Source organism: Mya arenaria, chromosome 6 (genome assembly GCF_026914265.1).
Source record: "Mya arenaria isolate MELC-2E11 chromosome 6, ASM2691426v1".
Lineage (NCBI taxonomy): Eukaryota > Metazoa > Mollusca > Bivalvia > Myida > Myidae > Mya > Mya arenaria.
The window spans coordinates 10,110,880-10,225,303 of NC_069127.1; the positions used below are offsets into that span (position 1 = coordinate 10,110,880).

The 114,424-nt window shown below is 35.8% G+C and overlaps 5 protein-coding genes across 12 annotated transcripts; 1 reads left to right on the plus strand and 4 right to left on the minus strand.

Annotated features, from left to right (window-relative positions):
- Positions 1-6,182: 6,182 nt before the first annotated feature.
- On the minus strand, positions 6,183-56,746 carry LOC128238368 (intersectin-1-like). Of its 6 annotated transcripts, none has more exons than XM_052954222.1 (41): positions 56,635-56,746; positions 53,655-53,708; positions 50,927-51,019; positions 50,537-50,600; positions 49,452-49,654; positions 48,597-48,707; positions 48,124-48,172; positions 47,358-47,449; positions 46,071-46,134; positions 44,835-45,019; positions 43,232-43,348; positions 42,640-42,790; positions 42,061-42,172; positions 41,426-41,575; positions 40,921-41,061; positions 40,251-40,338; positions 39,555-39,694; positions 39,128-39,285; positions 38,517-38,749; positions 37,971-38,080; positions 37,328-37,606; positions 36,763-36,909; positions 36,204-36,345; positions 35,801-35,970; positions 33,978-35,564; positions 33,280-33,391; positions 31,318-31,439; positions 30,643-30,771; positions 29,881-29,977; positions 29,377-29,559; positions 22,938-23,059; positions 22,406-22,512; positions 21,375-21,450; positions 18,807-18,914; positions 18,359-18,457; positions 17,129-17,296; positions 15,883-16,092; positions 14,834-15,032; positions 12,329-12,406; positions 11,698-11,871; positions 6,183-11,382 (listed from the first exon to the last, which is right to left on the minus strand). In XM_052954222.1, exons 2-41 carry the CDS (start codon positions 53,665-53,667, stop codon positions 11,228-11,230), a joined length of 6,738 nt encoding a protein of 2,245 aa, XP_052810182.1. In that variant the 5' UTR covers positions 53,668-53,708; positions 56,635-56,746; the 3' UTR covers positions 6,183-11,227. The 6 variants fall into 6 exon arrangements, with proteins under 6 accessions (XP_052810182.1, XP_052810180.1, XP_052810181.1 ...); XM_052954220.1 differs by having other exon boundaries at positions 29,377-29,562; XM_052954221.1 differs by lacking the exon at positions 12,329-12,406 and adding an exon at positions 13,266-13,343 and having other exon boundaries at positions 29,377-29,562.
- LOC128238369 (quinone oxidoreductase-like protein 1) lies at positions 56,734-70,556 on the plus strand. Of its 3 annotated transcripts, none has more exons than XM_052954227.1 (11): positions 56,734-56,812; positions 59,214-59,342; positions 59,629-59,706; positions 60,282-60,405; positions 60,838-60,906; positions 61,143-61,324; positions 62,031-62,094; positions 65,429-65,527; positions 65,839-65,972; positions 66,744-66,895; positions 69,665-70,556. In XM_052954227.1, exons 2-11 carry the CDS (start codon positions 59,256-59,258, stop codon positions 69,765-69,767), a joined length of 1,092 nt encoding a protein of 363 aa, XP_052810187.1. In that variant the 5' UTR covers positions 56,734-56,812; positions 59,214-59,255; the 3' UTR covers positions 69,768-70,556. The 3 variants fall into 3 exon arrangements, with proteins under 3 accessions (XP_052810187.1, XP_052810186.1, XP_052810189.1); XM_052954226.1 differs by having other exon boundaries at positions 56,748-56,812; positions 59,183-59,342; XM_052954229.1 differs by lacking the exon at positions 56,734-56,812 and adding an exon at positions 57,186-57,357.
- Positions 70,557-71,146: 590 nt separating this feature from the next.
- Positions 71,147-72,646, minus strand: LOC128238370 (integumentary mucin C.1-like). The gene is made up of 2 exons (XM_052954230.1): positions 72,318-72,646; positions 71,147-72,017 (listed from the first exon to the last, which is right to left on the minus strand). Exons 1-2 carry the CDS (start codon positions 72,366-72,368, stop codon positions 71,451-71,453), a joined length of 618 nt encoding a protein of 205 aa, XP_052810190.1. The 5' UTR covers positions 72,369-72,646; the 3' UTR covers positions 71,147-71,450.
- A 4,079-nt stretch (positions 72,647-76,725) lies between these two features.
- On the minus strand, positions 76,726-81,048 carry LOC128236394 (uncharacterized). The gene is made up of 3 exons (XM_052951244.1): positions 80,842-81,048; positions 78,608-78,726; positions 76,726-78,321 (listed from the first exon to the last, which is right to left on the minus strand). The coding sequence occupies exons 1-3, from the start codon at positions 80,988-80,990 to the stop codon at positions 77,831-77,833; spliced, it is 759 nt and encodes a 252-aa protein (XP_052807204.1). The 5' UTR covers positions 80,991-81,048; the 3' UTR covers positions 76,726-77,830.
- An 11,065-nt stretch (positions 81,049-92,113) lies between these two features.
- Positions 92,114-93,707, minus strand: LOC128239406 (uncharacterized). Its single transcript, XM_052956033.1, has 2 exons — positions 93,651-93,707; positions 92,114-92,860 (listed from the first exon to the last, which is right to left on the minus strand). Exons 1-2 carry the CDS (start codon positions 93,705-93,707, stop codon positions 92,519-92,521), a joined length of 399 nt encoding a protein of 132 aa, XP_052811993.1. The 3' UTR covers positions 92,114-92,518.
- Positions 93,708-114,424: the final 20,717 nt, after the last annotated feature.

The following is a 114,424-nucleotide window of genomic DNA, read 5'->3' on the forward strand; positions in this document are numbered from 1 at the left end:
GCTCACCCAAGAAAACTTTAACAATTTCTAGTCCGAAATAGTGGATTTTGGCATTATTTTAGTGTTATTTTCTCCTATATTGAAATAAAAAGTATACTCGGACGAATTAAGCAAGTGATTTATTAATAATATACAGTATATGATAAGCGAGCTAAGCGAATGAGAAGCTTGGTAATGCGGAAAGGTTTTTGCACACCAAACAAAAAGTGCTTTGCATTTTGACGTTGTTTGAATTTCGGGCTCAGCCTAGATTCACAGAAATTCGCCGATCTCCATACCCAACTGGGCGGCAGTCGTGAATTAGAAATGTAGAATCAATATACGTTATAGGCCGCGTTTTATTCTTGCGTATTGTTTAGAAGTGTCAACGCATACATTGTTCAAAATGACATATTACTTTGAGTTAAATTCGCGTTTCCAATTGTTGCAGAATTCACATCAAGGAAAATGCTTCTCCATTGAGCCGAACGGGTCTTCCAGGGCTCTGTCACATGAAAAAGTGCGTAATCCTTTGAGCACGTTGCGGTATTGACGATTTGTTTGTTAACGGTAAATTATGATCGCTTGTTAGGGAATCCGAATCCAATTTGCTCTAATTGTGGAGTCCGACGTACCAAACTCGGGGTCTGGAATACCGCCAAAAATGAGGTGTGGGGGTGGGGTGTGTGTGCAGACTGCCACATGGTGTTAGGATTGCACATCGCAATGGAGATCCACAATTCGCCACTATACTTCAAGGTAGGTAAGAGATATGGAAGTAACATATAATACAATGCTCCACCCTTTAACATGGTTTTGTGACGTTGACGTTGATTTGGCGACGTGGCTTGCCGAGTTACCGGCCACGCAACGTGCCCTAGGGTCGGATGTTTCGTTCCGGACCGGAAAACATGTTTGATATTCTTTCTTGCAGATCTAAAATTATCAATTTGTGGAAAAATTGACTTAGAAAACGCACTGTTGTACATTTCACCAAAAAGCTCGTGCGACGTTGTTTACTGACGTCATAATTTGTTTATTTAAATTAAAAGCAGTAGTAGTAGTTTAATTCGTGCATTATGTCAATAACAGTACATTTTACATCAATATAAGATATATCACATATTGTATTTGCATGATATTTAGAGTCCTAATAAGTTATATCACAGAAAGTTTTACATGAAATACATAATACTAGATCTACTAAAACAAGTATTACTTCTGGTGTTAATGATAAAGCTATCTAATTTATTACCAAATAAAGTTTTACCAAATAAAGTTAAACATAATAAATGGCATTGCACAGGATGACCCGTAAAGATTTGCACAAGTACAAAAGCTTATTTCCAACGGGGTCCATGTCTAAGGTATTAAAGTTGGCATTTAATGATTTAGTGAACAGTATTATATAATATTATATCATATACTCAGATGAATTAAATTAAAATATGACATTCATCACAAATAAACTACTATCAGTATCACATAAGTATATAATATACCACACAATTATACAAATAGTTAAGGAATATTTAAAAATTACCAAAGCAACTATATAAATATTGTGCGTATTCTAAGAATGCGCACTTATATTAATCTAATATAAAAATAAAAAGAAGCTGCTGTAAAACCACCATTATGTGGGACATTTTAAGTTGGATCTACTGCCATATGAGTGAACTTCGTTACATTTGGCAAAATTATCCTTCATATAACTTGAACACTTGTCATAAATTATTTTGAGTACATGATTCAGCCTAAGTTGTCTACATCTTTGTTCGACATTTAAAAATCCAAGATCAGCAAAACTTGCCACTGAAAGCGAGGTTCTACAATGAAAAATATTAATAAAACGAACAATTTTATTTTGTGCCACCTGGAGTCTATTTTTAGACTTCATGGTAAGGCCACAGTACCAAGACGATGAAGCATAGTTAAGATGACATTGAACTAATGCATTACAAAGAGTTTTCCTAAGAGATTTGTTTAAAAATTCACGTTGTCTATATAAAAATTTGATTCTAGAGTTAACCTTCTTAACAATATTGTTCACAGTAGATGTACCTGACAAATCAGAGTCCAAAATTGACTCAAGATATTTGACTGAATCTTGAGACTTGATTTCATGGCCATTACATTGAATGCTGAAATCCCCTATTTTGCCAAGCTTACGTTTGGAGCCAAAAAGAATGCATTCGGTCTTTCCTAAATGAAGGGATAATTTGTTATCAGTTAACCACATGCTGCAGTTTTGCAATTCTTGACCAAGAACTTATCTAATAATATCAGGGTCTTTATGAGAAAATAAGATAGCGCTGTCATCAGCATAAAGTATAAGTTTGCATTTTGAACTGATGCTTGTATTCATGTCATTAATGTAGCATAAAAACAGCAGAGGACCTAATATACTTCCTTGAGGTACACCACACACAACTTGATCAAAATCTGATTTGGTATTGTAAACATGAACATACTGTTTTCTGTCGGTTAGGTATGAGCGAAACCACTCCACCGACTCCACACCCAAGACTTGTAGCTTTCGGCATAAAATATCATGATCTACTGTGTCGAAAGCTTTTTGCAGATCCAACAATATCATGCCAGTAAATAAATCTTTAGAAGATTGTCTACGTATATAATCTGTAAGGTGTATTAGGCAGGAGTCGGTAGAGTAGATACCACGGAACCCACTTTGATATTCATACAACAAACCATTTTTTACTAAGAAGGATTCCAGCTGAGTGTAGACAGCTCGCTCAAAAAATTTGGACACAATTGATAAAATGCTAACTGGCCTATAATTTGAAACTTCTGACCTACTATTTTTCTTAAAAAGCAGTTTGACCTTGGCACTCTTTAAGTCATTTGGCACGCTTTCATTAACAATAGAATTATTTATTAAAAATGTGATATGTATCTTAATAAAAGGAGCTGCATCCTTTAGAAATCTAGCAGGAATATCATCAAGCCCAGTGCTTTTTGAACAATTTAGTTTGGATAATTCATTCAGGACAAATTGCTCTGAAACAGTATGTAGTTTCAAGAATTTTGACTCAGGGTTTCTCTGCTTGTAGGATTTTTGAAAAACACTAGATGAAACACTGAACAAATTTGACGCAACAGGCAGTTTCTCTACTAGAACTGATGCGACCGTAGTAAAAAAATGATTAAAATGATTTGCTATTGTTTGAGCATCAAAACACAGTTTGTCGCCTATGTTAAGAACTACATTAGGTGACGATTTACTACTATTACTGTATCCTAGATCCTTTAACTGAGACCACAGACTTTTTGGATTGTGTTTATTTTCTTCTAGTTTGTTGAATATATACTCAGATTTGGCTTTCTTAACAGCCTTTTGAACTTGATTTCTAAATGAGCAAAACAGCTTGTAAAAATCTGTATTGCCTGTTTTCCTAAACTTATACTTATAAAAATCCCTATTCTTTATAAGGTCCAATATATCAGAATCAATCCAAGGCTCACTTCTTTGTTTTAAACGTACTTCTTTAATAGGAGCACTGTTATTTAAAACTGATAAAAATGTATCTTTAAATAAAATCCAAGACGATTGTACAGATTCCATCTTAAACATTTCAGACCAATCACAAAGTTTTAATTTACTAATGAAATCATCAACATTGTAGTTTTTGGTACACCTTACATTAATAGTATTGTGTTTGTTAGGCTTAACCATGGTAGTTTTTCTTGTGCAAAAAATTGGTAAATGATCACTTAAGTTTATTGGTAATGTACCAGACTGAGAGATCTTGTCACTGTGACTACATAAAATATGATCAATCAAAGTTGAGGATAAACCAGTGACTCAGTAGGAACTGTTATTAACTGTTTGAAATTAAACATATTTAATAATTGTTCATATTTCCTGTAGAGAGCAGATTTTTTATCTTTCATACATATATTAAAATAACCTAAAATATACCATTCGCTATCAGCACGTATACATGATAAAATATTTTCAAAATGTTCAGTAAAATCTAACTGGTTTGGAGGTCTATAACAAGATGATACTAGAATAGGTTTAGTTTTATATAAAAACAGTTCAGCCCATACAGCTTCTACATTATCAACTTGTAAGTCAGTTCTCAATGTGAAAGCAACATCTTCCCTAATATATAATCACACTCCTCCCCCATTCCTGTTACGGTCCTTGCGTAAAATGTTGTATCCCTGAATGGCTACCTCGTTGTCTGTAACGGATTCATCAAGCCATGTTTCTGTGATTGCAATAACACCCACTCTGCATGTAGTGGCGAAATGTCTCAGTTCTGATAATTTTGGTAGTAAAGACCTTGTATTAAAATGTACAAAATGTAGACCTTTCTGTTTAAAAGCATCAAATTTGGAATAATCAATAAAATCTTCAGATGAAGTACGACATGTTGTTCATTATTATTGTAGTCTGGTTGATTAGAAGTAACACTATCATGGTCACTGGAGGTAATATCATCAAAGAATGAATCATTAAATTTATATGGATTAGAACACTCGTGACATGTCCAAGGATCTTCACTGGTGGATAGTTCAACAAACTCGGAAGGTGAGACTCTGTGACACTTTATGTGCCACCGCTGATAGCAAGCAACACATTTTACAGCACGATGGTTGCAGGCAATTGGACGATAACATTCTGTGCAGAGGTTACGGACCGGACCTGGGTTGGCATGTATATCTCCTGCTAATAGTAGTAGCAAACGGAGGATGATCCGGGGTTTGAGTACCTTTTCACGGGTAGTATATTGCAGGTGATACTGGACTTGGTATTTAAGTTCAGTGAAACTGTCCGAGGATATCTCGACGTTGTAGTAGTTTGATGGGCTTTCTCTGTATTCATTAGAGACGCTGGAAAAATTTCTAGCATCAAAGATGTGGTTAAAATGGAACTCATTCAATTTTATATCTCTAAATTGAATCAATAGTGTTAAAATTGTCCAAAGGACCACTGACATCTTCATTCCGGATAGTTGACAGATCACACTGGATCCAAGGTTTTGCAGGATATCTTTTAATCTGGTCAGGAGGCTCTTGGCTTCTACAGGCGCAACAAGTTGTTTTTGGGACGTTTACTATTCACAGAAATAGGTGATTTATGAGGCGACGTTGATTTTTATGATTGTTTATCTTCTTACATGTCTTTCTTTTTCCAGCCATTTTCCATATCTATGATTTGGGTTTAAAATGCTTTAAAATGGATAAAATAAAGTTGTTTACCTTACAAAGTCTTCAAAAAGAAACTTCAGATCAGCATCCACCTTGTTTCAAACCTATGTGTCGACTTAACTTTGTTGACATATCGCCGGATGTTCAAATCAGCTGATTCAGTCCACACGAAAACTTTAAAACAGGTTTATTTCACTTTTATTCCGTTGATTTTCACACAAATTTTACAAAAATACTCGTTTTCTTTATTCTGATGTTTTCAAATTCAACTTTTTTGTTTACCGGTCACAAAATATTTTTATTTCTTGTTTTTTGTATTATTTTCAAAAAGTAAACAACTTTCCGTTAAGTGACGTATTGCATACTTATAAAAGTACAATAAAAGAAATAAGAAGTGGCGCGTTGTGTTGCGTGTGACTCATCTTACATGGGGGTGAGTGGGTGTAAAACGGGTTTTTCCAGCACTGGCCATATGACCGGAAACACACGTCCGGTGTGCAAGAATGGTTTCTCCCTTATGGGGTAGAATACAAGCGTCATTGCAACTAGGCGTAGGAGGTATTCATGAAGCAAACACAAAATGCACGCTCAACTCTTGGACCAGCAATAGTTACAATGACTTACTGATTCAAATAAGTAATAGTTAGATGACGTAAAGAGAATTCTTAATGACATAAAGAGAATTCTTAATGATTAAGAATGGGCGGAGTGAGCGTAGCGAACGAGTCCTTCTTGATAATTAAGAACTCACTTCATGTTATCTAACTGATTTAGAATACAACCTCATTGACTGACACATTATCAACGCTAACTCTGACACGGAGAGTGTGTATAGGATGAGTGGCGGTAGGCGGATCTTTAAACACCCGCGAACGATGAAATTCTTAATGGTTAAGTCTACTACTTAATGGTTGCCTATCTGCAATACTATTGGCGGAAAATGTAGGTTGTATTCTAACGTTTTATAGAATTAGTTTTCTTTTCTAGGTGGGTTGGAATTATCAGAAGACATTTCATTTCTATTTAGGCATTTAATATCATTACGGATAGTAATCGGATTAATAACAACATAAAATGTACAATTAACAAGCATGGTCAACTTCACGTTAAAATTTTAATCTAAAACAAAACTCTTGCAATATTAGTTTCTGAATCAACAGATATAATGTACATGACTGTATACATGGCTATAGTTTTAATTGCATGTTCGTGTATACAACATAAAATGACTTATGACACAGCGTCTATCTGTAGAAAAAGTCAGTGTAGTCCAGTTTTAACTAAGATACGGAGACATATCTTCACATCATGAGACATATCTTAAGATTTTATTTTCATATGTTTGTGACAACTTAATAGAAAGGGTAGACCAGCAATAAATTAAGCACCAAAATGTGTCATATAAAAACAAAATAATAGAGAAATTAAAAGAATGTACTTTTAAAACAGAAAATAAAAGAAATCAGCTGACTACAAGATGTCAGCTGAAAACCAGATATCAGCTGAATACAAGATACCAGCTGACCACAAGATATCAGCTGACTACAAGATATCAGCTGACTAAAATATATCAGTTGAATAGAAGATATTAGCAAAATACAAGATATCAGCTGAATACTAGATATCACCTGAATACAAGATATCAGCTGAATACTAGATATCACCTGAATACAAGATATCAGCTGAATACAAGATATCAGCTAATACAAGATATCAGCTGAATACAATACATCAGCTGACTATGTAAAAATAATTTTGTTATTTTGATGTCCTACATGGTATTTTGAAACCAGTTAAATATATGAATATACACTAGTATACAGTGAAAACACTTCTAGGATCAATGAAAATAAAATAAAAAGAAAGATATTCAAAATAATTTCATCAAATTTTGTGCATCAGTAACATATTTGCAATTGAAATGCAGTTTAAATAAAAACTAGAACAGTCATGGAATGCATGTAAATCGCAGTCTAACAACATGGACTAGAACATGCCACAGGCAAGACTTAATAATGTGGACAGTGATGCTGACAGAAAGAAGGAATGAACATATGTATACAAGGATAGAGTGATGGGATGGGAAAAGACTTATGACTTGTATGTGTATGTTGTACATATAGGAATGGGTGAAAATAATTATAAGTATGATTTTTATGTGGGGAAAGGTAAAATAAATTATATGTGTATTTTGAATATACAAGGGGATATGAGGGAATGGGTGAACAATAATTATATGAGTATGATGTATATGTGCAGATATGTGAAAAATAATTATATGAGTATGATGCATATGTGGGGATAGGTGAAATCTATTATATGAGTATGATGCATATGTGGGGATAGGTGAAAAATGATAATAAGAATATGATGTATATGTGGGGATAGGTGAAAAATAATTACATGAGAATGATGTATATGTGGGATGGGTGAAATATAATTATATGAGTATGATGCATATGTGGGGATAGGTGAAATATATTAAATGAGTATGATGCATATGTGGGGATAGGTGAAATCTATTATATGAGTATGATGCATATGTGGGGATAGGTGAAATATATTAAATGAGTATGATGCATATGTGGGGATAGGTGAAATCTATTATATGAGTATGATGCATATGTGGGGATAGGTGAAAAATAATTACATGAGAATGATGTATATGTGGGATGGGTGAAATATAATTATATGAGTATGATGCATATGTGGGGATAGGTGAAATATATTATATGAGTATGATGCATATATGGGGATAGGTGAAATATAATTATATGAGTATGATGTTTATGTGGGGATGGGTGAAATGTAATTATATGAGAATGATGTATATGTGGGGATGGGTGAAATATAATTATATGAGTATGATGTTTATGTGGGGATAGGTGAAATATAATTATATGAGTATGATGTTTATGTGGGGATAGGTGAAATATAATTATATGAGAATGATACATATGTGGGGATGGGTGAAATATAATTATATGAGAATGATACATATGTGGGGATGGGTGAAATATAATTATATGAGTATGATGTTTATGTGGGGATGGGTGAAATATAATTATATGAGTATGATGTTTATGTGGGGATAGGTGAAATATAATTATATGAGTATGATGTTTATGTGGGGATAGGTGAAATATAATTATATAAGAATGATACATATGTGGGGATGGATTTAAATATTTTTTTCTGTATGATGTATATGTGGGATTGGATAAATCTATTCCTTTGTGTATGTATATAAGATGTATGTGATTATTGGTTTAAATTCATATATGTGTACAATGTATGTGTACAATATATGTGCATGTGATATGGGTAGTAAGGGTGTAAATAATTATATGAGTTTGTTTTATAGGTGGGCCTCGGTGAAAATGAGTAAACAATATATGAACATATGAATGAAAATATTTGTATTTGTTTGCCTAGGGTGTAATTTAGGGTGAGTAAAAATACTTATTACATATGTAAAATAACTTGTATGTTGAGACGTATGGAAATACTTGTACAACGTAAAGTATGTGTAACTGTCTGATATATTGCTCCTGTGGATGTAACAATGAGGCACAATGTCCTGACATACATTAAGCACTATTTTACAAAATTCCAAAAGGAATTCATGCACAGAGATGTTTTCATAAGAAAGTACCGGGTACTTAATGTGGTACCACATACACGCATTCTTTTAAGTGAAATGTCAAGGTTTGAAGGTAGTGACTGTCTGACTTAATCTGCGTATAAAGGAAGTCATAAAGTGAGATATATTGGTGTAAGTACATAATATATATTCTATATATAGACCTACATAATATTATAACTAAAGATTGTATTATGTTCTATATATAGATTGAGATAATGTTCTATATATAGATCAACATAATTTTGCACAAGACCTGTTTTAATTGATATCCATAAAAAGCTAGCCCGTAACATTTACAGTGAAATGTCCATTTGTGTATAACACCGTCAAAATTTGGTGATAAAAGGTAGTCTGCACGAAAAACTCATCGCCGGACATACATGACTGATCCATTCCATTACACTTCATTTGTGACCAATGGAGAGTTATGGGTCAGTCGTGGGTATCTGACCATGGAAAAACTTATACAAGAGTGACATCAAACGTTAAGACATTTGTACAAAATAATTTCAATAGTGTATTTTAAATTATCTAACAATTGTTAACGTTATCACATAGTTATTGTTTTAAATACCAACAATACAAAGTACACTGAACATGTAGATCTGTAATAGTTATATGATATATCAATACAACATTGAAATCATTCACATGTATTAACTAATAAACAGTACTGTGCAACCAATACCAACAGTCTACCACATTGCATCTTGATAACATTAAAACAGTCAATAATTTGTGATCAAATACTTAAAATGTTAGTTGTAATACTTACAGTAATAATGCAATACTAGTATATGATTTTGTGAGACATATAAAGACAAACTGGTGGCCAGGTCAACAAGAGGTCAACAGCAGACTCAGCAAAAACTCCCAACCTCCATTTACAGAAATACAGTATACAAAAAAATGGCTTAGCTTTATTGGCAAGATCATGAAAGAAACCCATTTCCTAATGCCTAGATCATTAATTAATGCCTAGAGTATCATATATTATGCCTAGATCATGAATTAATGCCTAGAGTATCAAATATTATGCCAAACGCTTAAATGCCTTTAGTTTCTATTAAATGCTCTGTAATGAATAATTATCTTAAACTCATGAGACCTATTATACTGCTATTATCTAATGAAATCAGAGACAAAGATTTACATGGAACTAAAGTGTCTGAGATTCTGAATACACTGTGATAAATGTTTTAGACTTTTCAACCCACAAAGGGTCACATCAAGTTAAAACTGGCTGCAACAAGGAATATGTTTTGTTTTGCTGTAATAACATTGAGGATTTTTGTTTCATTTATATGTAAGATTAAAACTATTTCACTATTTCACAGAGTGATCACATCAAGATATATTTTTTGTGACTATGACTGCAATAAAGTTCTATCACACACTGAAAGTTAACAATGTTCTGTCCTCTATGCCAAAATATTAGAAATTATTAATGAAAAGAATATTAAATGCCTATCTAAATGATGTTCATTGGAAGATTGCATCTAAAATATAACATTGCATCATTTCAAACAGTGAAAGCTACACTACTTTTTTAAGCAACATCAGACCCAAAATCAATTAGAGCAGTGAAAATATAAAAAGTAAAAATAACATTAATGATTAATCTTTATATTTGCTGCAAAAAAAACAACAACCTGGCAGCCCCGTGGTAATACATCCATAATTAAAAGAACAGATTGCACAGTATCCCAAGCAGCAACGTATGAATATCCCTAAGGACTAGGTGTCTGGGGCCATATTCAATAAGCATCTTAGTGAGAAATTAGTAATTTTTGACATCGATGATTATAAATACCCGCTACTTTTTTCAGATTTATTCATATATATTTAGGCATAAATTGTTTAGACCATTTTCTTGCTTATTTTCATATATTTGGTGTACAAACATTATTCCTTCTCTTAAAATTCAAATTAGAAAAATGGCAATTTTTCTACTAAGAAGCTTATTGAATATGGCCCCAGATCATCCAAAAGGAGTTTGATGGCTATCCCAATAGGAGAATACAGTCATAAAAATAGGAAGAAGTTCCATCTCCTGTATGTGATGTCAATTAAAACCATTTTGCTTTCTTGCTTTGATATATTCCCTCCTATGGCTGGTCAAACATAGTCCACTGAGAAAACTTGTATGTGTATATTGCCTTATGGCTGGTCAAACATAGTCCACTGAGAAAACTTGTATGTGTATATTGCCTTATGGCTGGTTATACAAAGCCCTCTGAGGAAAGTTATATTTGTATATTGCCTTATGGCTGGTCAAACATAGTCCACTGAGAAAACTTGTATGTGTATATATTGCCTTATGGCTGGTTATACAAAGCCCTCTGAGGAAAGTTGTATTTGTATATTGCCTTATGGCTGGTCAAACATAGCCCTCTGACAAAGTTGTATGTGTATATTCCCTTAAAGCTGGTCATACAAGTGGAGGTCAAGCTTGACAACCACCTCGCCTGTTGGCACCTCATGTAGGATGAGCCTCTTCACGATAGGTCGCCTTCCATCCTTCCCAGCCTCCCGCAGAATGTCCTTCACACGTATCTCCGTACGACCCAGGAAGTCTGGAATATACAGTGTATGGTATTATAGTCCTAGATGATATGAGAACAAAACAGATAGGCACATTATACAAAAACACAAAAGCAGGTAGTCTTTTTCATATACAAGAATAGCAGAGCTTCAGCTCTTCATGATCAGAAATATCAAGCACCTGATACATAAACATGAAGCTAAATAATGCCTACAGTTTTAAAATGGAAGTCATCTTCATCAAAACTAGATAAGTGTTAATTAAATACAAAGTTGTTGCAGGTTTAATGGCAAACCATTTTTTTAAGGATAATATGAACTCTAAAACCACCATTAAATATACAAACCGTTGGGTGAAAAGAGATCCCTGTCGAAGACTGTGATACAGAGAGCGTCCATGTCAATATCACGGATGATGAACTGCATGGATGCATTCCAGCAAGGGTTCAGGGTCTGACTGATCACCTTTGTCTTGTGCTCCTGGGACCCCATACTCACCTCACAGTACGGGTCACTCTTACCTGGGAGTGGGGGAAACATACATGTCAACAAATACTAATTAACATAATTAACACAAATTTTGTACGGTGGTTTTGTTTTACAGTCTTTCAAAAGTTGTTAAATACATGATGTAATGAATTGATTTCTAAAAGAATAATCATTTTTCAAGGCTTCTATATTTATTATCAGTCACTTACATGTTATTTTAATTAAGCACCGTGAATTTTATTGACTTATGCGATATATGCAGCAGAAATGCAATCAAAATCTAAAATGGACCTTTCTTATGTTCATCTCAGCTAGCAGAATAAACTAAATAATCAAACATTTTTTTTCTCTTTTTCCATTGAATGTATTGAATATCTTAAAATAGTCAACTAAAAAAAACAATACTGTTGAATAATGCACACAACTAACATCAAAAGCTTACAGAAATATCTTAAATTCATCTTGTTAAATTTGGGTTACATTCCATACCATGTGCATCTTTTGCTTGGAGATCAATGCCCTCTAAAATTACAACAAGTAGTCGTCCCATGCCAGGAGTATGTCGCACTAGAAATAAACACATGCATGCGTTACTACATGCAGTCTGCCGTGAAAGTGACAGCCCCTCATAACGCATGTTGTGAAGGTGGGAGGGGTTACACAAAATAGGCCGACCCTGAAGGTGCCAGCCTCTCACAAGGCGTGTTGTGAAGGTGGGAGGGGCTACACGCAATAGGCCGACCCTGCAGGTGACAGCCCCTCACACAGCATGTTGTGAAACTGGGAGGGGTTACACACAATAGGCCGACCCTGCAGGTGACAGCCCCTCACAGGGACTGACATGAAGCAGGGAAGGGTTATGCGTCGAGGGTCGACCCTGGATGTAACAAGCTGTGGTGTGGGTTACATGTATATGGCAACTGAGTGAAGTAAATGCGAGCTAGTTGGAATACATACAGGTACATACATGCAGCATAACAGTGACAGAGCACACGCTGGAGAGAGAAATAGATACAGGGACAAACAAAGCTGAAGGCTTCTTTCTGTAGTTAAAACAACTCTTCACTTGATAAACTAACACTCATTTATTGCACATGTACGTGTCATAGTGAATAAATCAGTACCATGATGTGTCAATGTTTTAAACAACAGCTCAGCTTTGTTTGACAAGACAACCTGTATTCAGTTCTAGGCATGCAAACACAGCTGTCTCAAGTGAAGTTGCTAGCTACAAGACCCTCCTCTCCTGACCATCGACATGGTGAAATTGAATCCTCTATATACAACTCTTGCAACAACACAGAAATACAATGAATCATCTAGGTAACTGGGCAGCTTCCATGATTTACTGCATAAAAAAATGATCATCTACAACACAGGGGCAGGGGTTGCTATGACAACAGAAGGTAACTATAGTGACCCTTACCATCTTTGCTACCAGCAAGGTTTGTTCCCTCAAGGATTATAACAAGTAAGCGCCCGACTCCCCGGGAATGTTTGGGAGCTAATGTTGACAGTAATAAAGAAATATGGTTTAGTATCAACAGCCTTACAAGGAAAAAGCAGACAGAAAGTAAGGAATATGCCTAGCATAATATAGTTATAATAATGAATAATAGTTACTCTGAAACATAAGAACATATAATGTATATCATTGTGAGACAATTACTTCAAAATGCAAAACTTACTGGATGCTGGCAATTCATCCACCACCTTAATTGGATTTAATTATATCATGAAAATGTCAAAAGGCCATCGTGAGATGCTTAAATGGACAACAAAATATACAATTCTATATGTAACAAGAGCAGCATGGAGCGAACACCTATGATTATCAGTTGCTGCTTTTTTTGTCAAAAAGGGATATAACTCAACAATTATAAAAGCAAGAGTTATGTGCCTTGCCATATAGGAATTTCTGAAATGTTTTTGTTGTTATGGCCAAGGTCAGAGTGTTTGGACGCTGCTCACGCCGACCCAGACACAAAGACTGACAATTACTTGACTTTTGTTTTAAACACATAAATACAAGAAAACAATATTAATATTATATTTAATAACAATACATTAATGCTATTAAGTAACCTGTATACTGACAAATGTACTTAACCTCAATAACCTGTTATAATATTCTTTTGAACAGTAAGGCAATCCAAACAAGAGAACCGCGAAACGGAGCATTATACGCCCGAAGAAGATTCGGCTTGAGGTCTTTAATAAACATTCAGGTTATGCTAGTATACTGCTTACTAGGTGTGAAGTGTTTACAACAAAGGCTTAAACTTCCAATATAACGGAATTGCTAACGCCCCCCAGTGAAATTAGCCTTTGAGGTACGGACCTGGAAAGCATGCTTGACAAATCCTTTTAATGTAGAGATGATTTGTATAAAGTTATTTGAAAATTGCTTTAGTAGAAACCCAGTTATGGCTTGGACATGGAATTGCTAACGTCCCCCCCCAAATGGTGATTCTAGTGTTTGAGGTATGGACCTGGAAATTGCGTGCGACACATCCTTTTAATGTAACGATGCTTTGTATAAAGTTATTTGAAAATTGCTTTAGTAGTAACCAAGTTGTTGCCCGGATACGGATTTGCTAACGCACCCCCATGGTGATTCTAGTCTTTGAGGTATGGACCTGGAAATTGCGCGCGACACATCCTTTTAATGTAATGATGCTTTGTATAAAGTTATTTGAAAATGACTTTATTAGTGACCAAGTTGTGGCCCGGACACGGATTTGCTAACGCACCCCCATTGTGATTCTAGTCTTTGAGGTATGGACCTGGAAAATGCGCGCGACACATCCTTTTAATGTAGTGATGATTTGTATAAAGTTATTTGAAAATCGCTTTATTAGTTACCAAGTTATGGCCCGGACACGGAATTGCTAACGGACGGACAGACAGACGGACAGACGATGGAGGCCATAACATAATACGACCCTTCAGGCGTATAAAAATGGTTTTCTAAGGGAAGATGTATGTACATACAGCTGATAGCTTTCTCTCGTTTTTTCCTCTCCGTGTCTAGGTAATGTCGGGATGCGGTTCGGAGGTGTTTCACCCAGTTGTCTCGGTCCGTGTGGCTGTGACAGCGCAGGTTATACACACGATCTACATGTGAGATGGTGAATGCGTCTGGGTCATCTGGGTTCGGGTCTTTGATCATCACTTCATTGAGAAATATGGGCTGTAAAGTAGGGTGGCATAGCTTCAGTAGAAATTAAAGATTTTATAGTCATCATTACCGTATAATACTATGTATAGGATGCTAGCATAGATAGGACGCAGGCAAAAAATTTGGTGAAAAAACAAAAAAAAACAAAAAACGGGTAAAAACCCTTAATATATAAGATAGGACGCAGCAGAAAAATGTCAAAATTGTAGCCGAAAAATTGAGGTTGGTAAAGTATTGATAACATATATTAAAGTAAAAAAAAAAAAAAAAAATTGTATATACGGCATATTTCGATAACTGTCTTGTGTATTTCAGTAATTATTGTCGTAATTCGGTAATTTAGCGTATTTCGGTAAGTCCAGTATCAACCATATTTGTTTTGACGATTTATTTTTTGGGATCGTGAAAATGGCATAGTCATCATGACAATAAGAAAAGCCAACCAGAAGTCTTTTAAAGCTTAAAATTTAAACACTAGAAGTCACTTTCTTATAAAAAGAGCTTTTGAAACGAACTGACAACAAACTGCAGCCACCCATGAGGACTCTTACAAATACTGATGGATCATTTAACCTTTAAACCTTCTGTTGAAAAAGGTTACTAACATTATTCAAAATAACAAAAGACTATTATTCAAAGACAATATTTGAGCTTTTAACAACATTTGTTGAAGGGTTCCAGTTGTCAGTATCTTAGTTTTAACAATCCTTATGATTTGAAACATTTACTTTCGTCATAAAAAAATAATACAAAACATGAGCAAGTCCCTTAGAAAACCCAAATTATGAGCGTTAATGATTTCATTAGTTCATTTTCATAAAAGATACATCACATTCATGTTTTCTCTATTACAAATACATACCGTCTTGTACATCTTGTATTGCACATGTCCGGTGAGGTCAAACAGGCTGTGAGTGGCGCTGTTCAGGGGTCGGTTGGAGGTGGTCAGCAACAGGAAGTCATTAAATAGGAAGGCAGCCAGCTCCTTTCCGCTCTTAGTCTTACAAACCACACCCGTGTGTAGCAGCTTACGTGGGCCAAGGCAGTTGGTCACCGAGTTGAAAGTAATTTTCTGGGGGGGTGATAATTTTATTTTTACAAATGTTAACATAAGTTAGAATATTAATGGAAACATCAGTTCATTTAACTGATTAATAGATACAGTAGAAACTTGTTATGTCGACTTTGTCAGGACATAGGGAAAAAAGTCGAGATAACGAACATTTGACACATCAGAATTACAAAAATGTATCACCAATCCAAAAACACGAGTTTGATATATGTCCGACATCCGACTTGAATTGAACGGTCTTGTTACGGTCGTTGAAACAGCAAATGTATTATTTAAGAATAAAGTGATTCAAAAATAAATTTTTTTGTGTGAAATTTATTTTATTCACGTTTATGGATAACACATATCAAATATTAAACCACAATTACATACACTTGTATATTTAAGAAAACGGTAAAGCACATATGTTACGCCCGTTTGTTTTCTGCATGCAGTATAGAGAAATTACTTTGTCACGTATGTCCAATTTTACGAAGATGTCGTTGATTTAAATTGTAGGTTTCAATGTATAGCTTGATCAATAAATGTCTCTTTAATCAAACACATAAACAGACAAATTTAATTATTCACACTAACCAATTAACCTCCAATTATGAAAGTTTGTTACATTGACACGCACGGTATTTTAGTGACATGCAGCAAACCTTAATGACAATTTTCGCACCTACAACTCGATCTACAGTTCGACATAAGGGACAAGTAAAACGTGTGAAATTCAATTAATGGGACTGAAATAGGAGGTCGACATAGCGAAAAAATCGAGATAGAAAAATCAACACAAGCAGATTTATTTTATATAGAATAAGAAGGAATTAATTCGGGACCGGAGAAAAAAGTCAACATAACCGGAAAGTCGGGATATCCGACGTCGACATAGCGAGTTTTGATTGTACTTAAAACCTTTCCTTAAGTTTAACATAACAAAATAGTATAAGTTAAAAAAATTATGATAAAAAAACCTAAACTGTTTCTAATAATATTTACAAGTGAACATCGTTGAACATCTTATGGTAAAGGTTCCTACAAGACAACTCACCTCCGGCAGTCCATCACAGTGTACACGCTGCTGTATCCACTCAAGGCGGTCCGAGTTCTCCTTCTCTCTCACACCCTCGTTCACCTGGCTACACAGCTCCTGGCATTTCTCTAGAGCCTCCAACAGGTGGGAGTGGTCTGGATGTCCCACAGGCGTATGCTGCATTATCTGTAACAGATAGACACTCATGACACTGACATTTGGCAACAAAGCTACAGGCATCCCTCCAGGGCCTCCAACAGGTGGGAGTGGTCTGGATGTCCCACAGGTGTGTGCTGCATTATCTGTAACAGATAGATACTCATGACACTGGCATTTGGCAACAAAGCTAAAGGCATCCCTCCAGGGCCTCCAACAGGTGGGAGTGGTCTGGATGTCCCACAGGTGTGTGCTGCATTATCTGTAACAGATAGACACTCATGACACTGGCATTTGGCAACAAAGCTACAGGCATCCCTCCAGGGCCTCCAACAGGTTGGAGTGGTCTGGATGTTCCACAGGTGTGTGCTGCATTATCTGTAACAGATGGACACTCATGACACTGGCATCCCTCAAGGGCCTCTATCAGTAGGAAGTGATCCTGGGTGACCCGTGGGCATGTCCTATATTATCTGTAACAGATAGACACCATATTGGTAATACCATGACTATGGGATTTGGCTACAAAGCCCCTGGCATCCCTCCAGGGTCTCTATCAGGTGGGAGTGATCTGGATGTCCCATAGGCGTACATCTCTCTTTAAGAGGGATAAGCATAGACATACATCCATCGCCTGCCATATCATACCAGGGTCTCCAGCAGGTGCGAGTGGTCAAGGTGACCCTCAGGCATGTGCTGCATTATCGATAATAATAAATAAACATTCACCATAATAAATATTTTGTATCAGCAAATGGCCTTCGGCAAAAATATTGTTGCCATCGACAAATAGATTATCATTTATGATGGACTTGAATTGCAATACATCATTTACAGATTACTAAAGTGACCTTCTTGGGATTTCTGTAGAAGGAACTGGTCTGTGGGTGTGTGGTGCATCATTTTGCTTAACAAAATTATTTATTAACTATAAGTGTTAAGTTGTATCACTTCATATTGTTTGTTTGAAGTCTATTATGCATTTCAAATACGATATCTTGATGCGAGCAACTAGAAGTAATATAGGTAAAAAAAGAACTACCAACTAATGTACTAGCATACAGTATAACACTTATTTCACTGTTTTCCTACCTTTTCTACTAGGAGTGGATACTTGGTAATTCTCTGCATAGGTTTTAGCAGGAAACTGCTCAGAGGCATTCCCTTGGTTTTTGGATTTTGAACACATTTCTGAAAAGAACAATTTACTAAGGATTTCAACATTTTGTTTGATTAAATCTACAATTGATAAAGATATTAAAAAAGTGGTTTATACTACAAGAGCCCTGGAAGGCAAAGTGAATCTCGTCTATTTTTATCATTTAGGGAAGGAACATAACTTAGCAATATTTCTATACCTTGACAATACTACTAGAGGTTGACAATATTTTAAGCTACAGTCAAGATCTTTACCAAACCTCAATTAACTTAATGTAAACACCAGCACTTTTAACATCTCTGTTTTTTACCACAAAAATGGTCATGCTTATTTCTCTCAGGTAGATAAATGTAACTAACAGTGTAGGAAGATGCTACCAACCTTATGGATTTCATTGAACTTGGGGTTTGTTTCTGTGAGTTTCTGGAGAAGGGCCGCAGCGTTCAGTTGACAGCTGCAGAAGCGGATGTAGGCCGTCAGATGTGGGATCTGGTGGGAATACATGTACATGAGCTACTTGCACTCCAACTGGTAAACATGTACATGAGCTATTGGCACTTCAGCTGGTATACATAACCTTGAGCTTTTGGCACTCCAGCTGGTATATATATATATATATATATATATATATATATATATATATATATATATATATATATATATATATATGTATATGAGCTATTGGTGCTCCAGCTGGTAAACAGGTACATGAGTTAATGGCGCTCCAGCTGGTATACATGTACATGAGCTATTGGCACTCCAGCTGGTATACATGTGCATGAGCTATTGGCACTCCAGCTGGTATACATGTGCATGAGCTATTGGCACTACAGCTGGTATACATGTACATGTGCTATTGGCACTCTGGCTGGTAAACAGGTGCATGAGCTCCAGCTGGTTCATATGTACTTGAGCTATTTGCACACAGGTGGACTTACATGTACACAAACCATTGGCAGCCAGCTGGTTTATATGTACATGAGCTTTTGGCAGTCCAGCTGGTATACATGAAAATGAAATATTTGCACACAAGCTGGTATACATGAGCATGAACTATTGGCACTCTGGCCTGTAAACAAGTACATGAATTATTGGTATTCTGGCGATTAAACATGTACATGAACTAGGGATGCAAATGAATGGCAAAACTGATATTCGAATATTCGGTAATTCTTTCGATTGAATATTCGAATATTCGATTACCATAGTACAAATTTTAGAAGATGTAGTAAACTGCTATAATTATTCGGGTAATAGCCAAGGCATTTTATCCTACTTTGTCGTAGCCAGTACGCGCCGCGGATTCCGATTTACCCCAAATGAGCCTTTTTTTTCTCATTATCAGGAAGATAAAAAGCAATTCATTATAAACAAACAAACAACAAATACGGAATAATTTCAATTCCGTAGCCTGTATATTTCTAAACAATGTGAAATTAGATGTATTTCTAGTCAAATAGCCTTTTGCACCAAAGAAGGGCCTTTCCATAGGATGAGCAGCCTCGTTCTGAGATTGACCTCTTGATTAACTAAATATAACTATGGAAAACCCAAATCAACTTGGGAACTAGTAAAATAATAAAACGAAAACAAATCTAAATTTGACTCATCTATTGTACAAGGATATAGGAAATGTATCCTAAAACGCTTTATTATACATTTATATTTCAATGCTCGAACATTGTAACGAAACATGGAAAACCATTTAAAGCACATGCATGTCACAACATTAATGTAGCACATGGCATTCATATCATCACTGCGATTTAGGCTATGTTGCACAACTTAATTTGCAGCCAAGACAACACATTGGTGTTAAAGCCGATTCCTAGCCAGTCATTGTAACATTAGGGGAACTCTTTATAGTACCCGACGATATGTCCCTAAATGACATATGGCCCGTGTCGAGTGTATTGTCATCACATTTACATCTCTGACATTAGGGGTCTTTCGTTGTAAAAACAAGACAAGTGAACTTTATAAACAAAAAAAGCGTTGTAGGTTGTTTCTTATTCTCTTTTTTGCACTATTTTTTCGAATATTCCAATACTGATTTTGACATTCGAATACCAAACGTTTGATCGAATATTCGAATATTCGTTTGCATCCCTAACATGAACTATTGGTACTCAAGAGTGAACATGTACAAGAACTATTGGTACTCAAGAGTGAACATGTACAAGAACTATTGGTACTCAAGAGTGAACATGTACAAGAACTATTGGTACTCAAGAGTGAACATGTACAAGAACTATTGGTACTCAAGAGTGAACATGTACAAGAACTATTGGTACACAAGAGTGAACATGTACAAGAACTATTGGTACACAAGAGTGAACATGTCCAAGAACTATTGGTACACAAGAGTGAACATGTCCAAGAACTATTGGTACACAAGAGTGAACATGTACAAGAACTATTGGTACACAAGAGTGAACATGTACAAGAACTATTGGTACACAAGAGTGAACATGTACAAGAACTATTGGTACTCAAGAGTGAACATGTACAAGAACTATTGGTACACAAGAGTAAACATGTACAAGAACTATTGGTACTCAAGAGTAAACATGTACAAGAACTATTGGTACTCAAGAGTAAACATGTACATAATCGATTGGCACTCTGGCCGGTAAACAAGTTCATGAACTATTGGTATTCTGGCATGTAAACATGTACATGAACTATTGGCACTCTAGCGAGTAAACATGTACATGAACTATTGGAACTCAAGCAGTATACATGTAATGTGACTGTACAAACAGGTAAATGGTTTTGTTTAATGGTAATAAGAAATAATTCAAAGTACACCACTAGAAGTCTGAAGCTTACATTTGGATGTTGATGTTTTTAAAAAGAATGTAACCTCAGAGTTTTCTTTCTATACTGTAGATATGTTTCAAAACTCAATTTTGGGACACATAAACATAAAACAGATGGTTCACTTACATTTTCACAGAGGATGTCGCCAATACTGTTGATAACCTGACCCACACCACACATCTTCTTTCTAACACGTAAAGCCCTGCAATTATATTAAGGGGTTATCTTCATTTTCAAATGTTTGACACTCAACTAAGTCCTTGTGTCCTTGTTTCATATAAAGCAGCTTTGGAAGCATAAAGTGGACTTTCGTGGAGAAAATTTGCCTGGAAAACATTACTTGGAGTATGCAGTTTAAATACATGTATATAATGAGTTCAAATAAAAATATTGAAGGACATTTATTGCATACCGTAGATTCCACCCGTACCTTAACGGATGTACCTGTGCACTCTTAAGGTTATATATAAATATATATAAGCATTCTAACGAACAATGAATTACATATTGAGATTAAATGTACTGTCATAATTATATGTGTACTTTCTGTTTATTTTCTCTCTCTTTTTTACTTTTTTCACAAAGTGAGTGCTGAAAATGATGCTTTAACTGTGTGTTTTATATTGTCAGTGTCACGTTCCAAATTGCCAGTGTTGTTGGCCATGCCCTGATTCTTCTCAAACTGCCACTTGTTTATTTGCTAATGCCATAGTCAAATCATGGTGTGTTATAAACCTTTAAGTATCTTTCAATATTTCCTGTATACAGAGGCCCGTTTCTATAATCTTAAATTTGTTGAAACGTAACAAATAGCATAATAACTTTTGTGTTCATTTTTAATACTAGCAAAAGTTCAATTCACTAAAACATGTAGCAAAACAAATAGCATGTAGATCGTAAGGCTTAAGATGTAAATTTCCAGTTGTAACCTCTTTTTTGGCATATACCGAGTTCCAATAAAAATATTGATGGACATTTATTGCATAGATTCTGCCCGTACCTTAACCGATGTACCTGTGCACTCTTAAGGTTAACAACTAAGATGTCTAATGGAAATGGGACCTTGGAGTATAGTGGACATCAACCCTAACATTTGAACTTAACCATAACAATTAACAAATTGACAGTCATAAAAATCCAACATGAATGTGTCTTACTTTTGTAGTTTAGTATTGCACACAATGAGGTCCTTCCAGTTGACAAAGATGGCCTGGAGGTTGTCCTCTGTCAGAGCCCCACTTTCAGCCAAGGGCCGGTAAAAGGCCTGTAATACAGGAGATACACATGGGAGTCGAACACTAGGATTGTCTTCACAACCTCTATATATCAAAGTCTTACTTATAGCTATTGTTATATTTACAAAGCATTGCAGTTTGTTTTAAACATTCTTTGTATATTTCCTTGCTATCAATGGCTTGCTTAACAAGATTTCTTCCTCATACAGCTACATAAACACTCGCTATGAAGAACCATTTTAATATATCCATCTTCTTTGCTGTATATTGATCAGCTCATGCACCACAATTATAGAATCTCCCCATATACCATTAACAGTTTGTGGATGCAATGCCCAAACTCTACCTTCAATTCACCATACCCAACTTTAAATAACAACCCATTCACCCATATAAATAGCTAACCCAACCCACATAACACCCCACCCAAACCCCTGCCTAATGCATCCCCTACCTCGAGGACGATGGACATGTCCTGCATGTACGTCTCCTCTGTGTTGATCAGCTCATGGATGCGGCTCTGTCGTTTGCGCTCCTCTGATGAAGTCACTTCAATCACTGACGCATCCGAGGACCCTGGGAATGAGAGAGATCATAAAATACCACAGAAAACCGCACGTCAATACAGGCATTTTAACCAGATGAGTGTAGAAGACTGAACTTCAGTTAATTTTGTAAACAAAGGCAAATATCCATTCACATTGCTAATACTAAAGATGACAGCTGGTTACTTTTGTCCTTTAGGATATATGTTTTATATATGTTGTTGGCGGAGTATCTTACAGCTTACATTTTTTAAACTGGCCCCTGATGCCAAATTTTCACTTAAACATGGCTATGGAAATTCTAACAACAAACAATACATCTAGCAGCACTATTGGACAAGTCAACAATGCATGGCAGCAATTCATGCATTTTTTTGGTTACTGTGAGACATCATTTCCTACACTGTCGGATTTAAATAGCTAAATTCTCGCAAAAGAACGTTAGAATGGAAATGGACCCTATGCCTATATGCTATACTGGTTAATAGAGTGAGGTTTGTTGTTCAGTTCCTCAGGATTTTTTTCTTTTATGATTCTTACTGCGCATCTAAAATCCAAACCATGCTCTATTACCAGCATAGCACTCACAAGTTAATTCTTTTTACATTATTCAAATATTCATATTTGTAAGACTTGAAAATGTATGGTCAAAACAAATGTATGAACGTATTCTTTGCCATTTTAGTATGGCCTGAACTATTGAACTGGAGACCTTTTGCTCTGTATACCTCAAACAAAGCTAAAAATGTTTAGTATAGACAAATACTTTGACCTTTAAGTGTGACCTTGGTCATTGAGCTGAAGGCCTCGGTGTGTAACATGCTGTCTCAATGCAGTTTACATTACAGCCAGGTTACAATCTGGACATAAAATTAGTAAATAAATCAAGGGCAGTAATGTCAGGTGCACTCTGGTTTCCTGGTTCATTGTTTTTGATGAAAATCGTCCTAAATTCTGTGAGTAAAAACATCGTTTTTGATATGTTTCAACAATATTTTTTAGAAACGACATTGTGCACCGAATGAAGAGCAATTTCTTGTTTAGGATGTTGCTTGTTTTATATGAAAATCATGTCTTTATTCAAATATCTTGTGATAACAATACACATTCTTTAAACTTACTAGGCTTACGGTCTCACTCAATGCACTTTATGCTTCAAAACTATGATTTTATACCATTCTCTTTCATGCTTTTTTGAGTGCAGACCGCCAGATATGGAGATAAATCGGCACATTTAAGAAAATGCTTACAGGTTCATTCAGTACACTTGTAGAACCCAGGCTCATTCCTGTTGTTTCTAAAAGATATCGAAAACAATGTTCATACTCATCTAATTGAGGACGTCTTTCATCACAAACAATGAACCAAGAAACCTGGATGCACCTGACATTACTTCCCTTGTAAATGCTATGACCAGATAGTGTGAACTTGACCTTTAAGATAGACCTTGTCCTAATGCGGTTTCCATAGTTCTTAGCGAATGAAGGTTAAGCCTGGGTCAATAAATATGATGGTGATGGCGACAACACCAGACAATTTTTTCTCCCACCTCAGATAAGTAGATCCATTAATTTAACCATGCTAGAAATTCTTATCTTGCCCACGGGCGAAGACAAAATGCCCGTATGGAACTTCTTTTAATGGTCACCACATTGTAATTACCTCCCTTGTTGAAGACTGTCGTCTGTAGCGCATCATGGAAACCTTGTCTTGTGGCAATATTTAGAACGCGAGTTAATTATTTCCGGCTTCAAATGTCACCAGAAAAACAGTTTTCATGCACCTTTCAAGAAATAATGCTTCACTCTTCTTAGAACTATTTAAAGACCGATCAGACCATTTACATACTCTGAATCACTGCGCGAATATCCATGACAACCACAAATTATTGCATATCCGTACGCAATTATTTTCATTAAGTACAAAAGAGTTCCGGCAAAAAAATACATTTTTACTTAATTTTGTTTAACTGAGGTGGGAGAAAAAGCATCCACCATAGCCGCTCGTGTAAAGTAGGTTCATCCCGACCCTCGCACAGGGTGTTTTGCGGAAACTCGGTATACCTCGTTTCCGCAAAACACCCTACGCTCGTGTCGGAATGAACCTATCTTACACTCTCAGCTATGGAAGATACTTATAATCTTCCATGTCATGCTTGCTATGTTGCATGCAGACGACATGAAATCACTACCTCATCTGTTGAAACACATCACACAATGTGAATTCTTTAAGTCTTATTAAATATTTTAGCATTGTCTGCCTATTTCTTCTATCAAAGAAAACAGAAACATGTATTTGATTTTTTATTATTTTGACATCATATAACATAACACACAACACATTAACATACAATAACATACACTTTAACTCCTATAATTTTGCAATTATTAACAAAAAAATAAAATTTACTAATTAACATAATAATTAAAATGAGGAAGGTAATGATTTCAAATGAGAAATCGGCTATAACTGATGACAACTGGCATAAAAACAATATGTAGATAGATGAAAACCATTGTTCTGAGCTGAAGTGTTTAAGCCTTTAAAAACAAACAATTCTCAGGCCAGCTGTTCTTCTCCTCAACACTTTATTTATTCATAGCAAAAATAAGAATTGCTGGGAATGTACATTGTAATGGACTTGGTAAGCTATGTCATTCTATCCAACAATATGTCCTAAGGCTTGGCGAACTATGTTGTTATTCCAAACAAATGTCCTAGGACTTGGCAAACTATATCATTCTATCCAACAATATATCCCAAGACTTGGAAAACTATGTTGTTATGTCCAACAAATTGTCCTAGGAGTCGACGAACAACATTCTTATGTCCAACAATATGTCCTTGGCAAACTATGCTGTTATGCATAACAAATGTCCTAGGACTTGGTAAACTATGTTGTTATGTCTAACAATATGTCCTAGGACTTGGCAAACTATGTTGTTATGTCTAACAATATGTCCGAGGACTTGGCAAACTATGTTGTTATGTCTAACAGTATGTCCTAGGACTTGACAAACTATGTTTTTACATCTAACAATATGTCCTAGGACTTGACAAACTATGTTTTTACATCTCTACATATACCCCTAGACAAGACACTCTATAACAATCTATGAAATTATAAAAGGCAACAAGTGCATATCTTGTGTATAAACACACAACTATGGGTAAGCCTTTGTGTACAGAATAACTTATTTTATTAGGTATCTTGTTTATTAATCTTCATTATATGCTTTTGGCTGTTTATAGAGATTTATTTATGTCATAAAATAAAATCTCACTGTTAATGTCAATTTCATATTTTCAATGTTTTGAAAATAAAGCCCACTTTCCTATCTTAATCAACATCAGCGCTCACAGGGCCTGGACAAAATATCAGTGACGTAATGATGTTATGTGCGCATACAGTGTGGTGAAATATTTTACGACCTTACACTAAAAGAAGCAATGGCTTAATTATGTTACTATACCTTGTAGTATTACATAAGACTAACATGGCTCAATTCTGTTACTATACCTTGTAGTATTACATAAGACTAACATGGCTCAATTCTGTTACTATACCTTGTAGTATTACATAAGACTAACATGGCTCAATTCTGTTACTATACCTTGTAGTATTACATAAGACTAACATGGCTCAATTCTGTTACTATACCTTGTAGTATTACATAAGACTAACATGGCTCAATTCTGTTACTATACCTTGTAGTATTACATAAGACTAACATGGCTCAATTCTGTTACTATACCTTGTAGTATTACATAAGACTAACATGGCTCAATTCTGTTACTATACCTTGTAGTATTACATAAGACTAACATGACTCAATTCTGTTACTATACCTTGTAGTATTACATAAGACTAACATGGCTCAATTCTGTTACTATACCTTGTAGTATTACATAAGACTAACATGGCTCAATTCTGTTACTATACCTTGTAGTATTACATAAGACTAACATGGCTCAATCACGTAACCTAATAAAAACTTACATTAAATTTTTGGATTTGTCAACTGAATTGATAATAATTAATGTATATAAATACATGCATTATATATATTGAAAAGCAGTCCATTTCAAGAGTATAACTGTTTGCTTAAGATACAGATACAATATAATATTGAAGAAGATATATCATACTAAATATTTGGCAATATATTGCACTGACAACAAATCTTTGCATAGTACAGCAGTAAATGCAACCTTAGCTTCTGTCGGATCTCTCAAACATCTGAAGATCTACCAGATATTACAGCTACCTAACAAAATTAACCTTGTGTAACACATTCATAATATCAGTTAACATTCCATACTGTTGTCATATACTAGTACATGTGTATATACAGTAATATCAAATGTGAGCAGTGAAATTAAGAACTTAATTTGAGTAAAACTAAAACAAGACAATTTTGCAAATACGGTTGAACAGTAGCAGCAATAATATACTGTGAAATCATATATGTATACATAGGTATGTAATTTTGTTGTTTTCCCTTAAATAGACATTTTCGTGGGTACTTAAATTCATTGATTTGCTATTTGCTTTTTTAAAATAAGAAAATTCACTTTGAAAAAAATAATCAATATTCAGTATTGCAGCCAAATATTGTTTGTACTACCCACAAAAAATTGCATCCCACGAGTAACAAGAGTGCCCCAGAGAGGATACCAACACCCCTTGTTCTTTTTAAGTCAAACAAGGGTAATAACTCAATAGTTGTTAAAGCCAGAGTTATAGGTGTTTCTGTACCTGTGTCAACTGTCCCTGGCAACATGTGTACAAAGTTTCATGTGAATATTTGGAATCATTTTTAAGAAAAGGTTAAGGTGAAAGTTTTTACACACTGAGGCAAAATCTATGACAATACCTAGGCTTGTTTTCTTTGAAAAGCAGACGACTTTCACAGTGATTTCACAGTACATGAGAGAGGCAAAGTGCTATCTAGGAATATAAGTACATGTAGCTAATAATGTGGATACACTTTCTGATGGATACAATTTGGAAGACAAATGGTACAATTTAGCCTACAACTTTATAGAAATTGATAAATTGATCAAGGAAATGTAATTTAGCTGCTAGTCATCTTCAAGTCATCCTTTACCAATGCTACTGAATATGCCTTGACCGCAGTAAACGGTTCATAATACTTCCAAGTTCAAGGTAATCTACCCCTCCACCATTCAAAATAATTTCCAGTCAAGCAAGATAATTCAGAGATTTTTAACATGAATTACAGGATGGAAATATAAATACAATTAGATAAGTGTGAGAAGGTCAAGGTCAGTCTTACCTCTGACCCATTACTGGAAGGTCAAAGTGCAATAGGGTATCTACAGGAAAGTGTAGGGTTTGACAGAACTGTTAAAGGGTATGGTGTAAGTCTAAGTCCTAGCTCTGAAGGAATAGATGATCTTAAATCCATAAAACTGTGGCCATATTTAATAGAAACCTCAGACTGTTCTTGAATCAGGTTTTTCAGTGAACTGTAAAATTATCCCATTGGCCTGCCCTAGGATGTGAATTATATTCAAGCTGCATTTGACTAAAGAATGACTTGCATCATGATGATGAAAATATGAGGCAATTTACAGCAAGGCGCTTTATAGTTTAGATGTAAAATAAGACTAAAGCTAAGGGTGGGAAATTGCACCAAAAACATAGTCTGCCAATGTAGCACAGTGTGTGTGAGCAAAATTTAAATAATGGCCTATAACAACAAACACCTACACTTGTATACATTAAATGATACATGTTTTCTGTACATGCCTCCTTTACAGACGTAAATGTGCATAAAAAATGATGCTAAATCCAGTTATGATATTTGAGTATTGCACTTCAACAAGGGATACAAGCCATTTCACTTGTGAATTGTTTTTTTAACACTGGGAACAGAGATAACAGAGCAAGTGAGAGATGGTCGGTGTAATGGGTCAGAGCTGTCCGTGACCTTGACCTTGGCAGCTGGCTGCAATCACCTCGTCCTGAAAGTACAGGTTGTCTCATAAACCATCACATGTACTCCCGTAATCAACCTTTTACTGACCACACTAGGATCTAATGTCTAAAAAAGCATTGCACCAGTTTTGTTTTTCATTCAAAATTGACCCCCAGATATTTGCTTTTCTGTCTGCAGGATCCACTACCAGCAACATAGACATATATTTTGAAAAAGAAATGATGTATAAGAACAGTTAATAAAGTAAACCAATATACATGCACTTAATTGTTTCACTAAGTACTGCATTAATTCCCCTTGCCATCATTGTACCATCTGATAACATTACTAGGATAAGGCTTACATGTACATCTAGTCAGCTAAATATCATCACTCTACTTACATGAGGTTGCCTCTGGGGTTATGTTCTGTACATAGTTTGATGGGAAAACACCAGTGGCTCCGTTATACTCTCCGCTCCACCAGTCCGGGTCGTCTTTTTTCACCACATTTATCACAGCGTCCTTCGGGAATGTGAGCTCATCTTCATGTAGGGCCGTGTACGGGTACAGCGCTATCACATGGTCTGCTGAAAGTGAGATCAAACAGTGTAAGTAGCACTATCACATGGACTGCTTTAAGTGAGAGCAAACAGCTTGAATTGCGATCACATGGTCCACTGGAATGTGAGCAAACAGTGTGAGAAGTGCTATGGTTCATTATCCATAACAAGATATCAATGTGTATATAGTGAATGTATTTTTGCAGTAAACATTAGGACAATATTACTCCATATTTAATTTGGAGACAAATTGCAAGGTCCTAAAGACTAGATTAACTTTGCAACTTACAATGGCAAGATGTTTTCAAGCTACCAAATCTATAGTATAGAGTGCCTAGAACTTACTGAATGTGTGTGCCACTGGCTGCGGTGTGGTGGACTGGGGAGCAGGCGATGGGGCAGCACTGGATGGGGCAGCACTGTGACTGCTAGCCTTACCCAACTGTAACATACACACAAGACTTCCATCAATTATGGGTACAACTGCAGGTGACCAACTTTGATATAAGCTAATAATGATAGAGGAACGATTATTTTACATTCCACTGGTAAAGATGTCTTTAAGACTTTAAACTAAAGCCAGCCCCACAGAAATGGCCAAAGTGGCCAAAATTGAATTAGTTATCCCATATAAAATGCGAACGGTCGGGGATCAGTTTGTGAGCAACAAACTGTTATATTTATAATTACAGGCCCATATGTATTTCATGTTTGTTGCTTTTTTCTGCATGCTAGTTTATTTAAATCATAGTTAAAAACAAGTTCTGCTCAGGAAGAAAACCATCACATTTATTTATCTATTGATTTTTTTTTTCTCTGTTTAGTAAACCAAAACCTTAGTCAAACAGCATGATCGTAATTATCAGAGGGCGACACATAAATATGTGCGTGGGGCATTTCAGGGATTGGCCATGAGTATACATACTCACAGATATATATGTATAATTAAAACAGTAAACATTGAGAATAATTCAAGTTACATGTACAATATATATATATATTGTTTTTACTTCAAGCCACTATTGTTGTGTTTTTTCCTGTTGCCCACTCGAACATATATAACACAACAATATATAAAACATTTCCCAAATCAAGCCCCAGACTTACCATAGTAGTAGCTGGTGAGGTATCCCCACTTCCTGCCAGTGTGTTGTCCGGTGTGGAGCGGGCACTGCCACCCAGGAGCTTCACGTAGTTAGCTGGGAACCAACCAATCTTCCGCTTCTGACCTCGCGCCTACAGGAGAGATACATATGGAGTTTGAATTAAATGAATGATAAAGAACAAAGTCACAAATGTATCAATATTCTTTTATCAATTAAGTGCAATCAATAATTGTCTTTCTTATTTTCTTATTGTGTTATTGCAGGTGAAACGCTTCTAAATAATTCATTAATAGAAATTTAGTTGTATGAATCTGTTGTGCAGTGGTTAAAACAAAAATGTTATGTCCAAATTTACTGTGCAGCAAAAAACTTTTTAAATTAAACACAAATGGTACATTTGTCATGACTTATGACTTGCAAAATAATGATTGCAAAATAATTTCAGAAAGTAAGAGAGTTATCGAGATAGCTGCGGAGATCCCTGGTTTAATCCCGGACCTGCCTCAGTTTGTTTAAAAGTGATTGTCACATATACAGTTTCCCTTTCATTATAACCAAACAGTTTCTACTCAAAGTATCAAAATTTCAGTTTTGGTTTTTGATTGAGAATGTTGCATTGGTAAATGTAACACTGCCAATGCCTTGAAGGATCCATTGTGTCCACCCCTATATGTACCTGTAGTTCTCCCTCCCACCAGCCTGATGGGGACTTCTTGCGGACCTGGATCAGCTGGCCCGGGCTCAGGGAGAGTTGCTCCTGCCCAGTCGCTGAGTATGCTGCTATCACAGTGGCAATCTCTGTAATTACAAGTATAATGAGTGTCATTACTGGTAAGTAAGACAAGGACCACCTGACCAGACTCAGGGAGAGTTGCTCCTGCCATGTATGCCACTACCACAGTGGCAATCTCAGTAACAACAGGAAAACAGGAGTGATTTACTTCAAGCCATACGGAAAATATGAAGTTTTCCCTCTGGCAAATTAAAATGCATACAATGTAAATATTGGAATAATTTTGTTCATAAATACAACCATTTTAAATTTGTTTGAGTGCTTTAAGGCAGAAATATGCAATTCTTATCTATATTTAGCACAACTTCTGTATCAGTAAGTATAGAAACAACAGACTTTTTTTAGGGGCATTTACATGACAGATCTTATGTATTTTTTCATTTTCATTTATGCTATTATTTTGCATGTTTTTCAACAAAATTGAACAACAGAAAGTTATTGAAATAATTAAAGAAAGTCAACACCTATTGAACAAGAGATGTTTGTCAAACATAATGCCCCCCCCCCCCCCCCCCTGAGCGCCATGTTGTCAGGATTATATGGACAATTGAATGAAATATGCATGGACTGAAATGACAGCTGATTTGTCACTGACATTGCTGTTGAGGCAGTTTTAAGATTATGCCCATTCAAAGTGTGAGGGTAGAGTGTGTTATGACCACGACCTTTGACTCTATGACCTCCAAATCTATAGGAATCATCAGCTGGTCACCAAAACTCTAAATGTCAAGTTTGAGGGCCATGGGTGCAGGCATTGACAAGTTATCACACAGACAAGCTTTTTTCGTTCAAGGTCACTGTGACCTTGACCTTTGATCCAATGACCCCTAAAATCATAAGGGGTCATTTACAGGTCAGACGCAACTCCAAGTCAAGTTTGAGGGGCATGGGTGCAGGCATTGTTGAGATATCACTGGGAGAAGATTTGTTTGATGACCATAGGTCCAGGAATTGTCGAGTTTGCTTTCAAGGTCACTGTGACCTTGACCATTGACCCCTAAAATCAATAGGGTCATCTACTGGTCAGGCCAAACATCCTAGTCAAGTTTCAGGGCCATGGGTGTAGGCATTGTCAAGTAATCACTTGGACAACCTATTACCATTCAAGGTCACTGTGACCTTGACCTTTGGCCTGATGACCCCCTAAAATAATAGGGGTCATCTACTGGTCAGGTCCAATCTCCAAGTCAAGTTTGAGGGCCATGGGTGCAGGCATTGTCAAGTTATCACACAGACAACTTTTTACCATTTTAGGTCACTGTGACCTTGACCTTTGGCCCGATGACCCCCAAAAACTATAGGGATCATATACTGGTCAGGCCCAACCTCCAAGTCAAGTATGAGGGCTATTGGTGCAGGCATTGTCGAGTTATCACTCGGACAACCTTTTACCATTCAAGGTCACTGTGACCTTGACCTTTGGCCTGATGACCCCCAAAAACAATAGGGGTCATCTACTGGTCAGGCCCAACTTCCATATCAAGTGTGATGACCATGGGTCTAGGCATTGTTGAGTTATCACTCGGACAAGCTTTAAAATTCTTTTACCATTAAAGGTCACTGAGACCTTGACCTTTGACCCAATGAGCCCTTAAATCAATAGGGGTCATCTACTGGTCAGGCCCAACCTTCATGTCAAGTTTGATGACTATACATCCAGGAATTGTTGAGTTATTACTCGGACAAGCTTTGGTCTACCGATGGACCAATCGACCTACCGACCGGCCGGCCGACTGACTGACCGACATGTGCAAAGCAATATATCCCTCTTCTTTGTAGGGGGGCATAAAAAATTGGTATAATTTCAATAGGCCGATCAGCTGAGCTGCGGTTACAGTAGTGTACCTGGCTTTTTTAGGGTCCCTGTCTTTGATGCTCCGGCCAAGGCTGTTGAAGCAGCTGACAAGGGAGCCACAGGAGCCGCAGCTGATGAGGGAGCCGCGGGGGCGGGATTTGCCTGGGGATAAAACATAGAAGTGAATGTCATCATATTAACGAAGGGGTGATTTCTTTATAAATCTGGGGTAAAATTTTTACTAAGAGAGCAGAGTAATCCATGATTTACTGGCACTTATTGCTCATAGTTTCTATGTAAACATAGTAGAGGGTGATAATAAGAATCATGTTTCCATAACATTAACCATAATTGCTTCACAGAGTTAACACTTAACATGTGCATATACCAGTATGTATACATGGGAGTAAATGTTGTATTGTGCAACTATATATAGGTCTTGATGTTGCTACTTTTGCTGTTGATATATTTTTGGGATAGTAGATATTCACACTGGGATTGGGTGCACTAAAGAGTAACAGAATCATTGGAGGAAGATTTTAATTGGCTTTACACTTATGTAACTCTACGGGCAATTTAAACTGCAAAGTCTTTATAATGATCAGATGCAGTGTGCAAATAAATTGGCATAGAGCTGCCTGTCACTAAAAAATCTGAAATGTTAAGGGCTTATAAAATGTAACTGCTGCAGGGCAAGATGTTGTGCAGGAATGGGGACCAGAACTGCTGGTCAGTAAATAAGCCTTACACCAGGAACTGCATCGCCTCCTACATCTCTGTTTGAGTCTAGCCCAGATTGTTTCAGGGAGCTTTTGCTGCGAGTTTTCTCAGGCAGGGCCGGGGGTCTAGGGGGAGGTTGTTTGGATGCTTTAGAGGGAAGTCTAGGGGTCTTATCCAATGCTTCTTTGACCTCAGCCTCAGGGCCACCGCTGACAGTGTCAAATGACCTTAGAGAGGTCAAGTTCATGATGGACCCCTCAGTCTGGCTGGAGCTGTCCAGCCCCTGACTGTGGGAGAGAGGGTCGGAGACCTTGGTCAGGGAGGCTATATCCTGGGTGAGAGAGGAGGAGGCATCACGCTCCAGAGAATCTAGGGAGAAGTCAGGGGCATTGTCTGAAAACGCTGCAGCCCAGGAAGTGTCAGAACTGGACTGAGTGTCGCCAAAGGCAGCAAAAGGGTCAATGGAGGCAGCATCAGTGACAGTTGCTTCCTCTGATGTTCCTGTATTAAAGCTAGCAAATGGGTCTTCTGGAAATGTTGAACCTGAACTGGCGAAAGGATCACCAGCATTTGTATTTGGCGGAGATGTGAAGTCTTTGAAAGGGTCATCATTTTTTTTAAATGGGTCGTCAGATGCAGTTTCTGAAGACAAGGCTTTAAAAGGATCATCATTTGCAAACGGATCATCTGTACTTGTGTTGGACTGTGCTCCAAAGGAGGACTGTGAAAATGGATCAGCACCTTGGAATGGATCATTAGCCTGGGTGTTCGACTCCTGGTTAGAGGATAATGATTGTAATGGGTCACTGCTTGTAATGGTATCAATCATAGAGCCACTTAAGTCAAAAGTCATATTTTTCTCAGAGGAACTTAGCTGTGAATTGCTTCCAAACAAATTATCATCCTCTGATTTGTTCATGGAAGATTTTGGCGCAGGCTCCGCTGTTATTACATTTGAAGGACTACTCATGTCAGTCATATCAATATTGGGTTTGGTATCTGGCGATGCCTTGCTAAAAGGGTCATCATTTGACATTTCAGCGAATGCCTTATAAGGGTCATCAGGAACAGCAGCATTGGAGTCTTTTAAGTCTACAGCCTTAAAAGAGTCTTGTTTAACTGGAGTTGATTCAAAGGCTTTTAAGGATTCTTCATTTTCGGAAGAGGTTTTAAATAGATCTTCAGTGTTTGAATTGGATTTAGAAATTGCCCAGTCTTTTGAGCCAGAGTCATCGGATTGTTGAAAAGGATCATCAGGAAATGAACTAGAATCAGAACCCTTAAATGGGTCATCAGAGCTTTTAAATAGATCATCAGAGCTTTTAAATTGGTCGTCTGAGTTTTTAAATGGGTCATCAGAGCTTTGAAATAGGTCATCAGAGCTTTTAAATGGGTCATCAGAGCCTATAAATGGGTCATCTGAGTTTTTAAATGGGTCATCAGAGAATGCCCCATCTCCAGATGGACCATTGGAACCCAGCATTGTCAGTGGGTCATGTGGGGTAAAGTCAACTCCTACATTAAGCTGGGGGTCAGATGAGCTAAAAGGGTCTTCTGGAAAGGGACTGTTTTCTATGACAGCAATCCCATCGTAGTTTGACCCAGCAGCTGATGTCTAGAAAACAGATTTAAGGCAATTTTAGGAGTTTTAGCAGATACTGAAACGATATAGCAATCATTTAAGTGTATTCATACTACCTTGTCCAATGGATACAGAGACCGACTATTATTTTAGTCTCATCTATCATTTTAAGGATCTTTTACTGTTGTTTCATCGTATTAAATCATTTGATTCAAGCATCGAACTTACAAGCTCTGACACCTTATATGTCAGAACATAATGTCATTTACCGGTTGTTCATATGCTTTCACGTAGTTAGCTGGGAAGATGCCCGAGCGGTCTCCTATATGACCTGTCCACCAGTCCCCGTCCTTCTTGGTGACAGTGATCACCTCCCCCTGGCCAAACACCAGGTCCTCTGGCTCACCAGACTGGTAGGCGAACAGGCCCTCATATAGCTCTGGGGAGAAAAGGAACACATTCACATGTATGGAATTTAGAAAAAGTATCTATAGTAATATGCACATTTTGTGGTTTGTTTAGATGTTTTAATATGGTGTATCTTTTACTTAACAAGTTATCAATAAGTTTAGAACTTATTATCTTATAAAAGTAATGATTAGAGTTTATACACATGAGTTGGCTTAAGAGCTTAACACTGTCACTAATACATTCAAGTAATCTTGCTCATACCTCCAGCTGGCTGGGTTGGTGCAGGCGACTCGTGTTTTGCTGGTGATTCCACTGTGACCATGCTAGGGATTGGGGAGTCTGTCTTCATAGTGGGAGTGCCAGAACTGATCAGCTTCACATACGACTTTGGGAACCAACCATTCTGAGTAGGAACAATATGGGTCAGGTACTGGTTTCAAGCAATTATTTGAAATTGCTAAAAGTTAATCAGCATCAGCATTTTTATAGTCAACTGTTAAGTATTACTTATAAGCGGACAGTGATTTATTGAACTGTACATCCACATCAAAGAAGTTTTATACTTGTTGTTTTTCCTGTGGACACATTATTCTTAAATATGAGCATCAGTGGGCTCGGAACTCACATATTGCTGAAGGATCAATGACTCTGAAATATGCTGTTTATAGCAATGCAATCAAGCAGATTCTAAAATAAATAAATGAGCAGCTTAAGAAAAGATTCAAACAAGAAAATCTTCTCTTTGTCTTCATGCTATAATCAGAAATATGAACTTCAGCCAACATTAATACGACTCTGCAGATTGTGCGAGAATCTGTACCTTGCCGTGGACCTCCCCGGACCACCACATGTCCTGCTGTTCGCGTACATGGATCACATCACCCTTGTTGAAGGACAGGTGGTTGTCTTTCTTTGCCTTCCAGGGGTACAAGGCCTGGGCCTGCAGACCAGCCGGGGCAGCCTCACCCTGGAATACACATACAGGAGGGTAATATAGCAAAAAGACAAACTGTAATGATTAATACTGCAATCTCTGCGAAATGCTATATTAAGCACAGGCCATTTGCCCATACAGTTCTGCAATGTAAAATTTTAGAAAAAACAAAAAGATATTCCGCCTTGGCATTGGAATTTCTATAGGCCAAGAAGAGATTTTGCTAGCCTTCAGGTTTTGCATATCATGTAGACTGCAACAGTTAAAAATCCCGTGAAGGATAAGACTATAAATCATTACTTGATAAAAGTCAATATCAGTTATCAGTCTACAAACTTAAAATCTGAGACAGTTTTCCTGACTACCCTAATTATTTGCTGTTTAACTTCAGAAGAGCAACATGTAGATTAAACAAGACTATAATACATATACAATGTATGTTCAGTCTTACCTGTCCTGGGATAGGTGATGGAGTCACAGAGGGGAGTTTGCCTTGGACAGCGATGAAGGAGGAGGCCTCGGAGGTGACAATGGCGAGGGGGGCTCCCTCCCCCATGTTCACCCCAGCTGACGCTCCCCAGTCTATTGCCCCCGTGGTTGCCATGGTTCCGGTTCCCCGCCCATCATCCTCCGGCAATGCCTCCACATACGCCTCTGGGAACCAGCCCTTTCTCCCTTCCATCTCCCCACCCCGCCAGCCAGGCTCCGCGCCCGTCTGGTCATTAAACACCTACAGGAAATGCAATGAGCACATGAAATACCTCTGATGTGAAAAACATCTTTTAAAAGTTCTACTGTGTACATTTTACTGTAACATGTTTATTCTATCCACTATTATACATGTGCAGCTAGTCCGGGGTCAAACCCGGGACCCAGGTGCTCTATCAACTGAGTTAACCAACACCAATACTCTCTGACTTGTGCAAGTCAGTACTGTGACAATTTGTTGTGTCCATTTTTATCTAAAACAGTAAAAGCTGTAATGATAGTAACACTTATATTTTACTTAGATATTTTACTTAGATATCATTACACAGTTGACAACAGCTCTGTTATATGTATACTATGGACAAGGATAGAGAGTAGAATCTTACATTGACTATATCTCCTGGCTTAAGGGTGAGCTCATCGGAATTTCTGGATTCAAACTCAAACATGGCCTTGAACCTCTTCGTAGCTCCTGACAACTTAAAGTTACTGGTATCTGCAAAAGGCAACAGGAACATAAAATAGCATTTAATGCTGTAATTTATGAATCTACTCAAAATTATTCACAAATCATAAACTAAGTGTGTTTATAAATACATTTATATGTGGTGTTACTGGATTCAGTTCAATTTCACACGCACGTACACAAATACAAACCCTGCAAAACTGACATCCTAAGAACATGTTCAATATTTCAAATGATAATATTTCACTGTGCCTGCAATTCAATGGGTGCTAATAGCTTGCCCTTTTTTCAGTTACCCAAAGGAAATAACTCCCTAGTCCTTCAATGAAAACATATGTCTTTTGCCTAATGTGAATATGTTCAACTGTTTTTAAGCTATTGTACAAGGTTCAAGTGTTTGCAAAACTTACCCTCCACCAACAATTTGCTACTGACTACTGCTATGACTATACTTTGACTAAATTACCTTGACTGACAGTGGTGGTAGTGGTGGTTGATGTGGTTTGACTAGAGAATGCAGCACTCCAGTTGTTGCTGCTACTGGCAACCTCAGGCTGGGAGTCGAAAACGCTTGCCCAGTTGTCACTGGTAGCTGTAGTGCCTGACTGGCCGCCAACATCGTTACCGAACGCGAACCAGTTACCACCAGAATCTGCCGCCTTTGGTGGTTCTGGGGCCTTTGACTTACTGGTCTCTGCTCTGTGAACATTAACCAGGAAACTGACATATATGTTATGACAGAATGAAAATTTAGAGCATTGTAGAACAAAATTAACATGAAGATGTCTTAAATGTGTCCAAAAATACTTTTTAAGATTATGATATTTTACATCCACATACATATCATCAACAGAAAAATGATATGTGTCTCAACCCTCAGGTCTAGTGAACTCATGAATTTAAAGTATTCAAACACTTTAAAATTTGTAGCAAGGTGTCAGAATAAAACTGTATTAAATAAACAAAACAATAATTCAACTCTTTGTTTTCATCATTTGAGATTCATTTCAGTTATGAAGCTAACAGTTGAGAGAAAGCCTTAATATAAACTCGATGTATGAGGCAGTGTGGTCTTACTTCCTCTGTTGTTCGAGCTGTTTACGGAGGTTCTCATGCTTGTCCCGTTCCCGCTGTACCCGATTATTCTCTGCCATCTCCGCGGCCCGGCTCATCTGCCCAGCCTTCTCAACCTTCCCAATCTCCGTCTGCAGCTGGCTTATTGTAACATTCATCTCCTGTGTGGGACAAGAAAGGGGTCATGTAGCATAACTTAATTCAATTATACATCAAATGACATAACAAGGACAAACCCAGGTCCAAAAACTACAAGGTAAAGTTTTCATTACAGTTCTTAACTCCTGCTTTTCATGTCTAAATTCTAAAGTTAAATAAAAGGTTTCAAATTGATTCAAGTTTTTAATACATGTGGGAAGGGTAAGTCATCCTCTTAAAAGCAGTTGTTTATCTACAATCTCATATCCAATCTTCATTTTTCGTTAATCACCTTATGTTTGACATTTTGTGTGTCTATATCAGCAAGCCTGGCCTCAGTGTCTTTCTCTATCTGCTCCAGATCCTTTTTCAGTTTCTGTACGGACATCTTCTTCAACTCCACACTGTGCATCATTGTTCTGTGAGTCTCAGCTGTCAATACAACATCTCATTGCTTCAGTCAGGTAAAACATGCAATCATACAGCATCACAAGTCAATGCCTCATCCATTATTCTCACTTGAACAAGCTGATTAACTTGATAATTACTTAAGCCAGAGTTATGGGCCAGAGGTCTATCGTACAATAAACTTTGAACATTGAACTTGGATCTTGCTTCGCATTTGAAGATTGGTATTGGTAACATGCGTACTACACCTCATGTAAAGTATAAGTTTTTGCAAGACTCCATCCATTATAACATACCAAGGCTAAGACAATGCCTTCTTCAAAATCACAACTGGGATGGCTTCTGCCTGCAGAGGTTGCAACTTGAAATTATTTCTTTTTCAGTGTTCATGTTTACCCTAAATCCTGAAGACCCAGTGAAGGCTGAATATGTCTCATTAAATACACAGTAAAGCCTTCTCACAGATCTTGTTCAATCATCCCTCATATTTACTACAGTAACTGTTTAATGTTTGATTTTTTTTTCACAATTGCTAAGTGACTACATGTAGACTACATCCCACCATACAGGTTACACTCACACATGGGGTTTGCCTGGATAGTGGTCTGCACTTTCAGGTCCAGTGACTCTCTCTCTGCCTGTAAACTCGCCAGTCGGCCATTCACCTCCTGAATTATGGAACAAACTTTGTCAACTTTAACAATAGGAAGATATAATCTAGAGGTAAAGAAAGTCCAGTGTCCATCCCCACTGTATTGGTAGTTCAACCCCAGTACAGGGTCATGACAACAAACAGTCTCAAGTTTGATACTAGACTCATACAAAAAAAACATCTCTACTCCATTTCTTATACAAAATATTATAAATTACTGGTATGTAATCTGTTCAAAATCAATGGTCTGCTAGAAAGAGAGTTACAATGAAATAAAGATTTGTAGTTTTGTGTCATGATTCTGAAGCCAGACTTGAGATTGTTGTGGAACTCAAGCTATCATTTGAGACCTCTGTGGCAGGTTAGGGTGGACTCCATTTATATGGACACTGGCTTCTACCTGAGAAATGAACTGGAATATAACAACCGGTATATCATGTTTCATTACAATCCAGCTGCAATATTTATCTTTATATATATTTAGTTGCTATGAATGCTTAAACCAATCTCCATTACTTCACAGCAATATTATTCTTTACTTTAATTATATAAATAATAACATTCAAGCAATGATCTCCATTTCATAAGTGTAGTGTACCTGTATTTCCTTGTGTAACCTCTCTATATCTTTGTTCTTCAGGTCCCGTGTGCTCCTCATAGCCTCAATGTGGGCCGTGAAGTCGGTGACTCCATTCTTCACCTGGGATATCTTCGTGCTGAACTCAGCCTTCTTCCCTTGCTACAATCACAGGATAAACTACATGTAAATGTTAACATTCACATAAAATGACGATAAAAAAACAAGGTTAGTTTTTGCTAATCAAGCAATGTTTTGTAAAATGAAATATACATTGTACAAAGAGCATTCATATTCAATCAAAGATTGTACAAAAATTGTATTTCTAGAAAAAAAGAAACTTCAGAGGCACACAATACATGAACATTCAAAGTATGAAAATGGCACATTCAGTTTGATAGTGGCTGTGGTTGGGGTAAAACTGTCATGCCAATTCTTATTCTGGATATCCATTCAATTGTGTAGGATTGTCAATTTTGCAGACATCTTTTCCAAACTTTTAAGTATTCATCCCAATGGAACTCACCAATGACTCGAGTTCACACTTGAAATTTGAGGAGCGTGACTTAAGAGCCGTCAGTTGTTCGTACTCGCGGAGCTTCTCAGCCATCAACTGTTCCTTGCGCTGACGTTCCCACTCCATCTGTCGCTGACGCTCCAACTCACGACGAGCTGACTGCAAGTATGAAGAAAAACTTTATTATCTTGACAGGAAATATGGCCATCTTTTATATTTAAACACAAAGCATTTTCAAAGAGAACACAAGTTTATTCTCTGACTTTGGATTGTACCTATGCCCTCTTGTTTAACCAGCAGACACACAAATCCCCTGACTACAGAGTTACCCCAACAGTAATGATGTTTCAAATGCCTTACAGATAACTCTAAAATGTCTATCAATTTTAAAGATATTGTAAAGTATATTGGCCCATCTTATCAACATGAGTACTACAAAATATCACAAGATGAAGCATTTCAGTTTGATGCAATATTCATGCTTTAATATGTCTTGAACTGTTTTTTGGTTATAACAATGTCTCAACTTTTCTTTTTGAATTATGAAAAAGCTTTCTTCATATAAATTCAAAAATAAATATTAATGTAAATTGATTTTAACAATTGCCCAACTGGCATACTTTTCACGGAAGGGGATAACATACCTCCCTCTGTTCCATGATTTTCTGCCTCTGTTCCTCCCGTTGTCTCTCAATCTCCCGCTGTTTCTCCAGCTGTCGCTCCAGTTCCTGTTGCTTCTTGCGCTCAATCTCCTGCCTGCAAACAAACAAAATCTTCACTCAGTCCATTGTAAGGTCACAAAACAAACAGCTTTATCATAACCTGATTACCCAATTTTCCTGCCCCTGTCATTCCAAAATCCTATGTATCAAATCCTCTCCAAGTAACCCCTACTACCATGCCTCCTTTTCTCAACTGTAATCGACCAATCTCAAACAAATACCAATGTTTACCATCAAACTCCCATTCCTGTCTTTGCCATTTTTTCTGCAATTTTGCCTCCACCTCTCTTACTCATGAATTAACCCCATTCCCTCCTGTTCAACTGTTCCTGTCCTCATCCCACTTCTGTCACTCCATCTGCAGCCTTGCCTCCTTCTCTCCCTCACCCCTGTGTACAACCCTCCGCTCCTTTGTTTCTCCTGTTTCTGTCGCTCCTTCTACATCTTAGCCTCCTTCTCCCCCTCACCCCTATGTACACTCGTCCCCTTCCGTTCACGTACCTTTGTTTTTCCCGTTTTTCTTGTTCCTGTCGCTCCTTCTGCATCCTTGCCTCCTCCTCCTTTCTCAACTGTTCTTGTAGCTGTTGTCGCCGTCGCTCTAACTCTGCCTGGCCCTTGTCAAAGTTCAGCTTTCGACGGTCCTCAAACGTCACTATGGGAAATAACAGGAGTTTGTGGCATTTACAATGTACAAATTGTCACCTTATTGAAAGAACTATATATCTGCTTTCTATATACAATTATTGAGTTATTGCACTAGGGCAATGAAAAAGCTTTAGCTGTTCCAGTATTATTGAATGGACACTGTAAATCATAGGAATTATTGCTTTGGTCGAGGAAGTTAGATGTGTAGATTTATAAAAGAAATTGTATTCAATTAACCATACTAACAAGTAATTCACAATACTAAGAAATCAATCTAAAATGCAGTATACTTCAACACTGAAACAATCACAAATGTCAACGGATCATTCAATGCAAAGCAAAGAGAACGAAAGTCTAGTACATAAGCATCACAGTTATAATTCTCATAAATATGCCATCAACAAAAGCTACGATCCCAGAACCCTGTTGTGCCTGACTTGCTGTATACCTGGAGAGTTGTCTACTTCCTCTTGCTTGCTATCACCATTGGCAACAGGAGCTGGCTGGACAGGGGCAGGCATCCCAAGACTGCCGACCAGGTCACCAAAAGAGTCCTTCTGGGTAGCTACAATCAAACACATGCAAGCGTATAGGCACATGTCACAACAGTCAGACAGCATGGCATTACAGAATAAATGTATGGCAGAAATCAGATGACGATATATTGCAATTATAAATCAGCAGCCAGACAGCCTTTTTTTTTAAATTGTAAACATTTTCCAGATATTATAAATTTTATTCGAATTCAAATCCTTTACACTTAATCAAATTCTTAACATATTTGTGGAACATTCAAATCCTCAAAACAAAATAAATTAACAAAAGCAACAATCAATAACTATTGTAAAATTACGCATCATCCAGCAATACTCTGAAATTCAAAATGTGTTAATGCTGATAGCATGAAAATTAAAGTTAGCCATCTGCATTTATTGTAAACATCACAGCTATAGTTTTCTTGGGTGAGAATCAGCCTCCCAGTTCTAGCCATAGTGGGTTAGAGCTCACATACAAGTAGCACTTTCCCCCAGTTTTTTTTACCGTCTTGAAGAAAAGCTTTAAGTCTTCACAGATAATTACCCACTGTTCTGTCAAGGCCACCCCTTGCAACATCGGTGTGGTTAAAACCTTAATGGCACAAGAAAATTCATAAAGATGGGCTGACTAGCCCACCAGTTTTCACGCAGCCGTTTTGACTAAATGCTTTGTAAGTGCCCATCTTATAACATCAAATTCAATTTGTGATGATTTTAACACCCGGATATTACAGTCATTCTCATTGGTTAGCACATCATTAGTAGGCTATATGCAGCCAATTGTGATGTCGGTGATTTCTTTTAGTCTTTTAATAAATCATCACAATGGCTGACTGAACAAAAAATCCATCCAATCCTAAGTTTTATTCTTGTCCACAGGTGCAAAAACAAAGGCTTATTGACACTGATGGCAACAAAAACTTCCCTATACATTGTACACACCCATCTACTTCAACAACTCGCGATGTTTATTTTCCTACACCATGCAATTTAGTTGAAATGTCGGAGAATAAGGACTCAGATTCATCACCTAAAACTTATTTTTAAAATATGTCCCCGTACATGAAATGCAATCTCAGACCTCGGACAGGATAAAGAGTGAGACCAGATCATTTCAAAAACAGCGGATGATTGACTTTTCTTGGGTGAGCCATTAACTGTGCATTATGATATTTGCTGATAAGTTAATTGTTGTAGTTGTGTATTCAACAGTTCTAACCTGGCAGATTTCAATGGATGATTTTGACAGGTAAATAGATAACTTTCATTTACAATTGTGACACTTTATTTATGAGCTATGCTCTTGGCCCATCATTTTTTTAAATGGCCCCTACTTTATAAGATTGAGGGGCCATTGGACCCCATGTTTTTAAATTATTGGCATAACAATCATTTGCAAACATTTTTCAAAATTCAAAGCAAGTGCAAATTGCATGTTCCTTTAAGCATCATCTTTTTCATCAAACACACACTCACTCAGTAGTTCATAATGAGGTTGAGGGGAGACAGCCTTACCTGCATGTACAGGATGTGCTTGCTGGGGTGGCCCAAAGCTGCCGGAGCGTGCCTTGGCAGGTAGGAGCTCCTGTGGCAGTTTAGGGGGCAGGGCGATGCCCATCCGTACACAGTCACATAGGTGCAGGGCGATACAGAACTCATCACAGTTCAGCTGTCCATCCTTGTCCACGTCTGACAGATTCCTAAACAAAAGGAACACACATAACTTAAAGTTGATGACATCAAGATCACCCATGTTCCTATATCACTATTTTATAACTGGTACAGGTCTCCTGTGTAAAATGCTCAACAACTTTTTAACAGTGACTAGAAATGAATTTGACAGATTTCCCATCTTGGGGAATTCCTTATTCTGACACAAAGTTACTTATGACCAGGGCTTCTAAAAACCGGCAATTTGCCGGTCTGGACCGATTTTGACCAAGCCAGACTGATTTCATTTTCAAAAAGTGTAAAACAAATCGGTCCGAAATTTTCACATTTTTTTTTTATAATTTCGGTCCAAAACGACTAAGTCAGTAAAAGTTGTAGAAATTGTAATACACATAATACATAGTCTGAAAGCTGAGTGCGCTGCTTGTGTCATTTTGAATTCGCAGTAATAAAAAAAATTGTTATCGATATCACACTAATAGCTTGAAGCCCCGATTATAAATCTAGATATATTTTATTATTCAAGGTTATCAGTTGAATGTTGACCCACTGTAGAAGCATTAAGCAAATAAATCATAATACTGTTTCACTTTTTGTCGTCTGACCGCTTCCGGACGGTTACAGTTAATTACGATTGCAGTCGTTCTTGTTAGAAACACCGCAGAACTCGATGAGAATCTCATTTGAATTAAGCTGGTATCAGTGACGATCTGAATCGACTAAACTGGCTCTAGAGCCCTCTTACGAATTGCCACATCGCGAAAAAATATTGACAGAAAAGACATCGCGAAAATGTGTGACATTTCTATATAATCGGACTTTTGAACAGGTCTTTCTTTTTCAAGGGGGGGGGGGGATTTTTTTGGGGGGAGGGATGGGGGGGGGGGTTGTCGCCGGGTCCAGACCGATTGAGCTTCCAAAATTTTAGAAGCCCTGCTTATGACTTAAAGTTCATCCTTTGATAAATGTAATGCCTATACACAGACATACAAATGAGGGTAAAAACATTCAATTTTAACTTCAATCAGAGACTTTGTACCAATGTAAAATACCCATTCAATTCCTAAAAGGCATAGTTACCATATCTGTGCCAGCATCTGTTGTGGGACCCCAGTCTGAACAAGGATTGCCCGTGCCTCCACACCTGTTGTACACACAAGCAAATACACATATGTATACCGTGTCATGACACTCTCAGATGGTCATAAAATTTGGTAAATATATATAAATTGTAAGCAGAACTGATGTGGCTACTGTGCTACAATTGACAAACATAGTGTCAAATCTGACATAACATTAACAATGAAATAACAAGTCAGTCCTCAATTTTCACTTAACAAGTGATAAATCATAATAATAAATACAAGAGCACGGCCTGCGAGTGCTGAACACTCCTATGATTTTATCCTTTTACGGTTTATATATTTCATGTAAAAAAAAATTCAAATTCTGAGTGAAATTAATACAATGTTTGAAAGTGATAGCTTTGATAGTTTGCCTGTAAGTGACCCAAGCACAAAACTTAAAAAAATCAGACTAGCTAAAAATACTAAAATATCCTATGCGTGACTCACAAACCTGTTTGATATATTAAAGTGCATTATCCGTTTATTGTCTGTGAAAATTTTTGAAATCAATGCAACAAAAATTCAAGAAGCTATGTCCAATACTCAAAATCAACCAAAATCCATCAAAGTTTATGTTTTTTTACCAAAACAAACAAACAAGTGAGACTCAGCATCTTTAGAGTACAATGTGAAAAAGGGTTATTAGATGAACAAGTTCCCTTAAGTTTCAAAGTGATTGCTTTGATAGTTTCCATGTAAGTGACCTAAACGCAAAACTTAACCAACGCCTCCCACAACAACGACAACAATCAAGTGACGACAATGGCTCATCATTTTTTTCAAAAATCAGAGGAGCTAAAATTAGAAGAACTTCACAGTGTGAATGCCAAAACTCATCTGTCCTCACCTTTTATTAGTCAAACAAGGGGCATAACTATACAATTATTAAAGCCAGAAATATGGGCCTTGCATTATATGTGTCATTAGAAAATCTTGTACCTTTTTTTGAGTTATGGCAAATGTTAGAGTGCTTACACATGCTGACAATGACGCCAAGGTTATCACATACAATAAGCCAGGGTTATGGACATGTTCATAATGTCTCTGGAGAAATGTGTACTAAGTTTCATTAAAATATTTTAAATGTGTTTTTTAATTATGGATTACTTAATTTCTACTTGCTGATCCCAAGCTGTCACTATATACCTCAGCATTTTGTCAATGAAGCTTAAAATGGGCACATTTTAATGTGTTTACAAACCTTTTGAGACAAAGAAGTTTATATAAATTCATCAACTACCTGTCAGAGCTCCCCTCTTGTTTCTATCATGTGTGTTAAACATCTGGGTGAACTTTAACTTCGAGTTGTGTGGCATCGCCAGGGACCCACCACTGTAATAGATATCAACACAAACATGTATAGGAGAAACTCACTTGGGCATGATGTAAGAACTAAAGACTCTGGTAAATATGAACATACATAATGATGATACAAGATCACTGGAGAAGATGACTGGGTTTTAGCAAGGCCTTTATAAAGGGCAGGGTGCTGCAGATAAGGGACAAGGTGCTAAGAGAGAAAAGGATATAGTGAATTAGTCTGTGAAGAACTTGACTAATTTTATAGAAAATTTCATGAATTTCATTTAATTGCATTTTCAACAGCCGAATATGTTAAGTCTTTTTGTACCCATATTTTTTAAATCAAAACAAAAATCATCTTTGAATATGTTCAGAATTTAAATCTACTCAAAGACGCACATGCTGGTCGCAAAAGGCAAAGGTACCAAAACAGAACAGACTGCAACACCTATCCATAACTCTAAAGCTAAGCCCTAAGTTGACCATCATTAAGAGCACTATAAGCAGACAAATATTCTTGTCTGACAAATTCAAAAGTATTAAGTAAATATCTTCATCAAACAGATTCCTACAGTTGTTTCTGTTACAAAAAATGAATGCAACCCTTTGGTTTCCAACCCTGCCTGGTAACATCACGCCACAAAATCAATATGAAATCAGTTACTTTAATAAATTAACAACCAGGAGTAGAACAAGCTACTAACCTAGCAGGTGCGGCCGGTCTGGGACCCATGGATGACACTGGAACACCACCTACAACAAGGGCAAGTGTCACATACATACAGACATACACACAGTTGGAAAACAATTGCACTGTACCAGTATGAAATACTTGAAGATGTTATGATTCATTCAATGGTTAGTAATGAATGTATATAGTTTAAACTCATTTATTTTAACTCTTTTGTGAAGAAATGAAACACCCAATTTGATATCAAAGATCAATTAAGTTCCTTTTTCTTTTGGGGGAATTTTAAAGTAAACATCATTAATCCTGACTGCTAACAATTTCTTTCAGGAAAACGAATGAAATTTACAAATTCTTTGAAATCAGTGTGTTTTATTCCAAAGCAATGCTGAATATGTCCAATATATGCTTTATTGTAAATAAAAAATATGAAAGCTAAATGCCTGATTATTAGTGCAATGTCATGCATTAGCTTCTTTACATACATACCCATAAACCCAGTTGATGCACCCATTTGTGGCATTCCATTGGCCATCATTGGCATTCTCTGTCCCATTGTCATGGTAACGGGTGCTACCATTCCAACTTGGGGGATGACACCTAGTGATGTGCAGTGAGAGTGCAAGTGAATGGTGCATATACATGTTTTATGTTGACAGTGTTATTCAAATGGCTACGGAAGTGATGGGAGCAGGAACTTGAAAATTGAATGGACAAAAACACACATTGTGCAAACACACTTTGGCATATATAGAGAATTCGATCAAATTCAGCATAATTGAGAATTCTAGTAATTTGGTAATGCCTTGCTAGACAGGAAAACATCTCTTTCATAACTGAAGCCTGTTCATTTAGCATTATGGGGATATAATGGATACATCAATAAGATTTGCAAGCCAATCCTGCAGCCTTAATGATTTTCTCACAATACAGTATTCCTACATAACAGCCTCACGCTCTACAAATTTTATTTATAATTGATTCATATCTTATGTTTCATTAGACATAACATATAAAGAATTCAATAAAATAGTGTTATGTCTTCTGAATTATTGTTCATTGTTTTGGAAGTGATATCAATCATGAAATTTAGCAAGTATAGAGCTTATGAGGAGGCTTTAATTACTGTGTCTGATAGGAAAGCATTTTAAATTCCCTTTAATTAATCACTTATTCATGAATGTGAATTTGAATCTGCTATCTAATTTTTTTTTTGAATGTACATGAAACAAGGCCCTACAAAACTTAAACCAAAACTATTAATCCTTGGGTGTAAAACCTTTCCTCATATGCCCTGTGGGGGTTTGGGGGACACTCCAGGGATGGACCAGTCTATGGACCTACCCATGGTTCCGGGCATACCCATCATGCCTTGCTGGGAGGGTGCGGCCCCGAATGAGCCGACGACGGGGGAGGGGTCAGCCTTCAGGGTGGCAGGTAGAGACCGCGGTAGCTCGTAACCCTGCAGCTTCTTCTTGATCAGGTGCATGGCGATGGAAAACTCCTTCCTGTCCATCTTCCCGTCATTGTTCATATCGGCCAGGCCCCTGAAGGAATGTATACATGCTTTTACTTTAATTTGAGGTTACCTGTACATAAAGAAATATGTTTTGCATGAAGGAAAATGGACAAAAAAATGATAAAATTCAAGTTATTTTTTTCACTCACGATATGAAATGAATGCAACTTTCTGGCTCATACAATATTCCATATTTAGAAATATGAAGAAATTGTTATTTTGCCATATCATGTATGTTTGAAATACATTTACTCAGAAAGTGAGAATGAAAACAATATGAAACTTTGTTCATTCTTCAGATTTTAAGCCTGAGAGCAACAAAGCAGTCAGACATTTTGAGAAGATTGATCTGAAAAAGTTCAGTCTTAAATACTCCCTGGTTCCAATACATAAAAGCGCATATTTTTCTCCTACAAATTTGAAATAACCAGCAGTCAATTGTATAAAACTGGACAGGTTATCTACAAATTATCTATTGGCTAGTTTGCACATACGAGTAATATGCTTGGCCAATAGAAATTATGGGATAAATATTGACCAATCAATAATGTTTTTGGCTAACTTTAACCACACCAAAGACATATCCAGTTTTATAAAAGCTGCAGATGTTATATAAAACATCCACCAGAGCTGTACTTTTAATTCCCAAACGAAATCATTACGTGAAACAACTGTTATAAACTGATCATGTCAAAGAGCATTGCCATGTCAAAGATACCTGTATATTATGTTTTTATTTCATCATCAAATTTTACAGTGTATTCTGTGAATGCTTGGTACACAACTTACAGGTGTAACATTATCACATATGATACAAATGCTATCATATGGAAGTTAACTAGAATGGTTGTATTTTTCAATAATGGAAACAGGACAGCTTGTCTATGTTTGGAAAGGGTTTACAACTCACCATATCTGTCCCAGTATCGGTGTAGGAATGCCAGACTGCATAAAGAAGTTGCGAGCCTGCTCACCTGTGAAACAACCAATACAGATGATTTACTGAAGGACAGGTAACAACTGTAATAATACTATCATTTTTTAGGTTGGAAATTCAATGGTTTATCTTCTAGTTTTATTAATATACAGCACCACCATTATGAAACAAAATTCTGATAAAAATTCCATTAAATCCAACATTTTAAATTAACAAAGCAAGTTGAGGGAGAAGTTTTTTAATAACTTCACTGACTTACAGATTCTACCCACTCCTAAAAAACAACACCATGACCAAAAGATTAAAAGCCACTGTGGTATATAACATCAACAGTAAACTTGCATAAAAAAATGCATTGAATACCAGTGACAAATCCATTGACAGGTTTGAGCGCGAAGAACTGTCCGTCATGTTTTGCCCGGTCCTCCCCTGTTATCCTCCATGCCTCTCCTCCTCCTGACATACAAACAACACACAAAAACTCTTACTTAACTTAATGTAAAAAAATATATATGTGATAGAACTTTTGTTATGACTTACAACCAAAAAACAATTTTTGGACTGATCCCTCTTTTTCTTTCATGCATTTATAAATACTGAATGAACATGTGAGGGATAAATTGCAAATCCATTAAGCATGCTGCATCGCTAGAAACAAACTAGAAGCGCTGCAATGCGACGAAACCAGGTTTTTGTTATGGGCAATCAGAAATTATAGCCAATTAATTTGTTGTATGAGCAAGTTCAATCTGCATCTTCATATAAGCTATATTAACACTAAGATTCATCACTATCCATCAATTCTAACTAAGTTGTTGGGAAAAACATTTTTCTATTTTTAGGAACAGTGACCTTGACCCCACCTCCCAAGCTAGCTCTTCACATAAACTACCTTCGCTCTAAGTTTCATCAATATCTGTCAATGCTAACTAAAGTTATTGGGCAGAAACCATTTTTTTATTTTAAGTAACAGTGACCTTGACCATTTTTCTATTTTAAGTAATAGTGACCTTGACCTTAGCCCCTCCCCACTCAAAAGCAATCCCAAGCTAACTCTTCACATAAGCAACTTACACACCAAGTTTCATCAATATCGGTCAATGCTAACTAAAGTTATTGGGCAGAAACCATTTTTCTATTTTAAGTAACAGTGACCTTGACCTTAGCCCCTCCCTCCTCAATAGCAATCCAAAGCTAGCTCTTCACATTAGCTACCTACACAACAACTTTCGTCATAATCTATCAATCCTAACTAAAGATATTGGGCAGAAACCATTTTTCTATTTTTAGTAACAGGCGACCTTGACCTTAGCCCCACCCCCCTCAAAAGCAATCCCAAGCTAGCTCTTCACATAAGCTACCTACACACCAAGTTTCATCAATATCTGTCAATGCTAACTAAAGTTATTGGGCAGAAACCATTTTTCTATTATAAGTAACAGTGACCTTGACCATTTTTCTATTTTAAGTAATAGTGACCTTGACCTTAGCCCCTCCCCACTCAAAAGCAATCCCAAGCTAGCTCTTCACATCAGCAACTTACACACCAAGTTTCATCTATCTATCAATGCTAACTAAAGTTATTGGGCAGAAACCATTTTTCTATTTTTAGTAACAGTGACCTTGACCTTGGCCCCACCTTCCTCAAAAGCAATCCCAAGCTAGCTCTTCCCATAAGCTATCTACACACCAAGTTTCATAAATATCTAACAATGCTAACTAAAGTTATTGAACAGAAACCAATGTTTGACGCCCGCCCGCCTGTCCGCCTGCCCGCCCAACGACAACCTCATTCTAATAACCCGGTTTTCGTTGAAAACCTGGTTAAAAAATGCCAACTTGCTCTCCTTAAACCACACAGCATTGCATAAACACATGAAACTACGATCAATCCTTATATTTCCAAATTATAATCATTTCTCATGATCTTAAGTTTAATAAGATTGTCAACAGGATTTTTTAAGCTGTCACATCATTTACTGTTGGTTGAATGGTAGTTGCTTGCATTAATCAGAGTTCTTAATAAAATTGTGTTGCTGGCCAAAATGGATGGTTTAAATGGCAATAGGCCTCGTTCAAATTAGGAAAAATAATTGAATTACAAAATTGAATAAGTAGTAGCTGGTTATAGTGTTGTGCCGATGATCGATTATAATCGACAATTGATCAGAAAGGCTTATGTCGGCGACAATCGACGATAGTGAAATTTGAACGATCAATAATATAATAGAAACAAAGGACTTAACTGCTACCGACTAATTTACTTATTTCTGGTTAATGCTAGTTTATGTTGAAATGTTAAGGTGTTACTATGTTACGTTATGTACGCATTTTCTTATCTGGTCAATAAGTCACTACAATACCTTATTACAAATTTTCTTTGTAGTTTAACTGCTAAAAGATTGGTTCTCAACTTCTCATGTTTGTGTTTTAAAAGTGATTTTTAAAACATGTCACCGTTAACTTCTAACCATGTAAGAATTAAGTTTTCTCAATTTTCTGAAAAAAAACTGTTCTTGTTAAACAGAAATGTTCTTGTAAAACATATAGAATATTCAACATGCTTGTTGTACTTGTTACTGACTGATTATTAAAAAGAAATTGATATCTTTCTTTGTGTTTATTTTACACATGTATACAATGCTAAATTAATGAAAGACAAAATTAGAGCCTGTGGTCTCATTTTCTGTAATAGTTACTTGTAAACACTAAACGATAGTCGCTTTCTGAATAGATCATGTAATTTATATAAAGAAATCTACAAACAATATTGTAAGGGAACATTGGTGCTTAAAACTGGTGCATGCACTGTAACTGTACAGTATGCCTTAAATATGATGACCAAAGATAATTAAATAATAATTAAAATGATTAATAATCGATCATTGATTGAGACGGTTCAAGTAAAACTTATTGAGAACCCTGATTAATCCAATTATAATGAATTTCATTTATAAATTATGGTAGCCACAAGGAAAAAATGACATTATTTTTTTCGTTGTGGCCTTACTTTAAAATGAACAAAATATTTCTTTAAAATGAACAAAATATTTATAAGAGGAATGTTAATTGAATGTTAGTAGATCATTACCTGCTGCAGCCATTGCCCAATGTTCATAAATCACTTCTGGTCATCTGCTGGACCCTAAAAATCATAAAAAAATCAAGTTATTGAAATAGCCAAATATTGTAAAAACTATCAAAAAGGACATAAAAGAGGTTGTCCATCGGATAATGCACCCATGACAGCAGATGCTCATATTTATCTAATTATTTTCTTAATATGATTTTTTTATTGGTCAAATGACTGATTCAGTTTTTTTTGAGGAAAGTGGTGTCTGGTCTGATTTTTCATTTCATTTGTGCAATATTTACCAGGTATGCCATCTACAAGTTAATATTATAAGAGAGTAATAAAAACAATAGTACATCTATAAAATGTTAAGTTATTTATTTTAAAATTGATTGAATTAATATATCTCAAAAAAAAGGAGGATATCATCACAGAATTATGATTTACGGTTAAAATGGAACAAACATTAAGATTAAAACATATATATTTTCACAGTATATCCCATAAACTTATTTCCGATGGGGTCAATTGCTATAAACAGCATATTTACACGATATAGTTGATCTTAACTCTACTTTTATTACTTTCCTTCATTCACTGTATGGGAACGGACACCGGATATATAGCTCAAAAAGTGATCACTCGATAAGCGTTTGGTTTTGACACATGGACAGTTTTCTATCATTTTTTTGTATTTTATGGTGATATATTTAACAAAATCGAAGAGTTTTGAATTACTTGATACTGTGCAATATACGACTATGATGGAAATGTGTCTCCTCTTTTGTATAATAGCCCAATTCTCGCCGAAAGTTGCATGATCGCTCACAAATGTTCATTTATGTGGTACGATTTCAAACATAAATCCAAAAATTGAAAGTAAGAATAAAAACTGAATCGGGCGATTTCATTGTAATTACATAATCTAGTAATGTGTAAAATATCAATATGATACATTTTGTTGTTACGGAGATATTCATACCTTTTGATGCCCTGGCAGTGTACTGGGGATATTTGAAGCAAATAAATAACTGCACAGGGGATAGCTATTAAGTAGACTGAGGATAGTAACAATGTATTTAGAAAAACGAGACTGTGATAATGATTACGGCTATTTATCTATACGCGAGCTCGAGGGAAATTGTTCGATGTTGTCAATATCGAGGGATGAGAGCAAAAACATGTTGTTGTTCTTTGTATCTGTATGCACTTAAAACTGTTTCATTCATACATATTAGTCAACCATGATGTGTTTTTTCACAAGCATCAATATCTAAATATTTGAAATAAGCCGGTAATCTGATTTATTGAGAAACACAAAACATATGGCCGTAGAATTTTTATGGTGTTTGCTATTCATATATATAATATTGCTTTGTAAATCAAGTAGGTACGTTTTTGCAAACAGAAGGTCACCAGTAGGGATATTGTGATCACAATTGGAACACGTAAAGCTTTGTTCTAAGCTTGGGTCGATGTTGGTATTACTTAGAACAAAATAATGGTCTCTGCTCGTTCACTTCAGTGAGAGAGAATGTATTCATAATTGTGACCAACCCTAATATTTACGCAGCTTGCATTTATACGTTCATTTAGGAGAGCACGGATCAACTCATTGTTAACTAAAGTTTGCTCAATAATTTCTTATCAAAATGTACTCTCACTTTTTGCAGATTATTTGAAGGTTTGAAATAGACATATACATGTATAGTGTATATTAACAGTGTTACTATAAATGTTTGTCCCATTTTACATGTTATCACCAGGACACACATTTCTCAACTTTGAAGCTATCCCCAGTACATAATACGGCTATCCCCAGTACAGTACTGTGAACATTTCTAAGGGCATATCTTTAACAGTTTAAAAGTTACATTGCCATTTCTTACAATAAAAATAGTTGAGCTTATTCTTGTGAAATCCTTTGATTCAGATTTTTTATTTATTCGATATATTTCCTAAAAATATATTGTTGAAATTCAGTAAGTTTTGAGGTGATCATCTCAGATTTGAAAAAAACCTTTTACGAGGTCTGTTAAATCGTAAGCACTTTAAAGTATACCATTGGCCAAATTTAGCATTCAGCTATTAGTTCAAACACTTGCTTCATTTGTGGATATGGTAGATATGCGTTAACACAGCAAGATCTTACCTCTGGTAAATTAAAACAAATGCATAATTGTCTGTTTACTTATCACTTTTTGAGCTATATCCGGTGTCCCTTCCCACACAGTGTCATTTTCTACTGTTAAAACTTTAAAGTTGCATTATAAATTATAAGTTATCCTATATTGTAAACAGATATTCAAAAATGGAAAAATAGATGTTGACTGACAGACTAGTGATCTTTAACATTTTAAGGGACTATTTCATGGTTATTGAAAAGCGTGAGAAATATGATTCAGCAAAAGGCTGTAATGTGATTGACATTATCACATGTGCTACCAATATATTCAATTTAGGTTAAAATATGCCTTAGCTACTAGTCCTTGTGGGCGAGTGAATATGAAATCAGTTTCCAAAATTTTCTTGACCCCAGCATGGATTCGCTCCGCACTATGTAGTATGTCGAGGATTTGTTTATATTTTTTATAATAGTTGTTTGCAAATTTGTTATCAAAATGTAAAATAATTATAATAATTGAGTAAAACAAATATAACATAAGTGTTTTCAGATGCATTACCCGGAAAACTAAATTTTTAATGTCATAACATTAATTAAAGCAAGTCCCTTTCACAGATTCAGATATGACTTTAAGGCCCGATACATTTAAATGACTTACAGAGATATAAATAAGTAAATATACAACGAACACTTGTAACTTGTTCAACACTATGATGTCGACATACAAATACATCAGAAATCAATGATTATGATGATTTTGACATGCCCTGTCAAAAACTAAAATTAAGATAGAGAGATTATCTGAGAATTCCTTCATAGCAAATCAATGAATTTGAATGCAACATATATTTCTAGTAATAAATTCATGCTAACCGGGTTAAAATATGCTGTAATTCTTGAAATATTCAACAAAATTTCGATTTTAGATCCTCCCAGAACGAATGTGTCGGCCCTATGTGAAATTGCATTGTGGGGGGAAAGGGGAGTGACAATCTTAACTTCCGGTTTATTCAGGGCAGCAAAAATTTTCAGACATAATAAGTATTTACAGGTAAGTAACCAATATCATGGATATGCCATGCTTTGATATATCTTATTGTATATTGAGAATTCTTTTTGAAACAAACACACACTTCTTACGGCTAATATTGTGCAGATAGCTGCAAAAAAAGCTTCCGAATCAAGGGAGGTAATGAAGTTGAAAATTGATTTCTACTTTCACTTTCATATTATAAGTGTTGTATCCATATTTTTGATCATTTCGTTCAGATAAAGATGATAGCATTATATAAATAAGTAGATATATGTAGAGAAACTTTAACTGAAGGTTGTTATAATTATTTTCTTCCACATTTTACTGTCACTTAACATTGCCTGGCATGTACAGAAGTTGTCAGTTCCTTGCAGAGGTGAAGGCACCTAGTACTGGTTAACCGCCTGATAGTCTGACCAGGATAGGTGTGCGGTGGTTGAACTGTCACTCTGGGACCCTTCAATGTGCTAATGGCGGGACCCGGAGTAGAAACTACTAACACCACCGACCAATATGGTCCTTCTAGATGCAGTTACCGTACAGTTAACATCAAGAAATAATTGGTATTAATCAACTTGAACTTTGTAGTTGCTTGTCTAAAATATAACTATATTTACTGAAAAGCTAAGCTTTGACGTTGTTGTATAGTTAATAGCTGACAAGTGGGCTGAGTTGTTGAAAGATACTATAGTTAATTTAGTGCCTACACTTCTATGCTCTTGCTGGAAAGCTCAGCTATCCTGTGAGACATATTTAGTTGAAACTTCAACAATCTTTCAGAGCTTTGCTTTCCTGTTTCATGTAGTAAGAGCATATTTATAGATTGCAGATGCAAAGAAATAAAGTGAACATATTTTATGTATATACCAAGAAAGCTTGGCTATCTGGTATTTCATAACTGATAAGTAGTTTCATTTTAAAAATTACAACTCTGTGTTATATGCAAGAAAGCCCAGCTTTCTGTTAATTCACAGAGATCGCTGACATAGCAGTAGATTAAGAGAGTTTGAAATTTATTGTAGTCGATCATAGGTATTTAGACAAAAGGAAAATTACTTATACAAAATTTCTTTTATAATTATTTTGTGATTATTTATTTGGAGCTTAATCAAAAATCATTTGTAAACAATCAAAAGGTTAAGTAACCTTGAGGAAAATTATTATATAGTTTTATCTTATGTCATTTATTTAAGAGTTCTGCCATAAGGTTGATAGAATAGTGTACAGCCACTCGGTACACTCCGCACATGTTTCATTTGTACTATTCATGCTGAGGCAAAATAAAATTTAAAAATTGAATACAAGACTGCTGTTGACTGCCACATTAGTTCAGTTGTAGCGTGTTCGCTTCAGGTGCCAAAAGTCAGGGGTTCAAACCCTGGCTGCATCAAACTATAAGACAGTAGCATATGCTTTTAGTAGCTCCTTTTTCTAGAGCTCAGCATTTAAAGGGTAATACTGGGAATATGGTGTACTCAGTACTAGTTAAACCCAGGAAAGTTGTATCCTGTGAACCCAGGAAAGTTGTATCCTGTCTATCAGTGCTTCACATCGAGCATGCTTAGAACCAAGAAGTATCTCCGCCAAGAGCTAGTTGTATCGCACCTAGACCTCTTGTATCTCACTCTGTTTCTTCACGCCTTCCAATGTCTGGATTTGACTGCGAAGGGCTGTCACCTCTATCTCATACATGTCACTTATGGCATTTAAACATAATTTAAGTTGTGGTGGCGTCAAGCCATCATGCAGCCAATGGGCGCGGGCAGATATTGTTAAACTCATAATAAACAAAAAATGCTGCTGTTGTATTGTACAAAAATATAAAAACAGCATCTCAGAGAAAAACTCAAAAAAGAGTATACACTATTAAGAAGAACAGATATGACAGTGATCACCAACCAGGGATATAAACCAAAGACTTGAAAAATTGCACCAATAAAGACCAAAGGTGAAAGAAGCAGTACACTTGCTCAAAACAATGATTCACCTCACAAACTACTACAAACAACAACTTCCCTTACTTGTAAATGAATTTCATCATTTTGGGGTAGTTGACTGACAAAGTTTTGTTTAATGATTACATTAAGTAAATGGAACTGACAAAAACTTGTGGTTGTAATGATCATACATGTATCAACCAATATTCTTTCTAAAATTATGTTTGCTGAAATTTCTTTCAACAGTTTAACTCCCGCAACTATTTGCTTATGGAGAAATTACACAAGAATTTGCCAGTATATTGTCCTTAGAAGGTACATGATAAAAAACAGAGCATAATGGAGTAGAGAGGATTTCTGCCTGTTGTTGATTTTGGTCAGTCAGATATTAACATAAAATGCATGTACAGTGTATGCCAAGAAATCTTGTGATACTGTCAATATCTTGCAGATAGCCTACCTAAACCAATCAATTATTACAGTCAAATTGAACAAGGTTCAAGAAAATTGACAGCGCTGTTGGTATGAGGACCATGAAGTGTGTACAGCAGGATATTGTCAGGGAAGTTACCAAGACAACCACACCCAAAATAAACTTCTCTTTTCATGAGGTAAATGAATTGATGTTAGTCCTTTATCTTGCATTATATATCCAAAATAACTTGATGCAAAGATTTCCCGAATGTTAATGCATCACCATCATAAGTCTATAATTCCTAAGAAAAGTTAACACTGACATAACCCATGATGAATTTGAGCTGTACAGTGTGAGTGGCTGTTGTTGCATGCTAAGTAAGTTGTATTATTTTAATATTTAATGCACCAAAAGCAAACCATATCTTCCAGTAATGGTGTATTACATATCTTGTAAAATGACAATTATCTCCTGTGTCCCAGGTGGAGGTGCCGGAGCCTGATTCCAGTCAGGTGCTGGTCAAGATCAGGGCGTGTGGGCTGTCTCTCATCAAACAGAAGGTATGTACCCTGCTCCTGATTGTTATATTGCAAAGATCTAGAAGATACATGTACATGTTAAAAGACAATACCACATGTGATGTAATCATACTTTGATATCATTTTTTTTTTCAAGAAAACAATGGAAGTTTTTTTTTGAGTCAAGATTTTATTATTGCTTTAATAGCGTTGTCCTGTTAAACCCAATACTTTTTTGACAGAACAAGTGATTCGTTTTGCTGTGAATCCCCAGTCCTTTACTCATTGTTTTTCATTTAGGATCCTATAATCTTAAACTTGTGCATCCGCATCATAGCTGTAAGGTAATCTGTGCACAAAGGTATGCCTGTGTGTCTCATTTTTTTGCTCAGTACCCATGGTTTGAAATATAGTCAAAAGACTGCATAACTTAAAATAATTTAAGATATTCTCATGAAATTTTACCCAATTTTCATGAGGACAAAGAACATCATATCCCATCACTCAAGCTAAAATACTTGTTATGTTATTAAGTTATGCCCCTTCATATTCAAGTTAAAAAAAAACAGGTATGCAATTTGCACCACTCAAGATTCTGCTTCTGTGTTATCTTGCAGGTCCTAGGAGAGGTTTTGGGGGCAGATGGTCGGGTGACGTACCCTTGTGGCCAGGACATATCTGGTGTTGTAGAGCAGGTGGGTGCTGGCGTCACCCACGTCAACATTGGGGACGAGGTTGTTGGTAAGTGCTTATATACTCACTCAGAGCAGTTTTTTTTCTGTAACCTTGTAGCCTCCTACTTTTGCCAAAAAAAAATAGCTCTTGAAATCTTGTAAGGGAAAGAAACTTCCAGACATGGCTCTCAAAAGGGGAAAACAGTATGATTTTAAGACATTTTCCTGTTGGTATATTGCATATAAAAGGCATCTGTAATATGGAGTAAAACCATTGCCATCATTTCATAACAATCAATTGTGATAGTGCTTTCTGTGAAGTAACTTTAAAGGAAAATAATTTCATCAAGGATTTGAACTCAGAATGTGTCTTCCACTTTCTGTGAATTTTGAATTAAGGGGAGATGCTGTTAATGTGCACATTTAGGATGGCTTTTTATATTTTATTTTGATGAACAAACATGTTCTTTTATACATGTGCATATGTGTGTTCATGCAGGTGTTCTTCCCCTGGATAGCTCACTGTCTGGCCTTGGCGAGTTTTGTGTCTTCAATGAATATGACCTTGGTAAGACCTTATGTGGAGATGAATTAGTACATTTTTAAAGCCATTTTAGAAAAATGTACATCTGTTAAATTATGACATGCACGTATTGTTCAATAAATTCAATGTTTACTCTTCTCTTGACAAAAAAATAATATACTTTATTGCCCAACATTGCTTTAGATAAGTGGTTAATTTTTCAATAGTCATTCAAAAATTTCAGAAATGGTATGAAATTAATATTGAATGATGCTTAACAGTTTCAAAGCCGCGTATGTTGAGCCATGTTGATGCTGCGGGGGGTATCGGTGACTGTGTACGCGCATACTCTGCCTTGCACTACCAGGCTCGTATATGTGCAGGAGACACAGTTCTGATACTGGATGGGGCGTCCTCATTTGGCCTCTGTGCCATCCAGATAACCCGCCTATGGGGAGCAAAGGTTAGTGTCTCCACTAGATACGGTTGTGCTCATCACCTCAGGAGTTTGCACTTGCATCCTTAATTGATACTTATATATTTTAGAGTCATTGTTAAGACAGCTGGAAACTGATATGGATCACTCTCGAGTCTGTTTCCTGAAACCAGTAATGATGTCTTTTTTGAGAGGCAATGAGAAAGTACCCTGTGCATGGAATCAAACCTACAGTTTCTTGTTTAAGTGACGGACAGCTATATGAATAGACTACTCTCACACTGGTGTGTTCTTATTTAGTGGACAATGGACAGTTTTAGGATCATGTAGTCATGTACAGATACTGCAAATTTGGCTGATTTATTTAAAAAAAGAATTATGTGGGTTCAGCCGCTTACTCACAAAAAGGCAGCTACGCACCTGACAACTAGACCACTCCCACCCTGGTGGGGATTGAACCCACTACCTCTTAGATGAGAGGCAGACTAAATTTTCTAGACCACAATCATTATCATTATTATTAGTGACTGATAATCAGTTAATTGATATAATTTGAGAGATAGTTCATATGTGTTATATTTGATTATATGATAAATTGCAATTTGATTTAAATGGTTTTACTGATTAATTGAGACTGAAGTTTTAATTACGGTACACAAATTTCCATCCTCTTTCTGTTAAAATATTTAAAATCATCTAAACCGGCATTGTTGAAAAGCTGCACTCTTGTCAGGTGATCACCACAGTAAACAGCACTGCAGAGAAATCCTTGCTGGACTCCCTCGTGCCAAACTGCGGTATGTAGCTAGCTAGATCTGTAACTACAGAATAAGTCCAGATTGCAATTATATTCAATATTCATGTTTCAGTTAATTAGTTTTTTTTAGATATTAACCCTATTGTGATAGGGTGATTGTCTGTTGTTTGTCCGTCCTTCGTCAACATTTTCCTGCAACAACTTCTCCTAAACCACTGAGACAATTTCAACTAAACTTTGCAAGAATGTTCCTTGGATGGTCCTCTTCCTGATTTGGTTAATAAAAGTTGTTCCATGCATAACTCTGATTGCCATGGCAACCAAAAGAGAACACTTTGAACAGTTTTCTTCTCAAAAATCACAGGCCTGATTTCAACACAATTTCACTGAAATGCTCCTAAGGTGACCCTGTATCAAATTCCTTCACTCCAAAATGATTTGTTAAAACCATGGCCACCAGTGCAGGGCTACTTTTCACTATATGTCTTTAAATCTTAAAATCTTCTCCTTAGAATTCACTGGCCTTATTTTAAAATAGTTTCACAGAAATGTTCCTTAAGTGACCTTGTATCAAATTCCTTATGCCTTTTTTGATTACTAAAATAAACATGGCCACCAGGGGCTACTTTTCACTAAATGGAAACTTTGAAAATCATCTCAGAATCTGCTGCCCTGATTTTAAAATACAGGTAATCTCACAGTAATGTTCCATAGGTGACCTTTTATCAAATTCCTTCACCCCATGTTGATTCGTAAAAAGATATGGCCACCAGAGGACGGGGCTACTTTACACAATATGTCTATATGGAAAACTTTGAAAATCATCTCTTGAGAAACTTATGGCCAATTTCTAAATAATTTCACAGTAGTGTTCCTAAGGAGATTCTCTGTCTAATTCCTTCATGCCATGTTGATTCATAAAAAACATGGTTGCCAGGGATGGGGCTAGTTACCAGTCTTCGATATATTTAAAATATGATGAATCTTTTCTTCAGAAATCATTGACCCGATTTCAAAATAATTTCACAGAAATGTTCCTTAGGTGACCATATATCAAATTCCTTCACCTCATTGGGATTCATAAAAAACATCACCACTAGGGGCAGGGCTTGTTTTCACTATATGTCTAGTATATGGAAAACTTTGAAAATCTTTTCTGTAGAAACCATTGGCCATATTTCAAAATATGTTCACAGAAATGTTCCTAAAGCAAACCGTTTACCAATTTAAAAATAATAAAAAAATAAAAATATTTTCTTGAATTTTTTTTATATTTATTTTTTGTTCTACATTCAATATATCAACTTCAAACTCCATGAGCTTCTTGACACTAGCATTGTGCTTTTTTGTGACAAGGTATATAAATCCAACTTAAATATTGTCAGAGTTATTGTTTATACCTGCAAAGTTTTTGGCCACCCAGGCATCCAGTATGTTGTTCGATCAATAACTTAAGAACCATTTTTACATCAATAACTTAAGAACCCTTTTCCCAATCAGGTGAGCGATATAGGGCAATCTTGGCCCTCTTGTTTTTAAATTTCAGATGTATTGATAATACAATATAAGTATCTTTCATGTGTTTCCGGTATGGATGAGAAAATCCAATAACATCATAACCACACAACTTGCCCAGGGGTTGGACTTTACCATCCTCATCCAAAACTTTCACATGATTGATACTTTTGCTTGCATATCTTAAACTTTAAGATGTTATGACATCTGACATTAAATACATATTTTTGTACGTTTCACCAAAGCCACACTCATCATCGTTTTTGGCCTTCATGTCACCAAGTTGTTTGACGTCAAATAGTTGTTAAAAACAACATGGTATATTCAGAGTTTGAACGTTTTTGTAACTCTGATATTAAAAATAATTATTATCCTGATCATACTTTTTTTTAAATATTATTAAGCAAATATACATTAATATATTAGCAAATGGCTTGTTGTGTATGACTCATCCTATACGAGAGGATGGAAGATTGATTTTCCAGCACTGGTCACATGACTGGAAACAATATTGTGGTATGCAAGAATAAAGAATATGTGATTAGGAAAGTTTGAATATAAAAGATATATTCAAAGTTTAAAAAGTGTTCAAGTTCAATTTTAAAGTTGTTTTTTTATACAAAATGTCTGTTTACAAGAAACTAAAAAGTAAATGTATTGAACAAATTTATTGTGTGGTTAGTTTTACAGAAGAAATAAATTACAGGTTAAAATTAAAGCATTGATAGTCTAAAATTAATGACCATATGAAATTAAAGAATCTACATTGATTCTTGCTTTGTTGTGCTGGTTTTATGCTAATTATATCAGAATAGTATTTTAATGAAATCTTAATCTTAGTATGATCTCCATATTCTTGTCTAGACTAATCACTTTCTCTTCGGCTCAATTAGGCATTAGGTTATTGGCTGTGAAAACAATTATAGTTTTATGTAATGATTATATGCACTTGTGTTATTCTATATAAAGTAATTATTGCACTCACTTATCAGCTAGAATTAACTTAAGCAATTATTTTCCCCTTAATCATAGTGTATTGTTACGTCGTAAATGGGTTAACATACATGTATGCATTTACTTATAGACATTGAAGAGTCATTTCTATTGTCTATTTTCTATTGTATTAAGTCATACAACCATGTTCCATGTATATATTTACATATTCAATCTCACTTATAGTGATGTTTATGTATATGTATGTAATGCTCTGTTCAATCTCTTCTTCAAAGGAGGAAATAAAGATTTTATAATCTTATTTACCCATGATGTACTTGATGGCCGACTTATCTAGAAAACAGTTGGAAATTAGATGCACAGCTATGTTATTGTTATTTACTGCATGAACCATAATGGAATGTGTTTTCTGTATCAAGGTCATATTTAGGTTATAAAGATTGTAGTATAATCCTTACAGTTAAAACACAACAAGTGCACCAGAACCAATGTATGACTCGTTAACCTCGGAAAGTTTTTCTTTCAAAAAGATTTATTATTATAATTATGAAATTCACAGAAATATTTGAAATGTATGCATCCACATATTGTTTTTTTAAGGAACAAGAGGCAGTTAACATAATAAATTTCCTTAGCTTTTATATCTTTAATAGAAAACAAACTTCAGGGTTTGTCATAGCCTTATTGTCATATGCAATGAGGTATTCATGCATAATTGATAGCTATAACTAAAAAATGGTCAAAATTAGTTTTCACTTGTTCACTAGCAAAAGTAAATGCATATGTATAACAAGGCCAGTTAATTTGCATATATATATGTTGAGTTATCTCCCTTTATGAACTGAGCAAAACAAATAAGCCTATCCATATTGGTACCCTTGTTTTCCATACTTGCCCTGTTACAGGCCACATCATTGAGGTTGGTCAGAGCAGCAACATTCTGGTCAGCTCTGTGATGGAGGAAACGGGAGGGATCGGGGTCGATGTTGCCATTGACAACGGAGGTAAGGATACATGTAAACAAGTAATGATACGTGTTGGCCTTCTTTCTTAAAGACTGTAGGACAATTCATGAATCAAATGATTTTATTTATTGGACACACTAACATTTACAATCTTTAAACAAATTGCTTGAGTACCATAACTGAGCTTATCCTTTTCAGATATTGATTCACTAATTTTGTTTTATCCTTCGATTTTGAAGTTTCATTTTAAAATCGATATACAGACTATTATCTAGAAAAATGTCAGTAGATATTGAGTGACCTTATAATTTGAGTTTGTTAATCACTTACCACTCTCCTTCCTGGTTCAGTGCGAATGTACAACAACGAGGAAGACTGCAACCTGCCGTCTGAACGTCGCCGCTTTACGACACCACACAAACACGACCTCATCTCATGTCTTGGTGTTAACGGCAAGTGGGTCACTCAACAGTCAGACCTACAGGTAACAAGCCTCCATGTCAATGTTTCACATATTCAATTTTATCTTGTCTTATCTTGTTTTCAAACCCATTTTTTGTCACTGTGGAAAAGCAATAACCCTTGGCAATAACCACAAAATGTCCAGTCATTCACGTCAAATAATATGTAGTACACAGGTTATCTATGACCAAAAACTGTGAAGCAAGGGCCATAAGCGCTTGAATATCTGTCCAGGTATGACCAATTGAGAAGATAAGTTGAGTGCCAGGAAAGCTTGCATAGTTCTTGTTTTGTGGTTGTTTACTGTTCAACAAGCAGTTGAACTGTAAAGTATTTGAAGCAAGGGTAAATCTGCTGTGGGTGAGAATGTTGATATATGTACAGGGGTTTTAAGTTCAGGATCAACACTGAAATAAGGATTAAGAGCTTAACTTAACATAAGACTGTTGTTGAGTTTGTTTTTACTCAGACCTTTGCAACAATGGGAAGTACCTTGAAATACAAATGACTTAGAACAAAATTTCAACAGAGGTCTAAGCCCCTTTACCTTGGTTAAGGCATGAATCCCTCATACTCAAACAGATCTCCAGCTATTATTCTTGATGAACAATTATCATCTGTTTGAAGCCCTGTATAAAGTACTGTAATATGGATCCCCTGCAACATCATATTATATTAACATAATGTGTGGGTAGACTGCAACATGACATTGTTTTAGGTCTATAGTTTTTCGGTGTGATTTTTGGTTAAAGTTAGTAATACCATGTTATAGCCATATTTGTTCGGTTGCTAGCTGGACCCACCAGACTCACAGGCCCTGTACATGCGGGGAGCCAGCCTCAACTTTCTGTTTGATGGTGCATGGACACTTTCATATGCGCAGCAGGGTCGATACCAGCACATATTGCATGACGTTGTGGACAAGCTTGACCGTGGACAAATCAAGTAAGACATTACATAGAAATTATATTTAACAGATACAGGTGTATGAGCATCTTTTTCAAAGCAAAAAAAGTTGGAGCATTGCCAAAACATTGTTGTTGCTGCTGGTGGCAGCATGGCAATAACTAAAAAAAATAAAATTGAGATGTACCAGTATGCATTCACATGAGACAAAATACACATGTGACACTGTCACACAATCTCTTACACAGCAACACAGCTGATGGATCTTATCCTTATATGTCTACTGACATCTTTTCAGTTAGAGTTATGACCCATGAATTGGCTAAAACTGTATTCCACTTTGCAGCGTCAGTCTCTTTATTTAGCTTAACATACAACCACTTATCACCAAACTTGGTGTCCTGAAATTAGGATGGGCATATTATGTGACAGCAGAGGAGGCTCTTGTTATTTTTAGTGTCATTTGGTTTTCAGCTCACAAAAAGACATAAAAAGGACAATTTCTTAAATAAAAATATAGCACAAGAAAGATTGTCTAGATATTAATTATTGAAACAATTAAGATTTCAGTCAAGAAATATATCACAGACATTTGTTCAATTTCTAGTTGTTTCGTTGATAATAAATAAGTTTTTTTTTAAATTTGGTTTTCATTGGAAAAGTATGCTCTCATGGGCTTTGAATATACATTTGTTGCAAAAAGAATAAGATTTGTTGTTTCTATGGCACTTAGTTGTTTTTTTCCTGCTGTGTAAGTTTGTTTTGAAAAAGGAAACTTGCCCTAAATTCTCAAACTATCTTAAGTCCCTTAAAACAGGATCAAGCTAAGATTATTAATTATGTTTTGGTTAAGATTGTGAAATGTTCTCCTTTGAAGGGTTTTTGGAGAGTTTTGACGGGAAATAATCACATTAAACTGCTTCAAGTTTTATGAAATCAAGTTTAAGCAGGTAATATGGTTAAATGAAATAATGTATTTATGCTTATAACCAGCTATGGTTAAGATATTTGCAGACATTGGATATTGAAATGGTGTTACCAATGACAATGTGTCCATGTGTAGCAAGTGTTCTATGATTATCAAGTTATACCCATTGATTGACTAATCTTTAAAGTATGGTGCTCTTTTTCATATCATAATGTTACAATTATGTTACAATAAGGTTACAATAATATCATTATTCATTTAATTCAGGGACTTAGATATGTGTATTTGACCTAGATGTTTGTTTTCTTCTAACATAATATATAGCAAATAAAAGAGGCCCTCCCACCCTCAAACAGATAAAGAACAGATTAAGGGTCATAACAATTATTTGAAAGTTTATATAAGGTAATTGATATCTTAATTAGAATGGAGTTTGCATGTACGGTGTATATGAACCAGTTTAACGCGCTGTATGCCGTCAGGAGTCTGTTTGTACATTCCAAAGTACCAGGTTTCCTAGCTATGTTCTGTTGACAAACAGGATTAGAATTTATGTCAGTAGGGGAGACTGATATTGACAAGCTGTCTGTAGGAATGAGGGGCGTTCAAGATATATGTAGACACTTCATGAAGCATTTAATAATGATTTTAATTATATTTATACATGTCACAGAAATCTTTAAAATCTATTTTCTTTGTAAGCAAAATTTCATTCAGGTATATCGATTTTGCTTAATGTTAATGCATAAAATAGTTGAGATAGAGAAACATGGAGCAACCCAATGAAGAAAAATGATGTTCTCTACATTTGTGAGCTTTGTAAATAATACAATTATTTTTTAAAAAGATTTTGACTACAGAGTAATAGATGTTAGGGCAAATTTGGGATTATGCAGATCAATGCCGGACAGCATATTAACCCCTTTACCCCCTACCCTCTTTCGGTTTTTATTTCAAATTCAGGGGTTTTGGTATGATAAAAACTTTGACCTGTCAAAATTTCATTATGCAACAGCTATGTGCCGGGATGCAGAATTGCACCATCTTGCAGTTCCTTTTTGATGATTTTTAGCATGTTTGAATATTAAGCAAATATTAAAAAACCATTGTTGTTTCATGTTTTCAATTTGCCCTTGGGGTTGTAAGTTTTGGTGATATCAAAAAAGCAGAAATTTTATATAATAACTAATGTATAAGTAGTATCGTTTCACCTGTATGTAATTTTAGATGAACTTTGAACAGAAAGTTGTTCAGAAACTAGTCTTATATGAAAAAATTCAGTAAAAGAAATGGTCAGTACACATTTTTACGTCATTCATTTCTATCACTTTTTTGGTAATGAAATAGTGTGATTCCCCCAAAAATGTATTTTTGTTTTAAAAACCACTAGAACATTACATACAACCCTTTTTATACTGTGTGCTTGGTCTTTTGTTGTTTAAACAATCATCAAAATACCAAAAAGTCATACATTTTGTAAATATTTCTTGCAGTTTTTTAAATTTTAGTTTATACTCTCACAAAAATGTGACTTATTAAGAAAGTCTACATATATGTTTTGAATGACCCTCGTATGTATACTAAAAGCCATTGAATAAAAAATTATTTAAGTAACATGTATTGTTGACAGGTTGATTATCTTTCACATAAATGGAAAGTGCTATAGTTAAAAATACTTTAATTGGTTGAATTTAACACTCATTTCATCCGATTAAGTGATATTTTCAACGTCAATTTCAGATTTAGACATTTATAACAAATCTACAGCTTCAATTCAACTCAAGCTGAGTTTTTAATGGCTGTCAGTATTGTAGATTTTCGTTCTTAGTAATTTGCAGTTCACCACCCAGTTTGTAATTTTATTGTATGTCCCACTTCAGGGTGAAGGTCGTGAAAACGGTGTCGCTACAGGATGTTCCGGAGGAGCTTGCCAATTTGGACAGTCTGCGCACGGGCAAAATTGTAATGGCACACCCATCCTAGAACACTGAAACATAATGGAACCAAGGCACCAATTCTAGTGCACACAACAAGCAATCCATTTTAGTCAAAGAAACAATTCTGTGGTCAGATATTTGAGTAACAGTGTGCTTGTTATACTGTGGAGCTGTTCACTGATAGTGTTAACATTGTTTTTATTGTTATCCTTGGTATTGTGCAATATTAATATTAAATAAATGAATATCAGTTAGATATGACAATGTGAATTTTTATCCAGGGTGTTTAAATCAGCCCTTAAATCAATTGTCATCTGTCTGTTGTAGCTTAGCATGCCTTTATGCCCATATCTGAGCAGTAACTTACTGTTTTATGCTAAAACATAGGGATTTTCTTGGTCAATGTTATTCATGCTAAAACTGCCATGCACTTCTTTAAGAAGCAATATTCTAAGACAAAATTTACATACTTGACAACTTAAACTAAACCATGTCATATGCAAGTAGTGCTGGATTTTATGGGAGCTATGACCCTTTTGATAAATAATTCTGCATGCAAGGTAATATCATGTGGCTGTACTTATTTCAATAACCTTTTTATGAGGCTAACGGACAATCTATTAGAAGTAATGTTGAAATGAAGTAAAAGCAATTTATTGTCATACATATGATTCTTTAAAAAAAAAAAATCTGTAAAATAATAGAATGGAGATGTAATTTATGATGCAAGGTATATTGTATATTGTACTCGTATGTTTTATACCAGTGTTAAAGCCACATTTAAGGCAATGAACAGTTTGTTAGTTTAAATTCACAAATAAAGAAACAAACAACTGTTTGCATTAAGCTTCTTGAACACTTCCTATAAACATTCCTGCAGCCGATCTTACTTTTTTCTTCCTATATTTCTTGATTTTAAAGCTGCACTCTCACAGATTTACCGTTTTGACAACTTTCTTTATTTTTTGTCATGGAATGAACCAATTTTTGCGTATATATGACTGAAAGCTTAACTAACGGTTTAAGAAAAATGCATAAAAACATCATTTTTTAAACTTGAACATGAAAATCTGCGATCTGATTTTTTGTCAGCAGTCTTATATCACTGGTTTCCATGCATTTTCGCATAAATTGGCTCGTTCCAAGATGAAAAATGATTTTTTTTTTAAACGTTCAACCTGTGAGAGTGCAGCTTTAACAAGAAAATGATTTTTTTATTCTTACTCTCTTTTAAGTGTATTTCTTCATTTTCGAAGGTAATTTGCATCTTTGCTTACTTTAATACTTCAGCTTAACGGCCTTTGATGACACTGCTGGCTGTAAAGTTTATCAACATTTCTTCATTCTCCATGTATATACAATTTTCAAATAAAAACTTTCATGTATTTTTGTATTCAAACAACACCAAAGCTGACATGCATGTATAAACACTTTAATGAATACAGAACACATCAACATTCTTATACATTTTTACATCTGCTTGTTTGCAAAATGTCATTTGTGTTAGAAATAAATAATATTACTAAGGATAACAATAACACAATTTATATATATACAATTAATACCCCTTCAAACATTCACTGTCATTTATATATATTTACACTTTCTCATTTACTATGTTTTATTTGCACATCAAAAGTCAGTAACATGTAAGTTTTAACAGTCATTTTGTTCACTTCATCTCATAAAATCAAGTCTGGGTCCCAAGTCCTCAAGCATGGGTCATATTTCAGCCCACGGGGTCAACATTAATAGGTGCTGGAGTTGATGTTCTGTCATTACCCGTAGCATGGTTTGCTTGGTGTGTACTGAGTACAGTTGTCAGTGGTGAGTCTGTTTGTGAAGTAGTTGAAGGAGATTGACTGGGTGATGCAGCACCAATGTCAGTTGTTGTAATGCTACTTATTGACGTCGACGTCACTATAGGTGCGGTAGTGGTGCTAGTTGTTGGTGTCGGTGTCGTTGTTGTTGGCATTTTTGTTGGAAATGTAGAAGTAATGGTAGTAGCCGTTGTTGTAGTTGTTGATGTCGTTGTCTTGATGGTGGTGATGGTGACGTTCGGGTAGCATTTACCAAACACTGAAGTGACATCGCCGTTGGCGTTGTTGGCACATCTGTAGCCCGGTATGCACGGACACTCGTTATCGCTTGGTTTGGTGCTGCAGCGGCTGCCGGAAGTGAGCAGCGGGGCACAGTGCGTGTCCTGGATGATAAACTCGTCCCGTACGCAGCAATGGTCAGGTGGACAGGGCTGCACATCTGAGCCCATGGAGCATGCCAGTTCTAGGCCTCCAACCTGTCATTGTAATGGCAGGAGTTAAAAATGTTCAAGGATTGGAAGTCGATATTCAGCGTATTTTCTGTATACTAGCGTTAAGAAAACCTTGCAGAGCCCAAAGTTAATGAACGGATTTATACATTCTTTAAATAAGAAAACACACACCTATATTTTTTATTCGAATACAGTGCTGATATAAATAAACCATTGACAAAACTGTATGCATATAAATATAGAAAAGCGTATAAATATTGCATGCAAAGTAAATACGATTTGAGCTTGGCACCAATTCCGGAAGTTAAACAAAAGCAAACAAACCTGAATATAAGCCATGAACATCCAGTATACTTGTAAATAGCACTTCCACATAATGTTAGGATGTTAGCGTTCTATTTGCTTATACTTGTGCTATTGAGCTGTAAGTCAGTTTTGCAATCATCGAGAATGGCAATCATCATGTGTACTCTAGGCAATGGAGTTACGTACCTGATGATGCAGTGTTTCCAAAAGCGAGTTAAAGTCTGTGACCCTTATCTCGGCATTGACGTCAATGCTTCTCTCTATATGGGCTAAAGACGTACAGCTATGGGGCTGGATCAGGTGTTCAACTGTAACGACTCATCGACTGATCGACTTTTCATTTTAAGGACAGGTTAAGTACGCAGACTTAAAGAGATTTATAAAAAAATAAACAATTAAATGAAAGAACACAAACTTTAACGTGGAACAAATCACAGGCTAATCAAAAATATTTTAGAATTAACGTTAACGGGTTGGGAACTTAAACTTTGAGGACTCAAACAATATAATATTGTAAAACGCGACTACGCCTTGTTGTTATTGTGTTTCAACCCTAAGGACAGATAACTGCCTTTAATGTGAGGTTGATGGTGAAGTCACGAATATGCTGTAATTGTTGCGTCGGCATCTTCGGCGTGTGTGACCCGCCGCCATTGCTGGGCGACCGCGGACCGCACGACAATCCACCGTTGCTGGGCGATGGCGGACCGCATCACCGACGCTGGTCAGGAGCGGATTAGCCTTCTCCTAGTGCTGGCGCCTATTCACCAAAATTACCGAGTTATTACCCCTTATATACCAAAAAGGATTTTCGCTCAGTTTAAGAATTGTTTTTGCCCTGAAAAGAGGAATGGGTTCTACATTATCATATTCTAGAAATTCTCTCTATCTGACCCCCCCCCCCCACACACACACACCAACCTTTTAATTGAAAATAGAAGATTAATAAACCATTAAGCTTATACTGTTATAAATATCTGATTGAAACTTTCTTCAAATTGTTTTAAATACTGATAATATTATTTAACTTCAATTAATCTTAAATTTCTTGCCGTTTACTTTCTGAAAACTGATGACTTTGTCATTGTAATTGCATTGCTCAAAGCGCGGATCTGTTCAAATATCAAAAGTTAAGATAATTTCTATGATAAAGAAACATTTAAAACAACTGTAAATGTTTGTCATATATTTGAAGGATTAGTCGAACGTCATTTTTACCATGCTTGAAATGTTTTGCGAAAAAGGTTTGATTCCATTTGTTTGTTTTTCAAATTTAATCGATTCCGGGTCACTATTTTATAAAATAACAAATCTTATAATTGAACAATTTCCAGACAATTGATATAAAAAAGTTTGTTTTCCTGTTCTCGGACTAAATAACCAAACTCAATTTCGTACGTGAAAAAATAGGTTTGTTATTGTTCATATTTTTAATATTACTTTATGTCATCTAACTGACTTAGAATGAAACCTCGTTGGCTGAGTACTTGTCAACGCAAAATCTGACGCAAGGAGATCGTATCGAATGAGTAGCAAAAGGCGGACCTTTAATCACCCGAGAAAGTTGGAATTCTGTATGACCAAGCCTAGTATTTAATGATTGCCTATCTGTTATTCTTTGGCATAACATGAATATTGTATTCTAATGCGGGTAATTTCGCTGATGTGTGGAGGACTATAATCATTTTCCCGAACCGTGACGCCAGGCTCTAAAAAAGATCATTCAAATGATTTTGGTTTGTCGCTAATCAACGTTATGTATATACTGTTTTAAATATAGTAGATAATAGACGTTGCTCATGAGTTGAACAGTTAAATAAAATTTGCACGTGCTGGTTTTGCGACTGGTTATTTGACAACGGATAATATATTTACTTTACAAAGCATGGTACAACAAATACCAGTTGACCCGGTAGGAAGTCAGACATTGTGTGTTGTTTGTGCGTGTGTTTTTTGTTTTAAATAGGCGTTCAATGGATTGATTCATAAGGTTGCATAAAAATTGGGTTCAGGTAAAATTAGTTCGTGCACTAATGTAGGAATGTATTAGAATCTTCGCGGATGCATACGACGTAACACAAGCCGCATTCAATCAAGACATGGGGATGTAACAAGTATAGATTTAGCATTTTATGTAGCTTTAGACAATCATTGGTTTCAATAACTAGTCATAAATTGTGTATCGAAACTGATCGGCATTTGGGGATATCGAGAGAGGGTCGAATATGTAGATATTACTGATAATTTTATTCTTGGAGTGTACGACACGAATTTCTTGCATTCTTAAAAGGACTCGCTTATGTTTTGGCACCAATGCACCCCCCCCCCCCCCCCCACAAACACACACCCAACCCCGGAAATGCAAATGCATCTGAGAACACTTATATTATGTAACTTATTACTCTTTGATACCGAAATTGCAGAAGAAATACATTTGAAGAATAAAAAAACTGCCTTAAGTAGGATGCGAACCCACGCCGCTACAGTCAAGGCCACAATAGACAATTGACAACAAAACCTCACGCTCGCAAGGACACATAGGTTAGCTGAATCTGAAAGCATTTTGTTTAATCGCGTTACTAACGTGGACTTCGAAGACCATGTTTATCATAAATACAGACAAACAATAATTCATTATTCCATGATATAATGAAAGACAGGATATTCAGAATCAGTCTTGCAAGTTCAAATAGTTTATGGTGTTGTATTTTGTATATTGTATTATTGTATTGTATTATGGGCTGCGAATCAAATTTTGAACTTTATATATATGCGTTGATGGCGATGTACATTATATAAGTCAGAACTAAACTACAGTATTTGTCTGTCGGTCTGAACAGGTTGAAGTTTCTTTGTGAGAATGAAAGTGACAAGATGTTTAGTCAATGTTTCTGCTGTTCAACATTTGCTTCATTATAGACAAACCATTTCATGTTTACTTTGTTTTCGTTACAAAAGCACTTTGATCGTGCTATTAGCGCTTTACTATGTTTAATTTCAAACAAGAGTGCTGTAATGTCTTCAGGAAAGAATTGCAATATACTTCACCATGCGATAGTTGTTATTACAATATACTTTTTATCACTGTCGTTGATACGATGTTGCGCGAGAGTGTGGTCTTTTGTTGGTGGGGAAACCGGAGTACTCGGTGACCAAATACCAATCGCATGTGCGTCCAGGCCGGGAATCGAACCCGGGACGCCACGGCGCTTATGTTATTACAATATACTATTTATCACTATTGTTGGTACGATGTTACGCGAGAGTGTGGTCTTTTGTTGGTGGGGAGACCGGAGTACTCGGTGACCAAATACCAATCGCATGTGCGTCCAGGCCGGGAATCGAACCCGGGACGCCACGGCGCTTATGTTATTACAACATACTATTTATCACTATCGTTGGTACGATGTTACGCGAGAGTGTGGTCTTTTGTTGGTGGGGAGACCGGAGTACTCGGTGACCAAATACCAATCGCATGTGCGTCCAGGCCGGGAATCGAACCCGGGACGCCACGGCGCTTATGTTATTACAACATACTATTTATCACTATCGTTGGTACGATGTTACGCGAGAGTGTGGTCTTTTGTTGGTGGGGAGACCGGAGTACTCGGTGACCAAATACCAATCGCATGTGCGTCCAGGCCGGGAATCGAACCCGGGACGCCACGGCGCTTATGTTATTACAACATACTATTTATCACTATCGTTGGTACGATGTTACGCGAGAGTGTGGTCTTTTGTTGGTGGGGAGACCGGAGTACTCGGTGACCAAATACCTATCTCATGTGCGTCCAGGCCGGGAATCGAACCCGGGACGCCACGGCGCATAACCCTGGTTAGAGCTACCCTGGTTCTTTAACGTGCACCAGTGTATAGTAATGTCACACGGGACTCCCATTTATCGTCCGTCCCGGAAGACGATTAGTATTTTGTTAGTAATGCGGCGGGATGGTCGAACCTGCGATCCATAGATTGACAGTTTAGTGTTTTACCACTAGACAGCGGATCCGCTACGGACAGTCCATTTTCACATGCGTTTTATAATTATGTTTCAGACTTCAAACTTACAAGTTGTACAGCCCTAAAAGCGATTTCGTACAGTACGTCTTGGGCAATTATTATCTTTAGTTAAAGGTATCCTATGCAAAATAAGCTGTTCGTTTTATAGAGCAACTGCTTGTATGTTTTTATTCCTCGTGACCCCAACTTTGTTGCCATATCGTGCTTGCTGACTTCTTCGAATTTAAACAGACAAGACATTAGGTAAGTCTAACACTAAATTATTAATTTATAAAACATATAATAGTCTTTAAATATATCTAAGTACTGCATATCAGTTTCACTGAAGGATGTCAAGTAAATGCCCAGGCAGTAACATGTATAATGACAGGGTCGTAACAATATGTAAAAAAAAAAACAGTATAGATAAAGGTTTTAGAGGTTATATTTCTTTTCATCAGTTCATCTGAAATCGAACATTAAACAACCATTTTTGCAATTTCTAGAGACCAAAAATACTGCGCTTAAACTCTTTTCAGTATACAATTTACATATTCTCTATCTACTCCCCGTAAATTTAACCATCAAATCTAGTAAAGAAATTGGAACTAACGTTAAGGTTACATCTTACTATCAGTAATACAGTGAAAACGACAAGGGCAAGTCTAGTAGTAAATGAATGAATGAAAGCTTTTAAGTACAGTCGAACCTCGCGTGTCTCGATTTCGTCGTTGGCTGGAACTGGACCGATTTCTTAACTGGATGTAAAGGCCCGATTTCTTAACTGGATGTAAAGGACCGATTTCTTAACTGGATGTAAAGGACCAATTTCTTAACTGGATGTAAAGGACCGATTTCTTAACTGGATGTAAAGGACCGATTTCTTAACTGGATGTATAAGACCGATTTCTTAACTGGATGTAAAGGACCGATTTCTTAACTGGATGTAAAGGACCGATTTCTTAACTGGATGTAAAGGACCGATTTCTTAATACTCGAGAGGTAAGCGTTTTCGCTTAGCTCAAATTTCTCTACGCTCGAGGTTTTTTCTCCGTTCCCTGAGACTTCGAGCCAACGGGGTTCGACTATATTATATACTCAAATCGTTGTAAACCTTTTAATAAAGGATTTCATTCACATTAGGGCACTTTTGCAAAGACCTATAAACATCATTACAATTTTAGAGACTAAATTATGTTCATATCCGACGAAAAAGGCATGATCCGGGGAGCATATATCTACATGGAATATCTCTTATTGTACATATTGGAAAAATAGCAGTAAAAACGAAAAAAAAAATTTAAATTTAATATGATTTTTTTATACATTTTAACATTGACCGAGCTTTAAAAAATATGGTTTCATTCTGAAAAGGATATTTTACATGATTTTTTTTTTTACTTTCGAAAGTATTGGTAATTAAATATAATATCACATTTTGTAAAGATTATTTGTAAACGTTCCGGCTGTATTCATCCGTTTGTTAGTATGTACACATCACGGAAGTCTCTTTGCACTTAAGTAGCTACATATTAGTACCTAAACACGAAAACTGCCAAATAGTCGGCGCGGCCAAATTGTCGTCTTTGGAAAACATCGTCGGAGTCGATATCAGAGTATATGAATTGAGGATAGCTTGGATGGTTGTCCCAATCGCAATCATTGTGTTCAATTGATGCGACAAAACCTCTGTCATTATCACAGCCGCCTTGTTGTGTTGCTATGTGAAACCTGCGCTCCGTTTGTGAATTAGTGTGACCTGCTACGGAAAAGATCCTATATGAGCCGGTAGACATGAGGTCAGTCCAGCTGGAATCAACAACTTTGCTGCTGGAAAACCAGTTGGTAGAGGTACTTCCACGCGCATCGAATATCACATTCGCAACCTCCCTGTTGTCTTTGTACAAGGCAAATTTTACGTATGTGATACCGTTTGAAGTCCATTGGGCCACTCCAGGGTCTCTAAAGTGACTGTCAAGCGATCTTTTCATATTTACTGGCTTCGAAGCAGTTGTCTTTGCGCCTGTAAAAAAGTCAAAAGTCTGTATCTTATGTAAATTATCGAGGACAGGAGTTGACTAATGATACACTGGTTGATTCATGAACTAATTCTTGTCAAACTGATGATACTTACACTTAACGGAATTATTTTTATTTGTCAATATGCACATTATTTATTTATACAAACATAAGATACAAGCACAATTTCAGCATTTCTTTGATATAGCAGGTGTTTCCCAATGCATGAATACGCTTATTTTTAAGCTATTTCTGAAAATTGCGGTTTCATGTTAGCTGGTTTTGGTTACCCGTCGTCCAGGCGTCATATGTGTTTTGCCCATTCCCGGCAGTCGCCCGAAAGATCATCTCCCAGTTGTTCTTTTCCAATTCTGCTGTTGTCAATTCTGGCGGAGAATATGGAGAGAGGCTATAAAGAAAAGTTTCCATTATTGACCACAAACCGTACCTTTTATATACAATTGCATTGTGATTTTACTGTAGATTCATAAAAAGCAAAATCGATTTTGCTACTAATCAATCTACATAAGTGAAAATATATTGTTTCCTTTAAATATAAACAAGATCGATGTGGACGCTCGTCTGTAAATTTTCAAGATATAGTATGCTAAGTGTACAACTTTTATATTTTGTCAGAAGTGGGGTCCTTATATAAAACATATTTGTTTGAAGAAGGCCAACATGCCCGTTTTTAAAACATATCAATAAAGTACACTCCATATATTCTTAATATTAACATCTCAATTCCATTCCCCTTTATGAACAGCCTTTCGGCATTTGCAAATATCATTCCATGAACGACACATATTCCGATATATTTGGATCGGGAATCATCGCGTACTATTGTTTGTTTTGTGTCAGCAGGCCACGAACATTTTAATCAACATATTGAGAAGTGATAATTAGTGATGAAACGATTATTGAGTAAAATCGATAAATCGTCGCTGATAATGTTATGCCGGCGACAATCGATAATGGTTGTCCAAAATCGATGTCGTTAATATTACTTTTGTGAATTATGCATGTTAATTATTATGTTTGTGTTTTGTTGTTATGTTCTTTATTTAAGCTATTAAGGCAGTACAAGTTTATGGACATTTACTCACTGTTTTCAAAAACATGACTATAGTTTTACACTTACTGATTCTAGGTTTAACCATTTCAATGATCATGATTATACTATGTATACAGAATGTATTCCCAAAAGATATAATAAACTTTCGATTATTGTCTGGTAATAAATCGAAATGCTTAGTCCGATTCGATTCGATTATCGATTGTAAATGGAGTCCAATTTTTAAACAGTGTTAATTTATAATTTGTTAAATGTATTGTTGTCACTAGCGTTTCAAATTTTCGTTACAAATGATTTTATTTTTGGATGTTTTTGTCCCTAGCAATAAAATTTGTAAACCGGTCGGGTAGTTCTTTTTGCATCATGGGCGGGAAAGAATAACTATAAGGTTTTCTTAAATGAAATTTCGTTTTTCAATAATTCTGGAACGAAATAATGAGCTTTTGGTGTAAATATTGCCCCCGCGTACTTTAACCAGCCCAACTGCGTTCATATCCCCGATGAAGTCATCAATCACGCAATTCATTCCTAAATAATTTCTTATAGGTCAGTTATCAAATTTCAATATATTCCAAGATGTTAACTTCCTCTGACGCAATAACGAAAATGACATGCGATTCCTATAGCAAATAAAATTATTTGGGGCGCTTTTCACAAAAATTACCGAATTATTACGTATTCTGCAACAAAACAGTTTGTGTTGGCAAAACATCGGAGCAGTTGGGACAAAAACGGCCTTAAATTAAATAAGTTACTTTATTGTTAAAGATGTTTTAAGACCAATAATTTCATCAAACTTCAATTATTCTTAAATGTATTTCCATTTTTTTCTGGAAACAAATGCCTTAGCCATTTTAACTGTACTGCTCAAAGCGCGGAGCTGTTAAACTTTCAAAAGTTCTATGATATAAACATGTATAACAACCATCTAAAAATAACTGTGAAACTTTATTATATATTTTAAGAAATAATTAACCTTCATTTTTAACATGCTTGAAATGTTTTATTTGCAAAAAATCCAATAAAATCGATTTCGGTGCCACTATCTAAAAATAACAAATCTTATGATTTTAAAATTGTATTCTTAAACGACAGCAATAACTTGCACATGCTTTGCTAATGCACGAAACACTGATTACAAACTTGATTATTTTTGTTTTCATTTCAGCGAAACTATTATGTGACACATCAGAATAGTTGTTCAGTGTATGTTATTTATTTATAGACGGACGTTCACTTGTTAAAATGTACTTGTCATAACAGATTGACTTCACAAAAACAATCACATCTGTAATAAATAATCACAAAAATTTTGACATGGATCGTTTACTACAAAAAGATATCGGTGATTAATTGTTCATGGTTAAGCGATATAGAAAATAGTTGCAAATGACAGTGCCTTTAAAACATCTTAACCATATTACAAGACATTCATCTACATGTACTTACTAACGGTGGCTCAGAGATAACGATTCTATTTCCGATTCCTCCTTTGTCTCATCACCCTGCCAAGAGTTGTCCTGGAATTTTTTAACAAAGCGACTTTCGCCTGTGTTTAGCACGACTGCAAACACAAGTAGAACCAAGTAGACATTCATCCTGAAATAAACACGCTTGAATTCGTACGCCAAAAAAAGCGATGTATAAAGCGATAAAGGGTTTATGTCAATTGCCTTTTATACCACCGGGTTGTTTACAGGAAGAAAAATGACTTACGTAAGTAGGAAATTATTGTCATTGAAATGAAATCATAAAATCTGCAAACCTAAACAAAAAACAAAACACGTAAAAGTTGCTCCCATCATTTCGTTGTGTTTGAAACAATGTATAAACGTTAACAATGACACAACATCTAAAACGTCCTGGTATATACATTGTCTTGCATGCACCTGGGACCAATAACAATTTAGTCCTACTCCCTACATGCACAGATCATGTACATGTGCTGTGTTCATGTTTATTGGACTAGGGCACTTGTACCGTAGTTCGTAGTGGTGGTGTACCAAACGTTTACACTTCACTTATGCCATGTATCACTACGCTCTGCAGTTTGATTGGATGTCCGTGTGCGAATTTGAGTACTCAAAGCCCAGGGTTGATAACATAGAACATGAAAAATATTTCTCCTAGCCAGATATTCTGCAACTGACGGACGCCTTTGTTGTTGAATTATACGAAAACAAAAACATAAAAATGACAACAAGCCTGGCAGAATGCATGGCATGTTCCAGTAATGTAGTGTATACAGAATGAAAGTAATCGATTAAATGATATACAACGGCCAATCAAGTCAGCCAAAAATTGACATGTCAATACTACTTCCGGATTACGATAATTTTATACAAGCTCAAGAGAAGTTATTTAGCAGGAAGGTCGCCCATGGATTGATTCCATTATCAAATGGATTCATTTACAACTTACATTGTACCGTGAGTAGCATGGACAATTTGACACGAAAGATGACATGCATTACACATTCGTTGGATTCAGAGTAAAAACGGGTCAAATCAAAGGCGTTTCATTTTTGCAATGGAGATTTGAAATTTCAAATATATTGAAAATATGCGCATAATTATTCATTAGGTTTTTTTCTCAATGAAGCCAAATGTATGAATATATGCATAGCACCTAGATCATGAAAATAATGGCAGTTTACTGGCGCTTTGAAAAGTGTTTTGGAAACATTATCAAGGTACATGAAATATTACTTACTTCATACATTGTACAAAGGCATTGTGACAAGCTATCACCCAAAAGTTTTGAATGTTAAGTTTGTATTCAATCTGATTAAAATTGTGTCACGTAACGCCACCGCTCACTTAGCTTTCGTGATAGTTCGTTCAGTAACCAACCAACAACTGTTCAAGTGTTCTAAGTCTTTATTGTTCAACGTTCTTTCTAAGTATAATAATCAGTATATAATACAGCATGACATTTAAGGTAATCCCGCATCCTAACTGCCGTCCATTAAGGACCCAAGGCCGGTCTCCTTCCGTGCCTAACAAAAACTCTGTTTTCACATCCCAAATCATCTCTTTTATACTAATTTGTACTAATTTGTTGTCTACCTATGACAGCTTTACAACCACAGGAATACACGTTTTTGTAATTAACATGACCATTTTGTACATTTGTACCAGGTCGGCTGTCAACCATCTTCATATTCAAATGACAATCAAATATGCCCTACATTACTAAACATGCAGTATGAAGACACATATCCATTTAATTAAATCTTAATTATATCTTAATTATAACGTATTACGTCACATTCTATAGTATTAAACTCTGTTACGTGACATTCGTCCCTTTTTTATCAAGATTTTTAAGAAAATCTTTGCGTCAACCCCAAACAATGGTTATAATTGAATAGATAAATAAAATCGTAAGAAACTATGTTTCTCAACCCCAAACAGGTAAATTAAAAAAAGTAATTCTGACAAAAAAAAATAAAAAAATACGCAAAAGAAAATCTGTGCCTAAATCTCAAACAATGATATCAAATTGTATTTCCGACAAAAAATACGCAAAAGAAAATCTGTGCCTAAATCCCAAACAATGATATCAAATTGTATAGATACCGTCCCTTTTTAATGCAAGATTTTCTTTTCGTAAGCAATAGAAAGTAAACTGACACGTTATTTGTCAAAATGTCTGACATAATATAGACTAATTGGTAATTAGCCCTCAGGTAATTAATAAACATAGTTAACAATTAGAAAATGAAAATGAAATTTTGTGTTGATATTTTCAAGCAAGCTTATATTTTGAAAGTGGCCCCATTTATAATTAATTACTGTATCTGCGTGTAAGTGTTTTGTATGTTCGATTTAATGAATGTTTGTCCTAAGTTTTCTGTGAACGTTTTATTTTCATGAACGACATTTTATTTTATTAAGAACCTTTTTATGCAATATTTTACAAAGCTTATATGTTAGCTTTACCACACTAAAACACCCATTTATTCAACATGTGCATTACTTCCGTTCTGTCCTGCTTATCAGCAGATATCTAACAGATATTTCGAACAAGATTGAAGATTCGGTATGTTTATCATTTGACAACTTTTAATCTCATAATTATTCCATTATTTTAAGAAAACTAATACATAAGTGATTCAATTAATTTATTAAATAACTCACACCCTAATGTGACTTCACAGGAGTACAACAATTTTGTTGAAATTCAATATCTTGAACGTATCATCTCCAATCACTTTTAAGAAACCTGGTCTTTCTTGACCACTATCTTTGTTTATCTTTGTACAACTTTGTACTATCAACTTTGTACATCTTCATAGTTATAAGAAAGCTAAACTCTAGCTTAACATGTTACCATCATGCTTATCATCGGATAACTTACAACTTTATAATTGATTCATTAGTTTTACCAAACTAATCTGTGAGTTACTTAAATAATTTAATTAGATTACTTATTACCTAACAAACAATTTAATTAGTGATTTCGAAATTGAAAATTACTTGCCGTATTCAGGCGATACACTTATATAATGACATCTAAGAAATTACTTTTCGTTTTGCACGCTTTCTCTCTCAGACCTTACTATGATCCAAACAATGATTTATTTATATGATTTTTACAACTTTAAAACCATCACCAATTTACTCAAAATTATATAAAATGATATATTGACAAAATACTACAATTATTTACAAGAATATAAACTTACTTAATTTTAATGATTTCATATCATTAATGTCAAGTTAATTACAGGTAACATTGCATTCATTTACCTATCTGATGTGTTTGACAATTATTTACAGTTACATGACAACTGAAGTAATGAAACCTGCCATTTGTCTCCTTCTTCGACATAAAAAATATTTCATTTTGTATTATCTTCAGTGTTTGCACTAAACCCTGAGTATAAGTCATTATTTTTTTTTGTATTTATGCAACTTTCATTAATGTTAGACCTGCTAAATAAGTTTACTCAAATTCTTAATTACATTTCTTTCCATGTTAATTATTCAATTAATGTCCTTAAATGACTTAGTTTTCTTTTTCATCTAGTTATTCAATAATGTACTTAAATGATTCTTCGTTTGCATTTAACAACGTTTTTTTCACACCTGTTTTACTTTTTTTTTTATCGAATTTCTCAATATTTTTATCTTTGTTACCTTAAATACTCATTCTTTAGTTTATTCTTATTTAAATCAAATGGTTTTATTGTACTTAATAATGTAGAACGTTGTTAAGTCAGAAATTAGATTACTTAGGGGTTCTTTCAAAAAAACAGCTTTGCTCTGATTGCATTTATTATCCAAAACTTTAAAATTTTGCCCCGTTAAATATCCCAAAATTATAGCAACACATGTCATATCTAGGCAAGAAATACAAAGTAATAAAATGTCACTAACTTTTGTCCCGTGGCCTGGTCGCGCTGCAATGTCCATAGTCACTCGAACCGCAGTTGTCATCATGTACCTTTTTAATCTTCATATCAAATGTGATCCAATAGTCATAAGTACTTCGCTGTTGTGTTCCACGTCAACCCTGTTCTTGAATATCTTCGGTCAGCAGGCGCCAAACTTTTACGTGTGGCGTAACGCCAACGCTCACTTAGCTTTCGTGATAGTTCGTTCAGTAACCAACCAACAACTGTTCAAGTGTTCTAAGTCTTTATTGTTCAACGTTCTTTCTAAGTATAATAATCAGTATATAATACAGCATGACATTTAAGGTAATCCCGCATCCTAACTGCCGTCCATTAAGGACCCAAGGCCGGTCTCCTTCCGTGCCTAACAAAAACTCTGTTTTCACATCCCAAATCATCTCTTTTATACTAATTTGTACTAATTTGTTGTCTACCTATGACAGCTTTACAACCACAGGAATACACGTTTTTGTAATTAACATGACCATTTTGTACATTTGTACCAGGTCGGCTGTCAACCATCTTCATATTCAAATGACAATCAAATATGCCCTACATTACTAAACATGCAGTATGTAGACACATATCCATTTAATTAAATCTTAATTATATCTTAATTATAACGTATTACGTCACATTCTATAGTATTAAACTCTGTTACGTGACATTTGTAAGGCGTTCTGTCCGTCTGACAGTTTTCATGTTCACATACATGTACAGTAATGAATATTTAATCTGGCGACTTTAAACCGAACAACATCTTGGCTTGTGATTGGCTTGTGTATTCAGATCGAGGGTTTCGGATGTGCACTTGACAAATTGACTCTAAGCCTGCTTTGTCACTTGATCCCTTAGTAAGGGCCATCAGACAAGTGCGCAGAAGCAGACGATGAGAAAATACAGACGTTATACTTGACAATCAGATAAAGATAGAATTGAAAGTTGTAGCGGTTACCCATAACAGTTTAAGCAAATATAACATAAAAATAGCTCCTTATTATTTAAACGCCACATTCGATTCAGGTAGACATAATTTAATGTGTAAGCATTAACAGAATTTATTACTCAATAACATCCAAACTTTGTTACAAGGGAAAAGAAGTATCTATTTTAAAACTCAATATTAGCTGAGAGTAGGATGCTATTGGTCCCTTTCCCAGATGCCAGGATAACAAAACAGGTTTTTAATTTTCCATTTGAAACTAAAGTAAACGACCACAACTTTTGTTTAGAAAATATTGTCCAAACTCAATGGATTTCGCATTTTTTGTCCTTTTCTCCATGATAAATAACTTATCTTATACAGTTTTAATGAATTATCATTATTTATTTAATAACCAGGGGCGGATCAAGGATTTGACGTAGGGGGCGTTACTAAGGGGTATACCTTCTCACTTGCTTCCCAAGTTAGCTTGGACGATTTTATGGGGGGGGGGCGTGCGCCGGATGCAAAAGATGAAAAATAATTCATAGTCATATCATTCATATAACACATAATCCCAAGAAGACCAAAGAACTACGGCTTGGATGGAGTGGGCAGGAAAATTGCATGTACATATCGTTATTTCTTATGCACCATTTTTTAAGAACCATTTGTTTATTGAAAGTATATGAACCAATCCCCACATACAAAGACTGCAGTATGGCTTGACCAGCTGAAACGCCATCAAGACTTGAGTTCAAAGTTGCTGCAATTCCAGTCACATCTAATAATTGAAGTATTGAAACACTGTTCTAGTATACAGTGAATTACTTTTGCAAAACTCTAGCTCTTTTAAATAGACATGTGCCGGGTGTTAAGAAGCTGCCCAATGTAAAGTACTGACACACGTAATACACGTTTCATGGGTTTTAAACAAATACTGAGCATTCTAAATGTCACGGTGCCAATTTAATCGGAGTCCCCGAAAAGGAAGCTACTGGTATCAATTGTCAACATCTTCTTTCGCAATGTTGGTACGTTGGGGGATCATGAAGCAACCGATGAGGTACTGAGCCATCGAGGCGGTTTCAGAAGACAATACAAGAATGACCAAGCTTATTTTCTTGTTCTTGACCAACATTGTTCAAAATATGTACATTGGGTCAAACTGGCCCCACTTCCTGGATTCTCTGATTTACTATAATAGTTTTTCTCATAAAGTAAAATATTATTATTATTATTAATATTATTATTATTTTATTATTATTATTATTATTATTATTATTATTATTATTATTATTATTATTATTATTATTATTATTATTATTATCAATAATATCATTATCAACCACTATCTCAGTAGGCAACCAATGATTTTTATAGCGATCAATGACTTCCTTCGCAACCATGTTCTTCCCTAGCAACCAATGACCTTCTAAGCAACCAAAGTCTTCTTTAGAAACCACCAACATCTAAGCAACCAATTACATCCTTGGAACTATTGACCTATTTAGTCGATTGTTACTCCTTTAGTAACCACTTACTTTTTAGCTACTACTTACATCCATAGCAACCAATGACTTACTTCTTAGACACCAATGACCTTCATGGCAACCATTGACTTACTTAGTGCCCACTTACTTCTTTAACAACCACTTACTCCCTAAGCAACCAATGACTTCCTTAACAACCACTCACTTCCTTAGCGGCAACTTACATCCATAACAACCAATGACTACAAGCAAACATGACTTTCCCACCAACTTATGACTTCCGTATTTACAAATGACAACCTTAGCAATTTCATTGATTCATACTTACTTTGAAACCATGACGTTTTTTCAAACTCCCTTGCGAGGCTTCTACCATTTTGCATGCGGTTCTCCTGTTTCCTGTTCAAAGTATTCTCATTCAACGTTGCTTCCTTGTGGTGTAAGCAATTTATGTATTGTTCAATGCTTATCACAGTTTTCAACTTGTCCCATATATGAAGCCCTACTCCATCAGTGCTTTCAGCATTTTGATTGAGGTTGCAACCAAAGATGGCTTCAGGCTTCCCTTTAACCTACGCAGTCTCAATTTGCATGATATCCCTGATATTGTCTAAGCATTGCATATAGAAAGAAATAAAAGCGATGGATGAAAAGCAAAAGAACCAGAACGGTCCAAAGTGGTCAAATGCTTATCAAAATACATATGTAGCTAGATGACAGTATTTAAAACTATCGGTATGTCGCATGCACGTATGATCAATATGCGATGGTAAAATATGAACATTATAAAAAACTGTACAGTACGGTCATTGGAAAGCAATGATAAATTATTATTTTTTTAATTCATAAATAAACATCCTAAAGCGATTATCAACAATTTTCAAAAAATATGACCAAGCAGTTAAGCGTCCTAGCGGTGTAAAGTTAGCGGTCTAGTGGCCTAAAATTGTTTTCTATTTGAAAGCATTTTATATGCGTTTTCTTCAAAAACCAATAACAAGTAATGCTTTTTATGCAAAAATTATCACCCTGAAGTGATTATCAACAGTTTTCCAAGAAGTCGACCAAGTCTAGTGGCCTAGCGGCGTAAAGTTAGCGGTCGTGCGGCCTTAAATTGTTTTGTTTAGGAAGTTCAAAGTTTCAAAGATTATTTCATACACTAAATGCAAACATAGCTAACAAACATGAGGAAATTATAAATGTAAAGTATAACGAGGCTTTGTGCAGGCACATAATGAATACAGATATGAAAATAAAGTATACATTGAGTTTAAGTTGTCTGAAAGGAATAATGCACTAAATTACAAATGCTGTCAAATCACAAATAGAGTTACAATTAAACTGTGTGGGAATGGACACCGGATATAGCTCAAAAAGTGATAAGTAAACATACCAATATGCTGTTGTTTTTCTAGACCAGAGGTAAGATCTTGCTGTGTTAACGATTATCTACCGTATCCACAAATGAAACAAGTGTTTGAACTAATAGCTGAATGCTAAATTTGGCCTATGATGTGCTTTATAATGCTTAAAAATTAGCAGACCATGAAAAATGTTACTTTAAATCTGTGATGATCACCTCAAAACTCACAGAATTTCGACAAGTATTGTAATCTTAGGAAATATATCGAATAAATAAAGAAATCTGAATCGAAGGATTTTACAAGCATAAGCTAAACTATGTTTATTGTAAAAACTGGCAATGTAACTTTTAAACTGTTAAAGATATGCCCTTACAAATGTTCACGATACTGTACCGGGGATAGCCGTTTTGTGTACTGGGGATAGTTTCAAAGTTGAGCAATGTGTACTGGGGATAGCATGTAAAAATGGACCAAGATGATCGTAACACAATAACAGTATATATACAATACACATAATATTTAATGGCTTCGATATTTCATTCGCCTTTTCTTTAGATTTTGGAGTGCTGGTCCTTGGTATGTCTCTTTGTACATTCATATGCCTTTTTAGGTTGCTTTTGTAGTCAGTTGAATAGGTACATATGCTGCACACAAACTTTTTTCCATTATCCTCAGTCACAGTTACCGCTGACAAATCCATGGATGCATCCGTCAAATCCATTTTTCAAATTATCTGCAAAAGTGAGAGTACAATGTAATGACAAATTATTGAATAAACTTAAGTTATCAATGAGTTTGGTACATGTCCTCCTAAATGAACGTTTACATGTGTATGCATGCTGCTTATATTTCAAGGTTGGTCACAATAATTAGTTTCTCGGTAAAGTGAACGAGCTGAGACCATGTCCAGTAATAGCAACATCGATCCAAGCTTAGAAACAGCTTCAAGTGAACAAAATTTGATCACAATATATTATTTATTATTGATGACTTAGTGTGCAAAAACGTTGCAAAAATAGCCGGGACTTTGACTTTCGGTCCAGCCAACCCCGGGTAAAATCCCCGCCCTGCGGGAACAAACTGATGGTTAAACCCCGACCAAATGCCCCCACACCCCAGAGACTCTACATAAGGCCCAATCTCCGCTAAATTTGGCGCTATGACAAAACCACCGCGGTCACCCGGCCCTGCGGGGGCACATGAAAAGTAAAAACAAGGCCCTTTTCCTCGGCTATCCCCGGTATACCCCAGGACCTGGGGGGCCGTGGTTGCAATTGACTGGTGCCCGAAGTGTAATGTAAATATTTTTTATATTATACCGAACCTTTTATATTACCACTAAATACTTTTAAAGCGCTGTAGGCGTGTTTTATTAAACAAAGCTAATGAAGTTTTCTTGCGACTTTTCTACGTCGTTGTGAAAATAGAAAGCCGCACTTACTAGTTGTATGACGTCACCGGTCAATATTATATTTATGATATGGACAGCTGATGATATAAAACTGAATTTTCATTAGAATGCAAAGACATATGGACCGATCATCTTTATTTATATATACAAACAAGGGACACATTTATGTAAGGTATACTATACATATAACAGTAACATTATTGCTCTAATTTCTCGATATGGACAACATTGGACAATTTTCCCTGAGCTTGCATAGAGTTAAGAAGACGTAACCATCATCACAGTCTCGTTAATATAAATACATCGCAACTATCCTCAGTACAGTTAATAGCTATCCCCTGTGCAGTTATTTATATGCTTCAGCTATCCCCGGTTCATCTTCAGGTCATCAAAAAGGATGAATATCTCCATAACAACAAAACATATCGTATTGATATCACACACAATATTAGATGCTGTAATTATAATGAAATCGCTCGATTCAGTTTTCATTCTTATTTTCTATTTGTTGTTTTATGTTTGAAATCGTACCACATAACTGAACATTTGTGAGCGATCATGCAACATTCGGCGAGAATTTTGCTATTATACAAAAGAGGAGACACATTTCCATTATAGTCGTGTATTGCACAGGATTGATCTATTCGAAGCTCTTCGAATTTGATAAATATCGCTATAAAATAAAATAATAATAACAAAAAACTTACCATGTATCAGAATCAAATGCTTATTGATTGATCATTTTTCGAGCTATATCCGGTGTCCATTCCCACTCAGTGAATTATCAATAATTATAATTATAGGTTAGTTTCCAAGATTTTGATTTTCTTGGTGATAAACACCGAAAAGAGAAATATCGGTTATAATTTATGAGAAAAACTAATAACTGTTTTATTTATAGTTTTAGATGTAAGACCTTCAAAGGATGCGGTGAAGGGTTATTTTTATGATTCTTTCAACGAATATTTTCAAGTGATTTTTACCAGCACTTTACCTTATAGTCCCATTATGTTTTACTGTTGTAAACTTATTTTTGTATGTAGGCCGTAATGACATCTCATAACTTTTTTTTTACATTTTTAATCCCTCAAAAGTGCATTTATCGCAATAACAAAATGCAACAAATCTGAAAGTTACTTTAAGTATAATCAAAATTAAGCGCACACAACGTCATAATCTTATTTAAGACCTTAAGGGTTTAAAAAAATTTCCATGTTGTGCATCTGAAAACAGTAATTCTATCATAGTTTTACTCTATAATATCGAAATTACAGAAAAAATACTGTTATAGTATAATAAAGCATATTGGATGAAGTGAGTGCGAACCCATGCCGGTAATGTTGACGAAAAACCATCCTTGATAATCGGCATCTGATCCACTAGACCACCAGCCATCTCGTTAACCATACAATGATAACATCACGTAATAATGTCAACCAATTACGCAACAACAGCCCTGTTTACGCTTATATGAAATTTAGTATTCAAAAACGAAATTTAAGCAAATATCAACATTTGGGTTACAGCTTTTGTTATCTTAGTTTTAATACTCCTAATGATTTGCCACACTTTTTTTCGTCATACACAAAAAGGTGCATTTTATAAAAACATGACAAAAACAGCATTGATAGTTTTTCATTCGAAAATACTTGCATTTTTAGAAACAGGAGCTTAATTTCTATATGTGAAATTACATATGAAAATGTTCAGTATTTCTCTAGTTATTTCTCCAGTCTATTCCGGCAACTGCTCAGGTACTGTGTGTAAAGCGCTATGCTCCGCCCACTTATCTACCTCATTAGCATATAAGTTAGTCAGTGATCAAGTTTGGAATTTCGTTGGTATTTCCCAAACATTTCTTTTTACTATTAAAACATCGATTGGACCTCGGGAGTTTATCAGACATCACATGAGACTCTGTCATAGTTACATACTCACTTTCATTTTTGTTCTCTAATTATTCAATCCTATGTGACACTGAGGCCTTAAATGTAAAGATACACGCTACCCGGTCAATCATAATCTCTTAAGGTGAGTTTTTAAAATATTCTAAAGTAAGGGTTGAGATAAATCGCCCGGAATAAGCTTTTTTTCAGGGAGCATGAAAAAATAAAGACATGAACACATTGTTTTCCTTTTTTAACCTTCAAAAACGTCTCGAGCAAACTTCATAAGTATTCTAATTCTCCAATGGTTTAAAGACGACCTTCCTAATATATTGTATTTATGCAGTAACGGTTTAGAACGAAATCCATGTTCGTAGGCCAAAGGTTGTCTGTTTCGTTACTTAACACTTCAGATACTAACAACTGACAGATTTCTGGAATAATTTTGGATTTACATAGGAAGAATTTCAAATACAAACAATAATTCCATGTGGCATGTGTATATGCAAATTGATTAAACATCTACACAATAGTTCAAAGTGAGTCAAAACAAAATTTGTTATAGCCTTGTTCAATTTTATCAGAATAGATATCCAGGTTCCCCTTGATTCGTTTTTCGTTGTTTCTTTTTGGAAGCTATAGTTGTTTGCTAGGAGGTTGGATCATTTTTTGTGGTTGTGATTATTGAGAATGTCAACGATGCTGTTGAGGTTTCCGTCGACGGCGTTTCTGTGGTTGTGGTAGTGTTGGTAACGTTTGGGTAGCATTTTCCAAACACGGAAGTGACGTCACCGTTGGCATTATTTGCGCACATGTAACCCGTCTCGCACGGGCACTCGTTATCGGAGGCCTTGGTGGTGCAGCGACTCCCGGAGGTGGGCAGCGGTTTACAGACGATGGACGATAGCAGGAACTCGTCGTGAACACAGCAGAATCCGGACGGGCAGAAGGGCGTGTCCGTACCAGTAGTACAGTTCTGTCCACATACCGCCTGCAAATAAACAGCTAAGGAAGGTTTTTGCATTCTGAAAATGCCTTACTAAACCCAATATACTAACAAGAGTACATAGTCCAATAGAGTTTATATACCCTCAGCATGCACAATCAGCCCGCATATCAATGGCAATTAGCGGATTCAAAGGACATTGGTGTTACCGTGATATTTTAGTTTGCAAAAAAATGAATATTGTGAAATAAACACTTTATTTTCAGTTGCTACTATTCAAAATTATCACACAAAGCCTGTGTTACATCTCACTGGAATCCTGTTCGTGACTCGGAGTGGATTTGGGTCTTAAAAACGTTACAAGAGGTGACAAAGTTTAGGAAGGGGTTATCATTATAATTGTTATAATTCCTATAAAAAAAACGACAACCTCGTTCACCATTAACCGCATTAAGAAGATGTTAAGTGTTTGTTACAGTGTAAGATCGCATCTATATTCAGCTTTTTGTGCACAACAACCAACAAGTTATCTTTTTACTGCAAACAAAATAGAAAATATATATCGATCCTAGTAAACTGAAACAAACAATGTTCTTGTATTATATGTATAAAGTGGATATAAAAGTTGTTATTGTTTAAAAAAAACGCGCTTAATTTTAATTCACTGATAAATCATCAATCACCATGGGCTTGCCATAAGGGCTTGTATGAACGCGTCAGATGCTTGAATTGCCTTCCAGCAGGTTTCAATGTGAAGTTGTTGCATTGCCCGTCGTATGTTTTAAAGCACTAGTATTGTGCTGCAAGAAGATTATTCATATAACTAAGAACCAACCTGCATTAAGAGCATGCTTATCCAAAGATTTAAAATGTAAGCAAACCACATTTTCATTAATATGATAGATCCATGTCTTATATGCCAATTAATACCTTATTAGCAGACATGACGTGAATTCAATGCTGCAAAGACGTCAATGGAGATAAGTTTCTCTACTAGTCACTGTGTACATGGTTATAATGTAATCTAAGTTTTACCGTTTGATAAACGTGACGAAATCAGTTATTTGTTTTCAAATATGCCTACTATTTATGATCATGATGATGGTGATGATGATCGTGATGCTGCTAGTGGGTGCTGCTGGTGCTTGTACTGCTACAGTTACTGTTGCTGCTGCTACTGATGATGATAATGATGATGATGGTGGTGGTGGTGGTGCTGCTGCTGCTGCTGCTGCTGCTGCTGCTGATGATGATGATGATGGTGGTGGTGGTGGTGGTGGTGGTGGTGGTGGTGATGATGATGATGATGATGATGATGATGATGGTGATGATGTGTGCGTGCGTACGTGCGTGCGTGCGTGTGTAGTAACAGATTCCCGTATCGTTTTGACAACAGAGGTAAATTGTTGTATCTTAATTTTCTGATGAGAAGTTAAATACACGTATACACATTTCAGATCATAGTTTATTGCATCACACAAACAGAACAATATTGATCACAAATATATATAAATATTTATCTCAAATGTGCAACAATATAGAACATAAAATCACACGATGACGAATAGAGTCGTAGTATTCGCAAACATAATTGAGAAGGTTGGCTACATTTCGAGTGAAAGATGATGACAAAATAAAATACCGATTTAAAGGTTTTATGAATGCGCATTCACTGCACAGCAAATATGTTAAGATCAAATTTTAAATAAAAATCATATCTCTTTTAAAAGTTGAACGCATCTGCTCCATTATATTCGTCATTACAACAGCTTGATTCTCCATCGTAAAACATATCAGTATAGATAACAAATACAAAACAATATATATATATATATATATATATATATATATATATATATATATATCACAAATGCATAACAATTACATAGATTACTTGTAAATGAATATATCAGCTATATATACAACACTTCATCATCGTGTACAGCGTCGACGAAGATTAAATAGAAGATAATGTCCCGTATCTGTGAAAACCGTTACATATAGGTTATCTATGTTATAGGTACTTGTAACACAATTATTTATACTTTCTTACCAATGATCTTTCTGAATCCAAAAAGTACATGTATGTGGGTGAGGCTAAATGTGTTAACTTTCGAAAATGTCACCGTCCGTTATTGTTGTAAAGTAGTTTGCAAAGGTAAAACAGTTATTTGTTGCTGTATGTTTCGAAGTGTAAGGGATTTAAGAAGCACTTTATAACAGTTTTGTTCAGTATCTATTTTCATTCCATCGTAAAAGTTCTTAAAATAAAAATGGTTTGTCCTAATCTGTTCAGGCCACCAAATCAATACAATATTTTGGCATTGTGATACTATCCTATTAAATAAAAACTAATAACAAAAAGGGCCTGGTTACAAACATTGTTGTTTATTGTAAACAGAAGTCATCATCGCACAGTCACGAGACATTGTTGTTTGGATACTACCTTAATAATGTGCATTTAGAATCTTTGGATTTACAGAGAACAATTTACATACTTGTTATCAATTTGACGTAGCATCAACAAACTCAGCAATCACGGAGTTGATAGGTCTCATTTTGTTTGCCTTTCCCGATACTCGCTATGTATAACTTCCGGTTGTTTTAATAATTTAAAACAAAATTGGTGTATGACAATCGTTCTATTACATCCACATACAGACAACCCCAAACTTCGCCTCCTTAATATAAAAAAGGAGTTTTACATAGAATTTTCTTGAACATTTCAAAACTGGCTACGCCACTTGTAAAATACATTATATAAATACCTGTTGGTGCTCACTCGGTGAAATATATTACTGAAACAAACAGTTATCCTCTATCTCTTTTCTGAAATCCAAAATTGTCAATCAACGTCCATTAAAGCAATCGATCGTAGAATGAGACATATTTAGAGGTTTCAAGTTAAAGTGCTAAAATCGACTAGTTATCAACACTTAACTATATGTTATAACTTACTATAGAACATGCTATCTGGTTAAAGTTATAATCTCCTTTGAATGGTTTAAAATCATATTCCATTTTCAGTGTGAACGCATATATATCAGCCGACTGGCCAAATCTTCATAGCAGGCATTGTGGATTTCCTGTCGTTACCAACGCCGCGATTGGTCTTGCGTTCAGAGGTGCTCGTTTCTGTAATAACCGATGTATCTATGGTAACCGTTGTCATGGTCATATAGCCACTGTTTTTGTGTCCTATGTCACTAATGCTTGATAAGCTAGACAGCGTGGTTGTTGGTGCTGATTGTGTATCAACATTATCAGTGGTTGCCATGGTAGTAGCGGACGGTTTTGTTGTCGGCGAGGTGACACGTGCTGCGCCAATGCCGACAGATGGTGAAGATCGAGTGTAAGACGGAACAGTGCGTGATGTTGACAGCATCTTCGTCGTTATCGTGGTGACTATACTTGGAGTTGTTGATGTATCTGTAGATGTAGTAGCAGTGGTAGAAACTGTGTTGGTGCTGCTATCAATGGTAGAGGTTGTGTTGCTATCAGTGGTAGAGGTGGTGCTGCTACCAGTGGTAGAGCTGGTGCTGCTACCAGTGGTAGAGCTGGTGCTGCTATCAGTGGTAGAGCTGGTGCTGCTACCAGTGGTAGAACTGGTGCTGCTACTCATGTCAGTTGTAGTGGTAGTGCTTGCGGTGGTTATATTGGTGATGATGACGGAAGGGGATGGCGTTACGGTTGTGTTTGGCGCGATTGTGGTCGCGTTAGGATAACATCGACCGAAGAGTGACGTTATTTGGCCGGCGCGGTTACTGGCACACATGAGCCCAGGCTTGCACGGGCACTCAAAGTCCGATAGCTTAGTGGAACATTGGCTGTTCGCATTTCCCATGCGCTTGCATATCGTGTCCGGAAACAAGAAGTCGTCATGCACGCAGCAGAAGTCCGCCGGACAGGGTCGCTGGTTTGAGCCTATCGTGCACTGGACGTCACCATGCACGGTCTGAAAGAGACACAGGATCAAGTTTAAATGAAAGTACCTGTATAGGTTCAAAAGCAACAAATCTAGTTATGTAGTAATTCTTCAAGAGGACAATTTTATCCAAGAATGCTAGTTATAGATTCTAATGCCCAGTACAGCACTCAAATAGTTAATTCAGTGTCGTTTTATCTTATACGAAGTTTGCTTTCATTCTTTACTAAATATAAAATGCAAAATTTTTAAACAATTTAGCCGGTGCATACTTGAGAATAAATCACAAAACTCCAAAAGATGCAAATTTTCCACATGATGTCGATGTGTTCACAGTTATTCTGGTTGTGGCTGTGTGTCAATATTTATTACTGACCAACGACAGAAGATCGTGAACACAAACAAGTCGCTCGTACGTACATTATGATGCGGTGCTCCCAAATTGAGGTTTGCCGATGAATCATGTCAGAAGGTCAAACAGTTCGGTCAGTAGGAGTTTATGTACTTCTATTATCAAAGTTTTAATGAAACCTTAATTCCGTCATTACAAAATGTTACTGTTCTCTACTGATATCAATTTGTGTCTCACCAAACACAACACACGATTTTTATCTTTTTTTCTAATAATTTCAGTGTGTTATTGTTAAAATAAAAGTTATATTACGGAAGATTTTTCGTAGATCACTCGCAGTTCAACGAATACAATAAGAGTAGGCGACCTAATTTGTTTTATTAACCTCAAATGAAATGTCAATGTGCAACCTGACAGTGTATTTAAACGTAAAATTAATTTAACACATCATCTTGAGAACAAACAACATCATAACCTTAAATATGTCTTAATATAATGATTTATTTAGATATCTCAACAAATACAGAAATGCAGTGATTGTGTTCGACGCTGGCGGGAGAGTCGCTTTAGGCGAGCTATAGTTTATTTCTCCGCTAGGCTTTGTTTGTCCCTCCCGACGGAGATTAGTGGGTATTTCATACTTAATGAGAATTGAATTCGTGTGTGTATACCACGTGATAAATTGCGTCATAAATGCTACGTCGGAGGGCAATATTTTGATTTGAAAAAAAGACTTTAAACAAAGATAACTTCACTATTTCTTCACCATTTTGTATGAAATAAAGCGCAGTCTACGCCGCATACAGAGCCCTGCCTTCGGTCTTTTACCAGAGTTTAATTGAGAGTTTAGTTTCTTTAAACACCTCGACAAACCTTTTCACAATACGGCCGTCTGACGGAGCACTGTCATAACATTATTTTGGAAACAGGTTTGTCGAAGTGTTTGATAAAACTAATGACTTTATCAAATTTCGGTAGTAAATCAAATGCAGGACTCTTTAAGCGGCATAGACTGCCTTTTGTTTCATTAAAAATGGTGTTGTAAAAGAAAGGTTATTTTTGATTTAAGTCTTCATTTTAAGCAAAATGTTGCCTTCCGACGTAGAATATATGACGTAATTTATCACTTGGTATACACACACTGGACTCAACTCAACTCAATATTCTTTTATTATATCACAGTTTACATTTAAGTAAAAGCATGTGAAAACGCAATATATATATGTTAACACAGGTATACATATGTATATATTAGATTAAAATAAAGGATATTGTATTGTCATATATTGTTTTTCATAAGAAACATAATGTCTAAAGGTGAATCTGTGATGACGGAATAATCCATATGTGGATTGATAATTTTATTCAGTGTAATAGAAATGAAACTTGAATGAGTCGCCATAGGTCAAGTTAGAACCAGAGACCCACGGAACCTTATGTGTAACTATATCATCGTTACATTAAGAGCCTGTCCATTTTACCGGTTTTATTAAGGGTCTGTCACACACTACCTATCGCCGGTACTAAACCGAAGCACACAATATACAAGCTGAGAAAATCGGAGCTCCGTCGAGAAAGCACTTACACAATTACATCTGATGCAGTACCAGCGTAAGACCCGATCTGCTACCGAAAAACCACATATCTATAATACTGAAGCGCCGCCGTCGTCCTACCGATGTACCATCGCTGACCGGAGCTATAACAGAGTGATACCGTTGCGCTGATGTTGCCAATGTACGGTATTAGTTCGGTACCACATCGCTAGGAAAGATAGCACATCGTTAGTACATCGGCAGGACTACGGTATCACATATGTACTAGTACGGTACAAATTGGGGCCACCGGAGAGCTGGCGATTAGTGGCGGATCCGTGGTCTAGAACACTGAACAGATGTATATATATATATACATCTGTTCAGTGTTCTAGACCACGGATATATATATGGTAAATGGTTTGAATACCTTCAATATATATATATATATATATATATATATATATATATATATATATATATATATATATATATATATATATATATATATATATATATATATATATATATATATATAAATATATATATATATATATATATATATATATATTGAAGGTATTCAAACCATTTACGTTTTAAGATCTTTTTGAACATCTTCCATAGGACCTCCCTACTCCTCTATTATGGTAGAGATTCTGCGCAGGTCACAGGTAATACGCCGACTGGTAAAGACAAACGTCTTACACGCGGTTTAGAGGCGGATCCATTGTCTAGTGGTAAGTATTTTGACTAACAATACAAGGATCGCAGGTAAATATATTTACATGTTGCGAACATTGTTAAGCGTTGACACTGTCACCAAATTAATACAAGGAAGATTTGTAACACGAAAGCTTATTCTCCTTTAAAACCCTAGTACATGTAATACAGCGAACCAGGATGAACAAGGACAAATTCGTCGTCGACAATGTACACATAATTGAAATTGTAATGGAAAATGCCTAGAATAGTATCGAAAACCAAGAGCCCGCCTCAAATCGCAGCCCATTGACCTATGCCATGACATAGGTTAAGGCCTAGGCTACACTGTGGTATAGTTGTTAGTGGTCCCCTTTCTCATTTTTAAGGTATCATCGCTACACATACTTGACATTTTTATGGAAAATTCCTAGGATATTAGCCTTAAAATAACAAAAATCCAGTGCCTGCCTAAAATTGCAGCAAATTGATTTTTGCCATGACCTAGGTTAAGGCCTAGGCTATACTCTGGACTAGGTGTCAGTGGTCCCCTTTCTCATTTTTAAGGTATCACCGCTACACATTATTGAAACTTTGATGGAAAATTCCTAGAGTGTTAGCCTAAAAATATTAAAATCCCAGATTCTGCCTAAAATCGCGGCCAATTGACCTATGCCATGACCTAGGCTGAGGCCTAGGCTACACTGTAGTATAGGTGTCAATGGTCCCATTTTTTCATTTTTAAGGTATCACCGCAACACAAAATTGAAATGTTGATGGAAATTGCCTAGGATATTATCCTAAAAGTATCAAAAACCAAACGCCTGCCTAAAATCGCAGCCCATTGACCTATGCTTTGACCTAGGTTAAGGCCTAGTCCACACTCTGGTCAAGGGGTCAGTGGTACCCTTGTTAAGATATCACCAACACACATTATTGAAACTTTGATGGAAAATTCCTAGGGTGTGAGCCTATAAATATCAAAAACCAAGAGCCTGCCTAAAATCGCAGCCAATTGACCTATGCCATGACTTAGGTTGAGGCCTAGGCTACACTGTGGTATAGGTGTCAGTGGTCCCCTTTCTCATTTTTAAGGTATCACCGCTACACATAATTGAAATTTTGATGGAAAATGCCTAGGGTATTAGCCTAAAAGTATCAAAAACCCAGAGCCTGCCTAAAATCGCAGCCAATTGACCTATGCCATGACTTAGGTTGAGGCCTAAGCTACACTGTTGTAAAGGTGTCAGTGGTTCCCTTTCTCATTTTAAATGTATCACTGCAACAAATATTGAAATTTTGATGTTAAATTAGTTTAGTTAAAAAGCCTAAAATTATCAAAAACCAAGAGCTTGCATAAAATCGCAGCCAATTGACCTATGCCATGACCTAGGTTAAAGCTTAGGTTATACTGTGGTATAGGTTTCAGTGGTCCCCTTTCTCATTCTTTAGGTATCACCGCAACAAATATTGAAAATTTGATGTAAAATCATTTAAGTAAAAAAGCCTAAAAGTATCAAAAACCAAGAGCCTGACTAAAATCGCAGCCAATTGACCCATGCCATGAACTAGGTTAAGGCCTAGGCTACACTCTGGTCTAGGTGTCAGTGGTCCCCTTGTTAAGGTATCACCGCCACTCATTATTGAAATTTTTGATGGAAAATTCCTAGGGTGTTAGCCTAAAAATATCAAAAACCAAGAGCCTGCCTAAAATCGCAGCCAATTGACCTATGCCATGACTTGGGTTGAGGCCTAGGCTACACTGTGGTATAGGTGTCAGTGGTCCCCTTTCTCATTTTTAAGGTATCACCGCTACACATTATTGAAATTTTGATGGAAAATGCCTAGGGTATCAGCCTAAAAGTATCAAAAACCCAGAGCCTGCCTAAAATCGCAGCCAATTGATCTATGCCATGACCTAGGTTGAGGCCTAGGCTATACTGTGGTATAGGTTTTAGTGGTCCCCTTTCTCATTTTCAAGGTATCACCGCTACACATAATTGAAATTTTTATGAAAAATGCCCAAGGTATTAGCCTTAAGGTATCAAAAACAGAGAACCCGCCTAAAATCGCAGTCAATTGACCTATGCCATGATATAGGTTCGCAGTTCAGTGACCTATGCCATGACCAAGAGCAACTCCTATGCTATACTAAAATAACACTTATAAATATACTATGGTAAAATTCCGGTGATTCGGTGCTAGCACCGTGGTTGCGGTGATATTACCGCGGTGCTACGGTGTTGCGGTGCTGCGGTTCTAGCTCACGCATTTGATAGGAAAACAAATAGGAAAAAAAAACCTTATTACTGATTGCTTTTACATTTTAGACCTTCAAAAAATGCTGCGAAGTGGAGTTTTCATATTATATTCTTGTACTAGTTTTATGCTGTTAAAATGGTCAAAACAAAAGAAATCCAACGAAAACTCTGTTACTAGGTAAGGTCGATGTTGAATTAGATAAACATGCATAAATAGCATATAAGTACATATGGTTATCATAATGGTGGAAATTATCAGCGATTTTTGACCAGCACTTAACATTAAATGCCAAGGTATAAGCTAAATATGCTTATCATAATGATGGAACTTATCAGCGATTTTTTACCAGCACTTATCATTAAATGCCAAGGTATAAGCTACCCGGTCTATCACGATATCATTAAGGTGAGTTTCTGAAAGATGAACTGATTCTAAAGTAGGGGGCGAGATAAAAAAAAAGTTGGAAAAAAACAATCCTTGGTGAAATGGGGGTATTAAAGCGATTAAATGTTTATGTTAATTGCCTTTTTATACCAACAGGGTGTTTACAGGAAGAAAAATGACTTACGTAAATAGGAAATTATTGTCATTAAAATAAAATCATAAAATCTGCTAACATAAAAAAACGTAATAGTTGATCCCATCATTTCTTTGTGTTTAAAATATGATGGATGAATATGAACAATTACAAAACATCTAAAACATCCTGGTCTACTCCTGCATTTATCAACAGTAGTGTAATTACGCTGGTTTCTTTATATTTAACACAAATTATGTTTCTTATAATTGAGAGATAGTAAAGACAATTAATGAAATCTGACATATTGACATTTCCCCTTATTGCTACTCAAAAAATGCATTTTTTTTTGCATTCATTTGTTTGCTAACAAGGGACCTTTTAGTAGACTATTTCTACCCTCTCAATGTCTTAATTTAACCGTACATTATATACGAATATTTTCCGTTAGTCTTAAAACAAGAAATATCATTATGAGTATCAGTGTATAATTTTGATTATATCTTGCGATTTATACTTATTTTGAAATTTGTCTCCTTGTGCGTTTTAAATCCGAAGCAAATACTTTTGCTTTTAAGTTTGATTGGACATATCAGTGAAAAAGTTGATTTGAGTTACTTTTCTTTATTAAATTTACTAAAATATCTTATATCATGTAACTAAAGCTCACAAAAAGTATTCGCGTATAGATAAAACAAAATCGTCTTTGTAAATGACGCAAATCAAAGGAAAAAACTGTGCATTTATAATGAGTATGATAATTTCTAACTTCTATGTTGCTTGTTAGAACAGTTTTGCATTTCATTTAATACGGATATTAATTGAGAGGAGCATTAAGGTAGTTATATCAATTGTAATAATTCATTTCACTTCTATAAAACATGTGATTCTTAATAGAGAAAGGAGGAAAACAGCGAAATCCATTTAGTTTTGACAATGGATCGAAACAAACGTTGTTTTTTTAATTTCGTAAAGGAAATAATTACATATTTTGTTTCCCTAAGTTTGAGTTTTAAAATAGAGAATGTTATTCTACTAAATTCCGATGTTATTTACAAATGAATTATTTTAAAGTTTATACATTATTTCTACCCGAATCATACACTGTAAACAATTAATAGTAATTAACTAATTTATTGACATACTTGCTTTTTTTGCTATGTTTTACTATGCTCCATGCATTTTTTTATCTGATTGTCAAGTATAACTTTTGTATTGTTATCGTCTGCGTACTTGTCGGAGGGCCCTTAAACAGTATTTTATTTTACAACGATTGTGAAGAAAGTTATGATAACTTATACTCAGTCACTCTCGTTGGCACGATGTTGCGCGAGAGAGTGGTCTTTTGTTGTAGGGGGAAACCGGAGTGCCCGGAGAAAACCCACTTGTCCGGCTTGGTGACCACAAACCAAACTCAGATGCGCCCAGGTCGGGAATCGAACCCGGGTCGCCTAGGTGAGAAGCGAGTGCGCTAACCACTGCGCTAACCGGAGGGCCCTTACTAAGAGGTCACTTGACACTGTATTTAAACACTGTATGACCTTTTTTTCTTTGCATAATAAATTCAAGATGTGATGAAATATAAGGATTTGTTCTCTTGCTTTTATCTTTATAAACTCATGCATTGCTTAATATTTAAGTATCACTTGGTTGATATGTCATATTTAGCAACCCATACTCGTGTATTGCTTATTGCTTAACAATTGTATTTATCTTTTTTGTAAATCTTTATGATGTGAAACCGTAATGGTTTCATACGAATGGACTCTGTTCTGTTGGCGTAGCCTTATCTCTATCGGCATGGTGTCAATTAGTACAATCGGCGATTATTGATTCATTGTTTTCATAGCATCCATAAAAGATAAGACATTCAATGAATAGAAAATAAAGTCTAGTTTCCAAGTGTCCAGGTTTATTCCGTATAACTAATGTCATAAAACATGACAAAAAGAGTATTGAAACTGTGTAAAGAATGAGAAGAGTCTCAACATTTTTAAGACATTATCTATAAATTCAACCAGTGTCATACAATATAAACATAATACATGTCCAATGGAGGAGGCAAAACACAAAATACATCAATGTATGTGGTCTTTGGGTTAAGTTATGTAATGTATGTGTTCGTGGAAAAACGTTGAAAATTATATGCGATATGTACCCTAAGGTAAGAGCACGTGTTAGGAAGTGTAGCTCATTTTCTGATTTATTTGAATCTTCTGTAGGCTTAAAGCTGCACTCTCACAGATTAAACGTTTTGACAACATTTTTATTTTTTGTCTTGGAACGAGCAAATTTTTGTGCAAATATCTGCAAACCAATGGTAAAAGACTGCTGACAAAAGATCAGATCGCACCTTTACATATGGAAATATGAAAATCTGCGATCTGATCTTTTGTCAGCAGTCTTTTATCATTGCTTTGCAGATATTTACGCAACAAAATTCTTATTCCAAGACAAAAACAATAAAAAGTTGGAAAAACGGTAAATCTGTGAGAGTGCAGCTTTAAAGCAAGGTGAAGTCATATCTCCGATATTGTTTTCTTTGTTGTTTTTTCGAGATCTAGAGTTGAATTTATTTGATAGTATTGACTCAGGTATTATTTAAGAAGAACTATTTTTCATACTTATGTTATTTGCAGATGTTATGGTTATAAAAATACGCCTTTAAAACCAAGTACAGTATGCCAACTGTTTGATGCATTTGTCTCATCAGTTCTTAATTACGGTTGTGAAATTTGGGGATTTGGAAAAAATAAGGAAATTGAAAGGGTTCATCTGAAGTTTTGTAAATTATTATTACATGTTAAACAGTCCACATCGACAGTGTCAATTTATGGTGAACTAGGAAGATATCCATTGTATATAAAAAGACATACACGAATTATAAAAGTTTGGTGTAAAACACTTAATAGCGATAATATTATCGTTAGTACGTTGTAAAATAATCTTTTATCAGATTGTGCGAAAGGGAAAACTAATTGGGCTAGTAATGTAAAACTGTTGCTTAACACAACTGGTTTTTCAAATGTTTGGATAAACCCTAGCTGTGTCGATGTGAACACGTTCTATTTAGTTTTTAAATAACGCCTTATTGATCAATTTAAACAGTCTTGGTATAATTCTACACATAACATCCCAGTCTTGTGTACTTACAAACATTTTAAAACTTCTTTCGAACGCTCTATGTATCTGGATTACTTTTCTTCAAAGTATCGAATTCCTCTTACTAAATTGAGACACTCGTCTCACCAGTTACGTATTGAAACTGGGCGTTATGGAAATAAAATAATTTATCATCATTATTTCGAACAGCTTAATTTGTGCAAATTTATTTCTAAAGCATTTGAACGTCGTCATAACATTGTAAATATTGTTTCATGATCTTTATTAAAGGTTTACATTTTGGCTTTTTTGCATACCATAATATACGTTTAAAATCTAGCTTTATTCATGAAAATTATTATATAAATATTTACTAATTAGTTGTGAGTCCATCCTCACTGTGTAAGTGAAATGTTAGTGTAATGTAAAAGTCTCTTATGTTAAAGTTTTATGTTAAAATATTGATTATAGGATCTTTTCTCATGTCTGAGATTTCAAACCTATCATGTTAACGTTGTACATATGTTTAATTGAATGAATTATATCTATCATGTATTATGCCTAAGCATATTCCACTGGATTTTCTTTTAGCAATAGTTTTCCTATGTTTAAAATACATTGTTAAATTTTCGATATCTTTCTTGAAACCCAATTATGTCGCAACCATTAATATATGTGCACAATTCAGGAATAATTTGTTTCAAAAGAAGTCCACAAACATTAAGAGACACAAATTTAATTATCCGTTCCTGACCTAAATATTCAAATTCTGACCTAGATGTATTGTCATTAACACTCTCCTAAACACCTACACCGACCGTTTGCACGTTTCCTCGGGATTCGCCAAGCCTGACGTATCAGGCCCGACGGGGGTAGTAGTGTTGTCTCGGGATAGTTTCAGTATAGTCTCGTCAAGCTGATGAATGCTGCAGTGGTCTGTTACGTACCACTGTTTGTTCGGGGTCAAGGTTAGTTAGTACATTGAATCTGTTCGGAGTAGTAAAGTCTAATCGTACTGGCTGGCTATCGAATGGTTGTCTGTTACTAGTGCGTTGCCGTTAGTGAACAAACGTTAGACTACGCTCACTCTAATCCAACCAATCGGCATTCGCTATTTCATTTCTCCATTTCTCATATACACGTTGTACCATCAGGAGTATATATACAACTCTTAAAACACGATTTCCTCGAGGCAAAATGGATCACATATAATGAACGGTTAAACATGAAACTGTATTCATAGGCCAAGAACAATAATCTATAATTTATAAGGCACCTATTTTTAAATCGGTTTTCATGGTTTTATAATAATCATTTAATATACCTTGAAAGCATATTTTGGTTGTAGGTATCTGTTTCGTCTCAAAGAAACCTTAATACTGTACATAGACAGCGGGTATATATATATATGAGATAAAGAACAATGAAAAACGGTCCAATGCCAGTTGTAAATTGATTACATTGACCGTGGTGAATTCCGTTTAAAAATGTAATATGAAAAGTATTATGACAAAAGTATAGTTATCAAAAGGTATACAAATTTCGAAATATAAATGGATCAAAATGTAATCAACATTATACACTCAAATGTTCTTCCATGTTCAATTAGTGATATTTCCTATTTTAAGTCTATAGAACCAAAACTGTTTAAAATATGTCAATTGGGTCAAACTGACCCCACTTATTGGATTCTTTGATTTTCTATAATATTAATTATTTTATAGTAAAATATTTGTAAATTTTCTCAGAAACCACAAGGCCGTTGATATTTGGTATGTCACCTCCTGTAGTAGTTTGTAACTACCTAAGAACCAGTGACTTCCTTAGCAAAGCATGACCTCTTTAGCAACAACTTTCTTCTTTATCAACCAGCAACCTCCGTAGCTATCTATAACTTTATTATCAACCATTTTCTCACTTTGCAGCCTATGTTTTCTTGAGGTGTCAATGACTTCCTTAGCAACCATGTTCTTCCTTAGCAACTGATGACCTTCTAAGCAACCAATTCTTCCTTAGAAACCACCATCCTCCTAGCAACCAATAACATTCATGGCAACCATTGACTTACTTAGCGACCACTTTCTTCTTTATCAACCAATGACTTCCTTATAAACTCCCTTCATTCATATCAACAAATGATTTAGTTTAGAAACTTCATTGTAAATGCAACCTTTCGGGGATTTAAGATTCAACACATTTTCCCCCTTTTATTGAGGAAACTTTACCGCCGGGATAATGAAGGCATTGCAGCATTCAGCACTCTCAGTGCTTTGATAAATGATGTTTTTTAGATCCCCCCAACAAGGCATTCTACCAGTTTGCATGCAGCTCGGAATTTTCGGCCATTTCTACCATTTACCTTCTACGCATTCTCAATTTGCATGATATCCCTCATTCGGAACTCCTCGGCCATTTTTATCGAAAACAACCTCGGTCGTATGTCGATACATCAGTAAAAGAAGTTCGTAATCTTTATATAATTAATTAGTATGTAGTATTTTAGAGTTGTATTTATCGATCTAAGTTTACATTGAATGCCAGTGAAGTCTATCATTGCAAACAAAATTAAGATTCTCATTAAGAGTTATTTCATAAAGTTAATTGCTAAATAAAATTACTACGCGATCTACTTGAAGCGGACTTAAACGTACCGCTTTTTGAGTATGTAAACCGTCCAAATACATCCGAGGTTGTTTTCGACAAAAAATGACCGAAGCGTTCCGAATGGATATCCCAGAAATTGATTAAACATAACGTCTTAAAAGAAATAAAAGCGATGCATGAAAAGCATAAGAACCAGAACGGCCCACAATCATACTGGTCGATTGCTCGTCAAAATAGCTAGATGGTAGTATTCAAAACTAACGGTATTTCGCGTGCACGTATGAGCAATATGCTGTGGTTACAGATGGACATTATTAAAACTTAACAGTCAATGGAAAACCAAGCCAGATTGAACTGCTCGAACGAAAAGAAGATCAACCCAATGTGGTCTAATAAAATGAATCTTTGTTAGCAACAGTTACATACACCCCAAGCCTCTGAACCATCAACACTAGACAAAAAACTCGATTTCTGATCGACATCCGTTCGATGTTTTCCGCATATATTTTCTATTTTCAAAAGTTCGTTTTTAAGGGTAGGATTATACGTGATGGATGTGTTGTTATTGATGTACGTCAAGTTAGAGGCCTAGCGGCCTAGTGGCGTGAAGTTAGCGGCCTTGTGGCGTGAAGTTGGCGGTCTAGCGGCCTAAGTGTTCTCTATGCCAATGCAACGGTTCATGCGTTTTCTTGGAAAACAATGATAAATTAATGTTTTTTATTCATAAATAAGCATCATGAAGCGATTATCAACAATTTTCTAAAATTTCGATCAAGCAGTTAAGCGGCACAGCAGCGTGAAATTAGCGGCCTGGCGGCCTAGGTTCTAAAATAAAATTATATTTTAAAGCATTTTTATATGCATTTTCTTAGAAAAAAATATGATTAATGTTTTTATGCATAAATTATCACCGTGAAGCGATTATCAACAGTTTTTCAAGAAGTCGACCAAGACGTCCAGCGGCCTAGCGGCGTCATGGGCGTAAAGTTAGCGAACTGGCAGCCTAAAATTGATTTGGTTTTGAAGTCCAAATCTTTAATGTTTATTTCATACACTCAATGCAAAACAGAGTTTACAAACATGAGGAAATTATAAATATAAAGTTTAACGAGGCTTTGTGCGGGCACATAATGAATGCAGATATGAAAACAAAGTATACATTGAGTTCAAGTTGTCTGAAAGGAATAATACACCGAGTTACAAATGCTGTCAAATCACAAATAGAGTTACAATTATCAATAATTATAATTATGTCAACATGAATCATTTCAAAAAACAAAAATCAACATTGAAAACATGAAGATCATTATGTCCGTCGTTTTTCGTGTTATTTTCCATGGACCGATTATGTATTACCTTGCACAAATATTAACCACATCATGAAAATATATGGCGTGCATTGCCCTTTGGGTTTTAAATACTTTCATTATATATCATATATTAGTACAGCGATGGTGTTATGGGGCATAACTTTTCAGCCACTAGGCCGCTAACTACACGTACATTTTGTTACTAAGGGAAAGGAACCAATCAAAATTTTAAGACGTAACATAATTGAACATCTTACATCAGGCCTTCCAACACCTCTACTATAGTAGAGAATCCACGTATGGCACAGGCTGTGACATTGTGAAGCGTGACACTGTCATCACTTTATTACAAGGAAGATTTGTAACAGAAATGCTCCTGTCAATACAAACCTTATACAGCGGACCAGGATGAACCAGTCGACAATGCATTTAAAGAATAGCTTATAATAAAGATCCGTTAATCTAAAATTCAGCTGTTGAATTATTAAAATAGATTTATGAGGTAAGTTTGCTAGGTTAGTTTCCAAGATTTTGATTTTCTTGGTGATAATCACCGAAAAGAGAAATATCGGTTATAATTTATGAGAAAAACTAATAACTGTTTTATTTATAGTTTTAGATGTAAGACCTTCAAAGGATGCGGTGAAGGGTTATTTTTTATGATTCTTTCAACGAATATTTTCAAGTGAATTTTACCAGCACTTTACCTTATAGTCCCATTATGTTTTAGTGTTGTAAACTTATTTTTGTATGTAGGCCGTAATGCCATCTCATAACTTTTTTTTTACATTTTTAATCCCTCAAAAGTGCATTTATCGCAATAACAAAATGCAACAAATCTGAAAGTTACTTTAAGTATAATCAAAATTAAGCGCACACAACGTCATAACCTTATTTAAGACCTTTAGGGTTTAAAATTTTTTCCATGTTGTGCATCTGAAAACAGTAATTCTATCATAGTTTTACTCTATAATATCGAAATTACAGAAGAAAATACGGTTATAGTATAATAAAGCATATTGGCTGAAGTGAGTGGGAACCCATGCCGGTAATGTTGACGAAAAACCATCCTTGATAATCGGCATATTGTCACGTAATGCTACTGTTCACTTAACTTGTTGGAAGTTTTTAAGCTATTAAATAACAACTGTTCGAATGTTAGTTCTTTATTGTTCCACGTTCTTTCTAAGTATAATAATAAGTTCTAAATACAGCATGACATTTAAGGTAATCGCGCATCCTAACTGCCGTCCATTAAGGACCCAAGGCCGCTTTCCTTGCCTTGCCTAACCCCTCTCTGTTTTTACATCCAAAATCATCTCTCTTATACTACTTTGTTGTATATGACAGCTTTACAACCCAAGGAATTTTTGTAATTAACATGACCATTTTGTACATTTATACCAGGTCGGCTGTCAACCACCTCCATATTCAAATGACAATCAAATATGCCCTACATTACTAAACATACAGTATGCAGACACATATACATTTAATTAAATCTTAAATATAACTTTTATTAACGTATTACGGTATTACGTCACAATATGATCCACTAGACCACCAGCCATCTCGTTAACCATACAATGATAACATCACGACAAAATGGGGAGCGTTATAGCCGCAGGGGACTTCAACGGCCAGTTTCTTCAGGATGGTGGTAAAGGGAGTCAGAAATCACGAAAACTCACACATTTCATTCGGAAAAACAATTTACTGTCCTGTAATCCGAAAAATTCTCATACATTTGTACCAACTAGATCTATATTGGATTATATATTTATCGAGCCAACATTCAGAGATCATATAGAATCATTCAAGATAATTGAAAGTGAAGAGATATTTACGTCAGACCATCTTCCGCTTATCATGACATTTCATGTTAAACCTAAAACGCAGACATTAAACATTAGGGGGCCATGCATTGCATGGCACAAGTGTACTAGTGAGCAGTTTGGAAATTATCAAAACTCTATACAATGTGAACTTAAATGTGTTTTAGAAACAGCAAGTGAAAAATGCGACCCGAACTTTTTGAACACTCTGATCACAGAAGCGCTTCACAGTGCTGCGCGTCGTTTGCCGGTCAGTAAGTTTAACAAGAGGGCTAAACCCTACTGGTGCAAGGAGGTAAAGGTCGCACATACCATCGCGAGGCGCCTGCGTAGAATGTGGATGGCGGCAGGGCGCCCAAGGGGGAATGACCATGTGTCATACCGACAGTACAAACAGGCCAAAGCAAACTTTCGAAACATACAAAGGAAAAAGCAAGATGAGAGCGAAAATAATTACTTTGATGAGCTTAACAAAACCGCTGAACTTGACTACAAGTTATTTTGGAAAACACTAAAGCGTAAAAGTGGGAAGCGTCCTGATATTTGCAGTGATTTAATTATTGATGGCACCACGTACAGTGACGATAAAGTGGTAGACGGCTTCCAGGATTACTTCAAAAGTGTATTTGATCAGGAATACCCGCTTTCATCAAACGATATTGAAACACTAAACTGCGTATATATTTTTGCCGCAAATGATAATTTAAACAACCCAAACTTGTTAGCAAACATTGAAATCAAGGAAATAGACCACGTTATACATACTCTTAAGAAACAGAAATCACCAGGAATAGACAATGTTCTCAACGAACACATTATACATGGTGGCGTGATTATTCGAGATGCGCTTATCAAGCTTTTTAACTCTGTGTTACGTAACGAGAAAGTCCCAGATATATGGAAATCTAGCATAATTATTCCCATATACAAAGGAAAGGGTAAAACTAAAAGCGACCCTAACAGCTATAGACCTGTCTCGTTACTTCCGTGTACCTGTAAAATATTTGAACGGATACTGCTGACAAGAATTAACAACCATGTGACCACCTCTAATTTACCATTCCCGTCGGCACAGCAACAAGGCTTCCAGAAAGGACTTAGCTGCATTACAACTGCATTCAACCTCCAGGAAACAGTTTATACACAGATTGAGAGTGGCAGTAATGCATACACCGCTTGTCTCGACCAGAAAGCTGCGTTCGATTCGGTGTGGCACGGTGGTCTATTTTACAAAGTTGGACAGTTGGGAATATGTGGAAAACTCTTGCGCTTAATAATACAATCATACAGCAGTCTTAAATGCGTAGTTCGCACAAACGGGAGTACATCAAAGGCCATTAACGTTAAACGCTCAGTTCGGCAGGGAGGAGTTTTGTCAACTTTTTTCTATTTAGTATACATCAATGAACTACTCGTCACACTCGAGAACAGTAACTACGGAAGCAGTGTCATGTCAGTCAAGGCAGGTAACCCATCATTCGCAGACGATATAGCACTGATTGCAGTTACCCCCCTTTACCTCCAGAAGTTAATAGACATTGTGTACTTTTATTGCAAAGACTGGAAAATGGATATAAGCGTAGCCAAATCAAGCGTTGTGGCCTTTACAAGTAAAAGGACGATACCAGTTGTAGGAATCCTTTATGGAGATATATGTATAGATCAAGCAGACAATGTAAACCACTTAGGAATTAGACGGGATTCCAATTTAAAGTTTTCGTTAAGAATTCAGGAAAGACTGCAAAAGGCTAAAATGCATTTTTTTCTATGGCTGCACAGGGTGTCCACCCTTTCGGAGTGAACCCTTTGGTAAGCGCTGATCTTTACAAGAAAATAATCAAGCCTATAGCTCTTTATGGTTGTGAATTATGGTGTAACCTTACTGCGCATAACATGTATACTATTGACAAATTTCAGCATTTCATTGTTAAAAAAATACAGGGTTTTCATATTTCGACAAGATCAGATATGTGTGAAGCAATGGTTGGACTGCAAAAGCTTACCTGCGATGTGATTATTAGGAAACTTGTGTTTTTACACAAGATATTAAGCCTTGATTGTAAAAGTACATGTCGAAATATTTTTATACGCAGATATTTGTCATTCATATCTTGTAACACTTCCATAAAGTATGGTTTTATTCCAGATATTTGTAACACACTCTGTAAATACGATCTTCATTCTGTTATTAACACTGTTTTAGTAGATCCGACAACATTGCCGAGTAAGTATGTATGGAAAAGAACTGTCAAGCAATTAGTGTATAGATACGAGACTGAAATGTGGAGATACAGAATTATGACAGACTCTGACTTTGCTCGCTTCAGAATTTTACAACCAAATATCGCTCCGTCAATTGTGTACAGGACGTGTTGTCGTGCTGCTCAGAGAAACATTATGCACGAGGTTGCAAAACAATGGTGTCGCAGCTGTCGACTTGACTCTCTAACACTTTGTCAAATCTGTAATGTCCAAACCACGGACAAAATTGTTCACCTAGTCAGCGAATGTGCAGCAACAATTGAATTGCGAACTAAATATGTGTGCGCTATTTCATGTTTCGGCATTGAGTTTGTATCAGAAATACTTCAATTGGACGAATCCATGTTTACTATGAAACTGATGGGTGCACCTTTAGCGCCACTGCTTGACAATAATGACAATAAGGACTTTCTCCTGATATCGTTCCAATTTATTAGTGACTGTCTGTCATGTGTGTAAATTGTTACGAACATATTGTATTGCTGTATGATGACGATGCCCACTAATTGGGATTATGTATGGTCACACGTTATTTGTAATAGTTATTATTATTATTTATTTGTAATTACACATTGCTGATATGTTTCTTTGAAATGCTTTAGAAATTAGATATATATATTTGTACATATGTATGCATATCTCCTTTTGGGAGGAAATAAAGATTTTGATTTGATTTGATTTGATACACAAAAAGGTGCATTTTATAAAAACATAACAACAATATTGATATATTTTTATTCGAAAATACTTGCATTTTTAGAAACAGGAGCTTAATTTCTATATGTGAAATTACATATGAAAATGTTCAGTATTTCTCTAGTTATTTCTCCAGTCTATTCCGGCAACTGCTCAGGTACTGCGTGTAAAGCGCAATGCTCCGCCCACTTATCTACCTCATTAGCATGTAAGTTAGTCATTGATCAAGTTTGGAATTTCATTGGTATTTCCCAAACATTTCTTTTTACTATTAAAACATAGATTGGACCTCGGGAGTTTATCAGACATCACATGAGACTCTGTCATAGTTACATACTCACTTTCATTTTTGTTCTCTAATTATTCAATCCTATGTGACACTGAGGCTTTAAATGTAAAGATACACGCTACCCGGTCAATCATAATCTCTTTAAGGTGAGTTTTTAAAATATTCTAAAGTAAGGGTTGAGATAAATCGCCCGGAATTAGCTTTTTTTAGGGAGCATGAAA

What these genes read in the sequence shown, in the direction of transcription:
- LOC128238368 (XM_052954220.1), bottom strand. An exon ending in GGGTATGCCCGGAACCATGG is followed by an intron (nt 48,708 to 49,451) that starts GTAGGTCCATAG and finishes GCACATCACTAG; the next exon opens with GTGTCATCCCCCAAGTTGGA. An exon ending in GGTTACACAAGGAAATACAG is followed by an intron (nt 40,339 to 40,920) that starts GTACACTACACT and finishes TCCATAATTCAG; the next exon opens with GAGGTGAATGGCCGACTGGC.
- LOC128238370 (XM_052954230.1), bottom strand. Translation starts at nt 72,368, where the DNA reads ATGTGGAAGTGCTATTTACAAGTATACTGGATGTTCATGGCTTATATT. An exon ending in TGTTCATGGCTTATATTCAG is followed by an intron (nt 72,018 to 72,317) that starts GTTTGTTTGCTT and finishes TTACAATGACAG; the next exon opens with GTTGGAGGCCTAGAACTGGC.
- LOC128236394 (XM_052951244.1), bottom strand. Translation starts at nt 80,990, where the DNA reads ATGAATGTCTACTTGGTTCTACTTGTGTTTGCAGTCGTGCTAAACACA. An exon ending in TTATCTCTGAGCCACCGTTA is followed by an intron (nt 78,727 to 80,841) that starts GTAAGTACATGT and finishes TTTTCTTTATAG; the next exon opens with CCTCTCTCCATATTCTCCGC. An exon ending in ATATGACGCCTGGACGACGG is followed by an intron (nt 78,322 to 78,607) that starts GTAACCAAAACC and finishes ACTTTTTTACAG; the next exon opens with GCGCAAAGACAACTGCTTCG.
- LOC128239406 (XM_052956033.1), bottom strand. Translation starts at nt 93,707, where the DNA reads ATGAAAATGTGGTTTGCTTACATTTTAAATCTTTGGATAAGCATGCTC. An exon ending in TAAGCATGCTCTTAATGCAG is followed by an intron (nt 92,861 to 93,650) that starts GTTGGTTCTTAG and finishes GTTTATTTGCAG; the next exon opens with GCGGTATGTGGACAGAACTG.
- LOC128238369 (XM_052954227.1), top strand. Translation starts at nt 59,256, where the DNA reads ATGAGGACCATGAAGTGTGTACAGCAGGATATTGTCAGGGAAGTTACC. An exon ending in CATTGGGGACGAGGTTGTTG is followed by an intron (nt 60,406 to 60,837) that starts GTAAGTGCTTAT and finishes GTGTTCATGCAG; the next exon opens with GTGTTCTTCCCCTGGATAGC. An exon ending in CTCCCTCGTGCCAAACTGCG is followed by an intron (nt 62,095 to 65,428) that starts GTATGTAGCTAG and finishes GCCCTGTTACAG; the next exon opens with GCCACATCATTGAGGTTGGT.